The sequence below is a fragment of the Macaca nemestrina genome, chromosome 17 (assembly GCF_043159975.1).
Source record: "Macaca nemestrina isolate mMacNem1 chromosome 17, mMacNem.hap1, whole genome shotgun sequence".
Taxonomy (NCBI): domain Eukaryota; kingdom Metazoa; phylum Chordata; class Mammalia; order Primates; family Cercopithecidae; genus Macaca; species Macaca nemestrina.
In genome coordinates, this window is record NC_092141.1 from 67,502,432 (window position 1) to 67,617,236 (window position 114,805).

General features: G+C 50.6%; 6 protein-coding genes across 21 annotated transcripts; 1 reads left to right on the forward strand and 5 right to left on the reverse strand.

Annotated features, from left to right (window-relative positions):
• Window positions 1-6,530: 6,530 nt before the first annotated feature.
• Window positions 6,531-39,767, reverse strand: LOC105469406 (MAGUK p55 scaffold protein 2). Of its 7 annotated transcripts, none has more exons than XM_071083222.1 (13): window positions 39,743-39,767; window positions 36,288-36,351; window positions 29,733-29,851; window positions 14,406-14,558; window positions 14,106-14,255; window positions 13,500-13,727; window positions 12,653-12,784; window positions 12,439-12,544; window positions 12,284-12,352; window positions 11,884-12,045; window positions 10,997-11,199; window positions 10,495-10,623; window positions 6,531-9,177 (listed from the first exon to the last, which is right to left on the reverse strand). In XM_071083222.1, the coding sequence occupies exons 2-13, from the start codon at window positions 36,316-36,318 to the stop codon at window positions 9,001-9,003; spliced, it is 1,659 nt and encodes a 552-aa protein (XP_070939323.1). In that variant the 5' UTR covers window positions 36,319-36,351; window positions 39,743-39,767; the 3' UTR covers window positions 6,531-9,000. The 7 variants fall into 7 exon arrangements, with proteins under 7 accessions (XP_070939323.1, XP_011718689.1, XP_011718681.1 ...); XM_011720387.3 differs by lacking the exon at window positions 39,743-39,767 and adding an exon at window positions 39,383-39,663; XM_011720379.3 differs by lacking the exon at window positions 39,743-39,767 and adding an exon at window positions 39,328-39,663.
• Window positions 39,768-46,351: 6,584 nt separating this feature from the next.
• LOC105469403 (leucine-rich repeat-containing protein 37A-like) lies at window positions 46,352-55,885 on the reverse strand. Of its 3 annotated transcripts, XR_011615885.1 has the most exons (3): window positions 54,738-55,885; window positions 50,197-50,400; window positions 49,665-50,019 (listed from the first exon to the last, which is right to left on the reverse strand). XR_011615885.1 is itself a non-coding variant. In XM_011720357.3 (2 exons), the coding sequence occupies exons 1-2, from the start codon at window positions 55,883-55,885 to the stop codon at window positions 46,675-46,677; spliced, it is 1,167 nt and encodes a 388-aa protein (XP_011718659.2). In that variant the 3' UTR covers window positions 46,441-46,674. The 3 variants fall into 3 exon arrangements, 1 of the variants encoding a protein (XP_011718659.2); XR_011615886.1 differs by lacking the exons at window positions 49,665-50,019; window positions 50,197-50,400; window positions 54,738-55,885 and adding exons at window positions 46,352-46,693; window positions 49,153-49,321; XM_011720357.3 differs by lacking the exons at window positions 49,665-50,019; window positions 50,197-50,400 and adding an exon at window positions 46,441-46,693.
• Window positions 55,886-55,918: 33 nt separating this feature from the next.
• Window positions 55,919-59,138, reverse strand: LOC105469624 (leucine-rich repeat-containing protein 37A3-like). Of its 2 annotated transcripts, none has more exons than XM_024788910.2 (2): window positions 57,988-59,138; window positions 55,919-57,495 (listed from the first exon to the last, which is right to left on the reverse strand). In XM_024788910.2, the coding sequence occupies exon 2, from the start codon at window positions 57,479-57,481 to the stop codon at window positions 55,919-55,921; it is 1,563 nt and encodes a 520-aa protein (XP_024644678.2). In that variant the 5' UTR covers window positions 57,482-57,495; window positions 57,988-59,138. The 2 variants fall into 2 exon arrangements, with proteins under 2 accessions (XP_024644678.2, XP_024644677.2); XM_024788909.2 differs by having other exon boundaries at window positions 57,885-59,138.
• Window positions 59,139-59,398: 260 nt separating this feature from the next.
• Window positions 59,399-70,445, forward strand: LOC105469387 (uncharacterized). 2 transcript variants are annotated; one of them, XM_071083227.1, is made up of 9 exons: window positions 59,399-59,488; window positions 61,503-61,675; window positions 63,610-63,727; window positions 64,083-64,327; window positions 65,767-65,837; window positions 66,042-66,149; window positions 67,646-67,789; window positions 69,721-69,890; window positions 70,051-70,445. In XM_071083227.1, exons 7-9 carry the CDS (start codon window positions 67,787-67,789, stop codon window positions 70,202-70,204), a joined length of 327 nt encoding a protein of 108 aa, XP_070939328.1. In that variant the 5' UTR covers window positions 59,399-59,488; window positions 61,503-61,675; window positions 63,610-63,727; window positions 64,083-64,327; window positions 65,767-65,837; window positions 66,042-66,149; window positions 67,646-67,786; the 3' UTR covers window positions 70,205-70,445. The 2 variants fall into 2 exon arrangements, with proteins under 2 accessions (XP_070939328.1, XP_070939329.1); XM_071083228.1 differs by lacking the exon at window positions 63,610-63,727.
• LOC105469399 (pancreatic polypeptide) lies at window positions 61,221-75,887 on the reverse strand. Of its 4 annotated transcripts, none has more exons than XM_071083224.1 (4): window positions 75,700-75,887; window positions 73,217-73,407; window positions 72,903-72,974; window positions 61,221-61,648 (listed from the first exon to the last, which is right to left on the reverse strand). In XM_071083224.1, exons 2-4 carry the CDS (start codon window positions 73,405-73,407, stop codon window positions 61,408-61,410), a joined length of 504 nt encoding a protein of 167 aa, XP_070939325.1. In that variant the 5' UTR covers window positions 75,700-75,887; the 3' UTR covers window positions 61,221-61,407. The 4 variants fall into 4 exon arrangements, with proteins under 4 accessions (XP_070939325.1, XP_070939326.1, XP_070939327.1 ...); XM_071083225.1 differs by lacking the exon at window positions 75,700-75,887 and adding an exon at window positions 74,161-74,201; XM_071083226.1 differs by lacking the exon at window positions 61,221-61,648 and adding an exon at window positions 72,564-72,712 and having other exon boundaries at window positions 75,700-75,829.
• A 9,439-nt stretch (window positions 75,888-85,326) lies between these two features.
• LOC105469363 (peptide YY) lies at window positions 85,327-89,152 on the reverse strand. 3 transcript variants are annotated; one of them, XM_011720312.3, is made up of 5 exons: window positions 87,496-89,152; window positions 86,489-86,613; window positions 85,890-86,077; window positions 85,704-85,784; window positions 85,327-85,573 (listed from the first exon to the last, which is right to left on the reverse strand). In XM_011720312.3, exons 1-5 carry the CDS (start codon window positions 87,554-87,556, stop codon window positions 85,549-85,551), a joined length of 480 nt encoding a protein of 159 aa, XP_011718614.2. In that variant the 5' UTR covers window positions 87,557-89,152; the 3' UTR covers window positions 85,327-85,548. The 3 variants fall into 3 exon arrangements, with proteins under 3 accessions (XP_011718614.2, XP_011718617.2, XP_011718623.1); XM_011720315.3 differs by having other exon boundaries at window positions 85,710-85,784; window positions 87,496-87,834; XM_011720321.2 differs by lacking the exon at window positions 87,496-89,152 and having other exon boundaries at window positions 85,890-86,091; window positions 86,489-86,563.
• Between the last annotated feature and the right edge of the window lie 25,653 nt (window positions 89,153-114,805).

Genomic DNA, 114,805 nt, shown 5'->3' on the forward strand with positions numbered 1-114,805 from the left:
GAGTCAAGATCACGCCACTGCACTCTAGCCTGGGTGACAGCGAGAGACTTGGTCTAAAAAAAAAAAAAAAAAAAAGAAAGAAAAGAAAGAAAGAAAATTGCTGTCTCAGCTTATGGCCACTGTCAAGAGAGACCTCAAGACCAAATTAAAAGAAACCATGGGCCAGCCATGATGGCTGATGCCTGTAATCCCAGAACTTTGGGAGGCCAAGGCGGGAGAACTGTTTGAGCTCAGGAGTTCAAAACCAGCCTGGGAAGCAAAGCAAGACCCCATCTCAACAAAAAATAAAAAAATTAGCCAGACGCAGTGGCACTTACCCATAGTCCCAACTACTCAAGTAGCTGAGGCAGGAGGTTCGCTTGAGTCAGGAAGGTTGAGGCTGCAGTGAGCCATGATTATACCACTGAATTCCAGCCTAGGTGACAGAGCAAAGACTCTATCTCAGGAAAAAAAAAAAAAAAAGGACTATTTTCCTCTTCAATGACGTCTATGGAGTCCACTCATTAAAGATAGTGTTGGCTGGGTGCAGTGGCTCACGCTTGTAATCCCAGCACTTTGAGCACTTTGGGAGGCTGAGGTGGGCAGAGCACGAGGTCAGGAGTTTGAGACCAGCCTGGCCAGCATGGTGAAACTCCGTCTCTACTAAAAATACAAAAAATTAGTCAGGCATGGTGGTGCACGCCTATAGTCCCAGCTACTCGGGAGGCTGAGGCAGCAGAATTGCTTGAACCCGGCAGGCGGAGGTTGCAGTGAGCTAAGATTGCACCACTGCACTCCATCCTGGGCAACAGACTCCAACTCAAAAAAAAAAAAAAAGATGAAGTCACAAGATAGAAAGAGGCTAGATCCCTGAATCAATGCTAGTAGCACCACTCAATATACATGAGATGTCATGTGATCAAGAAATGAGTAACAAAGGTATTAAGTTGCTGAGATGTGGTGGTTGTTACAAGGGTTGGCCCCTCCTGAACTTCTGATCTAATTGATGTGGAGAAGGGCCTGGGCAATTGTTTTTTTAGCCCCCCAGGTGATCCTAACAGGCAGCGAGAATTGAGAACCACTGGATTGGGACAGAAATACAAGTGCAGAGTTGCTTAGTAGAGAAATACTGAGTTTCCAGGAATGCCCCTAGGAAATGGGAAGAAAGTTGTCCAGAAACGAGAGGAAAAAAAGAGAGGACAGAGAGGACCTAGCAACATGGTGGAGGCAAGCGACCAAAAGAGAAGTTGATCAGAAAGACAGTCTTTGTGCTAGGAACGGTCAGGGGCTCTTTGGAATAGAGGTGTTTAACAATCAATGCCAAATTCCCATCAGAACTATGAGGTGATATGAACCCCCATGGATGCTTTGGGGAAATCATTGCACTTCCCCAAAGGTTGGTTGCTCATCTTGCCATTGCAAGGAGAAGGGAACCGCCAAAGCTCCTGAGAATCCTCAATGATCCCAAAGGAGTGGCACGCAGTTCCACTGAATAACTCAGGTAGAAAGAAAGCTGACCTCTTAACCCTGAAGGATTTGCCAAATATCGCCCCTGGGTGGTCTTTTGATGTCACCTATGTCCCCTGTTTTTTTTTTTTTTTTTTTTTTTTGTTGTTGTTGTTGTTGTTGTTGAGACAGAGTCTCGCTTTGTCGCCCAGACTGGAGTGCAGTGGCCGGATCTCAGCTCACTGCAAGCTCCGCCTCCCGGGTTCACGCCATTCTCCTGCCTCAGCCTCCCGAGTAGCTGGGACTACAGACGCCCGCCACCTCGCCCGGCTAGGTTTTTGTATTTTTTAGTAGAGACGGGGTTTCACCGTGTTAGCCAGGATGGTCTCGATCTCCTGACCTTGTGATCCGCCCGTCTCGGCCTCCCAAAGTGCTGGGATTACAGGCTTGAGCCACCGCGCCCGGCCCTGTCCCCTGTTTTTGAGCACCTGGAAGCAATCCTAGTGTTACCACTGGAAGAGTCCATGACACTGTTACAGAAGATGAACCTGAAGCCCAGAGAGGTAAAGGGACCTGCTGGAGGCCGCACAAGTTCCAGGTGGAGCTGAGTGATTTAGCCACAGTGTGTCTGGGTCCTCTAGCCCCATGAATGCTCGCAGACACCCGGGTGCAGGCATTTTTTTTTTAATTTCAGATTTAGGGGGTACACGTACAGGTGTGTTACATAGGCATATTGTGTGATGCTGAGGTTTGGGTTTCTATTGAACCTGTCACCCAAATAATGTACAGAGAACCCAATATGTCGTCAATATGTCGTTTTTCTTTTTTTCCTCTCTTTTTTCTTTTTTTTTTTTTTTTTTTTTGAGACAGAGTTTTGCTCTGTCCCCTAGGTGGGAGTGCAATGTCACAATCTTGGCTCACTGCAATCTCTGCCTCCTAGGTTCAAGAGATTGTCCTGTCTCAGTCTCCCAAGTAGCTGGGATTACAAGTGTGTGTCACCACACCTGGCTAATTTTTGTATATTTAGTAGAGGTGGGTTTTCATGTTGGCCAGGCTGGTCTTGAACTCCTGACCTCAGGAGATCCGCCCGCCTCAGCCTCCCAAAATGCTGGGATTACAGGCATGAGCCACTGTGCCCGGCCAATATGTCATTTTTCAACCCTTATCTCCCTCCCTCCCTCCCTCCTCTCATCATCCCCAGTGTCTATTGTTGCCGTCTTTATGTCCATGTGTACCTATAATGTTTAGCTCCCACTCAGAAGTGAGGGCATATGGTATTTGATTTTCTGTTTCTATGTTAATTTGCTTCAGATAATGGCCTCCAGCTGTATTCATGTTACTGCAAAGGACATGATTTCTTTTTTTTTTTTTTTTTTGAGACGGAGTCTCACTCTGTCGCCCAGGCTGGAGTGCAGTGGCACGATCTTGGCTCACTGTGACCTCTGCCTCCCAGATTGCAATACAAGCAATCCTCCTGCCTCAGCCTCCTGAGTGGCTGGGACTACAGGTGTGCACCACCACACCCAGCTGATTTTTGTATTTTTGGCAGCCACAGGGTTTCACTATGTTGGCCAGCCTGGTCTTGAACTCCTGACCTCAGGTGATCCACCTGCCTTTGCCTCCCAAAGTGCTGGGAGTATAGGAGTGAGCCACTACGCCCAGCCAATTTCATTATTTTTATGGCTACACTGTATCCCATGGTGTATATGTACCACATTTTCTTTATCCAATCCACCACTGATGGGCACCTAAATTGATTCATTGTCTTTGCTATGGTGAATAGTGCTACGATAAGCATACAAGTGTGTTGGAGGCCGAAAGAATGAGGGTCGTGATCAACTCAGTATACCACTGAAGGCTATATGAGCAAACAGCAAACTGTTCTCATAAATGCAGAATGTTGGCAAAAAACTGAGAAACTGCGTCTGCCGCCCAGAAGGAATGCTGAGGGCAGTCACGCCCCAGGCACAGTGTTTGTGATTATCTACAGGCATACCTGAAGCCTGTTAGCAATCATGTGAACCTGTGATAAATCAAGCAGCTGACCAATGGTTACCTGCTCCTCCCTGCTCTTTCTGCCCAATAAATATGGAGGGCTGTGGAAGCTCAGGGCCCTTGCTCACTAGAGGCAAGGAGCCCCCTGACCCCTTCTTTAAAACAGATTCTTTTGTCTTAAGTTTTAATTTCTGCATTCGTCCTCTTTTGTTCAGTTCCGTAGTAACTGTCACAAGTGGCACCCAAACAGGGATGGACAGGGACAGACAGGGACAGATGGAGACTAGCAGGGACTTGCAGAGATTAGCAGAGACAGACAGGGACATGAACGAGGAACGTCTGCTGGAGCAGAGAAAGTGAAACTGACCAGATGAACGAGAAACCCCAGGACGAGTCTGCCGGCAGTGGATATAAGGTCAGTGACCTAAAGAGGTACTGGGAGTGGGAAGTTTCTGAATCAGGGTAACATGGGCAGAATTTGTTCATTATTTCTGTTTTTTCTGTTTGGAGTTTGGTCTGTACTGTCCTTTTGTCATTATTTCAAAATTTGAAAGAATTTTGTGCCCCACCCACAGCACCTATCGAGGGTGGTGAACAGGAGAGGGAGGGTGAAGATTGGCCTGTACCATCTTCTTCTGTGGCTGCAGAAATACTAACTTTAACTTTGGCTTTGAGAAGGCAAACGTGGATTGTAAACATGCACTGGCACCTGTGAGATGTACAAGAAGCTTAGGAAATTTTCTCAGAGCTTGTCAAGATGTGGGAAATTGAGCTTCATCGCTCTACAATGTTGGCTCAAGCAGTGGCTAATTTAGTAGCTGATAAACCTAAAAGGAGCCAAGGGTCAAACCCTAAAGTGGAAAAATGTTATAATTGTGGAAAAATTGAACATTTCAAAAAAGAATGCCGTCAGATCTCCAGAAAGAAGGGATCTCATAACACAGTTCCCTCCCCCGCAATAGCAAAAACACCAGGACTTTGCCCTTGTTGCAATAAAGGAAATCATTGGGCTAATCAATGCCATTCAAATTTTCATCAAAACAGCACCCCCCTGTGGGGAAATGACAAGGGGGCCTGAACCCGGGCACCTCAAACAATGAGGGCATCCCCAGTCCAGGACACAACTCCGTTTCAGGGGTGGGTTTCGGAAGGCACATTGATTCCCCCTCCCCAGGAACACCTGGAAGCACAGGATTGGATCTCCCAGTCAGAGAATGCGTTACGTTAGTTGGAGGAGACAAACCCACCAAGATTCCCACTGGTATTTGTGGACCTTTGCCAACAGAATACATGGGATTAATTTTAGGCAAAAGCTGTCTTAACTTACAGGGCATTACTGTAGTCCCAGGAGTTGTTGATTCAGATTATGAAGAAGAAATTCAAGTAGTGGTAATGTTACAAGATCTTTGGGTTTTCGAACTGGGAGAACATATTGCTCATCTGTTGCTTATCCCCTGCAAATTACACCCTTCTTGACGAAAGAAGAAACAAGGGAATCAAGGATTTGGAAGTACAACTAGGAGGGAAATTTATTCATCACAACCAATAGCATCTAGTAGACCCACTTGTGCAGTGCAAATTAAAGAAAAGAAGTTGTGTGGGCTTATGGATACAGGAACAAGAGACTGGCCTCTTGCAGTAATGGATCTTGGAGATTTTTTTTTCTATACCTTACATGAGAAGGATAAGCCTCAAGTTGTTTTCTGTGCCTTCTGTTGGAGAAAGCCTGTTTTTCATTATCAATGGAAAGTTTTACCCCAAGGCGTGCTCAGCAGTCCTAACGTTATGTCAGCATTTTGTAGGAAAAGAATTAAGGAACCTCAGAATATGTTTCCCACTGCCTATAGATTTATCAACGTGGGGACAAGGGTATGCTTGTGTTTTTACAGGAGATGGACAAACCATGTGGGTGCCCTCAAGGTGTGTGCAGCCATGGAACAGGAGACTGGAGGGAACCATGGATCCCAACGATGGGCCTGGTTCCCCTGGTACGAGCCATGAGTCAGTTGAATCTGAATGTGAAGATGGAATGAGGACTGACCAGAGTCACACTGACATCAACCCCCATAACATGAGGACAGATTTTGTTCAATTAATGTAAAAACAAAAAGGGGGAGATGTTGGAGGCCAAAAGAAGGAGGGTCGTGATCAACTCAGTATACCACTGAAGGCTGTATGAGCAAACAGCAAACTGTTCTCATAAATGCAGAATACTGGCAAACTGTGTCTGCTGTCCAGAAGGAATGCTGAGGGCAGTCACGCCCCAGGTGCAGTGTTTGTGATTATCTACAGGCATACCTGAAGCCTGTTAGCAATTATGTGAACCTGTGATAAATCAAGCAGCTGACCAATGGTTACCTGCTCCTCCCTGCTCTTTCTGCCCAATAAATATAGAGGGCTGTGGAAGCTCAGGGCCCTTGCTCACTAGAAGCAAAAGCAATGACTCCTCCTTTAAAGCAGATTCTTTTGTGTTAAGTTTTCATTTCTGTGTTCATCCTCTTTTGTTCAGTCCCATGGTAACTGTCACAAGTGGCGTTCGTCCTACATTCAGTCCCGTAGTGACAATCACACCAGTGCAGGTATCTTTTTGGTGAAATGATTTCTTCTCCTTTGGGTAGATGCCCAGTGATGGGATTGCTGGAATGAATGGTAGTGCTATGAAAAATCTCCAAACTGCTTTCCACAGGGGCTGAACTAATTTACATTCTCACCAATAGGGTATAAGCACTCCCTCTTGTCTGCAACTTCACCAGCATCTTATTTTTTGACCTTTTAATAATAGCCATTCTGACTGGTGTGAGATGGTAACTCATCATGGTTTTGGTTTGCATTTCTCTGATGATCAGTGACATTAAGCACTTTTTCATACATTGTCACTTGTATGTCTTGTTTTGAGAAATGTCTGTTCATGTCCTTGGGTACGAGCACTTAGAAGGAGCATCTTCTGGGGAAGGGGAGTGTGCAGGGGCAAGACAGGAAAGGAAGACATTGCAGAAAACAAGACATGTCACTCTGACTTCCATTCTAGAGTCATCTGTGCTGTGCTCCCCAGCTCTCACTTTCTCCCAAAGCCATCCACCAACCCCAACCAAAGACAAGCAGAGCCAGAAGCCTTTGCTTTCACATTTAATCCAAGGAAAAGAAAAAACCAGTCAGTGAGAAAACTCAAGAATTGGATGGCTGAGGGAGGGGACAGAGGAAGGGCACTGGGGCTGGGACTGAACATGGACAGTGGATGGTAGGGTCCTCACTCTCCTGAGGTCCCTCAAATATAAGAGTCCACAATGGCAGGGAGGGAGAAGAGTCACAGAGCTAATGTGGTGGGCACACACACCTGTTCCAACCCAGCCCCAGCCCTGTCCCAGGTGAGCCAAGGACTGACAGCCTCTGCTCCCACTTGATAGGTACCTGGGAGGGCTGTGGAGTGGGGCTCAGGCAGGGGAGGTAGGAGGCTGTTCAGAGAGGAAGGACTGAGAAGAGACAGGAGGGAAGGGCTCCAGGCCTGTCCCTTGGCATCACTAGCAGTGAGGGTGCCATGAGGGCCAGGTACCCAACCCATCTCCATCAGAGATGATGGTCATTTGGACCAAGGGGGCAGAGGCAGCTGCAACAACAAATCTTCCCCTGCCTCTACCCTCAAGTCGCCTCTACCCTCAAGTCCCCCAGGGAAGGTAGGAAGTGGCAAGTGACCCCATAGCCTCAAGTCAGCAGGAAAACACCCCATTTCCTTCCCACTCTCTTAGGCTGAGGGTGATGCAAGGGACAGCTGAACTAGGATGAAAGGACACTGATCAAGGGAAAAGAGGAGCAGGAAGATGAGTGCGTAGTATATGCAGAGGCACACCAACGAGATGGGGGCAGGCCTGGCCTTTCCACCCCATGTGTATACTCTATGCAAATGCAAATGAGATTCCTAGTATAAGAAATATATTCTAACATTTGTAATAAATATTCTGTTTATTCTCCTTCCCCTTCCCTAGGAAATGGGCACACAGTGGTTCAGGGGCCAGCTTTGGCTGACGCTGCAGAGAAGACTAGTTAGACACTTGGAAGAACTGGGAGGCACAGGGGTTTGGACTTGGGGTGTCCCAGGTTGTCTCCTCTGAGGACAGGCTCACCCCGGAAGGAATGCAGAGAACAATGAAGGATGAGATGCCCAAATACATCTAGGACAGCATTCTTTCTTAAAGGGAGTCTCCTATTTTACAAAATTGCCCTCCCCAAGTTACGGCAGGGGGGCATTTAGGGTAGAGGGACAATAGGACAAGGCAGAAAACATCAGGAAAGGACCAGGGCTTCGGAGTCTGGGATCAGGGTATTATAAGAAATGAGGGCTGATGGGGAACCCCCAGAAAGGGGCCCCAAAGAGAGACCTCCAAAACAAAACAATCCTTTGCTTCCTCGCCAAACTAAACCTGACACACACACACACACACACACACGCACATACATATACACACACCCCAGTGCCAGAGGCACAGACAGGCGCCAAGCATGCACATGGAACCACAGGCTGTGCAGACTACAGTGTAAATGGCGCCCCCTGGAGTTGTGTGTGAGGAACCTCCTGGTGGGCAACTGTCCTTCAAGCCCAGGCTCCCAAGGTCCCCTCTGAACTCCTCCTCAGCCCCTCCAACCCGGCAGCCCTGACGCAAGTGGGTTACCTGGACCTGGCTAGAGAAAAAACCAAAATGGACCAAGGTCAAGGACACAGAACCCAGACCTGTGCCTGCTGTGGGCCATGGAGAGCTTGGGGCTCTTCAGTTGGTAGCAGCAGGTTGTCACAGGGCTCAGCCCTCCATCCCGCGCCTACCTGGGCTGAGCCCACTGACCCCTGCCAGCTTGGCCCTGTGGGGAGCAGGGCTGACATGTCAGGACACATTGGAAAAATCTGGAAAAACTTCGGCAGTGAGAAGCTGTGGATGAGGGAGGGACCGAGCAGCATCTGCCCTGTGACCCTGCCCCTTTCTGTGGGAGCTGGGAGCTACAGTGCTCTGCAGCTGTGGCCACTGGCTCTCACTCTGACTCCTCCAGCCTTCAAGATGGCACCAGGCTGGCACCACCACCCAGGCCTGTCTGGCTGCCAGTGGGACATGCATTCCCCTGGCCACATGGAAACAGCCCAAGGCCTGCTCCTGCGACACAGAGGTAAGAGGTGGAAGGAGTCCAGGAATGGGGTGGGTGTGGCCAGTCCAGAGGAGTGTGACCGGGGAGGGGTGGCAAGGGGCAGTGTACCTACTGACCATGTGGTCCCAAAGCAGCTTTTATCTTCTCTGTACTGACCATTATGGAGGTGACTCTGACACATTCCTGGGCATGGCTTGGCCCTCAGAGATATCTGGTGGCCAATGGGCATTGGGAGTGGGCAGCACCTGGGCACAGGGTACCCCATGAATGCCCACCTCCCTGGCAGTGCACGCCTCTGTGCTGAAGCCAGACTTAGGGCCTGCTGGGAGCTATTACCCAAGGAGAGCCAGATATAGGGGCTAAGGATTGTGGCAGGGGGTCACAGGTCAGGAATGGGATGGATTCAGGTTCTGGGTTTCAACACAGAGTGGGCTGAGGACCAGGTGAACAGGCTCAGTACACCCAGCTGACAGGCACCCACTGGGGCTCTGTCCGTAGCTTCTCCATGGCCGCCTGGAGCTCGCGGAAGGTCCTCTCCAGGTTGCTATTGACCAGGCAGAGGTCAAAGTAGTGCCCGTAGCCCCTCTGGATGCGGCTGCTCTCCTCCACTGTCCGTCTCAGGTCCGCCTCCTGCCCAGGCACAAGGGGACCTCCCTACAGTCAGTTCCTACAACTCACCCCCACTGTCAGAAGGAGCTACAGCTCCCCCACTCCCCCTCCCCAAAGCCCAACCCTGGTGTGGACTCCCTGGCTAGGGAGGGAGGGGCCCCTCTCTGTTTGCCTCAAAGTGGCTCACCATCGACCACAAACAGATGATGAGTGAAAGGGAGGAAATAAGCTTTAGTAACTGCCAATCACACCCCTAAATGCTTTGCATGCCACATAATCTTCACTACAGCTTTGCAAAGTAGGATTAATTCTTCCCCATTTATAACAGAAAATTAAGGTACAAAAAGGTCACACCCTCGACCCAGTGGAAGCTGGCTGGGCAGGGGTGGGGAAGGGTACTTGACAACTGACTTAAATAAGCTGAAGCTAGCTATATCCCAGCAGCTCCGGTTGGCCACACCTTTTGCCAAGGAGGAGGTGCCCAGAATGGGAATCAGGCAAGGGTCCAGAGCTCCTAAGGGGGTCACTGGCAGAAGGGTGCCAGCCTAGACAGCCTCTTCTGGGCCCCAGCCATGCTAGAGGGTGGGGTTGTCCTGGGTACTTGTGGATTGCCCTGGTACCAGCCTGTCATGCTGCATAGGTAAGGCAGCCTAGTCAGACTTGAGGGAGCACTGACTTGAGAGTCAGGCAGACCCTGTTTAGCCACTGACTGTCTGTGTGACCTTTTTGTACCCGGGGCCTGAGTGCAGCAGCACCAGGCATGGCCAGCAGAGGGACCCCTGCGCTCAGAGCTCTGCAAACCCTCCACCTCCTGGGAAGGCGCAGCAAGACACAGGGTGGAAGGAGGAAGGGGCCGGAGTCCTGCAATGCAGGCTTGAAGCCTCTCCTCCAGGCACTGCCTGCTCTCTTACACTGACTCACCCCTCCAGCCAGCCTTCCCGCCTCTGGCTTTCTCCTACCTTTCAGCTTCCCCCCAGCTATAAGCAACCCAAGCTCACCTGGCCCACCTCCTGCCTACCTCTTCCACTGGCCCTCTGGAACTCTCTCTGGCCAGCTTTCTGCCCCTGCAGAGTGGGCTGAGCTGGGGGCCTGGAGTCAGAAACACATGTGTCCCAGGCTAGCTGTGTGCCTGGCTCACTCTGAGACTTTGGACTTCCTTTCTCAGACCTCCCGTTCCACATCTACGCAGTAGGGGACCACGTCCTGCCTCACCGATAACTGGAGCAGGCCCCTGTCCCTCCCCAACACCACCTCCTCCTCTCTCTCTGTCAGCTCAGGCCTGTCCCCCACCACCCTAGGCAGCCATTGGACGCCTCCCCCACACCTCAGAGCCCTCACCGTGAGCTGCTTGGTGGACACTCCACTCTCCAGCGCGGCCCTGTTCATGGCCCGCAGGGTCTCGAAGTCTGGGGCCTCGATGAACACCACGTAAGGGACAAACTCGGCCGTTCGTAGCACCTTCACCGCCTGCAGAAGGAGAAGGTAGGGTAGGGAGCATATCCCCATGTCTGTCCTGGGAACCAGAGAAAGGCTGTGAGGGTGACTGGGGTTGGGGTGGGCACTTGGGAGTGGGTGGAAAAGGGTGCCTAGGGGTCTGGGACATGAGTCCTGGGACAAATGACATATAGCTGGCAGGTGGCTGGGTGACTGGAGGAGACTAGAGGAGGAGTGGGGGCTCTGGAACGCTGAGAAAGGTTCCAGGTAGGCTGGGTTTCAGCAGTAGTTGAGGGCAGAGGGGGTACACGGGTGTGCTCAGGTGACAGGTACCTGGAACTATGGGGGAGCACTGAGGCAGCAGAGAGGACATTAGGCAGGCTGGGAAGGAGCAGAGTGGCAGTACCTGAGGGTTGACATCCAGCACGCACACCTTCCCAGCAGCGACCACGCCCCGGATAGAGTCAATACGTGTGCCATACAGGTTGCCCTCGTATTCGCCATGTTCCAGGTAGCGCCCAGCACGGATGTCAGCCTCCATCTCCCCACGGGACACAAAGCTGTAACCCTGACCTTCCCGCTCTGAGTCTTTGGGCCGCCGGGAGGTGTCTAGGGGGATGGGGGTAGGTCACAGTGCCTCAGACACATATACGCACACTTACCCAAGCCCCCGTTTCCCAGTCTTGGGGGTGCAGTCTGCCCCTCATCTTGCCAGCACTGCTGCCTTTGCACACACCTGCCCCCCACCCTCCCCACTGGCACACACAGAGACATGAGGTGGTAACCTTGGTCTAACCCAGAGCCCACAGATGAGAGGCTGAGGTACAGAAAGGGCAATGTACAGCCCAAAGCCACACAGCAAGAGCCAAGCAGACCAGGGCAGCGCTCTTAGTCCTGCCTCTGGCAGCCAGGAGCTTCCCCCACCCCCGCTGGTTCTGCCACTAAGAAGCCCTGTCTTCCACAAGGCTACACATACACAGCTCATAGCCGGTTTCACCCGGGTGCACAGCTGGGCACTCACTTTCTTCACGGCTTTTAGCAAGTGAAACAAGAGAAGGAAAGGGGACGCCAGCCCAGCCCACTAGGCCACCTGTTGGCAGGACAACTCCCTCATCCTTCCTGAGCCTGAAGTTCCCCTACCTACCCACAGAGGGCGTGCACCCCAACCCGTACACCCAAAGGTACCACCTGGCCTGGCACCCATGAAGATGCCCATTCGGTAGGCTCAGCCCTGGCCCCCAGGGGAGCCCCTGCTCCCTGTCCCCGACTCAGCAGGGCCCAGCTCCCACTCACAGGGCACCGTGGTGCCATAGCGATCTGGATCCCACATGATGAGCTTGTTCTTCAGGCTGCGCCGTCCCACGCCCTGAGCCCCAATCAGCACCAGGGTTTTCCGGCGGAACGGGGGCATGCGGGCCACCTCCTCATAAATGAGCAGCTCATGACGGTCAAACTCTGGACACAGGGAGATGGCGCTGCTCACCAGGCTGCATGGTGAGGGAGGGGCGGAGCTCTCAGGGAGGCTGAGGGCAAGAGGGCTTAGAACAGGGGAGCAAGGGGGAGTCGAGCAGGGCCTAGGGACACGGCTGGCAGCATCTGAGCCAGGCACACATCTTCACGGGTGATGCGTGGGGACAGGGAAAGGCAAGCCATGTTAGAGGAGGACAAAGGGGGGGGACACTCTGATACCCACCTGCATTCTTGGTGGTCAAATACATCATTCGCTTCTTTTTCTTTCCTGAAAGGCTGCCGCATAGGGTCCCTGGCCATAGGGAGATGGGTGAGTGAGGCAGACAGGGCCCTGTCGGATCCCAGATTGGAGATGTGGGGTAGGGGGGAACCTCCTACCTGAGTTTGGTGTCAGCTCCAGGTCCCTCTTGACAAATGCTTTCCGCTTCTCCTCCAGCAGCTGGCTGGGGATGAGCCCAGCACTGCCCCCTTCAACATGGCATGCCTGAAACGGACATGAGACCAAGATCTGCCTGAGCAAGAGGACCCCTCCCTGTGCCCTTGCCCTCCCATGTACCACACCTGGAGAGATGCAGGGGTGCCCGGGGCTCACCTGCCACCAGTTGGCATCGTCCTGGTTTACGATCTGGAGCAAGTCCCCAGCGTTGAAGCGCAGGCCTGCTTCCTTGCAGGGGATGAGGCTGTCTCGGGCCGGGTCATAGTCAAAGTGACATTTCACAAATACCTGGGCCCAGGAATCAGCAAAGGGTCGGGGGAAGGGGCAGTAGAAGGCTGCAGGTGGAGGTCTACCCCGTGCCCCCTCTTTTCACAAAGACACAAGGGGAAATGGAACTGTCCCCCTGCAGGAGTGATGCCTCCAGGCCTGCCCATGTGCCTCCCTGGTGCCAACCTCCCTTCACATCTAGTACTACAGGATTCAGATCTTAGGACCAAGGATGTGGGACCATCAAGTAGGGGACAGGACCCTGGCATCTAATCCTGGATCCCTCCCTCCACTCACCCTCTACCCTTGGAGAAGGGCTCTGGCAGAGGGCGAGAGAGCCAATAGGAGAGGTAGATAGAGCAGCCAGACCCCCAGAATCCACCAACTAGGAGACAGTTGTCCAGGACATACGACAACGCCACCCACCCTGCGCATGCGCACAAACATGTGAAGAACGCAGACCACGATACAGGCGCTCTCTCATACACTCTGGTACCCCAGGCTGTGGCTGCATGCATAATGCCGGCCAATGCGGGAGCACGTGCAGGTGCAGCAGAGGCAGAGGCCTGTCAGCGGCTGCAGTCAGCTGCCCCTGGGCTGCAGGTCCCACCCTCATCTCCCCTGGAGGAAACCAGTAGGAGAGGAGGGCCTCAGTGAGACTTGCAACCCTGACAGCCAGGAGGCTTGGCCATCCCTTGGGCCTTCTGCTGAGAGAGGGGCTGGTGGAGGGGCCCACCTGGCGGGGCAGATGGGGCTCCTGGTAGCTGGGCAGGATCTTGAGGATGACGCTGCCACTGGCATTGCGCAGGAGCTCCTGCAGTGCACGGGGGTCACTGCCCACTGGCTGCCCGTTCACCTCCTTGATGATGTCACCCACATGCAGCAGGCCTTGCTGAGCCACCATGCCCCCATGCAGAATGCGTGCGATCACCAGCTCGCCGCCCTCCACGCGGAACGTTACACCCTGGAGGTCAGAGGGAGAGTGTAAGATGAGGACCCGATTGCTCCAAGTCAGAATCTTCAAATACTCTTCTAATAGCACCTCCATTCCTGTCCCCACCCACCCACCCCCGCACTCACAAAGTCGTCCTCCATCCTTCTGCCTAAATTCTTCACTTAGAGCAGGTACTAATGGCGGGGCGGAAGCGGGCAGACTGGAGAGATGCGGACACAGGTGAGTGTGCAGTGTCTATGGTCTCCTGGGTCTGCATGGGCCCTTCTCTGCACAAAGCTGGCCCCATCTTCATCTTCAGACCACGCTTGGCCTTTTTTTGTCCCCTCATTGGTTATTCTCAATCCCCCACCCTCACCAGCCCCGCCTCTGGCCCTGCCCAGTCCTCACCAGATGTTCTCCGGCTGTCTTTCGGATGCCCACCATGCGCACGGCGTCGGGAGGTACGGGCTGGTTGCTGAATGTAGGGTCCAGGCCAGGGCTGGGGGGTGGTGTCTCATAGGTCTTTGAGGCCACAGAGTCATGCGTCTCCAGGAGGGACTAGGGGGTGGTAGGAAAAGAAGGGACAATGGGGCAGTGCCCCAGGTCTCTTCCCATCCCAGCTCCAACTTCCTGCCGGCCCCTCCAACAGCAGCATGCCCCGGTCCACCCGCCTCCTGCTCCCTCACCCCAGCCCCAGCAGCCAGGAACCTGGAAGTGGGGCTCCTGGAGGATGTGGGCCAGCTCGGCAGCAGTGCTGCTCTGCTCAGCCAGCTGTGCCAGGTCCCGCAGGATCTCCTGCACCAGCTCCAGGTTGTTGTCTCTCACAGCCTCCAGCTTCGTCTCCTCCAGCCTCTCATGGGCCTGGGGATGGAAGCAGAACAGGTGTGGCTAGGAGCTTCCCCAGGAGCCCTGAGACACCAAGCAGGGTACTCCTCAGTCCCCAGGCATTTTCCCCACCCCACCCCCAGCCCCCAGCTTCAGCTCCTCACTCACTGACACACAATAATACCCACACGTGCACATTCTTTCCTTGCTATCTCCTTTCTTCCCCAAAATGACTCAGACCTACTTTAGGGAAGGAAGAAACCAAAGGACAAACTTTCCTTTCCATCCCCTTGCCACAGAGGGTCATTAGAAGTTACCAAATTGTCCCCAGCTCCCAGGACCCTATATGCATTGGCATTCAAAAATAGCTTCTTCCACTGGACATCATGGTTGGGTGGGGTCTTGAAGACCCTGAAGCCCCGGATGAGGAAGTTAGGGAGGTGGAATAACTTTCCCAGGGTCACTAGGACTTGAACTTGCATCTCCAGGCTCTCAACTCAGTGTTCCCAGTGAATGAGGGGACATGAAATCAGCACATGGTGCCAGAAGCAGGCCCCACACCTATTTGTCGCTCTGCTGGCTCCGGGTTCCATACCAAGGTGCACTGAAAACAGAAAAGGAATCCTTTGCCAGTGACCAGCCCAGGGGGGAGTGTTAGGTTAGGTGGGTCAGGAAGAAAGGAATTCCATTTCAAGAGTATATATGAAGACCTTTTTTTCCCCTCTGAATCTTTGAAAGATCATTGCAGACAACACAAGCCACTTTATCCCAAAGTATTTCAGCATGTATTTCATAGGAACAAAGACATTCTGCTGCATAAACCACAATACCATTATCACCTGCAAGAAATTGCACATTGATTCATTAATATATAAGACAGTCCATATTCAAATGTCTACTCTTGTCCCAAAAGTATCCTTTATAGTTCTATTTTTTTCTGATTCAGGATCCAATTGATGATCATATGTTGTATTTGGTTGACACATCTTTTTATTCTCCTCTAATCTAGAACAGATCCCAAAAACTTTTAGACTTTCAGGACATTTGTTGTTTTGTTTTTTTGTTTCTGTTTTTGTTTTGTAGGGACAGGGTCTCACTACGTTGCCTAGGCTGGTCTCAGACTCTGGGCTTCAAGCGATCCTCCCGCCTCAGGCTCCCAAAGCCTGGGATTACAGGCGTGAGCCACTGCACCCAGCCTAGACATTTTTAGACTCCAGGCCAGTAGTTTTTAGGATGCTTTAGCACTAGATTTAGTTGATTGTTTCCTCATGATTAGACTTACGTTAATCCTTTTGACAAGAGTTCTACGTAGGTGATCTTGTGTCTTTGTGTCTTTCCCATACTTTGAGACTATGTGACTATTCTGTTCCCCCAAAATCCTTCACCAATGGATTCAGCGTCAATTTATGACCCTTGCCTAAATGAATTATTATACTGGAGGTTGCAAAATAGTGATTACCTAATTCCTATCATTCCTTCTACATTTATTGGCATTCTACTATAAGAATGAGCTTTTCAGCCAGGCACAGTGGGTCACGCCTGTAATCCCTGCACTTTGGGAGGCCAAGGCAGGTGGATCACCTGAAGTCAGGAGTTTGCAAAACAGCCTGGCCAACATGGTGAAACCCCATTTCTACTACAAATACAAAAAATTAGCCGGGGGTAGTGCTGGGCACCTGTAATGCCAGCTACTCAGAAGGCTGAGGCAGGAGAATCGCTTGAACCTGGGAGGCGGAGGTTGCAGTGAGCCGAGATCGTGCCATTGCACTCCAGCCTGGGCAACAAGAGCAAAACTCTGTCTCAAAAAAAAAAAAAAAAAAAAAAATCTCTTCTTTTCTCTCTACCACCCTACTCCTCTTTCTCTCCTTCTCTCTCTCATGATATCACTATGAATTTTTTTTTTATTTCATGTGTTCTAATCCATTACGATCACTATCTTCATTGATGCAGTTTATCCCAAATTTGTTCAGTGGGAGCCCCATTCACACCTCTGTCCTGCTGACATGTTCCCATCAGTCCTTGAGCATCTCCTTCCCTTCTGGCACAGGCTCATTTGATATCTTCCCTACCCCAGGTCTGGAATCAGCAATTTCTCCAAGGAACCCTGATTCCTTTTAGCAGGGGATAGTATTTAGAAACCAAGATGTGGGCACTCAGTACCCACTGTTTCTGGGCATCATTTCTTTGGCAGTCATTAGTAGATACTGATGGCTCCAAATAAAATTAAACTCTAAAGGATTTTTCTCATCTTCCCCCATTCCATATTTGTGTCTCCCTTCTCCTTCAGTGAGAACTTATTTCCCAATAACATCAATATATTTACTTATTTGTTCTGTCCTTCAATATTCAAAGCAGTTTCAGAATTGCTATACAACTGCTACTACCTATCACAAATCTATTAGGTAAAAATCAGCGGAGATGGGTAGTAGGGGCATAAGGGATAAAAGACAACACACTGAGTACGGTGTACACTACTTGGGTGATGGGTGCATCAAAATCTCAGAAATCACCACTAAAGGCCAAGCAAGGTGGCTCACGCCTGTAATCCCAGTACTTTGCGAGGCCGAGGTAGGAGGATCACCTGAGGTCAGAAGTTCGAGACCAGCCTGACCAACATGGTAAAACCCCATCTCTACCAAAAATACAAAATTAGCCAGGCATGGTGGCACACGCCTGTAATCCCAGCTACTCAGGTGGCTGAGGCACAAGAATCACTTTGACCTGGGAGGCAAAGGTTGCAGGAAGCTGAGATTGCGCCACTGCACTCCAGCCTGGGCAACAGAGCAAGACTCTGTTTCTAAATAAATAAATTGCCCTTTCTTACATAAAACATAGAACACTGTATATACCCTTTGACACCCTGGGGCTTTTGTTTATTTAACTGATTTGGTTTTCTGGCTTTTTATTTAAAAATATGCCATAGAAATCACTCCATGAAACTGCATAGAGATCTTCCTTTATTATTATTTTTAGTTTGTTTGAGACAGAGTCTTACTTTGTCACCCAGGATGGAGTGCAGTGTCAGCTCACTGCATCCTCTGCCTCCCGGGTTGGGATTACAGGCGTGAACCACCGTGCCCATCTTATTATTTTAATTACTGCATTTGACTCCATTGCATGACTGGATTCCTGTAATTTATTCAACCAGTCTCCATGGGTATTTAGGTTGTTTCTAATACTTTGCTATTGCAAATAATGTTGCAGTAAATGACTCTGGCATAGTATTCTATATCTGTGGAGATCTTCCATGTAAATTCCTAGAAGTCTTGCTGGGTCAAGTAATATATACATACGTAATTTTCTTAGATATTGACAAATTCCCCTCCATGGGACTTGGGCCAGTTTGCCCTCCTGCTAGCACTGTATGAGGGATATTCTTGAAGCTCACCACCAGAGTGTTGATCAAACATTTGCATGTCTGCCAATCACATGGAGGAGAAATGATCTCTCAGTGGGGCTTACTTTGCATTTTGCTTATTATGAGTGAAGTCAAACGTCTCTCCATATGTTTAAGAGCCATCTGTATATACTTTTCTGTGAACTGTCTACTCATGTCTTTCCCAATTTTTCTGTCAGGTCTTGGTTTTTATTCTTTTCCCTATTTTAAAAAATGTTTTCTCTCTATTGGGAAAATTAGTCCTTTGTGATATCTCTTGCAAATCACTTCCCCCAGTTTGCCACTTGTCTTTTGACTCTGCTTGTGGTGTTTTTACAGGCAAAAAAAAAAAAAAAATTTAGGTCAGGTGCGGTGGTTCACACCTGCAATCCCAGCACTTTGGGAGGTCGAGGAGGGAGGACTGCTTGAACCCAGGAGTTCAAGACCAGCCTGGGTAAGACAGCGAGCCCCTGTTGCTACAAAATATTTTTTAAATGCACCTGAGCATTTTTAATGCTCATTTTAATGCATGGTGGCATGTACCTGAGGTCCCTGCTACTCTTACTTGGGAGGCTGAGGTGGAAGGATCACTTGAACCCAGGAGATTGAGGCTGCAGTGAGCACTGTCTGCACCACTGCACTCCAGCCTGAGTGACAGAGCAAGACCTTGGCTCAAAAATAAAATTGTTTTTTAATGTGGGTGAATGTAATAATCTTGCATGCATCTGAATTTTTAGGCATAGTTTTTTGTTTTCTTTTTTTGTTTTGTTTTAAGGGAGGGCTTTTCCCATATACAGAGCCTTGTTTTCTTCTAGGATGTGTATGATTTATATTTTCACATAGAGATCTCTGATCTGCTTGGAGTTTATTCTGATATATGATGTGAGGAATAAATATACTTTGATATCTTTCAAAATTACTATCCAAATGTTCTAATACCATTTATTAAAAATTCATGGCCGGGCACAATGGCTCATACCTGTAATCCCAGCACTTTGGGAGGCCAAGGCAGGAGGATCACTGGAGCCCAGGAATTCAAGACAGTAAGACCCCATCTCTATTTTTAAAAATTTGTTTAATTTAAAAAATTCATAAGAAAACTATTGTTTGATTTTTTTAAGGTGTAAGAATAGTAGTATAACTTTTTAAAAGAATCCTTTTCAGTTGAGCCCAGTAGTTTATGTACACAATGAAACACTTACAGATGCAATCTATTATGGCTGAGATGTACTCCAAAACAATGGAGGAGAGAGGGAAGTGGATGAAGGTATGGATGAAATAAGATTATGCATGACTTATTAAATGTTGAAGTGGGGTGCTAGGTGATAGAGGTTCAGGATATATTTTTAAATTTTTTCATAATAGAACATTTGTTTAGCCATGAGATGGTAAGATTTGAATAGCACCTCACAGGACTGCTGTGAGAATTTGGTGAGATGGACACAGTGCCTGGCACACCACACAGCAGGTGCTCAATAAAGGTTAGATCCTTTCTGCTTTCTCCTTCCCCAAACAGGCCAGGGAACAGCACCCCACATGGCCCCATAGCCTCCTAAACTATCCTCTGGCAGGTGGGCAGCATTTTAGACTGACACCCACAACCTACTGGGGAAACAGACAACTAATGGGGCAAAGGAGTAGCATTTGGGGACAGGAAAAAGCCCCAGAGGGTTGGTCTTCCACAGAACCCTATGTGATTTTCAGTCATTTAGCTGGGCCCAGCCCATGGAGCCCCAGAGTGAGGGAGGCATCCCAGCTCTGGCTCTATCAGCCCGTGCCTAGGACAATGTTGGGAATCAAAGCCCCAACAACTGAGTGTCAAGAATAAACAAAGGCACTCAGGCAGCAACAATCTCACCATGGCAACCCTTGCATGGCTCTTTTGGGTTAATAGGAGCCAGCTCTGGCACAGGTGTCCTGATGTGACCATTAGAGAGGTCGCTCATTTTGACTTTAGCACCGTCTGGTCCATGGATGGAGGACAAGTTTTCCGAGGAGATGTGTTTGATCAAGGGGGAAGTCAGGGTGCCTCCTAAGCTGCTTACCTCTTATCTTTGACTGAATGACATTCCCACCATGGGCTAATCCATTCCTCCTCCTGTGGCCACTCCTGGACATTTTATACCCACAGATATGAAAGCACAGCTCTCCAAGCTCGACCTCACAGCCCTGAGGAAACTTTAAACATTTAATCATTCAAATACAAAACCAACATCTCAGTGGGCTGAATTAAACAATTAATTTTTTTTTTTTTTAGACAGAGTCTCACTCTGTAGCCCAAATTGGAGTGCAGTGGCACAATCCTGGCTCACTGCAACCTCTGCTTACCAGGCTCAAGCAATTCTTGTGCTTCAGTCTCCTGAGTAGCTGGGACTACAGGCACACAACACCACCCCCAGCTAATTTTTTATATTTTAGTAGAGATGGGGTTTCACCATGTTGCCCAGGATGGTCACAAACTCCTGAGCTCAGGCAATCTGCCTGCATCGGCCTCCCAAAGTGCTGGGATTACAGGCATGAGCCACCACACCTGGCCTAAATTAGATTTTTTAAATGATATAACAAGGATCTAAGAAAACCCACCACCCCAACTAAAAAACAAAGCTCTTGACAATATCGTACATCTAACCACATGCCCCACTCACCCCTCCCACTTGCAGAAAGCACCATCCTTTTTTTTTTTTTTTTTTTTGAGACGGAGTTTTGCTCGTTGCCCAGGCTGGAGTGCAATGATGCAATCTCGGCTCACTGCAACCTCCTCCGCCTCCCGGGTTCAAGCGATTCTCCTGCCTCAGCCTCTCAAGTAGCTGGGATTACAGCATGCGCCAACACACCCACCTAATTTTGTATTTTTAGTAGAGATGGGGTTTCTCCTTGTTGGTCAGGCTGGCCTTGAACTCCTGACCTCAGGTGATTCACCCAGCTCAGCCTCCCAAAGTGCTGGGATTACAGGTGTGAGCCACCGCGCCCAGCTGAAAGCACTATCTTGATTTAGTGTGTTTGTCATTCCTTGGCTTCCCAATTAAAGAGTTTTAATGTGTCTGTATGTATTCTACATACTTCTGAAATGAATATAGTTAATAAAAAGGGAATACTGTCTGTCCAAATGCATTTTCTATGACATAACAAAAGGGGGGAATCATGATTTTATCCATCCCTGGGGCCTGATTTTTTTTCACTTAATATTATTAAGTGAACAATTATTTCCCTTACTACTTTTTTACTCACTATTATTTTGCTAAGACTTATTCTTCTTTTCCATGTTAGGTGACACATGGCCCAGAACTAGAAGAGTGATTTGAATTTCTGTGGTAGCCATTCATTTCATTCTGCTCTGAAAATCATCCTCAGCAAAGCAGGGGCTCAAGCTCATGGTAGACCAGAAGCTTGGGTGGGAGACACAGCTAGCTCGTGTGGAGCCAGCCTGCATTCTGCTCTGTTTGCTCCCAATCCAGAGCTGTAGCAGGCTGCAGATGCAAACACTACACAGTCATTTCAATCAAAAGTTTTCCCTCTGCCCTCTACTCCAACCCCCCTGATCATAGTAAAAGACAGGGAATTCCTATTTGAAGCCCTGGTTCATAATTAAATAGTGAAACAAAAAGCTGAAAGATGTCACAGAGAGTAGTGTGTCAGAAAGTAAAGGAACTCTTTAATGTGAGTTTGACAGATGTGACTTGCTTTAGCCAATGGACCATTATCAAATGTGAGCAGAGGCTTAGAAAGTGCTTGTGACTAAGGGCTTGTCCTTCCTTGCTTGTGAGACCACCATGTGAAGGTGGCTGAGGATGAGAGACCCTCCTAGAAGATGAGAGACCAGATGGAAAGGGGCCTGGCCATCCCAGACATTGCAGTTTTCCCAGCTAAGACACCAGATATGTGAGTGAGGCCATCCTGGACCACCCAGCCCCAGTTAAGCAAGCCCAGACCAGGAGAACCACCCAACCAACCCACAAAATCAGGGGAATTAAATCACAGTTGTTTTAAGCCACTACACAGCAGGATGGTTTGTTACACAGCAAAAGCAAACTGATACACTGGCCTCACCACTACACCCTCTGCTTGTCATGTCCCCTTGTCAGAGCCCCTATCTTAGTGACCTCCCTAGACCTCTATTCTTCTAGGGCCATGTCTTGCTTTCCCAGCTCTTCCACCCTAGCCTCCCCACAGAAAAAGAGGCCTCCCTGTAAACTCCAGTCTAAAGCTAAGATTATAACAACTCTTTCTGACTCAAAAAGTACTTCTAGCCGGGCACGGTGGCTCATGCCTGTAATCCCTGCACTTTGGGAGGCCAAGGCAGGCAGATCACCTGAGGTCAGGAGTTCGAGGCCAGCCTGGCCAACATGGTGAAATCCCGTCTCTACTAAAAATACACAAATTAGCCGGGGATGGTGGGCCTGTAATCCCAGTTACTCGGGAGGCTGAGGCAGGAGAATCACTTGAACCTGGGAGGCAGAGGTTGCAGTGAGCCAAGATTATGCCATTACACTCCAGCCTGGGCAGGAGAGCAAGACTCTGTCTCAAAAAAAAAAAAGTACTTCCACTTCCATAACCTCCACCTAGCCCCACCACAACTCTGAGGGATAGGTATCATTCTCCCCACTTCTCAAAAGAAATAACTAAGCTGGGCATGGTGGCTCATGCCTGTAATCCTAGCACTTTGGGAAGCCAAGGTGGGAGGATCACTTGAGCTCAGAAGTTCAAGACCAGCCTGGGCAACAGAGTGAGACCTCATCTTTCTTTTAAAATAAATAAATACATGAATAATTAATTTTTTAAAAATTCCTCCATAAGAAATAACAAGTTCAGAGAGGTTGACAGATATACAAAACTCACAAAGCCGGTCAGGGGAATCTTCTGACTCCAAGCCCTGTGTTCTTTCTTCTTCATCTCATGTGAATTAGTTTACACCAGCCTTCACATGCCTCTCACCTGGCAGATGTCCCCATTAGTAACAATTTTTCTGAATTTCTGAATGTTCCCTGCCTTGGATTCTTCACCTTGGCCTTGTCTGCAGCTGGAACACCTGCTACCGGATCCATGTCAGCCCTCTCAGATACCAGCCACCTGCCAGGGCTGCCACCTGCTGTGTGCAGTCAACCACCTGGACTTCTGATCTCTCTGCCAGACTTGACTTCCCTTAGGGCCTTTAACCCTCCAGATTTTTACCCTCAGGCCCTGCCCCTCCCTGGTCCCAGATCTACCCAGCCTGGACCCTCCCACACTGCCTGCCACATCCCCAGAGAGAGTCAAGCCCAGCTCCACAGGGTAAGGGAGGGAGGCCAACAGCTACCACATGTGGCTCCAATCTGATTTCATTCCTCTGGGTTTCTGGGCCACTTCACCAAGTTTTTGCAGTAGGATCTTTGATCACAGTGCTTTGTCTATTAGGTTAGAAATTTGTCTATGTACACAAAATCATTAAAATTGGTGAGAAGGAAGTAGGTCCCATTGTCCAATGCAGGGAGCTCTGAGAGACAGTCTTTGATGAGAGGAGTGGCAAATTTACATTGCAAAGGATCACCTATACAAGGACAGAAGAAATGTATCTTCAATGAGCTCAGGTAGGCTCCTTTACGGAGATTCACTTCCTGTTTGTTTCACAACCACAGGGAGAGAGAAGTCACTGGATTGCCTTAGCCCATTAGTCTCGTTTTGGGGGTCTCAGAGGGGAAGAAATGTCCATAATCTCTTCTATTGTGCTCTATGACTCCGGAACTGTACCAGAAATTTCTTGGAAAAAATCCTGACCAACTTCTCCCCAGAAATGTTTCTAGAGAAGGGAGTTTACTTACAATGTGACATAGCACAATGGTTCATTCTCAATTAGGCTTTACTGTGAGGTCCCAGGACTGGGGCATTGTGGGGTCCAGTGAAAGGAAGACAGACTTGGGCTTCATCAGGAAAACAAACTATCTGGCAGTTCACTGTCATAACCCCAGCACTGTGCCTGGTATGTGGCAAGTGCAAAATAGGTATTCGTTGGATGGATGGATGGATGGATGGATGGATGGATGGATGGATGGATGGATGGACGGACGGACGGATGAGTGAATGACATAGCCAGCCAGCAAACCCATCATTAGAGAGCTGTCGAGCGGACTGTCAAGTGGACTGGACCAGAGAGTAATGCTATCAAGGGGGATCCTACTTTGAAGGGTATTGTCGAGAGGGCTGTCTCACTCTGAGACTCTGCCATCCCAAAGCAAAGTCTCACTGTCTCACTGTGGAGACAATAGCTAAAGTATGCAGAGGTGATGTGGTCTCATAAACCCAACTCTGAAATCTACTTTGGAAAGTTACAGATGTTGAGGTTCAAAACTGCACACATTCATCAATTTCATTGCCAAGTGTCCATTCTAGAGAAACCCTCACGAGTGCAGAAGCAGATGGATATAAGGATGCTGCAGCACTGTTTTTCAGAGAGGAAAATCACCAGTGACATACACATCTCTCGGGGGGGAACCAATAAACAAACAGCTCTATTCATATATTAGAACAGGGGTCCCCAATCCCCAGGCCAGGGACCAGTACTGATCCGTGGCCTGTTAGGAACTAGGTGAACAGCAGGAGGTGAGCAAGCATTACTGCCTGAGCTCCACCTCCTGTCAGATCAGTGGTGGCATTAGAGTCTCATGGGGCGCCAACCCTACTGTGAACTGCACATGCCAGGGATCTAGGTTGTGTGCTCCTTATGAGAGTCTAACGAATGCCTGATGATCTGAGTGGAACAGCTGCATCCCGAAACCACCCCCCTCACCCTGATCTGTGGAAAAATTGTCTTCCACAAAACTGGTGCCTGGTGCCAAAAAGGGGACTGCTGTATCAGAACACCATACAACAATTCAAATGAATCTCCCTATCTCTATCTATACTTAGGTCGACAGCTGTACTACTTATATGAAATAGAAATCTCAAAAACAGAAGCACCTTACACTATCATTTCATTTATATAAATTTTTAAAGCACACGTAATGGCCGGGCATGGTGGATCACACCTGTAATCCCAGGACTTTGGGAGACTGAGGCAGGAGAATTATGAGGTCAGGAGTTCTAGACTAGCCTGGCCAATATGGTGAAACCCTGTCTCTACTAAAAAAAAAATAAAAAATGGCCGGGTACGGTGGCTCACGCCTAAAATCCCAGCACTTTGGGAGGCCGAGGCAGGCAGATCGCGAGGTCAAAAGATCAAGACCATCCTGGCCAACATGGTAAAACCCCATCTCTACTAAAAATACAAAAATTAACTGGGCGTGGTAGCACGTGCCTGTAGTCCTAGCTACTCGGAAGGCTGAGGCAGGAGAATCACTTGAACCCAGGAGGTAGAAGTTGCAGTGAGCCGCGATCGTGCCACTGTACTCCAGCCTGGTGACAGCGTGAGACTCTGTCTCAAAAAAAAAAAAGAAAATTAGCCAAGCATGGTGGCACGTGCCTGTAGTCCCAGCTACTTGGGAGGCTGAGGCAGAAGAATCGCTTGAACCTGGGAGGCGGAGGTTGTAGTGAGCCGAGATTGCACCACTGCACTCTAGCCTGGGCGACAGAGTGAGACTCCAGGAAAAAAAAAAAAAAAAAAAGCACACCTAACAAAGGTAGAACCAGGCATGGTGGCTCATGCCTATAATCCCAGTGCTTTGAGAGGCTGGGAGGATCACTTGAGGCCAGGAGTTTGAGACTAGCCTGGACAACACAGCAAGACTCTGCCTCTACAAAAAAATTTTAAAATTAGCCAGGCATGGTGGTACATATTTGTAGTCCCAGTTACTCAGGAGGCTAAGGCAGGAGCATCATTTGAGCCCAGGAGTTCCAGGCTGCAGTAAGCTATAATTGTTTCACTATAGAACAGGGGTCCACTGTACTCCAACCTGGGAGACGGAATAAGACCTTGTCTTAAAAAAAAAAAAAAAAAAAAAATCACACCAAGGTATATTGTTTACAGCTAAACACATATGCAGGCAAGATAAGCCAACATTCAGTGAAATGACATCAATCTCTAGCCAGTGGTTACCTGTGGGAAGGGAATGCAGTGAAAATGAAGAAGGGGAGAGGCATTAACTGTGTCAAACTTTTTCTTTTTTTTTTTTTTTTGAGACAGTGTCTCACTCTGTCACTCAGGCTGGAGTGCAGTGGCATGATCATGGCTCACTGCAGCCTCGACCTACCCAGCTCAAGCAATTCTCCCCGCTCAGCCTCTTGAGTAGCTGGGACTACAGGTGAATGCTACCATGCTTGGCTAATTTTATTTTTTTTTATAGAGACAAGGTTTCACCATGTTGATCAGGCTAGTCTTGAATTCCTGAGCTCAAGTGATCCACCAACCACGGTCTTCCAAAGTGCTGGGACTAAAGCTGTAAGCCACACCGTGCCGTGCGCCTCATACTTTTTATTTCTTAAGAAATGGCAAGAGTCAAAACAAACATTATTAACATTTTGGAGATGGGTACTCAGGAGTTTATTATGTTATTTTTTATACTCTGTTGTATTTATTCATTCAGCAAATACTCAGTGAGCACCTACTACGTGTCAGACATTTTGTAGGCTCTGGGGATACAGCAGTGAATCAAAGAGACAAACATTCCTGCCTTCATGGAACGTCTCTATGTTTGAAATGTGTATAATTCCTTGTTTTTTTTTTTTTTTTTTTCTTGAGACGGAGTCTCGCTCTGTCGCCCAGGCTGGAGTGCAGTGGCTGGATCTCAGCTCACTGCAAGCTCCACCTCCCAGGTTTATGCCATTCTCCTGCCTCAGCCTCCCGAGTAGCTGGGACTACAGGCGCCCGCCACCTCGCCCAGCTAGTTTTTTGTATTTTTTAGTAGAGACGGGGTTTCACCGTGTTAGCCAGGATGGCCTCGATCTCCTGACCTTGTGATCCGCCCGTCTTGGCCTCCCAAAGTGCTGGGATTATAGGCTTGAGCCACCACGCCCGGCCTAATTCCTTGTTTTTATTTATTTATTTATTTATTTAATTTTTTTTTTTTTTTTTTGAGACAGAGTCTCGCTCTGTCGCCCAGGCTGGAGTGCAGTGGCTAGATTTCAGCTCACTGCAAGCTCCGCCTCCCAGGTTTACGCCATTCTCCTGCCTCAGCCTTCAGAGTAGCTGGGACTAGGGGCGCCCGCCACCTCGCCCAGCTAGTTTTTTGTATTTTTTTTTTAAGTAGAGACGGGGTTTCACCGTGTTAGCCAGGATGGTCTCGATCTCCTGACCTCGTGATCCGCCCATCTCAGCCTCCCAAAGTGATGGGATTACAGGCTTGAGCCACCGCGCCCGGCCTGTTTTTATTTATTTACTTATTTATTGAAGACAAGCTCTCACTATGTTACACAAACTGCACTTGAGCTTCTTGGCCTCACGCAATGCTCTCACCTTAGCCTCCAGAGTAGCTGGGACTATAGGTGCCTGCCCCTACTCCCAGCTTCTTGTCTTTATTTTTAGTAAATGAGTAGGATCTTCATTTGCTGAATGAAAAGCACCCTGCCTTTCTCCAATCTCCTCCAATCTGCTCAGTTTTCTCTTCCCCAGAACTTCCTACTACTAAACATCTGCAACTTATCATCTTTCGCTGTTAACAATCTTCCCAAATCTTCAACCACTCCACAGATAACGTGAATAGGCTACGTCCTAGGGACACGGTGTCCCCTGCAGCAATCCCCACTCCAGTGGGATGTGTCCAGCCAGCCTGTGACAGAGTCCCCACTCTATAGAAAACCCACCACCTGGCTATACCTTCTTTCTCCCCACCCTTGCTGTTATTGCTGACTTCCTGGTCACCCCCACCACCATGCACTGAAAACCCTGCGGACTGCCTCAGTCTTCTCCCTACCCTGATGCCTGCCACAGCCCTACATGTCAATGGCTGTGTGGACAAGCCCATCCCACTCCTGAGCCTTCCATTTATGGACGTCTTCAACACTGATGACCTACCTGTCCACTGCAGCCCCGCCCTACATTATCATGGCATCCCTAGAGCTGTCCTCCTTGGAAAACTTTCACCTACTACCTCTCTTCCTCTGACCTTAGTCTTTTTCTCTTCCATCTATATCCCCACCATTACCCCTTAAATACTCTGTGACCTCAGAGAGCCACCGAGCCTTTACCTCCATTTTCTCTCTGTTCTACCTCTTTCCAGCCTGGGCCTCTTTTCTCTGAGCCTCTCTCACCAGCTCCCTTCACAATTCCCTGCATCCGACTTCCACAGCCCCAGGCCAGCACATACCCTGGACGAAAGCCCCCTGTCCTTTCCCTTCCTCCCTGGATGGAGTTACCCCCACCCTGGGAAATCGGGCACCTGACATGGACAGTTGAGGTCCCCATCCATTTAATTCCTTCTCCCCTTCAGTGACCAGTCAGACCTTCCCTTCTGAATCTTCCTGCTCCATCTCTGATCCTTAATTCGCAGGAGAGGACTGCTCCACCTTTACCAAGAAATCCGAGAAATTAGGTCTGATTTCCCACAGCTCCCAGCCTTGCCTCCAATGCAGCCATGGGCACCATCCCCACCTCCCCTCCTCAGGAGAGGGGGCATCCTTCCACACTCCCTGGGGCAGGATCCCAGGTGCCTTGCTGTCCCCTAGCCCTCACTGCCAAATACCAAGTTCCACCAGTTTACCCTAAGGTCTGGGACCACAGCTCCAGTTCAGGCTCTCAGCGTCTTATACTTAACCCACTAAAGAGCCACTAACTGGCTTCTCCAACTCCAGATATGACTCCCCAACAGTTCTCCATGTGGGTGCCTAAAACACCCACATTTGGCCATCACATCCCTGCTTAAATACCGTAAAGCCTGCCAAGCGCGGTGGCTCACGCCTGTAATCCCAGCACTTTGGGAGGCCGAGGCAGGCAGATCACCTGAGGTCAGGAATTCAAGACCAGCCTGACTAACATGGAGAAACCCCGTCTCTACTAAAACTACAAAATTAGCTGGGCATGGTGGCGCATGCCTGTAATCCCAGCTACTCGGGAGGCTGAGGCAGAAGAATCACTTGAACTCAGGAGATGGAGGTTGCAGTGAGTCAAGACCATGCCATTGTACTCCAGCCTGTGCAACAAGAGCAAAATTCTGTCTCAAAAAAAAAAAAAAAAAAAAACACACACGTAAAGCCTCCCTGATACTCACGACACTCACAGAAGGATGCCCAAGCACCCACACACAGCCCCCAACCTTTGCACAGCTCGCATTGTCTCACGCTTGAGGCTCAGCCTCGCACCAGCACTTCCAATCCCCTGCACACTCCTGACTTTTTCTTACCTCTGTGCTTCCACTCAAGCTCTTCTGTGGCCCAGAATGCCCTCCCCCTCTTCCTCATTCTTCCACTCAGCTCAAGTGTTCCTTCCTCCAGGAAGGCCTCCTTGCCCACCCCAGGCTGGGTTAGGCATCTGTACTTTATGCTCCCAAAATGCCTAGTGTATCCACCTCTATCACTGTCATTACCAAATTGTCCTATAATTTTCTCTTTCAGTGAATCTCTCCCCAACCTGACACATAGCAGGTGACCTTAGAAAGACATGCACACAAAATGCCCAAAGGCAGAAGGACAAGCAAGATGAATTCTAGAGGTTCTCCAACATGTGCATGCTGGCCCACACCAATCATACACTCCACAAGCTGGCGGTCACCAAACATCCACCCACGCACTCACCAGACAGGTGCCAGGGCAGCCCCGTCTACCTGCAGCCACTCAGGTCACCACCTGGGCATGATTTTCTTCTACAGTCCCCTTCAGGGGGGCCTCTTGTGCCACATGCCCCATTCCCAGGGCCCTCTGTAGCTAATACCCCATCCCCTACTGTGCCTCCCCAGGCACAGTGCCCTTGTGCCCACCTCCCTGGAGCACTGTACCTTGGCCAGGGATCTTACTATGGGACTTTCCATAATGCCTCGAAGGAAGATCAGGTCCAGCTCTGCAGCCCCCGTGGCATTCGGGAGGGATCCCAAGTTGTCCAGGACTTGCTGCATGGCTGGGGGAAGGTATGGGCAGTGAGATACACAGGTATCAGCTGGGTACAGTAGACTAAAACACACCACAATACCTGCCACTCCCCCACCCCCATGTCCCACAGAAGACAGCCCCTCCCCGACAACATTCCCCTCCCTGCCCAGCACAGGCACCCCAGGCCCTTGAATGCCTGGGACAGGGGTCCTTGAGGAAGGTGACAGTTTCCTTGGCCTGTTCTCTCCACCCTAGGTAACACCAGCCTGAGTAGGTGGGAGGCTCCAGGCAGCTGGAAGGGACTCTGAGGTGGGGGGAGGGGAGAAAGGGAAGCAGGTGTCAGGTTCCAGGTCCTGCCCTGCACCAGAAAACCACAAGCTGTTGGGTGGATCACCTGAGGCCAGGAGTTCGAGACCAGCCTGGGCAACAAGGCAAAACCCCATCTCTATTAAAAATACCAAAATTAGCCAGGCATAGTGGTGTAGGTCTGTAATTCTAGCTACTCAGGAGGCTGAGGCAGAGATTGCAGTGAGCTGAGATCACGCCACTGCACTCCAACCTGGGTGGCAGAGCAAGACTGTCTCTGGCTGGGAGCAGTGGCTCACGCCTATAATCCCAGAACTCTGGGACACCAAGGTAGGTGGATCACGAGGTCAGGAGATCGAGACCATCTGGACCAACACAGTGAAACCCCATCTCTACTAAAAATACAAAAAAATTAGCCGGGCATGGTGGCGGGCGCCTGTAGTCCCAGCTACTCAGGAAGCTGAGGCAGGAGAATGGCGTGAACCTGGGAGGCGGAGCTTGCAGTGAGCCAAGATTGCACCATTGCACTCCAGCCTGGGCGACAGAGTGCGACTCTGTCTCGAAAAACAAACAAATAAATAAAATAAAAATTAAAAAATAAGACTGTCTTAAAAAACAAAAAAAAAAAAGAAAAAGGAAAGAAAACCAGAAGTTCCTCACTCAATCTCCAGATGGGCTGAAGCCCAGGACTCAGCCACCTGCACCTGGCAGGCTTAAGGATGAGACAGACAGTACTTGGAGCAAGTCCCTGAGTACAGGCCCAAAGTCAAGCGGGCAGCCACACAGGAGCCAGGGCCTGCAGAGCCTCCAGTCTAAGCATCACTAATTCAGTGTGACATTGTACAAGTCACTGTCCCTCACTGGCCTCAGTCTTTCCTGCTTGTAAAATGGATGGGTTGGGCGAGATGATGACTACAGGCCCTTCAGCTCTGAGTGGCAATGATCTATAACTGAGAAATTAACATGGATGATAGGAAGTCAGAGCTGAAGCCTGGAACGCTGGCAGGAGCTAGGGAAACAGGCACTGGAGGCCTGGAATGACTGTGGGCACCCAAAGGCCAAGGTCACACCAAGTCATCACAGGGATAAGCAAACTCTCAGCCCGGAATGGGGCATAACAGAGGACATGAAAACACCTGCAGCTGGGCCGCAACAACGCCCCGGAGATCGGAGGTGGGGGCTGCCTTCACTCACTGGCAGAGATGGGAGTTCCAGGCTGTGGCAAGTTCCCGGGAAAGGAAGTGAGAAGCAGAATGTGCCCAGCTGGGGGCAGAGATGGGCAGGGGGTATCATTACTCTGCCACCATGCCACCTATGCCTACATCTGCATAACAGAACCCAAGCCATGGAGGACGGGGGAGGATGCACCCCTGGCGCCTCTCAATGCTCCTGTCAGTGCTCCCCTCCTCCAGGAAGGAACAGGAGTGGAGAGGAGGGGGCACTAGAACTGGAGCTGTCAGAGATGGTTCGGGGACTCCTGGACTCCCATCTCCTTCCTCCTCCTGCTCCCTGCCTTCTCCAGAAAAAAAGTCCAAGCTTGCCCTTCAGACCCCTCTTGCCCAGGCCAGGGCTTGGCATTGGTCAGAGACCTGCGAAGCCCCCAGTGGGCTCTGAAAGAGGCCAGGGCAGGGACCCTCCCCTCCCTGCCAGGGTATGCCAGATTCCCTCCGTCAGTTATCCAGGGGAGGACTGAGCCAAGGGAGTTGGTGCCCTCTGCCCAGGACAGCTCTCCTGAAGGTGCCCTCAGATGACCTCTCCCAGGCCACCCTCCCCAGATGCCCCGACTCTGCTGGAGGAAGGTAGGCTAAGGGGCCAGCTGCCCCGCCCCCATCTGGCCCACCCTTCCCTACCTTCCCTCTGGAGCTCCGCTTCCTCAGAAGAGCCCAGGGATATACCCTCCAAGGAGACCCCGCTGCCTGGGCTGCCTGCCATGGCAGCCCCCAGCCCCGGGGACTCCCGGAGTGTCCTCCACACCGCCGTCTGCCGCCTCCCGAGCCAGAGCCTGGCGGGGCTACAGAAGGCGGGAGTCGGGGAGCACCCTCTGAGGAACCAGCCAATAGCAAGGCTCAGCTGCCGTGATCGCCTTGCTGATTGGCTAAAGCCCCCGACTGGCGCTGCGCGGTGCAGAGCAGGCGGTAACCCGGGTGGGAGAAAGGTGATGGGAGGGAGCCCTAGTCCCACAGATGGCCCGATCCCCAGCATGTCAGTGTCGGTGGGGATGGGGAGGAGGCGTCTAACAGGAGGTTTTGGGGAGGGGGTAGGCATGCTGCACCTTCAAGACTGGCGCGGTACCCCGAGACCCTCCCCTCACAGCCAGCTTCAGGAGACCCGAGGGAGAAAAGTCTTGACCCATCTTGTCCCTGCACCCTCTTTTCTAGAAGTTCCTCCTCTGATACACCCCATACCACCTCCTGCCTATGCCCTCTGATCTCTCCTCTCAGTCCCCTCTCCAGGCCCTGCTTCCTTTACAATGGTCCCTCAATCGAAGGAAGTCCCCAAGAACGACTCAGCCCTCCACCGGGAGGCAGCCTCACTCGGGCATGGGGCAAATACCTCAAGCCCCAAACGCCTCCCCCCACCAGCCCGCGGCCAGCCACTGGGAGGCAGGATACAGGGGGCGGGGGGGTGACATCGCTGTGGGTAGGGACGGTGCCCCAGCCCTGCTTACCCCTCGCCTCACAGCAGCTTCTTCCCCTCCCCCATCTCCCATGAGTTCTTCCCCTTGACGTAGGGGGTGATGCCCAGGAAGCAAGTCAGGCATCTTGGAACTCAGTGCCCCAGAAAGGAAAAGTGAGGACACATTTGCACACAGGGAAAAGTGTGGGCAGAAGGGAGGGATTCAGCTCCACCCCGGTGACCCCATTCCTCTGAGATCTTGTGCCCAAGAGGCCACCACCAGGGTATGGCAGCCTCCATTCAGCCATTCCCCAAGCAGTGACACCAGGTCGCATTGCACCCCTGGGGTTTCCATGGCAGCAGAATTACACACCAGGACAGTAACCTAGGGATGGAGGAGAGATTTAAAGGGACAGCTCCACCTGAAAGCAGCCACAGATCCCAGTCTTGATCCAAAGAAGGAAGGGAATCTGGTGACAGCGGAAGAGGGAGCAAGGCTGCAGATCAGGAGATGCCAGGTTCAGGATCTCTAAGCTCTCAGCCCAGTGCCATTGCCCATTTATCTCCCAACTCTCAGGAAAAGGGCCCCTGACTTTACCCAAAGTAGATATGGGGTCTCTCTGCAAGAAGAATACACCTAAACCTTTTCCCTCCCTTCCAACAACCACACTGACCCATGGAGAAGGGCGGAAAAAGGACCTTGTTAGCTTTGCCCTTCACAGAGTCCAAGACAGGGATCTCCCAGGGAAGGAGGGAAGGGGAGCCTGAACTCAGAGGCAGGGACACAGCTGTCTCTCTGTCCTGTGGGAAGTCTAATGACCACCAGATAATAAGGGGAAGAACCCAGCATTAGATTTTTGAAGCTGGGAGCTAATGTAGCTCGGGATAGGACAGAGGCTGCCTGAAGGAAGAGAAATACTTTGTACTTCTTCCTTTGAATATGAGAAGCCAGAAGCAGCCCCTCGAACAACATGAAGGGGAGCAGGAGCCCCAGGAGTCCTTTGAGGAAGCAAAACCCACTGCCACACCCCAAGGCTCCACTCCCTGTCCCCCATCCTCCCCACCACACCCCATCAAGTGGTCTGCAACAAGGAAGCCAAATTGCTGGGCTTGCTCCTCCTCCTACACCCCAGTCAGGCACCATTGATGGGTTTACTAGGCAGCCCCGATGGACAGGCCATTAAGCACGGGCTCAGGGGTGGGTTTAACCCCTAAGCAGCTTACAGTGGGGCCTAGGCAGGCTGAAAGAGGCGGGGAGACCCCAGGGAGCCCAGCAGGCTGGACAGGAGATGGGGAACTGAGCCCTCCAATGCTGCAGAAGCTGGAGACATTGGTGCCATCCCTCCACTGCAAGGAGAAGAGGCCTTTCCTGGACAAGTGTGCCACAGTTTAGACCCTGGCTCACTCCCTTCACGTTCTTGGAGAGGAGGGACAGAGGAATCATTCTACCCAAAGTGGCAGCCCTGGAACCTCTAGCAGAGGCAGTAGCGGGGCCTCGAGCAAGGGAAGGAGCTGCATGGGAGGGAGGCATCCAGGCAGGGGGAAGTTCAGACAACTCAAGAGCAGAACCATAGCAATTCCCAGCTGCCCAGGACTCAGAGAGCCTCTATCACAGGGAACTCAACCTTCTGGGGTCCTGCGTGCACTACAGGAATCCATGAGCTCTTAGAGTGGCATGTACCTTTTGTGCATGGATGCATATGTCTACAATGAGGGCTCACTGCTGTCACCAGATTCTAAGTGACTCAGGACCAATAAAAGTTAAGAACAGGCCAGGTGCGGTGGCTCACACATGTAATCCCAGCACTTTGGGAGGCCAAGGTGGGTGGATCACCTGAGGTCAGGGGATTGAGACAGCCTAGCCAACATGGTAAAACCCCATCTCTACAAAAATACAAAAATCAGCTGGGCATTATGATGGGTGCCTGTAATCCCAGCTACTCGGGAGGCTGAGGGAGGAGAATCACTTGAACCTGGGATGCGAAGGTTGCAGTGAGCCAAGATCCCACCACTGCCCTCCAGCCTGAGCAACAGAGCAAGACTCTGTCTCAAAAAAAAAAAAAAAAAAAAAAAAAAAAAGTTAAGAACACTGATCTTGTCCCATCATCTCATCTTAGGGAATTCTCAGGTCTTCAAAGGGAGGTGACTGTTTCAAGGACACAGGGTTAATGCCAAAATAACAACTCAGGCCAGGCACAGTGGCTCACACCTGAATTCCCAGTACTTTGGGAGGTTGAGGCAGGTGGAGCACTTGAGCTCAGGAGTTTGAGACCAGCCTGGGCAACATTTTTGTCTTTACAAAAAATACAAAAATTAGCTCAGCATGGTGGTGCACACCTATAGTCCCAGCTACTTGGGAGGCTGAGGTAGAAGAATGGCTTGAGGCTGGTAGGTAGAGGTTGCAGTGAGCCAAGCTTGCACCACTGCACTCCAGCCTAAGCTAAAGAGCCAGACCTTGTCTTTTTTTTTTTTTTTTTTTTTTTTTTTTTTTTTTGAGATGGAGTCTCGCTCTGTCGCCCAGGCTGGAGTGCAGTGGCCGGATCTCGGCTCACTACAAGCTCCGCCTCCCGGGTTTACACCATTCTCCTGCCTCAGCCTCCCGAGTAGCTGGGGCTACAGGCGCCCGCCACCTCACCCGGCTAGTTTTTTGTATTTTTTTAGTAGAGATGGGGTTTCACCGTGTTAGCCAGGATGGTCTCGATCTCCTGACCTCGTGATCCGCCCGTCTCGGCCTCCCAAAGTGCTGGGATTACAGGCTTGAGCCACCGCGCCCGGCCCAGACCTTGTCTTAAAAACAACAATAACAACTTGGTGGCAGTGGCAGCAACAGCAGTATAATAAGTATGACTATTCCCAAAAGTAATGTGCTCTCCCATCACAGCCTTTGCGTCTCACAGCAGCCTCTTCACAGAAGAGGAAATGTGAGCTCCAAGAGATTAAGCAGTTTGCTACTGAGGCTTTGCTAGTTTATCTGAGTGGCCCATTCCCTTGTCCTAATGCCTCCTACAGAGCCATGCCCAGGTATCCTGACCTGGTATTCTCGTTCCTTCACTCAGAGCTTCCTGGCCCCCAGTACCACCTGTCCACCTGTGGCACATGCTGGCCTAGTGGGCAGTGATTATGGACTTCTCAGTCCCAGGCTGTATTGCTGTAATCCCTCCATCCCCAAGCCATTCTCCAAGGCCCAGCTCCCAGGCCACCTCCTGAAGCCCTGGTCCCATGCCACTGCCCTCCAGCAATAGTACGGGTCACCTCTGGAGCATGCATCCCCTGCCCTCCACAGAAGTGAGTTGTGCTCCAGCCCTACACTGGAGCAGGGAAGCAGGTACAGGTCTTATTCCTTCTCTTCTCCATTCCAGCACAGGAACCCACACAGAGGAGATGGCCACAGCAGCTGCCAGAAGGAATGGCTGAGTGGTAGGATGGAAGAGCAGTGGAGCCAGTTGGTCCTTATCTGGACCTGTGCAAGTGCCCACCCCTAAGTCCTCGCCTGGCACCCTCTGAACCACTGAAATAAGCTAACATCCTCACCCACTTCTTACCAGACTCAGAGTTGGTGGCGGCAACCGGCATGGTGAAGGAGGCAAGGACTCTGAAACGTCTCTCCTGGAGAGGGGAGAGAGGAGGATGAGTGGATACAAGGGCAAAGCAATGGGGAAGGGAATAGGAAGAGCCTCCCCTTCAGGACCAGTCAGCAAGGTAGGGGAGAAGGTGCTGCCCAGAAAGTGGGGGTTGGAGAACAACAATGATTCCAACAGTCCTGGGAAGCAGGAAGAGCAGGTATTACAAGCCTATTTCTCTGAAGAGGAGGAGACCATGGAGGATAAAGGAGGTTAACTGGTTTTCCCAAGATCACAAAGCTAATAAGGAGAGCTAGAATGAAAATCCAGGTTTTATGACTCAAAAATAAGTATATAAATAAAGTGTTTCTTCCTGCTGTCTTTTTTGTTTGTTTGTTTGAAAAAGGAACAAGTAGAATTTTTAGAGGGTAAGAACATAATTTGGCTGAGCAAGGTGGGTCACGCCTATAATCCCAGCACTTTAGGAGGCTGAGGCACGAGAATCACCTGAGCCCAGGAGTTTGAGACCCACCTGGGCAACATGGCAAGACCACCATCTCTACAAAAAATTTAAAAATTATCCAGGTGTGGCAGTGCGTGCCTATGATCCCAGCTACTTGTGGGACTGAGGCAGGGGGATCTCTTGAGCCCAGGAGGTCGAGGCTGTGGTGAACCATGATTGCGCCACTGTACTCTAGCCTGGGCAACAGAGCAAGAACTTGTCTTTTAAAAAAATAATGGAAGAGTCCAGAATTTGAGTCAAAGTAGAAAACACGAGTACTCCCAGACTGTAGGTTCCCTGAGAGCCAGAACCACATTGATTTTATTTGCTTCTGGAACCTAGGCCTACCAAAGCGTCGATGTTTCACAGACATTTATCTGGGGGGCTGACAGAAGTTACATGTACCTCTCCATGGCCCCTCTGGCTGGCTCTCTCTCCTCTCTCCCTTTCTTAGCTTAGAGCTGGCACAAGGAGACCAAGTGCTCTGGGCAGAACCAGGCATGGAGTCTACAGCCCCAGTTTCCATTCCAGGGCCTCCCCAGGCTAGGATGGGCTCCCTCGTTCTCCCAGGAGAGGGCAGGGGGTTACCCCCCACCCTTCTTCCCTTTGCCTTCCTGGGCATGTGCTGCTGGATAAAACCCTAATTCCTAGTTGCCATGACAACAGGAGGCAGTGGCTCACAGCAGGGGTGGGGAGTGGGGGGAAGCATCTGGCAGTGCCCACTTTAGGACTGAATGCCTGCTGAGTCCTGGGGATGTGGGAACCACAGCAACTCCACCTGCCCCCAAAGAGGATTCTTCCCAGAGGACTCGTACCTGATTTCAATAAAACCCTCTCTGCTCCCATTCCCCTCACAGGCCTGAGCTGGTCACCTGAGCTCAGGTGACAGAAATTACAAAAGTGAGGGGGATGGTTCCCTTTCCTCCCGGCTCTGCCCTGAGGACATGGAAGAAAGGTGCTTTCAGCAAGGGGAAGGGCACCCCTATTCAGGCCACACCCAGGCTGGAAGAAATGCCCAGGATCTACTGTGCTGGCCCGTGCCTCTGGTGCCAATCTCTACTTCTAGAGAGCAGGGAGGAGGGATCCCTTCCCTCACTGCCCCAGGCCTTGATGACCTGGAGCCTTCTGGCTGCTGCTGCTCTCCCTCAGAAGGTCAGAGACTCTTGACTCCAGAAGTCCTCCTTCCCTAGAGCGAGGAGGGTGGGAAAAGGCAGGGAGAATCATGTATGAAATCCCTGCGCTCAGAAGTCTTGCCCAGCCTGCCTGGGCTTTCTCCCGGGGAGTCGGTTCCCACAGCATCGGCTGGCTTTGCTCCCCCAAGCCTGTCCAAGCCGCTGAGAGGGCGGGGCCTGGCTGTGCCCACAAGAGAACGGCAGTGCCAGGCAAGCTAGCCTGGCTCCGTGCCAAGGTCCTGCACCCAGGCATCTGGGAACCTGCACCTCGGCTTCCAAAAGCCTGGGCCCAGATGCCCTCTCAGCTCTGCCTCCGAGATATCCCCATCACCCAAAATGTCCGTAGGCGAGGGGACCAGCAGTAAAAGGGAGAGGTTTCTTCCCACCTCCCACCCATCCCTCCATCCGTACACATACAAAGAGGTGCGAAGAAGAAAGGTCTGACAAAGGCGCTTTGAAGAGCAAGAGGTCGCGGGGAGGGTTGGACAGAACTGAGGGTCAGAGGATGGGGTCGAAAGGCCAGGCGGACGTGCATGCTTGGACAATCGGATCACTCCTGCCCCAGCGGACCCAGCCCTAACACACTGGGCGCTAGGACCTGGGGGAGGGGGGCGTGTTGCGAGCCATCAAAGAAGGCTCTCTCTGCAAGCGCGCCCGGCGGAGACCAGGGATGAGGTCACTAAATGACTGCCCCAGCCACCAACCCCCAACCCGTCCTTATCCCCCCCACACACCCCCCCGCTTAATTGACCTAACTTTCTAACCCTGGCTCTTCGCTTCTGGCACTGGTCCCCTCCCAAGTCTCCAGACCCTAACCCTGGCTCCCGACCCGCCCTGCTACATACAGCCTGGGAAGCGGGAGAAGCAGCGCGCCCCTTCTGGGGACCCCCTCCCAGTGAAGATTGTGGTGTTAGCCGCCTAGGGGGACCGGGGGCCACCGGGACAAAGCGCAACCTCTGTTTCTCTCCCCAACCCCCGGAAGCGCAAACAGCACGGTTCTTACGTAATGCCGGGCTTCCAAGTCCCCCCAGCCCGCACAGACCCCGGGGAGGCCGCGCGGATACCCGGGCCCCTCACAGCTCACCACCTTGGTGCCTGAAGCCACTTTGGAGCCCCTACCGCAGGGGCGCGGACCAATGTCAATGGGCAGCGGGCCTTGGTTCTCCCAACTAGCACCCCAGAAAGAGGGCCCAGGGGCGGGGGCGGGAGGAGAGGGAGGGAACGGGCCTGGGTGAAAGGGGCCTGTGGAGTTTAAACCCAGTGAATAGGGTCCTAAGTGCCGTGCCAGGACGAAAAGGAGGCTGAGGTCTTGGGGTGGGTGGTGGCCAGGGGGCCGGGGGACGCCTACCTGCGCCCCGGGGAGCCCCTAGCTCCGCGCAGCTCCAGCGCAGCCGGGCGCTCACCGTTTATTGCCTGTCAATCGCTAGCCCGGCTCTTAAAGCGGCAAGGCCTCTCCGCGAGGGGGCGGAGGCCCGGCGAGAGGGGACGGGAGAAGAACGCGGAGGCCGGCACAACTCGGAGGAAGTAGTCTTTCCCAGCAGCTGGTACGCGGGCAGCCAGGTAGTGGTTTGGAAGACACCGCACAGACCACGACGCCGTCCCACTGGGACGGGTTAGGGAGGCAGGACTGGTACCGGTACCCGCTGGTGTCCCTCGGCGCCCCCTTAAAAGGGCGATGGTTAAAGTGCCGAATGAGACCGGCTTGATTACTCCGCCCACCCCTCTTGGCTTAGACCCGCGTTCTAGTTCCAGACGTGCCTCACCTTTCCTGGTTATCCTGCTTCCATATTGAGAAAAGGAACAGGAAGACTATCTCCCAGGAAGCAGGATACCAGCCCCAGAAGGCCTCGGGATCAGGGACAGCTTTTTAAGGACTCGGAGGGTGGGTATCTGGATTCCAGACTTTCCAGAAAATTTGCAAAAAAGAGGAAATGTCTTCGTGAAAGGATTCGAGAGCCTATTTTAGGTCTGGGTGAGGGAGGCCTGTTCTCTTTCCCTGTCTATGGAATAAAGAAGTAACTGGCTAGCCTTCCTCAGAATCCCAGCCCCAAGAAGTAAATAAAGGGTTAAACCCACTGGCCCGCCTTCGCCCAGCCTCCGGCTCCACCCCAGATCTGCTCGTAAAAGATACTGGGCCTCCAAATACGGGAGGCTCTGTGCAGTGCGCCTGGCATTTGGGGTCAGCTACGCTACTTATCCGACCTCGGCGTTCCGCCACCCCGTCCAGTTACCCTCAGCAAGATGTGGGAGTCATCCCTCTTCCTTGCTAACTGGATTCCTAAGATCATAAATGAACTGCATCTTTGGCCGGGCGCGGTGGCTCACTCCTGTAATCCCAACACTTTGGGAGTCCGAGGCGGGAGCATCGGTTGAGCCTAGGAGTTCGAGGCTAGCCTAAGCAACCTAGTGAAACCCCATCGCTACAAAAGATAAAATAAACAAAATTAGCTGGGCGTGGCAGCGCGCGCCTGTAGTCCCAGCTACTTGGGAAGCTGAGGCTGCAGTGAGCCGAGATTGCAACACCGCACTCCAGCCTGGGCAACAGTGTGAGATCCTGTCTCAAAAGAAACAAAAAGAAAAGAAATGGATTACATCGTGGAAGCTCGCTTGGAAATCTCAAATATGGGAATCTATCCCGAAAGCAGGGAACTAGTCCCTAGGTCCCAAGACTCAGCTCTCCCCTGAATTCCAAGGGTATAAGTTTGGATATAGGGAAAAGCCACAGAGGCGGCCAAACTTCTGAAAACCACATTGTTTAGGTGCCCCCGGCTTTTACTGAGAGAAGAAAGTTATTGACCCCAGATAGCTTTGACAGGAATTACAGGCCTTGGTCTCTAAACAAAGAGGGTTCCTGGAGCACATTGCTTGCAGCTGTCTCCTCTACCTGCAAGCTAGAAAATCCTTCTTTTTTTTTTTTTTTTTTGAGACAGAGTTCCACTCTTGTTGCCCAGGCTGGGGTACAATGGCACGATCTCAGCTCACCGCAACCTCTGCCTCCTGGGTTCAAGCGATTCTCCTGCCTCAACTTCCCAAGTAGCTGGGATTACAGGCATGCGCCACCACGCCTGGCTAATTTTGTATTTTTAGTTGAGACAGGGTTTCTCCATGTTGGTCAGGCTGGTCTCGAACTCCTGACCTCAGGTGATCTGCCTGCCTCAGCCTCCCAAAGTGCTGGGATTGTAGGCATGAGCCACTACACCCAGCCTAGAAAATCCTTCTAATTGAATTCAGGAAGAATTCCCCTTTCCATTATAAAGGCTACCCTCCACTCTCACCTGTCCACCTCTGGGCTGGAAATCACGCAGCTATTTGTATTTGGGAAGAGAAAGGATTTGAATCTCTACAAGATATTAATTAGTTCTCAATCAGTAACCCACAGCAAACCTTCCATTCTATTTAGGATACTGAGGACAGGCTGGGATCTCAGATTCTGGCCCACCTGGGGAGGTGGAGCCCAACTCATTATTCTTAGCGGCTGCCCTGCTGCATTTGTCAGTCAACAAGTATCTCTCTAATAAAGGCCTTGCAGAATGCCAGCCTCTCACATCTGTTCAGGACCTTACAATTGACAAATTGTTTCATTCTCACAACAGCCTTGTGCAGTTACAGAAAGAGAAGAAACATTTCTTGATGCAGAATAAGATGCTCCTCTTCTGTGCCAGGCAAGGTACCATTTTCTGTGATACTGAGATAGATACAGGCCATGACCTCCTAGAGTTCACAGTCTGGGGTTGAAGTCAGGAAGGGCTGTGTTACATAGATACAAAAAGCGCTTCTTGGTAGCACAGCTGAATGCCATAATAAAGGTGCAGTGTGTCCTAAGCTGTTCCCCAAAGGAATAGAGGTGCTAATGGTTGGCAATGGAGTAGCTGGGAAGGGAAGCAGGTTTGCGGTTGGGCAATGCATCCCCTAGCAGTTAAGGGCTGCCCACTACCTCAAGAGGGGAATGAGTCCTCCTTCTCTGGGGTCTGTAATTAGCTCTGCTTTCCTCCTTGCCTCAGCCTCAGAGGTCAAAAGGGTGCAGGTAGTATCTCTCCTTCCCCCAAAATCAAGATTTTTCTATGGTGGTGTTCAGCCCAGAGTTTTGGGAGTCAAGGCGCAGAGAAAAGTAAAACTCAAGAGTGTTACAAATTTTCAGCAGATAAGGCTTTGCACTGAGTGATGTTGCACTTCCTATAATGACCAGCAGGGGCCACCAACAGCTATCCCTAGTCTATCTACACCCACCCTCTGCCGTGGTTCGCCTCCACACCTGCGACTCGCGGCTGCTTAGTTCTGGAAACCTTATTTATGGACTATACTTCTCAGTAAGGAAAAAAGAAAAATTTGGGTGGGGTGCCGTGGCTCATGCCTGTAATCCCAACACTTTGGGAGGCCGAGGCAGGCAGATCATGTGAGTTCAGAAGTTCAAGACCAGCCTGGCCAATATGATGAAACCGTCTCTACTAAAAATGCAAAAATTAGCCGGGTGTGGTGGCGGGCACATGTAATTCCAGCTACTCTGGAGGCTGAGGCAGGAGAATCACCTGAACCTGGGAGGCCCAGGTTGCAGTAAGCCATGATTGTGCCACTGCACTCCAGCCTGGGCGACAGAGCGAGACTCTGTCACACACACACACAAAAAAAGTAAATGTAGAGCCCTTAATGGACTACATAAAATTATATAAATATTTGCCTATAAACTATATTTGTTAGTCAATTAATTAGTATGAATATTAGAAATCACACACGTAGGGATTTTTATTTTTATTTATTTATAAATAAATAAATATATTTTGAGACACGGTCTTACTTTGTTGCCCAGGCTGGAGTGCAGTAGCGTGATCATAGCTCACTGCAGCCTGGACCTCCCAGGCTCAAACGATCCTCCTGCCTCAGCCTCCAGAGTAGCTGGGACCATAGCTGCGTGCCACCACACCTGGATAATTTTTTTAAATTTTTTTATAGAGATAGAGTCTTGCCATGTTGCCCAGGCTGGCCTTAAACTCCTGGGCTCAAGTGATCCACTTGCTTCAGCCTCCCAACGTGTTGGGATTACAGGTGTGAGTCACTGCACCAAGCCAGGATTAATTTTTTAACTATAAATAGAAATTCCAATTTTGTCTTCCCATACCAAAAGGACCATCTTGCATACCCCTAGGTGCACACCCACTTTGGAAACCACTGTTCTAAAGGAAAAGCTGTGCCGCCCTCCCTAGTCCCTGCCTCAACAGGGCATCCAAACAGGAATGGATCCAGACAGCTTTGCCTTCCCACCAGGACTAAACCGAGGCCTCCGGGAAGGACCAAATTTCCTGGCCTCTTGCTCATCACGCAACCTCAAGACAGAAATTGAAGCCCCCTCCACCACTACCACTACCACTACCACTACCACCAGCCTGGCCCGCATTCATGTCAGATTGCCTTTCTAGAGAGCAGAGCCCCAGAACCTCTCTTGGAAGCAGCATCTGTTCCTCCACCTGGCCCAACAATTACACTTTGCCTTGCCTCTTGATTTTAGTCTGGCCACTTCCCTATTGGGGTGGGAAGTTCTGGAACCAGGCAATTTTGTGTTGAAATCCTGGCTCAACCCCATCGTATGTGTGTCTTAGGCCAGTTAAATAACCTTTCCAAGCCTCAATTTCCTCATTTGTATAATGGGGATAACAACTTTGGGAGAGGATGGAGGTAGAGGGGCTGCCACGTGCCAGGCACACAGAAGGTGTTCCATAAATGCAGTTCCATTCTGGGAGTAGGTCTAGGCAGGCTCTAGCTAGGTGCCAGCGGGCTGTGGGTGGTTAGTCCTTATCTCTGGCTGTCTGATGTGTCTTGGCTGACCTCAGGTTCTCCTGCAGAAGGCAGGATCCACCCCAGGGCTTCTGGAGCTCCAGGTATCTGTTACAGACAGCATGTCCTCTTCTCGCTGCCCACACACTCTTTACTGGCACCTTGCCCACATCCATCTGTGCCACCCACTTCTCTTTTCCTCCTCTCCCTCCAGTGCCTCCACTGAAGTGCCAAGGGCTTTGATATGGGCACCACGTGAGGGACCAGTAACAGGTGGCCCATTGCCAAAGTGGAGAAGAGCTTGCAAAAGTCGGTGCATTGGGGTGTGGGGTGCATGCCTGTAGTCCCAGCTACTCAGGAGACTGAGGCAGGAGGACCCCTTAAGCTCAGGAGCTCAAGACCAGCCTGGGCAACATAGGGATACCCCAATATCTCAGTAAGAGTAATAGTAATAGTAGTAATAATAATAATTTTTAAAAGTCAGTGCAAACTCGGAGTAGAGGGAGTCCTGCTAACCACCCCAATGACCCAATGTCTATTGCTGAAGCCCCCCTACAAACCAACCACAATTTGAAGTGTCCCTATAGACCCTGGACAGGGCAGAGATTGATGAAGGAGTGGGTGAGGGAGTGCAGGAAGCTTCTGGACAGCAGGAGTTGAAGAGGGGATCAAAGCACAAAGCAGACCCAGTTAGACGCCCTGGGGACCACATGAGGCACTTGAGTTGCTCTTTGGAGACAGATTAGAGGAGTGTCCCCGCTTGAACTAGTGACCTGGAGGAGAGCTGTACATATACATACACATTGCATGCGTGCACACACTCACATATACAGACACACACACATACACACCCACTCTCACATATACACACACACACACCCTACACACACTCACATACGCACACACACTCAAATACATACATTCTCATATACACACACATACACACTCATATACCTACATACACATGCACACTCAGACACACACACTCACATATATAGACACACCCATACACACACACTCACATATACACACACCCCTACACACACTCACACACAGACACTCAAATACACACACCACCCTCACACACTCACATATACACTCACATACACAGAGACAGGCACTCACACTCAAATACACACATACACACACTCTCACACTCATATATACACACTACACACTCAGACACACGTACATATACAGACACACACACACATATACACATACACACATACACCTACACACACATACACACTCAGACACACACACTCAAGTGCACACATATATAACACTCATACACTCACATTTACCCATTTATGTACACACACACAGATACACACATACACCACACACACACTTATATGTACACACATACACGCATACACATACACACATATACACTCACAGACACTCTTGGACACACACTCTTGGACACACACATACACTCACAAACACAGACACACACTCAAATACACACACACTCGTACACACTCTCACATACACATACACGTACATGTATGCACACATCCTATGCTGCTTCCCTCTCCACTTGTCCTGGACCAACGCAGTGCTTACAGAGTAGATTGGAGCCCAGACAGAAGGGGGGTCGGGGCTGTGGAGAACACTGGGTGGCCTCAGGCAAGCCACTTGTCCTGGGCTTTCCCTGCTGTTAAATGGGCAGGATAATATCCATCTTGCAGGCTCTACGACCACTGGACCACTGCCTGGGCTGATAAAAATGCTTTGTGAGCCATGATGGGGGAGCCCTGGGCACCCAGGCCGTGCCCTGGCCAGGAAAGAAATGCGGGACAGCCCATCCCAGAGCTATTCTCTGCTCCTCCCCTGCCTTGACCACCCAGCGACTCTGTCCCCAGCCCTGCTTGGCACCAACTGCCCAGGTCCAGCCTCCCCCATGTCCCACAGGGATCTTCTTGTTGTCCTCCTCATTGGGGTTCAGCCACCCTGGGCTCACCCTGTGCACCTCTCCTCTCTGAGGTGCCTGGGGACAGAGCAGGGGACCTCCTGCCCATTCCCTGCCACCCCATAGGGGTTTCAAGCCCTCTGGCACCTCCACTTCCAGCTCCCTTCCCTGAGGTACTGGTGTGGGGAGATGTGGAACCCTGGGAAGGGGAGAAGCCACCATCCACTCCTCCCCAAAAATTGCCTTTTTCCGGGCCAGAGCCATTGTGGGGGGCTGTCCCCACCCTCACCAGTACAGACTGTAGGGGCACCCACCATCACCCAAGGCAGACTGGGAATCTGCAGTTCTTGGCAGCAGACCTCAGATAAAGAAACAAGCAAAGAGGTCAAGTAATTTGTCCAAAGGCATCACACTGGTCAGTGTAGAGCTGGGGCTTGACCCCAGGCGGTTGGCCTCAGGCTCCGCTGCAGATACTGCACCTTGCTTTGCAGGTACTACCATTACCTTCATTTTATAGATGAAGAAGCTGAAGGTCAGAAGAGTTCAATGACTTGCCCAAGATCACACAGCAAGCGAGTAGTGGAGCCACACTTAGCAGGTAAACTTAGTAAAAAGCTTAGTAAAGAGATTGACTTAGTTTTCCATCAATTATTTTTCAATTGACAAAACTGTGATAACTCACAAAAACAGCTGAACATAAACAACATGTTAATTTGACTTAAGACTATATATATATATAATCAGTGTTTAAAGAAATAAATTCCTGGAAACAATTTGTAATCTTTCTTGTTAATCCTTAGCTGCTCATCATGACTGAATCTAATCTCGAAGGCATCTAGACTTAAGATACCTTTACTAATGCACCCTAAATCTTTTATTAGCTTGACATCAGACACAGGACTTGAGGACAGCTTAGCAGCTCTTGACAGCAACCGGCAGGAATGTTGTAATGTGAGAGTCTTCTGGCTTTCAGAGGCCACTTTCCTCCTCCAGGGCAAAAAACTTAGCTGTTTAGCCTTGGTTTTTGCATCTGTAAAATGGGAGGTTGGGGGATAGGAACTAGATTACTAAATTCCCTTCCAAATCCATCCATCTAAAGAGACAACTTTGCACTCTGCTCATCAAAAAGATAAAAATTTTCTTCCCAACAGGGATTTCCAAGAAGTGGCCTCTTGGTAGATATTTCTTGAAATATTATTCCATTCAATAAATACCTATTCCCACCTGACTGAAGTTCTTCGAGGACAAAAATTATATCTTAATGATCACTGTAACTCCAGTACCTTATTCAATGCTGGCCATCAAGTAGGTGCTCAGTATTTTTTAATTAATTAATTTTGAGCTGAGGTCTCAATAGGTTCCCCAGGCTTAATCTTGAACTCCTGGTCTCAAGGGATCCTCCCACCTCAGCTTCCTGAGTAGCTGGGACTACAGGTGTGCGTCACCACACCTGGCTCTAGGTGCTCAGTTAATACAAGGTGCGGAATCTCTGGGGGGCAGGGCAACACAACAGTGGTTTGTAATGTTCCCCAGGTGATTCACATGTACAGCCAGGTGAGGCCTGCCAGGCAGCTACATGCAGAGAGGACCCCTGAGGCCTCTTTCCTCAGAAGGTAGCTGTGGTCATGGAGGGCACTCAGGGTGGCAAGGCCTGCTCCTGAAAAAGCCATGAAAACCCAGAGATGGAAGAGGCCATCAACGAGGGATGGCCCCAACAGTGCTTCCCAGGGCCCACCTTGCAAAAGGGGCTTCTGTTTAGTACTAAAGACATGGAGTTCAGAGAGGCTGATAACTGGCCCCTGACCACACCCAGCCAGCAGCTCCAGAGCCTCTGGTCCTCACAGTTCCTGGCATTGTATCTGAGAGTAGGGGCAGAGCTAATGCTATCACTAGGAGTCACTTTTGTCCCCTAACTTAGGGGAGACTGCCCTGTCCTTACAAAGGAATGTGTAAGCACAGCTGTTCAACATCTGCATAAGGAAAGATGTTTCTTTATGCATTTCTGGCTCCACCCAGACTTGTGACTTAACCAGTCCCGTGGCCCCCACCCAGAAGCAGACTCAGCAGTCAAGGACCATTTTGCATACCCCTATGTCTGCATGCCCAACCAATCAGGAGCACCTGTACACCTAGACCCTAGACCCTGCTCACCAAACTATCTTTGAAAAACTAATCTTCAAGTTTTGGAGGAGACTAATTTGAGTAATAACTGTTTCCTGTGTGGCCGGCCTTGTGTCAATTACTCTTTCTTTACTGCAATGCCATGGTCTCAGTGGATTGGTTTTGTCTGTGCAGCAGGCAGGAAGAACCCATCAGGTGATTACAGTACCGGCACCCCCAACCGGCTTTGGGAAGAATCCAGCCAAAAAACTTGAGGCCTGCAGCCTCAGGGTGAGAACAAGACAAAAGGGGGATGGAGGGAGATAGACTCGGTGTGTCTCAGCTCCAGAGCAGCCCCCCAAGCTTCCCAAAGGTTTGAATCCTTCCAAGCGTTTACGCAAATCATCAAAGGGATTCCTTGAGGCAAAAGGTTTGAGTCTGCAGTTCTGAGACCCCCAAGGATGTGAGGAGAGACCCAGGCCTATCTCCTTTGGGAGGGGCCCCAAACTTGGGGGAAGGGGTACTGGATGCCAGCTGAAACCCAAACATAAAATTCTAAGCTCACCCAACCATCTGAATGGACTCCTCCTCTCCTCTCAGCAAAGGGCATTCCAAAGTTAACCTGAAAACTAGTTCAGGCCATGATGGGAAGGGGGGCCCAGCCATGCCTAATTATACCATCTCTCCTTTTGGACTTACTGATAGAACAGACTCTTTAAGTCTGATAAGAAACATTTACAGTCTATTCTCTCTGAAGCCTGTCACCTGGAGGCTTCACCTGCATGATAAAACCTTGGTCTCAACAATCCCTTATCTTAACCCAAACATTCCTTTCTGTTGATTTTAAATCTTTAGACAATAATTTAACTCTTTCCACAATTGCCAATCAGAAAATCTTTGGATCTACTTATGACCTGGAAGTCCTCCGCTTCCCCAACCCCATTACAGTTGTCCAGCCTTTCCAGACCAAACCACTCTACATGTCACATATATTATTGATGTCCTATGTTTCCCTGAAACATGTAAAACTAAGTTGTGGCCTGATCACCTTGGGCACATGTTGTCAGGATCGCCTGAAGGCTGTCATGGGCCATTGGTCATGCATAGTTGGCTCAAAATAAATCCCTTCAAATATTTTACAGAGTTTGACTCTTTTGGTTGACACACCAAGCTCAAGCAGGAAGAACCGGGCTCAAGAACTGTCTCTCTCCTTTCTCTCTGTTAGGCATGGGTGGGGAAGGGAGTGTGGTGTTAGGTATGGGGGGAAGGGAGTGTGGTGTTAGGCATGGGGGGAAGGGAGTGTGGTGTTAGGCATGGGGGAAGGGAGTGTTGTGTTAGGCATGGGGGGAAGGGAGTGGGGCTGTGTGCAGAGGAAGACGTGCTTCTTACCTTGTCAGGGTCCCTGACCTGATGGCGACCTGTGGCGGGGTCTTCATAGTGACAGACACCACTGCAAGGGCAGACCGAGTGTGCAACCCCCAAAGCAGGGCTCCTCATGGGATAGATAGACTATTGGCCCCATTCCTCATCCCTACGTGCACCCACCACTTGCCATGGTTTCCTTGTGGGTGGAGGGTACTTTCCCGCCCCCTGGCTTCAGGCTTGCCCACGTGGCTTGCACTAGCCATGGAATGAAGCAGAAAGGAAAGCCTGCCAATTCCAAGCCCACGCCTGAAGATGCCTTAGGCCGTTCCGCGGGCCCCGTGCGCTTCCACCTTCACCCAGAAGGCCTTTCTGGTGCAGTCGCTGCTTCTTCAGCCTCGGCCCAGAAAGAACGCAGACCCCTGGCCGATCCGCAGGCCTTCAGGGAGCCGCAGAGCGCAGCGGCCGGCCCAGCGTTGAAGCCCAAGCCTGCGAAAACCTTATTACAGCCGCCGTTTGGGATGGTTGATTAGGACGCGCGTTGCTGTGGCGGTAGCTCACCAACCCAATGCGTGCACCCGCTCCTCTATTAGGTATAGGGCCAGTGGCTGCGACAGGGACCTGATACAACAGTGCGTTAAATAAGGAGATATTGAGCTCTCATGTCGTAAGTCGGTGGAGAAGTCCAGGGCTAGTGTTGGGGCTCCGGCGGGGGCTGTGGCCCCATCCGCGTGGAACCTCCCCGCGGTTCGCAGGTCGCGGTCTTCGGAGCCTTCAGCCCTGCGAGCCGGAACAGTCCACAGGGCGGCGCCAGACCCTCTTCCCAACGCCATTCTTTAAAACCTCGGCTCCAACCGGTTCCACTTCTGCTTCAGGCTCAGGATTTTCACTCTTCTGGAATGGGAGTGGCTCTGGGTAGCAACAGCATCTCCCTTCCTCCAGGATCTCAGAGCCAGAGCTGGGCGAGAGGTCCTGACCTCCGGGATAGGGGTGGCAGTGTCCCTGTGAAGGTGCGGTCCTGCCTCCCACCCCCAGGCTCCCGGCCTCTCCCACCCTCAGCGCCCTGCTCACCTCCAGCTGAAGACGCCGGGGCACCTCTGCTTCCTCCCTGCCCTCTCTGCAGTACCGCAGAGTGAGCATAAAAGGGCTTAATATAGGCTTCACCTGTCGTGGTGGCTCGCGCCTGTAATCTCAGTAACTTGGGAGGCCAAGGCCAGAGGATCACTTGAGGCCAGGAGTTCAAAACCAGCCTGGGCAACAAGGTGAGACCCATCTCTACAAAAGAAAATAAATAAAATAGGTCCCTTTTTCTGGGAGATTGATGTAGGGAAGCAAGCGTGTGAGTTGGAAGGGAGGCACTGAGGATCAGCCATTTAAAGCAGCATGCAAGGATGTTCAAGGCTAGAGATCCACAGGTGTATTTTCAGAAACTGAATTTCCTGGCCAGGTGTGGTGGCTCAAGCCTGTAATCCCAACACTTTGGGAGGCCAAGGCGGGAGGATCACTTGAGGTCAGGAGTTCAAGACCAGCCTGGCCAACATGGTGAAATCCTGTTTCTACAAAAAAATAAAATAAAAATCAGCAGGGTATGGTGGTGGGTGCCTGTAATCCAAGCTACTTGGGAGGCTGAGGCAGGAGAATCACTTGAACCTGGAAGGTGAAGGTTGAGATCACACTACTGCCTGAGGCGACAGAGTGAGACTGTCTCCAATAAAAAACCCCAAAACAAACAAAGAAAACCCCTGAATTTTCCTGTGGACACCTTTTCTCTGGCAACCTTTGTCAATGAGGGCTATGTTTTCTCCAATACTATATGGCCTACAGACAGCTCAGCTTTCATTCCAGTGAAAACATTCTAGAAAAAACTCCCAGTCAATCCCAGGTGTTTCTCCAATCAACTCGGGATGATTGTGTGTCACCTGCCACCCAGCTAGAGTGACACCTCTCCAGGCCTCTGACTTAGTTAGGTCTCCACCATGTGACTCCACCGTAGACTCCCTGCCTTCTTCTTTTGCAAACCCTTTGACACCCAAACACCTACCAATTTCACCCCTTTCTGTGCAGCTGCCGGAAGCCCAGGAAGCACACATCAAGGCTCCCTTGCCAGCGGGGTGCTGCCAATAAAATGGAGTCACGTGGGATTTGGAATGTGGAAAGGAGGTAGAAGTCATCCTTTCCTCCCCCGTAGCAGCACATGTGCAGGCTCTGGTCAGCTGGACTCCATACTCCCCCACCAGTCACCAGCCTGGGGACCATGGGGCTGCAAGGACCTCAGCAGCGGTTTCCCGAGTTTCCTGACTTCTTCCACCCTCTGGAAATCAGCTGTGGTAAAGCAGCCTGAAAGCCAGTGGTGCAACCTCCTCCTCCCCAACCTTCACCACCTCTAGCCCCTCCAGTGATAAGGACTAATTGCCTATATACAACCCCTTTTTGTTTGAAATAGCTAGAGTAATTTCTGTTTTCCTATCTGGGGTAGTGTAACATAAGAAGAAATATATATTGGTCTGTGCCCCCAGGTCCTAACACAAAGCTTCTAAAACCCTTGGAAATTCCTGAATGATGGGGGTGCTAGGAGCATTGTCTTCTTTTTTTTTTTTTAATTTATCATTTTTCTTTTTTTCCAGATTGTTTCCTTTTTTTTTTTTTTTTTTTAATTTAAGGGATACATTGCACATTTAACTTTTTTTTTTTTTTTGAGACAGAGTCTTGCTGTGTGTCCAGGCTGGAGTGCAGTGGCGCAATCTCAGCTCACTGCAAGTTCTGCCTCCCAGGTTCACGCCATTCTCCTGCCTCAGCCTCCCAAGTAACTGGGATTACATATGCCTGCCACCACATCCGGCTAATTTTTTTTTTTTTTTTTTTTGTATTTTTTTAGTATAGATGAAGTTTCACCGTGTTAGTCAGGATGGTCTCAATCTCCTGACCTTGTGATCCACCCGCCTTGGCCTCCCAAAGTGCTGGGATTACAGGTGTGAGCCACGGCGCCCGGCCTAACTTTTTTTTTTTAACTTATGGGATACATGTGCATGTATGTTATATAGGTACACTTGTGTCACAGGTGTTTGTTGTACAGATTATTTCATCGCTACCAGGTACTAAGTCTAGTACCCAGTAGTTTTTTCTGCTCCTCTCCCTCCTCCCACCCTCTAGTCTCAGGTAGGCCTGAGTGTCTGTTGTTCCTTCTCTGTGATCATGAGTTCTCATCTTTTAGCTCCCACTTACGTGAGAACATACTGTATGTGGTTTCCTGCTCCTGTGTTAGTTTGCTGAAGATGATGGCCTCTAGCTCCATCCATGCTCCAGCAAAAGACCGGTCATTGTCCATATTCTAACAACAGTTAGATGTACCTGTTCAGGGGAGGAAATGATACGGAAGGGCGTGGTCCCTTTAAATGATATGGAATTGGGGAAGGAGAGTGCTGGTAGAGGAGGGTGTGGTCTCAGGCTAGGGCTCCACCCTCAGGCCTGTGCCCATGGACCTAAGTGAGGACAGGCATTTTCATTTTCCAGCCCAAATGTTGCATTTCCCAAGACCTCCCCTGGCCTGTCATGCCCCCATCCTGTGCCTATAAAAACCCTGAGACACTTGCAGGCACACATACAAGGACATGGACAGGAGCAGATCAGCGGAAGAAGACACAAGCAGCTGGACATTGAGAGGGCGTTGAGGGGAGCACGCTGGGCAGGCCACCAACCGCCAGAACGAGGCAAAGTTTGGCTGGGGCAGTGGGAGGACAGCCCGGGCTGCTCAGCAGCCTGGCTCCAGGGGAAAACCTTCCCACTCCACCCCCTTCTGGCTTTCCCCATCTGCTGAGAGCTACCTTCACTCAATAAAATCTTGCACTCATTCTGCAAGCCCAGGTGTGATCCAATTCTTCCGGTACACCAAGGCAAGAACCTGGGATACAGAAAGCCCTCTGTCCTGGCGACAAGGTAGAGGGTCCAGTTGAGCTGGTTAACACAAGCCGCCTATAGACGGCAAAACTAAAAGAGCACACGGTAACACATGCCCACTGGGGCTTCAGGAGCTGTAAGCATTCACCCCTAGACACTGCCATGGGATCGGAGCCCCACATCCTGCCTGTCTGTATGCTCCCCTAAAGGTTTGAGCAGCAGGGCACTGAAGAACCAAGTCACTCTCCCTGTCCCATGCCCTGCAAGGGGCACAAAGGAACGTTTCTCGTTTCGATATGGTGTCCAAGAAATGGTGACACATCTCACACAGGGCCTAGGCTCAGGAGGGCTGGAGGATGAGACATTCCCCCTCCCCTGCGAACTTAAAAATGTGGCCAACAATTTTTTTAAAAGATGGCTACTCTGTAGTGCTTTCACTGGACCTATTTAGACAACGCCTTGCACACTGGAGAAGGACGATACTGTGTGAACCTAATAAGTCTACAAGACAATACTTCTCTCTTTTGGCTGCCTCCTTCCTCTCCAGGGTGATGACAACTCGGTGAGGGTGGAGATTATACGTCTCTCATCATTTCAGCAACAAGGAAATAAATTAATGATCCCAGAAGCCCCCAGTGTGCCCCTTTCCAATCATAACCCTCTCTCTAACCCTTATAGGTAACCACTATCCTGACTTTTGTAATAATATTCTTGCTTTTAAAATGAAGCTCTGGCCGGGTGCAGTGGCTCACGCCTGTAATCCCAGCACTTTGGGAGGCTGAGGCGGGTGGATCACCTGAGGTCAGGAGTTTAAGGCCAGCCTGGCCAACATGGTGAAACCCCGTCTCTACTAAAAATACAAAAATTACCCAGGCGGTAGTGGCGTGTGCCTGTAATCCCAGCTACTCAGAGGAGGCGGAGGCAGGAGAATCACTTAAACCTGGGAAACGGAGGTTGCAGTGAGCCAAGATAGCACCACTGCACTCCAGCCTGGGTAACAGAGTGAGACTCTGTCTCAAAAAAATAAATAAATAAAAATAAAAATAAATAAATAAATAAATAAATAAATAAAATAGTTCTGCTGGGCACGGTGGCTCACACTTGTAATCACAGCATTTTGGGAGGCCAAGGCAGGAGGACTGCTTGAGCCCAGGAGTTCAAGACCAGTCTGAGCAATACAGCAGGACCTTGTCTCTAGAAAAATTTAAATATTAGCTGGGCATGTTGGTGTGCACCTGTAGTCCCAGCTACTGGAGAGGCTGAGATGGGGGGATTGCTTTAGCATGGGAGGTCCAGGCTGCAGTGAGCCGTGTTTGCACCACCACAGACCCTTTCTCAAAAATAAATAAAATAAAATGTAATTTTACCTATTATATATCAGTCATAAATAACATAGTTTAGTTTTGCCACGTTGAACATTATATAACATTATATAAATGAAATCATATTATACATACTATTTTCTGTATCACTTCTTTCACTCAATAATTTGTTTGTACATTTAAGATGTATGTTGCTGAGCAATCACAAGCAAAAGATTGGAGAAGGGGCCTAACATTAAAGGAGAATGAGGAGAAGGAAGAGTTGACAAGAAAAGTGAAAGCAGAGTCAGTTGTCAGTATGGCTTGGGGAGATAAAGGCGGCCCAGGAAGGCGCCCAGGAAAAGGCTGCCATGTGAGGCAGGACACAGAAGACAATTGAGGAAAGGTGATTCTTACAAGATGGTGAAGGTGCCATTGTAGGTGTTGGGCTCTGGCACAGGCACTTGGCAGAGCCTCTGCTTTGGGCTGAGATCAATACACGACAGTGTCTCATCTCCGCAGGTACAGAGCTCACATATGTTGGTGCTTGTGGAGGCCTTCTGTTCCTCTGGTGCAGTTAAAGCCTTATTTTGGGCGTGACTTTCAGGCTGCACCAATGAATCCTGAGTAGGTTCTAGCTCAGTATGTGGATCTCTGACTTCAGTCAGGCTTCGATGCAGAGTCTGAACCTGGTCTGGATGAGGAGCTGTAGTCGTCTCCAGGGCTGTGGAATGTCCAATCTCTATAGTGGGTTCTGAAGTGATGGCAAGCCCCGGGTCTGGAGGCTGAGTTGAGGTCTCCTCCACAGTTGGAAACGGTTTAACCTCTGTAGTAGGTTCTGTAGTTATGGTAAGCTCCAGGGCCAGAGGTTGAACTGTGACTTGAGTCAGGTGTGAATGCTGGTTCTGAACCTGGTCTGGATGTGGAAGTGTCACCTTAGGATGCTTTGGAGGAACTAGAGTCTTCTTCAGGGGTGTAGAATGTCCAACCTCCGTAGTGGGTTCTGGAGTGAGGGTAAGTCCCAGGTCCAAAGGTTGAACTGTAACGCTGAGTGACATTGGATGCTGAGCTTGATCCTGACCTGGTGTTGGAATTGTTACCTCTTGATATACTAGAAGTTGGGGTACAACTTTCTTAGGAGGCTGAGTTGGGGTCTCCTGTATGGTTGGAGAAAGTTCAACCTCCATAGTGGGTTCTGGAATGATGGTAAGCCCCAGGTCCAAAGGTTGAACTGTGACACTGGGCAATATTGAATGCTGAGCTTGATCCTGGCCTGGTGTTGGAACTGTCACCTCATAATGAGCTGGAGGTTGAGCTGCAACCTCCTTAGGTGGCTCTGGAAGCTGAGCTGGGACCATTTGCTGCCTTGAAGATTCTACCTCCTTAGGGAGCTCTGGAGTCTGAACCGTAGCCTCCTGCTGGGTCAGAGAAGGTTCTGCCTCCATAGTGGTCTCTGGAATCTGAGCTGGAACCTCCTGCTGAGTTAGAGATGGTTCCACCTCCTGAGGGAACTCTGGAGGCAAAGATGAGACCATCTGCTGGGTCAGAGAGGGTTCTATCACCATGGGGGGGTCTGAAGACTGAGCATAGATTGCCTGCTAGACTGGAGAGGATTCTACCTCTTTAGGTGGCTCTAAAAGCCGAGTTGGGGCCTGCTGTAGGACTGGAGATAGCTCGACCGTCTCAGGTGGCTCTGATGGCTGAGCTGCTATCTCCCATTGCAGTGGAGGACTGATCTCTTCAGTGCACTTTGTGGGATGACCTGAGGCTTCCTGCTGGGTTGCAGATGGTTCAGCCTCCTTAGGGGGCTCTGGTGGCTCAGCTGGGAACTCTTGCTGGACTGGAGAAGGCTCTACCTCCTTAGGGAAATCTGAAGTCTGAGCTGTGGCCTCTTGCTGGACTGGAGATTCAGTCTTTTCAGGGGAATGCAGAGGTGGGGAAGGGAGGTCAGGCTGGGCTAGAGAAAAGTCAGCCTCTTCAATAGGAATAGGAGGGTTGTCCTGCTGGACTGGAGAAGGTTCAACCTCCATAGTGACTGCTGTAAGTAGGGTAAGCTCCATATCCACATTTTTAACAGTGGTATTAGGCAAAGTTGAATTACTTCTGAATATTGAAGATAGATTTAGAGGTGAAAATATCATCTCATCATTCAATGAACTTTCAAAGTCTGAGGAGAGCTGAGTTGGAGGCTGAGTTGTGGGCTCTTGATGGATTGAACTAAGTTCATCATTTTCAGGGTTATTTAGCTGCTGAATTATAATCTCTTGCTGGTGTTTCAAATGTTGAAACTGCTCAGGGGACATTAAGGGCTGAGCTGGAGCCCCCTGTTGGGTTAACATTGCAACCTGATTAGTGAAATCTGGAGTCATGGTAACCACGTGATCCACAGGTTTAACAGTGACATTGTGAAATGTTGGAGGTCGAACTTGATCACAATTTAGAGGGGAAACTGTTACCTCCTGATGCTCTGGAGGTTGAGCTACAACTACATTAGGGAGCTCTGGAGTCTGAGCTGGGGCCTCTTGCTGGATTAGAGAAGACTCAACCTCCTCAGGGGTCTGTGGATGCTCAACTGCAGCCTTCTGCTGGGTTGGAGAGGGGTTCTCATTATTAATAGGTTCTGAAGATTGAACTGAAGTCTCCTGTTGAATTGCTGAAGGTCCAGCCTCTTCCAATGACTCTGGAAGCAGAGGTGGGCCCCCGTACTGGATGGTGGGAGGTTCTACATCATTACCTGGCCCTGAGAGCTGAGCTGTAGCCTCCTGGTGGACTGGAGAAGTTTCCACCTCTGCACTAGGCTCTGTTGCTATGGTGAGCTGCACATCTGGAGGCTTCACAGTGACATTGGGCAAATCTGAATGCTGAGCTTGATGGTGACCTGGAGGTGAAACTGTGACTTCATGATGTTCTGAGGGCTGAGCTGGGGCCTCCTGCTGGGCTGGAGAAGATTCAACCTCCCCAGAAGACTCAGAAGGCTGAGCTGGCTGCTCCTGCTCACTGGGGGAAAGTTCACAGTCCATAGGAGGACCTGGAGGCCCAGTTGCGGCCTCCTGTTGGCTTGCAGAAGGTTTCACCTTTTCTGGAGGCTGAGTTGGGGCCTCCTGCTGGGATTCGGTAGATTCTGCCTCCTTGGTAGGCTCTGAAGTTATGGTAACCTCCATATCTGCAGGTTTAACTGTAATGTTGGGGAAGTTATAATGAGCTTGATCCTCACCTGGAGGTTGAAGTATACCTCATGATTCAGTAGAGTTTGAGCTAGACTCTCCATAGAGGACTCTGGAGGCTGAGCTGGGGCCTCCTGCTGGGTCTGAGAAGGTTCAACCCCCCCAGGAAACTCAGAAGGCTGAGCTGGCTGCTTCTGCTCACTGGGGGAAGGTTCAGCCTCTACAGGAGGACCTGGAGGCTCAGCTGGGGTCCCTTGCTGGGTTACAGAGGGTTTCGTCTCCTCAGGGTACTCTAGTGTCTGAGCTAGGGCCTCTAATTGGGTTGAGGAAAAGTCCACCTCCTCGGGGTGCTCTGGAGGCTGAGCAGCGGCCTGTTCCTGGCTTGATGTAAGTTCCTTACCTGGCTCTGGAGTTACCACAAGCTCCACATCCACAGGTTTCACTGTGACACTGGGCAAGCATGAGTGCTGAGTTTCACTCTAACTTTTCAATGGAACATTTACCTCATGATGTATCAATGGCGGAGCTACAGTCTCTTCAGAGGCAGGTTGCTGCTGTGCTGGGGTCTCCTGCTCTGTTGAAGAAGAGTGGACCCCCTGAAGCGACTGTGAAGGCAGAGCTGGGGCCTCCTGATGGGTTACAGAAGGTTCTACCTCCTCAGAGAGCCATGGAATCTTCGCTGGGGCTTCTTGATGGAGTGAAGAGGACTGGATGTCTTCAAGGGTCTCTGCAGTTTGAGTTTTGGGTTCTAGATGGAATTGACAAAGTCCAACTTGCTCAGGGAGTCCTGGAGGCTCATCTGGGTTCACCCAGATTTCTGGGCAGGCAGCCGGGATACAGTATATCCAAAAGTGAATATTCATTCTGCTGAGGTTTTGATATAAATCGGTGTGGAGTTCCAACAATGTTAGCAAGCTTCTGACGCTGAGCTAGATCTTTCTTCGTGTTCTTGGGAGAAACAATAAACTTGTCTGCTTTTGAATCCTTACTGTCTAGAGGTGGAGCAAGTATTTCATCTGCCTGATGATCTGCAGCCTGATCTAGATCTGCAGTTTGAACCTTACTTTTGAGGTGAGGAGGCTGAACTAGGGTCTGGTTCTGATCCCAGTCCAGCATTGGAACCACCTCCATAGTGGGTTCTGGAGTGATGGTAAGTCACAGGTCCAAAGGTTCAACTGTAACGCTGGGTGACATTGGATGCTGAGCATTGGAACCACCTTTGGGAGTCTTTCTTGTCCAGTCTGTCTATCATTTAGATTCTGGTGTGCAGCCAAGAACTGCTCTGGCTGGGGGGCGGGGCAGCTCTCCAGCTGAATCCATGTCCAGGAACCGAACCAAATTCTCAGTCAATTTCTGGGGTGGGGCTGACATCTGCGAGGAAGCAGAGGGCCCCAGGTAATCAAAGCCCCCGGTTCTGCCAGGGGAGTAAGTGCATGGGGAGATTCCCATGGGAGATAGGATGAGCCGGAAGACCAGGGCTCAGTCGGCTGCAGGGGGTTAGAGGTCCTTGATCCACTCCAGAGGCTAAGCCTCCTTGACTAGTAGCCACAATAGTTGCCATGTGAAGAGGGGCCATGGGCCCCAGAAACGCAGCTGGGACATGACACTCCTGCACTGAGCGGGAGCCTTTCTGGCAGCCCTGAGACAAACCTGACAAACGCGCGCCCCGCCCCATCCTTTATGACACCTTTATTTACGCCACCTTTACTAGGCTCGGTCCAGATCTGTCCATGTCACCAGGGCGATCTTACATCACAATCCCGCCCAACGTCCCCTTCCCACCCTGGCCCCACCGGAACACCCCTCCCCTTCCCTTAGCGAGGAAGGATTTGGGCCGAAGACCTGGGTGGTCCCAGGACTCCAGCAGCCTGTGGTGGTGGGGTGGGGTGGGGTGGGGTGGGGTGGGGTCGAGGCTGAGCTTCCCAAGGAAGTCACAGGACCTCCCCTCAGGATCTTCAGAAGTGCTAGTCCGGCTCTGGCAGCCTGAACTCTTCCTCCTCCAAGGTGAAATCCGAGAATACTCTTCCTTCCAGGGAGAGCAACTGACCTGCAAAACGGGCGCCAGTTCGGGTGGCAGGCACCACGCACATTACAGTCATTTATTCCAAAATGTTGCTGTTTTCGCTAAACTTTCGTTATCTCTGGTTGCATGTTTTGCATGTTTGATAATGAATTCACCACCCTACTAGGTAGGGCTGCCAGGGAACAAGCCAGGACTCCACATTTTCTGTAGGAGGGGTGTTGGGGGTGGACAATTCAGTCTGGGAGAGAAGGCTTTAATCCGAGTGAAGAGCCCTTTGCACTAGCCTGGGAGGAGGCTGAACTGTCATCCTGCCTTGACTCAACACAGCCATTACCCTAGAAGTTACAGCGCCACCCTTCAGAGATCTACCCTGTGTGCACACATGGAGGAGAGGCTTAGGCTGTTAAAGTCAACATGTTAAATAATGTCCTGAAATGCGACTGTAATTAGAACACAGCTGACTTCCCCCACAGCCATTCTTACCTATTTTATTACTGTCTGGCACAATTATCAGCATGTAAACTCCAAGAAGGTGCTTCATCTTATTCCAGTGCCTAGCAGAGGCACAGGGTGCACAGTGATGGTTTTAAAGTGGAAGGGATTCCAAGATTCACTTCATTTAGGGATGGATCTATTGTTATAATCAGATTCCTGAAATCAGTGCTGACTTCCTCTCACATTTCACAGGAAGCGAGACTTCTTAAAGCTTGAGGTTTTCTTGGTGGGTTTTATTTAAATTGAATTAAAATAGTTATTTTACAGGGAAAACCTTCAAAATAAAACACTTTGCAACTTTGGGGTGAAAGTTAAATAAAACACTCTAGCTCCAGATTAAGTTATCACTGAAATGAAACACTTTTGCTCCTTTTTTTTAAAAAAAAAAAAAAGAACATTTCATATGTAGTAAATAACGATTGTTTTCTTTTGAGATTAATTTAGAAACTTAATCCCTATTTAAGAGCTTTCATATGCAGCTATGCGTTGCCTGCCATGTGAGGAGCTTGAGAAAAGTGTCATTAGGTGATTTTACCATTGTGCTAACATCATAGCGTATACTTACACAAACCTAGGTGGTGTAGCCTACAGCACACCTAGGCTATATGGGATGGCCTAGGACTCCTAGGCTACAAACCTGTACCATATGTTACTGTTGTTAGGTTTTGAAGAAAAAGCAAGGGTTAAAGAAAGACACACACACAGAAAGAGGTCAGCTCAACAGCAAATGCAGGTTTTACGTCCAGCATAAACCCTACAGAAGTGGGAGACTAGCTTAATGCCAGAGCCCACCACTACTTACAGGCTGGGGCAATGGATAGGTAAGGGGCAGAGGGGTCTGGGCAGTAGGGCTTGCTGCCTGGCAGGACACCGATGAGATGTTCCCATCATGAGGTGGTTCTGGCCCTTGTTCCAGCAGGATGTCATCATGGTGTTCCTTGGATCTTTGTCCAGCAAGATATGACAAGGATGTTTCTTTTTTTTTTTTTTTTTTTTTTTGAGATGGAGTCTCACTCTGTCACCCAGGCTGGAGTGCAGTGGCGTGATCTCGGCCCACTGCAACCTCCACCTCCCAGGTCCAAGCGATTCTCCTACCTCAGCCTCCTGAGTAGCTGGGATTACAGGCGCGCACCACCATACCCAGCTAATTTTTGTGTTTTCAGTAGAGATGGGGTTTCGCCATGTTGGCCAGGCTGATCTCGAACTCCTGACCTCAAGTGATCTGCCCGCCTTAGCCTCCGGCAATGCTGGGATTACAGGTGTGAGCCGCCGTGCCAGGCCAGGGATGTTTCTTTAGTTGGGCTTTGTCTGCCCTGTGGTCAGGTGGTTAGGTAGGATGTTTCTCACCGCCTGAACCTCTGTGAAATGTTTCACTTTGAGCGAGGTCTGCAAAATAGCAGGGAGCTTACAACATGGTACAGTTTGGACTAACATTTTTGCCTTTTACTTTAATATAAAAGGAAGAGGGGTGTTGCTGATTGGCTGCTTCCTTCTGAATAGGGGCGCTGTACTCAGCATTTGGGTTTCGAAGCAGTGGGCATTCCACTTCAGAGCTGTTTTCCTTGAGGTGCGGATACTGGACTTGGTGGAGGAGAATGATAGTATTCATGTGTTTCTGGGTGGTTGCCTGAACAACGGAGTTCAGCCTTTGGGAGATAAAGCAGGATATGAAGGTGAGTACACATGGGTCAACTGTTAGAATTAGGAGGCAGAAAATTAGGGGTCCTCCAACCGGCTAGCCTGGTACCAAGTGTAGCAGAGATGTTTAGTCCTGCTAACGAGAATGAAGCGTACAGCCCGCTTGCTGTGTGGGGCGGGGGGAGGAAATAGGCATTACTAAAGGAACCTGAATCTGAATAGTTTGGTTGTTAGGCAAAATGTTAATGTTTGGAGATTGAAACACTAGGGTGCATGTTCCTGACCAAGTGCAGCCTAGGGAATTCTGGCACTCTCTAGATGTCAGAGGTCATAATCAAGGATGACGCCTTTAGTTAGACAAACCAACTTTGAGCCTCTACTCTATACTATAGGGGAGTCCCAGACAAGAACACAGCTTGAGCTGGGCGTGGTGGCTCACACCTATAATCCCAACACTCTGGGAGGCTGAGGTGGGTGGACACTTGAGGTCAGGAGTTCGAGACCAGCCTGGCCAACATGGTGAAACCCTGTCTCTACTAAAAATACAAATATTAGCCAGGCATGGTGGCCCGCACCTGTAGTCCCAGCTACTCAGGAGGCTGAGGCAGAAGAATTGCTTGAACCTGGGAGGCAGAGGTTACAGTGAGCAGAGATCGTGACACTGCACTCCAGCCTGGACCACACAGTGAGGCTCTGTCTCAAAAACAAGTAGTAATAATAATAATGTGTTATATATCATATCATATGACATATAATGTAGCTATGATGATATAACAATCATAGCTATTATTCTTAAAACGGCATTTGAGGCAGGTCTTGAAGGATATAAAGCTTCATTGGCCAAAATTTCCATCACTCCCTGCTTGTTCTCCCCTCTGTCAATCAGCTGCCACCAGGGAGGTCCAATTTCTGAAACACAGGAATTGTGTGAGCAGAAGTCACCGTTCACACCAGCCCTCAGTGTGAGGAGGAAGACATTTGAGGGCAAGGTAGCTGCAGCCCCCAAGCTGTCCTCCACACTGGAAGCCAGTCAAGGCGTGGCCTCTTCAGCTACAGTTGACATCCAGTTCTGCTCTGGACCTGCGAAGGCTCTGAGGGCTTCCTGCCAGGCTGCAGGGAGGGGTTTGGGTGTAGACCTGGTGGACTAGAAAATTACCCATTTGCCCCCAGATTAATGATTAACGGGTCCCTGCCCTCACCCTGTCTGGGAGAGGAGCCCAGGGCCAGGCTGGCCAGGGGGAGCCCGATAGCATCTGTCTCTGCTCGGAGGTTTCGGAGATATGCTCCATGGTGGGCTGACTGCACCTGATGAGTGTGGAATCTATGGGTGATTTCTGAGGGCACCTGGGGCCTGGCCAGGCCACATACCCTCCAGTGAGGCTTCTAACTTCTGGGGCATACAGAGAGGGCGTGGCATCCAGTCAGATGTCCTGATTAAGGCAGGTGGCTCCAAACAGGAGAGCTGTGCCCTTGGCTCAGAGGAACGTGGGCTTCTCTGACCACTCCTGGCTTGACCACAGGACTTACCTTGACCAGTGACACATCAGCAACATAAGTGCCACATCTAAGCAGGATGTGGCACCTTAAGAGCTACTGCAGCCAGGCACGGTGGCTCACACCTGTAATCCCAGCAATTTGGGAGGCCAAGGCAGGTGGATGACAAGGTCAGATTGAGACCATCCTGGCCAACATGGTGAAATCCCATCTCTACTAAAAATACAAAAATTAACCAGGCGTGGTGGCACGCACCTGTAGTCCCAGCTACTCAGGAGACTGAGGGAGGAGAATCACTTGAACCTAAGGTTCAAGTGGAGGCAGAGGTTGCAGTTAGTGGAGATCGAGCCACTGAACTCCAGCCTGGCAACAGAGCAAGAGTCCGTTTCAAATGAACAAACAAACAAACAAAAGGAGCCGTTGCCTGGTTCTACCTTTGATTTTTTTTTTTTTTTTTTTTTTTTTTTTGAGACAGGGTTTCACTCGGTTGCTTAGGCTAGAGTTCAGCCACATAATCTCTGCTCGCTGCAGCCTCCACCTCCTGGGCTCAAACTATCCTCCTGCCTCAGCCTCCCAAGTAGCTGGGACTACAGGTTTGTGCCACCATGCCTGGCTAATTTTTGTATTTTTAGTAGAGATGGGGTTTCGCTATGTTGTCTAGGCTGGTCTCAAACTCCTGGACTCAAGCAATCATCCTGCCTTGGCCTCCCAAAGTGCTGGGATTACAGGCGTGAGCCACCACACCCAGCCTACCTTAGCTCTTTTACCCTGGCTATGAGGCCAGGATGTCCCAGAACAAGGTTACTTCTTTTGGGGTGGGCCCTGGAATGACGTATATTCCACCCACACTGGGGGCACCCAAGGAGGCCCCATTCCCTTCACCTGCCCCTCACCACCATCCCCAAGGCTCACCCGTCTCCCTCCTCTCGCCCTCTCCTGCCTGACCAGGCGGGAGGTCCTGATGCCCTTCCCAGGACTGGGCACTGCGGCGGCCCCAGCACAGGGCAGGGCCCACCTGAAGCAGTGTGACCTGCTGAAGTTGTCCTGGCGGCAGAAGTAACTCTGTGGGAGGAAGCCTAGCCTGGCTGAGACCCTGTGGGACGCCGTGCACCTCAGCCTGGAGTGCCAGTTCCAGTTCCGGCAGGAGCGCTGGAACTACAGCTTGGAGGGCAGGACGGGCCTGCTCAAGTAAGGTGGGGAGGTGGGCTATGGGAGGAGGAGGGCTGGTGGGGGCGGGGGAAGAAGGCTTCTGGGAGAAGGAGGCTGGGAGAGGCCGCCTTTTCCTCTCCCCTGGCACCTGTGCCCAGACCACACTGCCCTTGCTACCCTAGCACAGTTCCAAATGAGAAGAGTCCTGGGAGTTAATGAGAGACAGTTGAAGACCAGGTGTGGCCCAGCCTCAGGTTTAGGGGAGGAGAGGAGCAAGAAAGATCCAAGAGAGAAGGAGACAGCCCATTCCTGGAGGAGCCCACAGATGAGATGGGGGTCCCCCAGTTACCTTCCTCTGCTTCTTCACACACACACGCAAAACAAGGCACATGAAGACATGAGGACAGGCAGCAGCTGGTTCCAGGCCCGACGACATGAGCCAGGCCATGCATTTGTTCGCTCCTTTATCTGTCCCTTTGTTCATCACATCCATTGATCCATCAGTCCCTCCCTCCCTTCCACTCTCGTTTTACCTCTCTCCCTTCTTCCTGCCTCCCTCCCACTTCCACCCACCCACTAAGCATCCATGGAGGCCCACAGTGAGCCAGGCACTGTGCTAGATGCTGGAGGTTCAGAGCTGAACAAGACCTCAGCTGCCCTCAGGAAGCATGCAGTCTAGAAGGGAGAACACAGGTCACCAAGGAGAAAGGGCTTTGATGGGACACTAAAAAAAAAAATGCAGTGATGCTGTACAGGGCAGCCATGCCCCTCCTAGGCCAGCTGCTCTCCACGGTCAGCATCCGAGCTAATGGCCTCTCTCTGTGTCTCTTATGGGACGTCACCAGCACCCAGATGCACTGGAGGGCAGGTAGGAAGTAGTGAGCCGGTGGGAGGCCAGCTTTGGGCCACACCCAGCAGAGAGGAGAGCAGTGGTCCCGGAGTGGGTGGGATGGTCAGTCTGGGGCAAGTCAGCCAGGAGACTCAAGGTCACTCTGTCATTGGGTCCATTCCACAGTGGGTAGCAGATAATGATATTTGAGAACCATCATGCCTCACAGGAAGCCCATGGGGCTTATCTCAGGGGCCTCAGAAATAGGCTGGTCCAAATGGTCACACACTGACTTGGAGTCAAAATGGCGAGTTTAGCCCCAGCTGTGCCGGCACCAGGTGTCTGAGTAGCTTCTCTTTGCATCAGTGTTCTTCTCTGAAAAGTGGAGGCCATAGCCCCTGGCCTGCTGCACTCTGGGAATTTGGGCACATACTCCACAGTGAATTTGGAAGTTCCATTTAAGTGGGAACTTGCAGTCAGAGTTTAAGAGGCAGTTGACAGGGAGACCCACCCGGAGCTGTGTCCTCAAGCCACATTCACTCATCCTGCCCATTGCAGGGCTGCCACCTCCTGCCCTCAGAGAGCAGCAGGCAGCCTCTGAGCTGCTTCCTTTCCTCTCTTCCCCCTTTCCTCCCTCCCCGTATCCCTCTACAGTTCCTGGAATGAGTAAGGGAGTCTGGAAGAGCTAGGGCCTGAGAGCCTCCAGTGCCTGCAGAAGAGTCTGGGTTTGTATGGGCAGCCAAGGCTGCAAGGGACACATGGTTTGAGCTCTTGGGGGAGGGGAGCTCTTGAGCTCTTCAGCACTGGGCTGTGACTAATGGGGATAAGGAATAGCCTGTGTGCTGGTATTTAGGGTACACTGATCCCCAGATATCTCCTCCCACCTGTACTATGGAAATTTATCACGGGACTCTCATTTCTTTTTCTAGGGATTCTTGCCTCCATAGAAATGCAGTCCTGGTCTCACTTGGCTACTGAGTCATCCCATAAACTTCAGTGACATTGACATTGAATTTCTCACCCCCACTCAGAGCAGGGTTGGTTTGTATATTTGTTTGCTGTTGTTTTCAGACAGGGTCTTGCTCTGTCACCCAGGCTGGAGTGCAGTGGCACAATCCTGGCTCACTGCAGCCTAAATTTCCCAGGATCAAGCAATCCTCCCACCTCAGCCTCCCCAATACCTGGGACCACAGGCATACTCAAACTTTTGGGTTCAAGTGATCCTCCCACCTCAGCCTCCCAAAGTGCTGGAATTACAGGCATGAGCCACCATGCCTGGCCAAGGGCAAGTTTTAATAAGAAGAGGCCAGAAGATGAGACACTCTTGGGACAAGTAGAGATGGGAGGAAGGGGTTCTTTTAGGGCCAGGTATGGTGGCTCACACCTGTAATCCCAGCACTTTGGGAGGCCGAGGTGGGTGGATCACGAGGTCAGGAGTTCAAGACCAGCCTGGCCAAGATGGTGAAATCCCATCTCTACTAAAAATACAAAAATTAGTAGGGCACGGTGGCAGGCACCTGTAATCCCAGCTACTCAGGAGGCTGAGGCAGGAGAATCGCTTGAACCTGCGTGGCAGGGGCTGCAGTGAGCCGAGATCGCACTATTGCACTCCAGTCTGGGCAATAGGGTAAGACTCCATCTCCAAAAAAAAAAGGTTGGAGGGGGTTCTTCTATGAGTGGAGGGGCTCACGCCTGTTAATCACCTAGCATGTGCCGGGAGCTGCCCAGAGGCTAAGCTACATCACCCAACTCCATCTTCACAACAGTCCTATGCCAGGATGCAACCAGCTCCATTTCACAGATGAGGATGTGGAGGCTCAGGGGAGATAATGTCCCCTAATCAAGGTCACACAGTCAGGAGGGAGTGAAGTCAGGATTCTCATCCAGAAGTCCCTGCTCTTCCTACTGTGCCCCTTCTGGGGTTGGGGTAGGCACGAAGAATTGGCACACATTTTACAACTTGCCCCAGAAAAGCAGCAATATTGAGGAGGTAGAGGGTTCCTGACAGGCCACACAGCTGAGGCTCTGTGGCCTGAGGCAGCCAAGGCCTAAGCCCATTATCCAAGCAGCCAAGACCCACCGCCCTCCAGAAGGCTCAGCAGGTCATGCCTCAGGGGCTCCAAAATGGTCAGGCAGGCTGAGAAAATCTCCAGGCTGTGCAGCGGGGCCTGCAATCCTGAAACCAGAAACTGCAACTCCACCCCCTCCCCATGGCAGCAGGCCTAGGGGCAGGGAATAGGGATGCTGGGACCCCAAAGCAGCCCTGCAGGGGAAGGAGGCAAAGGTACCTTGGATCTAGCCAGATGGGGAGGGGTATCTGGTCTCAGAATAACCCCCTTCCAAACTCTGACAGTAACCCCTGGGAAAAGCACAGTCCCCTCTCAACCCCAGAGCAAAAAGTTACCTGACACCCCAGGCCTCCCTGCCTCTGCCACCCACACTTCTGGGCCCCCGGCAGGGACTGTGACCTGGTCAGAACAGCTGGTAGCCCATGTGCTTCCACCCCCACCTTCTCTCTGTTCTGGACTTTCAGGTCATGACACAGGGAGGAAAAGAAGACTATGCTGGGAGTGGAGCCTCAGAGGAAAAGGGGGCATGGATGCTTAGGAATATAAAGGGCCTCAGGTCCGGGCCAGTGACGCTCTGCTGAGCTCCTCTGCAACTGCCCAGCACCATGGTAATGTCTGGTGGCCAAGTCTGGGCCCGCATCAGCTGTATTCTCTAGGAGCTTGGGGATGGGGCCTGGCACCAAGGGCCCCTCCTCAGGCCCACTAAGGGCATGAAGGAGATAGGCCAAGGCAGCCTCGTCTGCCATTCTGAGGGCCAGGATAGCTACTACGGCTTCTTATTCCTGCTTGGGGTGATGGTGATGAGGGGAGTTCCTGGTTAAAAGAGGGCTGAGGGGCTTAGGAGCTCTGGGGGTGTGCATCATGTTTATGGGCACCATAGTCTGTGAATCATTGTGTGTTGCAGGCACAAAATTCTCTGTGCATTGGGTGTGTGAATCCTCAGACTGGCTTTCCTCTGTGTAACTGTTAGTCATTCATTTAATATGTACTATTGAGTATCTACTAAGTGCCAGGCACTGTTCTAGGTGCTTGTAATCCATCAATAGACAAAATAGGCGAAGAGCCCAGCTGTAATTAATGATGCTTACATTGAGGGAGGATATGCTGCTGGGAAGGGACTCAGACAACAAATATAGTCAGTACAGAATATAGTAAGTTAGAAAGTGCAGGCCGGATGTGGCAGCTCATACCTGTAATCCCAGAACTCTGGGAGGTGAGGCGGGAGGATCTCATGAGGCCAGGAGTTTGAGATCAGCCTGAGCTACATAGCAAGACTCCATCTCTACAAAAAATTAAAATTTAGCTGGGCATGATTGTATGCACCTGTAGACCCAGCTACTTGGGAGGCCAAAGCAAAAGGATGGCCTGAGCCCAGGAGTTTGATGCTGTAGTGAGCTATGATCCCGACACTGTATTCCAGCCTGGAAAGCAAAAGGAGGCCTTGTCTTAAAAAAAAAAAAAAAAAAAAAGAAAAGAAAAGAAAAAACAGTGCAAAAATAAAGCAAGAAAAAGATACAGAAAGATGAGGGGTTGGGTTGCAATATTATGTTATTTATTTACTTTTTTGTAATAAATAAATAAAATTGTAGAGACAGGCTGTCTGTCTTTTGCCCAAGCTAGTCTCGAACTCATGGGCTCAAGCAGTCCTCCCACCTTGGCCTCCCAAAGTGCTGGGATTACAGGCATGTAATCCCACTGCGCCCGACTGGGTTGCAATTTTAAATAAGTGTGCAGGGCAGGACCCATTTAAAAGGTGGATTTTGAGCTAATGCTTACAAGGGGAGACAGAGCTGGCCCATGAGGATGTCTGGAGGAAGAGTCTTCCAGGCAGAGAACAGAGTGACTGTCATTTTGCAGGAACAGCAGGGAGAAAAGAGGGGGACAAGCAAGGAGTTTGTGTGAGAGAGGTCGGTGAGGATAGGGAGCTGACCAATGGCTTTATGCCATCCTCATGTGTCCACCTTAGGGTGTGTCTCCCCGTTCATTTTTTTTTTTCTTTTTCTTTTCTGGGTTTTTTTTTTGTGTGTTTTTTTTTTAGAGGAAGTCTGGCTCTGTTGGGCAGACTGGAGTACAGTGGCCTAATCTCAGCTCACTAAAACCTCCACCTCCCGGGTTTCAGCAATTCTCCTGCCTCAGCCCCCCGAGTAGCTGGGATTACAGGCGCCCACCACCACGCCTGGCTAATTTTTGCATTTTTAGTAAAGACAGGATTTCGCCATGTTGGCCAGGCTGGTCTTGAACTCCTGACCTCAGGTGATCCGCCCGCCTCGGCTTCCCAAAGTGCTGGGATTCCAGGCGTGAGCCACAGCACCTAGATGCTCTGCCTGCATCACAGGGCATGTCCAGGTGTGCATCATTGCTCCGGGCACCAGGATGTTCCTTATGGCGTCTGTGCACTGGTGTGTGTCCCAGAAATAGACACGTCCTTCGGTCTGAGCACCCCTGCACCCCAGCCTGCCCACCGCGCGGCACACCTGCAAGCTCCCCAGTCCCCGCATCACCTGACCGCCCGCGGCTCTGTCTGCCCCGCCCCCTCCAGACGCCGGCTCTGCGTTGCGTATTCGCTCTGGCCATAGTGGGCCTTGTGTTGCTGCTGCTGCAGCCCGAGGGTGCCCTGGGCGAGGAGTTGCAAGTGCCACAGTCCAGGGCCGCCAGTTGGCTGAACTTAGGCTCCTTCAAGAAGTACATAGGGAAGCTCTTCAACAGCAGGTGGGCCGGCGGAGGGCGTGAGGTAGGGAGGAAAGCGGGAGGCTGAGGGGTGGGGGGGGCGCGGAGGGGGGGACACGGACCCCACCAGGCACCCCCACGCACATCGCAGCCCGAGCTGGGCTCGGGGAGCAGCCTCATGACTGCAAAGACTTGTTCCCAGCCCGAAGAAATCTAAAAACCACAAGAAAACTGCGAACGCCACGAACGCCTCCCCATCGAAAGGCACGAAATACCCTCCATGGACCACCACGAACCCCCAGTGGCTGAATACCTCGGAACCCCGACCACCGACCTCCTCCCGGGGCCCCAGGTAGGACAGCCTGGACGCTTGGCACCGAGCCAGGGGCCTCGGGACTGGGGGAAGCTTGGGTGATAGAGAGAGGAAGCTCCTGGGGGCGGGCATTCGGGGAGACACAGCGCCCAGGCGGGGGAGCTTCGTTCTCCAGGCTGGGCCTTGGCCTCCAGACGCCTCTCTCCCACCAACCCCTTTATATTGAGAGGGGCCTCAACCTCTCCTCATCCCCTCAGTGGAAACAATAAAGACAAATTTCTGTTGCTTCAGTGACTTCTGTGGGCCTGGGGTCAGGGAGGGACCAGTCCATTGGAGGGGAAGGGGGACTCTGGAGTTTCTGCTGTGGGAGAAAAAGACCTCAGCTGTTGGGGGTCCTCCTCTGGTAACCCATCCACCTTCCTCCACGTCACCCATACATGGCCTTGTGGGTCTGGCCCTCCACCCCGTGGTAGAGACACAGATGCAGGTCCTGGAGAACACACTTACTGCCCCGGTAGTCCTGCACAGATGGCACCAGTGTGGGGGCTCTAACCCGGAGGGAGAGCAGAGGTGAGAGAAGAAACCTCAAAGGAGGGGCTTCAGCTAGACACACCCCAACTCCCACCTGGCTCAAGTTTCTACCAAACAGCCCAGTTTGGGCTGTCAGAGTTGGCACAGTAACAAGAAGAGGTGCCTTTGCCCCTCAGCATGCAGAGTATAGGGGGCCGCCTTCGCCTCCTGGACTTCAGAGCAGGAGAAAGGGTGGAGCCTGGCCAGGGCCTGTCCCTGAGAAGCTGGGTGTGAGGGTGGCTCTCTCTTCTGGGGGCTCCCATGGCCATCAGAGAGACCTGGTGGGGGAAGAGCCCCCTGCCCTGATCCTACCCTCACATCCAGGTATGTCTCCAGGGTGTGAACCCCTGGCCCTAAGAAGTATCCACTCCTCTCCCCATTCACCACCCATCCCCTTAAGCTGCCAGAGAAAATGCTGGGACTTCAGACTCCCTCTCCCAGACCCAAACCGTTCTCTTGCAAAACCCTCTCTCTATCCAGACATCCCTTATATTTAAGAATCAACCAGAGGCCGGGCACAGTGGCTCACACCTGCAATCCCAGCATTTTGGGAGGCCGAGGTGAGCAGATCGCTTGAACCCAGGAGTTTGAGACCACACTGGGCAACATAGCAAGACCCTGTCTCTACAAAAATAAAATTAGCTAGGTGTGATGGCATGTGCCTATAGTTCCAGCTACTTGGGAGGCTGAGACAGAAGGATCGCTTGAGGCCAGGAGGTCAGGGCTATGGTGAGCTGTGATCATGCCACTATACTCCAGCCTGGGTGACAGAGCAAGACCCTATCTCCAAAAACAAAAAATTAATCTGAGCCAAGCAGCTGCATCCTCTAGAAGTTCTTTGTCTTTTAGGATCTGGTTCTACTTCCAGGTCATTTGCACACACCAGATGGAGTAGGACTTGAGGAGAAACACAATTGTGGTGCTATTTCCATTTCTGTGCAAGGTGCTAAGCCCAGAAAAGCGGACCCCTCATCCTCCAAACCCATAACCCCATCCCTTCAGGCCAAGCGTGTGGGGGAGGCAGGAGAAGCCATTCTAGGAACCGGACACATCTAGTTCCCTCACTTCTCCCCTTTACACACACACATGTACACACGCATGCATGCGCGCGCTGTCCCCACCTATTCAGGGTGCCTGAGAAGGGCCAGGAAGAGATGGGTGCTCTGGGACTCTGGGCAGTCCTCCCTGGGGCAGGATCCAGGTCCTCGCCCTCACAGGGCTGGAGTGTGCAATCTACAGATTCGATTCAATTGGCTGGAACTCTCAGTTAATCTAGCCTCCTCCCCTTCCACAGCAGCTTGAATACCTCCTGTGCCCAGGACTTCACTACCTCGCGGGGCAGCCCATTCTCTCCAAACTTCTGGATGGCAGCTCAGGGCCCTGGATGCAGCCAAGACTGCTGTAGCACCAGAATCGTTCTTCCAGGCTGGGCTGTGCGCCTGCCCCCATGCCAAGGATGCTTTAGTATAATTTTTGGTGCTTCTGCTGCCTAGGCTGCAGTAAGGCACTGGTGAGGGGCGCACTTGGGGAAGGGCTGTCATCGGGCCATGTCGGGAAGATCTATGGGTGCTGAACTGGGAAGATTCAAGACTACCAGTTCATAGACTTGCCGAAGGACCATGCAGGACCATCTGCTCAGTGGAGTCCCTGCCTTCCTCTGGCCACCACTTGTCCCTCTGTGAAAGGGAGAGGATGAGCTGAGCGACTCTGATGACCCCACCAAGGTTCTGGATGATCCCCTTTTCCACTGCCCTGCCCTCCTCTTTCTCTCCCATGCATTTGGCGCTTCCTGCTGCCCCCACCAGGGGTCCGCAGAGACACAGGACAGGCTGTGGCTTTGACTTGCTTTATTGAGCCTGTGCGGGAGCAGGGAGCAAGCTTTGGCCAGAGCCAAGGGTGCAGAAGGGAGAGCTGGGCTGGCACTGCTCATGGAGTCGTAGGAGACAGAAGGTAGCATTACAAGTCCAGCGGGCTGAGCTCCCTGTGAGGACAGGGCAGAACATGGCAGTGTAGGCGGCAGGCCTCGTGTCCTCAGGAGGCCTCAGGCTGGCTCTGGGCTCCTGTTCTCCCTCTTCCACCCCCCACTACACCTTTCCAAACTCTGATTCGGTCCCACCACCCCTATTTCAGCCCCAGGGAGTTGGACAGACAGGGCAGGGAGTCAAACTCACCTGGGGGCAGCAGCATGCGGGGACCCCCACTCCGAGAAGGCCAGCGTGTCCTCTTTGTGTCTTTTCCCATACCTGGGAGGGAAGAGGCAGCAGGGGCAAGCACTGTGCCCAGGTGCCAGCCCACCCGTTTCATATCTGCCTGTAGGCACCATGTCTCCCAGGGCACATTGGCCTAGGCCTGTTCAGCACAGATGCCCTGTTTTCCCAAGAGCAGGCCTGGAAGGGGCTGGGGCTGGGGATAGGGTGTGGCCAGGAATGTGGAGTGGGCTCAGGGTCCCAGGGGCTGGATCTCTCTCCCCGACTGTGGCACACACCTAGGTCTGGTCAGCATGTTGATGTATCTACGGAGATCAGCCGCATACTGGGCCATCTGCTCTGGCGTGGCATTGTCCCCTGGGTACACTGGCTCCAGCGGGGCTCCCTGGGCACCCAGCAGTGGCTGTAGTAACAGAGCCACACAGGTGGACAGGAGCAGCAGGGAAAGGCAGAGGCGTGTGGCAGCCATCTGAGGAGCAAGCAGAGGGGAGGTGGAGAGCCCGGGCTGCAGATTTCCCATGCCCAGGAAGCAGGGTCCATCTACCCAGCCTCTTAGCCCATCATCCATTTCTCCAAGCCTGGGGACAAGGGGGCAGAGCAAAGGGCCACTCCAAGCTGACCACTCCACCTCCTAGACACTGCTCTGAAGGTGCGGACAGCCTGTCCTGTGAGCAGCCCAGCAAGCCAGCGCCTTGCAAGTTAGAAAAGCATAGCAGAGAAAATGGGGACATGAGTCCTGGACACATGGGACTCATGACATCCAGGGCCTCATGGCTCCAAGGAGGCAGCAGCTAGTGGGAATAAGGCCATGCCAGGTCACCCACAGGGTGGGGGACACAGAATGAACTCGGGAAGCCAAGGACAGAAATCCATGACCTTGTGGGTCTGGCCCTCCAACCTGCAATAGAGACACAGATATGGGTCCTGGAGAAGATGCTATTGCCCATGTCGTCCTGCACAGACCGGCAAAGGCACTCACACAGGGACCCCTGTCACTCACAAGGTCACAGTCACACATTCCAGTTCATGGCCATGCACACGAGTGTGCACATATACGTGCTGTCTTCTAGCGTGACAGGTCTGTCCAGATGCAGAAAGCAAGACCCAAGCAGGACCTTAGGCCTCCCAAGGCCCCTGGCCCTGCGAAGCACCAACTCCTCTCCATCCGAGGCCCCAGCCTGGGGGAGGCCCCCAGAGCCCCAGGCAGGCTGAGCCCGCTTACCTGGAGTCCAGAGTAAATGGGTACTAGACCAAACAAGCACCTGCCTCAGGCCGGATGGGCCCCTGCCCTCAGCTGGGCCGCTTTATAGCCCTCAGCCCCCCAGAGTCCCCGCCTCCTGTCAGCTTCTCTCGCTCCACAGCCCTCGCCCCTCCTCCAACTGTCTCCCGATATTGTCAGTATCTGAGGCCAGAGACAGGAGGAGGACAGGGCAGTGCTGTGGGTGCCAGACCAGCAGCATAACAGAAAAAACTGGACCACAGGAAAAGTCTCCTGTGGGCCCCCATCCCTGACACTCCTTCCCTTTGGGCACCAGAGCAGGCTTGGTTCAAGAAAGATGGGGTTCCGGAACTTCAGAGTGACTGAAAGGTTTTGGTCACAGGCCTTGGAACTAGCTCTCCTGCCTCCCAAGGATCAACCCAAATCATCCAACATATTCCCTCTGGGCAGAAGATTGAAGCTGCAGCTGGAAGATTGAGGCTGCAGCTAGAGCCTCCAGGATGAAGAATGGAAACTCAGGCCATCCTCTGAAGCTTGCAACTAGAACAAGGTGGGAAGAGGGAAGGCGCCTCAGGTCCTCAGGCAAGGTGGAAAGGAGTGGGGTACCAAGCTTGGAGAAACCCATTTGGTGGGTGCATAGGATGCAGAATGAGAACTCATGTGCTTGGGTTCAGGGGAAAGGTTGAGGGGGTGCCAGTTTCCCGTAGCCATTTCCCTCCCCATCTCAGAGCCCCCATTCCAGGAAAGTGCTAAAAACCAGCATCATTTGTAAAGCCCCACATTTTCCAAAGTGCTTCCAGTTCAGTCACCTCACTAAATCCCCACAACAACCTATTTTACAGATTCAGGATCTGAAATCTGCTCAGAGATGTCAAATCGCTGGCACCAAACCACACAGCCAGTCAGACAAAGTATTGGTAGAATTTCCCACTTTTTGGCTGAGAAACCTGAGGCTCACAGAGGTAGAGATGCTTGCTCAAGATCTCATAGCTACCGAGGTCCCAAATTCTGGCTTAGATTCTCAACCCCACTAATCCATCCCCACCAGAAGCCCCTGAATCTCCCCTGCCCAGCACCTCCCAACCCCCAGTCTCCTTCCCCAGCTTAGGCCAAGGAGTGGTAACTGGCTGTGTCTGAATGACACGGTGACACGGAGTACGGAGCTAAGGACTTATGACTGCTGATGTTCTGCTGTCCCAGATTAGTACACCAAGAAGTTGGGGGGTGGGGGGACTGTTGGGGAACAGGGAACTGGAGGTGAAACTCCAGGGATCTGGCAGGGTGGGGTTAGAGTCAGACAGAACTGGGACCAAATCCTGGCTCTGCCATTGGCTGGCTGTGTGAGCCTGGGAAAGTAATTGATTTAATCTCTCTACAGAAGGAAAAGCTTCACTTTTCCTCTCTGTAAAATGAGCTCATCACACCCATCTCAAGATAGGGAGAATAAAGGAAGGCTCAGCAAACATCAGTGTTCTGCCTTAACCCTCCCAATTTTGATTTTTGTTAACAAGAAGAGCAATATTGCTTCACCAGACAACTTACATTCCGCAAGGCAAATATGAAAGTCGCTCTGTCTCAGCAAGCCCGGGCCTTTCTCTGGACGGAGGTTTTCTGCTTGCAAAACAAGGGTGTGAACTGGTGACTGGTCTCAGGCTGGCCTTGGGTTTGGCAGGGAGAGGTTGCAGCTATTGCCGCCAGAGGGCGCCAGGCTCCAACCCTAGTTAAAAGGGTCTGAGCTCCCACAGGACCGTGGCCTTGGAGGGACCTGTTCTGGCTGCTACTCATGTGGGAACCCAGCCCCACTCGACAGACAGTGGATCTAGGGATTGACTCAGATGCCAGGGCCACTTGTAGTTCTGTCCTGTCGCAGAGGTAAACCTAAGTGCCTAACAAATAACAGGTACTCCACAAATGTCAACCAAACTGTAGCTTTCCTTTTTCTCCTGTGCAAACAACAGATTCCTCTTCTGGGTCCTCTCAGGGATGTGGTGACAATCCAGGAGGAAGAGGTAGTAGATGTGCTTTCTACACTGCACGGCCATGTGTGTTCATTTTCATACCGCTTTGAAAAGAACTGTCTGAGGTCAGGCGCAGTGGTCCACACCTGTAATCCCAGCACTTTGGGAGGCTGAGGTGGGCGGATCACCTGAGGTCAGGAGTTCAAGACCAGCCTGGCCAACATGGTGAAATCCCATCACTACTAAAAACACAAAAATTAGCCAGGCGTGGTGGCGCATACCTGTAATTCCAGCTACTTGGGAGGCTGAGGCAGGAGAATCACTTGAACCGGGGAGGCGGAAGTTGCAGTGAACCGAGATGATGCCACTACACTCCAGCCTGGGCAACAGAGTGAGGCTCCATCTCAAAAAACACACAAAAAACAAAAAGAACTACCCGAGATTCGGTAATTTATAAAAAAAAGAGGTTTAATTGACTCACAGTTCAGCATGGCGGGGGAGGCCTCAGGAAACTTACAATCATGGCAGAAGGCGTAGGGGAAGCAAGGCATCTTTCTCACAAGGCAGCAGGAAGGAGAAGTGCTGATCAAAGGGGAGAAGAGCAACTTATAAAATCATCAGCTCTCGTGACGACTCACTCACTATCACGAGAACAGCATGGGGAAAACTGCCCGCATGATTCAATGACCTCCACCTGGTCTCTCCCTTGACACATGAGGACTATGGGGATTACAATTTAAGATGAGATTTGGTGGGGACGCAAAGTCTAACTACATCACTATGTCTAGAACACAGCAATGGTTCTCACTCATCTTCATGTGTTCCTGTCAGAGGCGTTTGAACCAGAGCGACTCCATCTTGAACAGGGCTGGGTAAAATGAGGCTGCGACCTGCTGGGCTGCATTCCCAGGAGGTTAGGCATTTTTAGTCACAGGACAAGATAGGAGGCTGGCACAACATACAGGTCACAAGACCCTGCTGATAGAATGAGGTAAAGAAGTTGGTAAGAACACGCAAAAACCAAGAGAGTGATCAAAGTGACCGCTGATTGCCCTCACTGATTTTTCTTTTTTTCTTTTTCAGCAGAGATGGGCTTTCACCATGTTGGTGAGGCTGGTCTCGAACTCCTGACCTCAAATGATCTGCCCCCATCAGCCTCCCGAAGTGCTGGGATTACAGGTGTGAGCCACTGCACCTGGCCTCACTGATCGTTGTACACTAATTATAATACATTAGCATGCTAAGAGATGCTCCCACCAGCGCCAGACAGTTTAGAAATGCCATGGCAACATCTGAAAGTTACCCTCCATGGTCTAAAAGGAGGTGGAACCCTCAGTTCTGGGAAATCCCCACTTCTCTGGAAAACTCATGAATAATCCACCCCGTTTATTAGTATATGATCAAGACATAACCATAAAAATAGCCAGACAGCAGCCGTGGGGGTGCTCTGCCTGTGGAGTAGCCATTCTTTGTTTCTTTACTTTCCTTTTATTTATTGATTGATTTTGTAGAGATGGGGGCTCACTTTTTTGACCAAGCTCAAACGATCCTCCTGCCTCGACCTCCCAAAGTGCTGGGATTACAGGCATGAGCCACTGCACCTGGCCCTTGTTTCCTTATCTAATAAACTTACTTTCATTCTACTCTGCGGAATCACCCTGAATTCTTTCTTGCGTGAGCCCCAAGAACCCTCTTTTGGGGTCTGGGTCAGGACCTCTTTTTGGTAACGTTCCCATAGTGCTTGCCACAGAGCCCTGCTTAAAGAAAGCACCAATTCACCGGGCACGGTGGCTCACGCCTGTAATCCCAGCACTTTGGGAGGCCGAGGTGGGCAGATCACAAGGTCAGTAGATCAAGACCATCCTGGCTAACATGGTGAAACCCCGTCTCTACTAAAAATTTAAAAAATCAGCCGGGTGTGGTGGCACACGCCTGTAGTCCCAGCTACCCGGGAGGGTGAGACAGGAGAATCGCTTGAATCTGGGAGTCGAAGGTTGCAGTGAGCCAAGATCGCGCCACTGCACTCCAGCCTGGGCGACAGAGTGAGGCTAGGTCTCAAAAAAAAAAAAAAAAAGAAAAGAAAAGAAATAAAGAAAGCACCAATTCCTGGTTTGCAGACCCACCAAATGAAGATGATAGTGGTACCTCTTCCTCTGCCCAACACCACGCCCTCTGGCACAAGGCAGATGGCCACTGGCGGTGACGGGGATGGAGTAAGTGCTATGAGACTAGGAGGGGAACACCCCAGAAACACCTGAGGTCACAGAGTGAATGAAGGCAGGTAAAGGAGCAAAGGGAATGGGGGCCCCTACATACTCGACCCCAGGGCAGCAGCTTGGCCCTCACCGAGTCCTCTATCACACACATTCCCCTGCCCCGCCCCCATCCTGGCTGTCTAACCTCAATCCCTGCTGCTTTCAGTTAATCAACCAATGAGTGGTCATTTATCGCACATCTGTTCTGGGCCTCATGGGGGCAGCAGGAGGTGATGAAGAAGCAAGGGTTCTACAAAGAGGTCAAAGCTGCGTGAGAAGCTGGGGGAAGGCTTGCTTTTTTTTTGTTTGTTTTTTTTTCAGATGGGCTCTCACTCTGTCACTAGGGCTGGGGTGCAGTGGCAGGATCATCGCTCACTACAGCGATGTCTCCTGGGCTCTGTCTCCTGGACTCAAGGGATCCTCCCATCTCAGCTTCCCAAGTAGCTGGGACCACAAGTGCTTGCCACCATGGCCTGCTATTTTTTTTTATTTTTTTATTTTTTTGAGAGATGGGCTCAAGTATCTACCCAGCTCAGCCTCCCAAAGTGCTGGGATTATAGCCGTGAGCCATTGCATCTGGCCAGGATGGCTTTTTTTGAAAGTGAGGACGTGAAAGTTCAGAAAGGGGAAGAAACTGGCTGTGGCCCTCCAGCAAGCTGGCAGCCATCCCTCAGCTAGCCCTGTGCTTCAGAACCTTACTCACAGGTCATCTTACAAATGCCTCTTTGCTACCTTAAGAAAACCGAGGTCCAGTGAGGTAGCTGAGGCTGTCTAAGGTCACATGGGAGTCAGGAAGGGTCAAAACTAAACCCAGGTCCACATGGTTCCAGCCTGGCTTTATCCCTGTTTGCAGACCCCCCCCAATCCCAACCCGCCACTGGCTAGAGCCTGGCCCGGCTCTTAAGCCAATGTCTTATTCCAAAATTAAATGGCAACAGCAGAGGAAGAGATAGAGTGGGGGGTAGCTGCCCCCAGATGCCAGGACCTATGCCCTGGAGAAGCCTTTGGGCTCGGGATAGCTGTGACATGCACACACGTACCTTACGCCCCTTCTCTCACCCACTCTGAGCCAACTCAGGACCCAGTGGGGGCTCACTCCACTAATTTGGAGTCTGGGCTCTGCCTCCACTTCTCTCTGCCCTAGGAACTCCATCTGCCTCCAGGGCCTCCTGAAGACACACAGGGAGAGTTCAATATTTCTCCCTTCCTGTATCCAGTGTCTGCAATAGCAAATCCTGTCATTACCGCTCCAAATTTTTCTCAAAGAGGAAGGCTTCTTTCTTGCTAAAATAGAAACTAAACTAAGCTACATAATACAGTTTGAGAACAGCCTGGCCAACATGATGAAACCCCATCTCTACAAAAAATACAAAAAATTAGCCAGGCATGGTGGTGGGTGCCTGTAATCCCAGCTACTCGGGAGGCTGAGGCAGGAGAATTGCTTGAACCTGGGAGGCAGACGTTGCAGTGAGCTGAGATAGCACCACTGCACTCCAGCCTGGGCGACAAGAGCAAGACGCCATCTCAAAAAAAACAAGCCGGGCGTGGTGGCTCATGCCTGTATTCCCAGCACTTTGGGAGGCCGAGGCAGGCAGATCACGAGGTCAGGAGATCGAGACCATCCTGGCTAACACGGTGAAACCCCTTCTCTACTAAAAACACAAAAGTTAGCTGGGTGTGGTGGCAGGCGCCTGGAGTCCTAGCTACTCAGGAGGCTGAGGCAGGAGAATGGCGTGAACCCGGGAGGTGGAGCTGGCAGTAAGCCGAGATCGCGTCACTGCACTCTAGCCTGGGCAACAGAGCAAGACTCCATCTCATTTAAAAAAAAAAAAAAAAGACAGTGTTGGGGAGGTAAACAGGGAGGCCAGGGCAGTAAGGTTCCTGGAGGAAATGAGACCTGAAGTGGCCTTGAAGGCTGGAGGCAGGGGGAAATGCTATTTCACAGAAGCAGGGGTCTGTGGCAATGGGGTTGAGCACTTTAGGGGCACACACTGAGAAATTGCAGGAAATGCCACTGAAGGAGGAAAGGGTGTTATGAAAAGCCTGAGTTTCTGGCAGAGAGTTTAGATTTCATGTTTAGTAGAAACAGAACTGCTTCGGGATGAGATCTCTTACCTCTGTCCCTTATTCTACGGCTTCCTGCAAGCCTCTTCCTCTCCGCCTTGGGATTCCCATTGGTTCAATGAAGAGATAGGCCCAAATGATTTCTAGATGACATTCAAAGGACATCATGTTCCTAGTAGATAATGTTAGGTGCCCAAATATCCACATTCTCCTTTCATCATCAAAAACCTCGAGATGGTACATATGTAGGTTTGTTATATAACAAAAAGGTAATCCGGCTGGGCACGGTGGCTCACACCTGTAATCCCAGCACTTTGGGAGGACAAAGCGGGTGGATCACTTGAGGTCAGGAGTTCAAGACCAGCCTGTCCAACATGGTGAAACCCTGTCTCTACTAAAAATACAAAATTAGCTGGGCCGTGGTGGTGCATGCCTATGATCCAACCTCCTCAGGAGGCTGAGGCAGGAGAATCGCTTGAACCAGGAAGGGGAGGCTACAGTGAGCTGAGATCGTGCCATTACACTCCAGCCTGGGCAACAAGAGCAAAACTCAGTCTCAAAAAAAAAAAAAGATAATCCATTTATAAATTTAAAAAATTTGTAAAAACAAAGAGCCTGAGATGGGCACACAGCCACTCAGCAAAGACATAGGTTGCCTTTGCAGCTAAGTGGGGCCATGAGACTAGGCTTTAGCCAATGGGCTGAGAGTTAAAGTGGTTTTTGCCATTCTGTTTTTAGGAATGGATGTGCCTGCCTATGGCAGATTATATTTTTCAAAGATGACACAAAAATACCTCCTATCTCATGTGTGATTCTACAGTGGGTCTGTGTCCCCTCTTCTTGAATGTGAGTGCACTTGTGACTGCTTTGACCAACAGAATATGGGATATGGTGCTATGTGACTTCTGAGGCTGGGTCACAAAAAATGGTTGTCGTGAGTTAAATTGTGTTCCTCCTGAAATTCATATGTTGAAGTCCTAACTCCCAGTACTTCAGAATGTGACCTTATTTAGAAAAGGGGTCATTGCAGATATAATTAGTTAAGATGAGGTTGCCAGGCGCGCGGTGGCTCACGCCTGAAATCCCAGCACTTTGGGAGGCCAAGGCGGGTGGATCACAAGGTCAGGAGTTTGAGACCACCCTGGCTGACATAGTGAAAGCCCATCTCTACTAAAAATACAAAAATTAGCTGAATGTGGTGGCGCATGTCTGTAGTCTCAGCTACTCCGGAGCCTGAGGCAGGAGAATCGCTTGAACCTGCGAGGCGGAGGTTGTGGTGAGCCTAGATCACGCCACTGCACTCCGGCCTGGGCAACAGAGTGAGACTCCATCTCAAAAAAAAAAAAAAAAAAAAAAGATGAGGTCATACTATAGTGTGTGAGCCCCTAATCCTGTAGGACTGTTCTCCTTTGAAAAGGGGAAATTTGGACACAGAAACAGACATGCAAAGAGGGAAGATGAGGTGAAGAGGCACAGCTCAGACACCCATCTTCAAGACAACGAGAGGGGCCTGGAACAGATCAGAAGGAATTAACCTGCCAACGCCTTCATTTCAGACTGCTAGCCACAAGAACTGTTGCTTAAACCACCCAGTCTGTGATTCTTTGGTATGGCAGCCCTAGCAAACTAAACAGCAATGCCACCTTCATCTGATTCTCTTGAAATACTCTAAGCAGGAGACCAGTTACCATGTAAGTCCAACTACCCCAAGAATATCAGGCTGGAGAGGCCACATGTAGGTACAATGGTCAACATCCCCAGCTGAACTCAATAGCCAGCACCAGCATGCGAATGAGCCTTCTCAGGCATCACCCCGGTGGATCCTTAACTGCAACCCTGCCAACCTCTGGTAGTATCCGCATGTGAAACTCAAAGCAAGAACTGCCAGGAGGAGCACTTCCTGACCCTGACCCACAAAATCCTCAGTGATGTACAATGGTTGTTTGAAGCTGCCAAGTTTTAGGGTAACTTATTATACAACGTAGTAACCAGAGTGCCTATCTTGCCCTTCCCTCCCTTGCCACTGGCTAGAACACAGATGAGGCCATGGTGGGCTGTCTGCAGTCCTGTAAATGACATAGATGAGGGCATGGGGAAGCCACAAATGGGGAGCCCGGGCTCTTGGATGCCCTCATGGAGTACAACTGCCAACTCCCCAGATGTCACTCACATTTCATGCAAAAGAAATAAATTTCCATCTTGTTTAAGCCACTGTTAATTCCACCTGTTTTTTTTAAGCCAAATCAATATCCTAGTAATATGATATATGTAAAACAAACAGCTCAGTGTCTAGCACATAAATAAGTGTTTTTTTGGGAAAGGTAATTATTGCTATTCTCATTATTATTATACTAATAATAATTATTAATAATATTATTACCCTAAACTGCTCAACACTCCTCAAAATGAACATGAGGTGGACCCATGTGACTGATGGTCAAGCTGGACAGAAATTGTCTGTAGTCATGCCTAATTCATACCAGGTTTCTCTTCCATCCGCCTTAAACTGACTATAGCTCTCCCAGCAGACCAATAGACAGGGGATCAAGGACACCAACACACAGACACATTCTCCCGCTCCCCACCCACACAATGAACCAAAGCTCTGGGCAGCTACTGTGTGCTCCCATCCCACCTGTCCTGTTGCAGGAGAGAAGACAGGAGGCAAAATGGGATGGAAAGTGGGTCCAAGATAATGAGTGGGGAGAGGGAGTCAAAGAAACTAACTTCATCCCCAAGAAATCAGGCAAGGCTTCCGGGAGGAGGTGACTACTATCCTGAGAGTATCTTTCAGGCTGAAGAGAGGGAAAGGGCTCTGCAAGCAGGGAGAGTGGCCTGGGCAAAGGCGCAGAGCATCAGAATCCACATAGCTGGTGACCTCCACCTGCCTCCTCTGCCTCACCCTTTCAGCTCTACCTCCAGGGAGGCTGGAGGACAGCACGGGGGGGGTGGGTGTCAGAGCCCTCTGGCCCCCAACGGACCTGTGTCCAAGCAGGGACCTTCTCTGCAGCTATGGCACAGTCAGCTTTAGAGTCTTCTCTCCTTCCAGAACCATTGAACTGCAAATAGTCCTTAAAAACCCTGATCCGTTGGCCGGGCGCGGTGGCTCAAGCCTGTAATCCCAGCACTTTGGGAGGCCGAGGCGGGCGGATCACGAAGTCAGGAGATCGAGACCATCCTGGCTAACACGGTGAAACCCCGTCTCTACTAAAAATACAAAAAGAAATTAGCCGGGCGTGGTGGCGGGCGCCTGTAGTCCCAGCTACTCCGGAGGCTGAGGCAGGAGAATGGCGTGAACCCGGGAGGCGGAGCTTGCAGTGAGGCGAGATCGCGCCACTGCACTCCAGTCTGGGCGACAGAGCGAGACTCCGTCTCAAAAAAAAAAAAAAAAAACCCTGATCCAGGCCAGGCGCAGTGTCTTACGCCTGTAATCCCAGCACTTTGGGAGGCCAAGACAGGCAGATCACGAGGTCAGGAGATCAAGACCATCCTGGCCAACATGGTGAAACCCTGTCTCTACTAAAAATACAAAAATTAGCCGGGTATGGTGGCAGGCACCTGTAGTCCCAGCTACTCAGGAGGCTGAGGCAGGAGAATCACTTGGACCCAGGAGGTGGAGTTTGCAGTGAGCCGAGATGGCACCACTGCACTCCAGCCTGGGCAACAAAAGCAAAAACTCTGTCTCAAAACAAAAAGCAAAAACAAAACAAAACCACAAAACCCTGATCTGCTGCAAGGATGCCCCAGCCTTCCTGTTGTTTTTTCACTCTCTGGGTAACAGGCTTTGATTTCCTCCCTCATCTCCTAGCGCCTTGCTTCAGATTTGGGCAGGTCTTGCTGACCTAGAGTCCCAGGACAGAGCCCACAGCTACAGGAGGCTGTGTCCCAGGAAGGAGACATAGGCCCTTCCTTCCTGAGGCCCCAGGAGGGACACAGGATACAGAAACATAGACAGAACTCTTAGTGAACAGAGCGGAGGCCTTGAGAGCCGGGCAGCCAGAGAAGGCAGGAAGAGTGCAATTGGGCAATCAAGGCAAGCTTCTTGGAGGAAAGGGGCAGGGAAGGATGGATGTCAGGGGAGATCGGTCTGCAGGCAGAGGCTCTGGAATAGGTGCAGAGTGGTGAGGGGTTCGATTTGGATTCCAGTTTAAACATCTACAGAGCCTTTAGGCTTCAGTAGCTAGTCCAGGGGAGGGGGGGTACATGGAGGGTGTCCCTATGGCCTTGTCACTGGGAAAGAACGGTTCATGACATCCACTGAGTGTGAATTCAGCGATATGGGGGAGGGCAGTTTCTTAGGGATAGGGCAGCCTCCACACTCCCATTGCTCATCTACTCAGTGAAAGGGGGACGGTAGAAATGGCCTGCCTCTTCGGCCAGCACACATACAGCCATCTCACCCCCACACAGCTCGTCCTCCACAGCCCCATTTTGGATCACACTTCACCTCCAGCCACTCCAGCCCTGGGAGCTAGTAATACAGCTCCTGGGGAAGTTCCCCAGTGTGTTGGTGCCCGACTCGTCCCCCAGCCGTCTTTGGCTTCACGGGGTGGCGGAGGGACAGCCCTGACCCCATCTGCTCTCCTAGGCTGCCTAGCAGGCTCCCGTCCACGCTCCCCGCCCTTCTTCCAGAGCTCCATCCACCCCTGCCCCAACTCGACCAGAGTTCCTTCAGAGCAATTCCTGGTCTGGGCGCTGTCCAGCTCCAGGCTGGGTGGTCGAGTCTTCCCTGGGCTCCGAGCAGAGGGAACCCCGCCGCCCGCCCCAGCCTTGTCCTGGGGCGCCTCTGTCCAAGTCGGTTTTCTCTTCCCTGACCCCCACGCCTCTACTCTCCACTTCCACTGGACGCCACCTCCACGAAGGAGAAAGGAAAGGAAGTACAAAGGCACACATTCCGTTTCTGTGGAATTTGCTCTTTATTTTGGGACCACGGAAGGACCACACACAGCCCTCCAGCCCAGGGGGCGGGGGCACCGAGATGCGGGCGGAGGGCCGCACCCGAACCCCGCCCAGACGCCGCCGTCGGGAGGCAGAATCCGGGTTTGTGGGGTAGGGAGTGCTATGCAAATGAGATGGGCGTGGTTGGCAGATCTCCCAGGAGGCCTCAGGGGTCCTCACCACAGGTCTGGGACCTCCGACCTGCGGAAGCGAAGGGGAAGGAATTGGATCTCGGGTAGGCGAGCCTGGGAGACGTCGTAAGTGATGTTGCCAGGGTGGGGCCAGGCCGCGCTCTCGGAGGCAGGATGTGTGGTGACGGGGGCGCTTTTACCGCGACCTGATGGGGCGGTTCTCGCCGTCGGGGAAGAACGTTTTGGAAAGGAGCGCGTCCGGGCCGTCTCTTTTCCCATACCTGGGGGCGGGGCGGGAAGAGCGTGGTCAGATCTGGCCACGCCCCCAGGTGGAGCGGGGCCACAAAGTGAGAGCCCCAGGGGTCCCGCTCCGCGACCACGCTCACCGCTGCCTGGTGACCAGGTTGAGGTAGTGGCGCAGGGAGGCGTAGTAGCGGCTCAGCTCCTCCGGGGAGGCGTCTTCGCCAGGAGCCTCGGGTTTGATGGGGTAGGCGTCGACCAGAGCCCCCAGGCAGACGAGCAAGGCCAGAATCACTGTGGCCAAGGCGGGCCACGGCCTGCGCACGAGCACCATCTGGGAAGGCGATACTGGGGGGTGGGTCATTCCAAGCCTCGACCCTCCAGGGCGGGAGGCTGCGGCTGCCGTCGGGGCCGCGCTCCGACGCTCTTCCTGGGGCTGGTACCGGACCAAGGCTCAGCCACTGGCTTGCTGTGTGTTCTCGGGCACTGCACCGTCTCCTGACTCAGTTTCCTCATCTGTGAGAGGGGCATAAGCCCTGCCTGCCTCCCCACCCCCACTCCCGCTGCTGCCCAGAGAGTTAGTTGCTGGCAACGGGACTCCCAGGCCTCCTTCCCACCTCCAATGGCCCCCTCCAATCCAGTTTCCTACCACTCACCCCCAGCTTCCACCACCCATCCTCAGTTTCCCCACAAAACACCCTGGGTTTCCTGGTAGCAGACCATGTTTGAGCCCCCAGCCACTCACAGCGATAGCTTCTGAAGCAGATGAGCAGGAGGTGGAAGGCGAGGAAGTCCCAAGGGCTGCACTGCAGCAGGTCAAGCTGAGGCCTCCTCTGCTCAGCGCTTTCCTTGTGGGGCTTATATCCCCGCCTAGAAAGGGAGGGGGAGTCCTGGGGGAGGGGGAGCCAGCAGGGGGTGGGCCCTTCTTCCTCCCTCCTTCCACCCTCGCCAGATCACTGAGCTTATACCCAGCCAGTGTGTGATGTCTCCACCTCGCAGGAGCTGAGGGGGCAGCTGCCATGCTCAGATTCGGGGTCTCACTGGATGGGGTACCCAGCCTGAACCCCATATTCACCCCACAGCCCCCCAGTGGCAGGTCTAGTCTCCTGAGGAAGTGAAGCGGTTGGGTCTAGACTCCTGGGGCAGCCGCTAAGACCAGAGTTGAGATTCTGTCTTCCCTAGCCTGTCCGTGGGTGGGAGTTGGGGGTGGGAGGGTGGACACATTCCCTCCAGTCTGTGGGATCTATGACCACTCTTTCCAAAAGACGACCCTTTTCAGCCTCTGCTCAAAGGGTTTGGAGAAGGGCTGAGGAGTGACAGGACCTCTTGGGGAAAGTGTCCTGGAGACAGGGTGGGAGCACCTGACCTTGGCTCCTGACCTGCAGTTTATGGTGTCTTGGGGGAAAGGCCTCTCTGAACACTCCATTATGTCCTCGCTCTATTAAAGAGTTGGAAGAGAGGCAGGCGGAGGCAGAAGCCAATCCCCCCACCAGAAGCAGCTGAGTTGGCCACCTATGTATCCAGACTGGCACACACAGACCCCGGTCCAGCCATGTGTGGCATAGAGCCCCCTCCCAAGGCAGAGTGTCTCCACCCCTATGCAGGTGTCATTCGGGGCACTGGTGTCTTCTGGGCCTGAGTGATGCCAAGGCTTCCCAAGCACATGCCACTGTCCCCGGCCCATGGCAGTTTCCACTGGGCTCTAAGCCCAGATCCTTTGAAGGAAAGGACTCATGTTTATTAAGCACCTACTGTGCACCAGGTAGTGCGTAATTTCAGGCATCACAAGAGGATGAACTGAGTGTATCTCCATTTTCCAGATGAGCAAACTGAAGTCCTGGGAGGTGATGGAGCAGCCAAGGTCACCCACGATTCAAACAGGAAAAGGAGGGTGAGGCAGACCCCAGGAAGAGGACCTCTCAATTGTGAGGGGCAGAAAGGCTCAGCACCTGGAGTAGCCATTGGGGCGCCAGAGGCAGGCCTGGGAGCAGGGACCCGAAGACTAAGCCTGGGGCCCACCACCCACTCTGAGAGGCCAAGTAGGGGAAGGGCCTCCAGACTGCCAACCCCCTCAAACCCACCTGCCCAGGAGGACAAAGGGCTGTGGGAAGGTCTCCCCATAAAGTCCTTCCAGCTTCCTCTCCCTGGCCCATGGGGGCTGACAGGGCCAACTTGTCCAGGTCCTTGGTGCTGAGCCAGCCCCTCCAGCCCCAGGACAGATGGCTGTTGGCGCTATTTTTAGAGCTCTCCTGAGATGGGGAGTTCAGGGCTCTCTGTCACCCTTTTATGGGTTCAATCACCTGCATTCTCCGGAAATGGCTCCTTATCAGCCAGTCAGGCCCCGTGGGACTCCACATCCCAGGAAACACCAGGGTGCCCTGCTGAGCATGGGGGTGGAAGAGGACACCAGGACAAGGGGACACAGATCCTGCCCTTGGAGGGAGGAGAAAAATCATTCCTTTTAGGAAGCCCTCATCCAGGGGGCAAGGCACACCCCTGTCCTTTAAGAACCCCAGTCTCAAAGGAGAGACATGGTCATGTCATAGGGGAGCCCTAGTCTGAGGGGTTCCCAGAACATAGATACAGAGACGCAGAGACAGCCTTTGTCCTGTTTGGAGGGGAGACAGCGGAAATCAAAGAATTCCATTCCTCCATGGAAAGACCAAAGACAGGCGCTCACCCTAGGATGGAGGGGGCAGTGGGGGCTGGTTAGGACATCTGTGATCCCAGGGGTCAGGGCCTAGAGAAGGACCCTGCAGGCTAACAGGGGCAAGGATACCAGAGAGTAGGTATTTGCTCTTCTGATCCTGCGGCACTAACCCTGGTGGTTGTAGGGGGTTTCTAGTGCACCGATCCCAGGCAGAGAGAAGAAGGAACCTGTGAGATGGCCACAGGGAATCTGACATCCCTGGAACCCTGTTATGTCTTGGGGAGCGTGGAGTCCAAGGACAGATGGGAAGAGAGGACAGACACTGTAGAAGCTAGAGGGCATGGGGTGGCCTAAATTCAGGCTACAACCTCTGAAGAAGTCACTTCCTCATTTATAGCCAAAGTAAATGGGCCCCTAGGTGGTCTCAGTGTGGACCAGGAGCCAGCCGCACATCCCTGCAAACCGTCTCTATCCATCATACCCCCACCCTCCAATCTTAGTCCCCAATTACAGGGCAAGCTGATTGGTTCATTAATCACCGCCTCCTCATTGAAGAGCTTATTAACTTGTTGATTAGCGGGGAAGATGTCTCAGCCCTCGATCAATGGGCTCAGCCACCCCCCATCCACACACCCACACCCATCATTGCTGCATGACTCAGTGGCCATGAGACATGTCTGGGGTGTGAGGGGGGAAACTTCAGAAACAATCGTTTTTGTAGAAGTGATCCCAGGTCCCAAGTGAGACCAGGACCAGGCCGGGCGCGGTGGCTCAAGCCTGTAATCCCAGCACTTTAGGAGGCCGAGACGGGCGGATCACGAGGTCAGGAGTTCGAGACCATCCTGGCTAACACGGTGAAACCCTGTCTCTACTAAAAAATACAAAAAACTAGCCGGGCGAGGTGGCAGGCGCCTGTAGTCCCGGCTACTCGGGAGGCTGAGGCAGGAGAATGGCGTAAAAACCCGGAAGGCAGAGCTTGCAGTGAGCTGAGATCCGGCCACTGCACTCCAGCCTGGGCGACACAGCGAGACTCCGTCTCAAAAAAAAAAAAAAAAAAAAGAGACCAGGACCTGCCTCCAGTTTGTCTTTGAAGGGTAGGGGACAGAATCAAAGGGGGAGGGGACAGAATCAAAGGGTTCCTTTGGTCCCCATTCTGAGACCACCTGGCAAGGCCACCCCAAGTCAGGGAGACCATGGACCTGGACCCCAGCCAACAATTCTCCTTGTCCAGTGGGCTCAAGGGCCACTCATCAAGATGGTGTAGCCTCTGCCATTCATCCCCAGAGGCTTAGAATTCTGTACCCCATCACCCACCTGCCTGTACCCACTCCGCACACAAGGCCTCTCTTTGATCACCATGCACTGTGCAGCACTGCTCCACTGCTTTCCACCCTCAGGCATTTCCTTATGCCCAGGGTCCTGCAGACAGCAGGTTGTCATACAGCAAGTGTAATTCAGGCCAACTGTGGTGGCTCAGCACTTTGGGAGGCCCAGGCGAGTGGATCACGAGGTCAGGAGTTCCAGACCAGCCTGGCCAACATGGTGAAACCCCATCTCTACTAAAAATACAAAAATTAGCCAGGTGTCATGGCGCGTGCCTGTAGTCCCAGCTACTCGGGAAGCTGAAGCAGGAGAATTGCTTGAATCCGAGAGGCAGAGGTTGCAGTGAGCCAAGGTCGCGCCACTGCACTCCAGCCTGGGTGACAGAGCGAGACTCTATCTCAGAAAGAAAATAAAAAGAGTAATTCAGTCCTCACACAATAAGCACTTATTAAGTCCCTGCTGTGTGCCAGGCACTGATCTAGGCACTGGGATAGAGCAGTGAACAAACAGGCAAAATCCTTGCTCTCATAGAGCTCACATTCTAGCGACAGGAAATAGAAAATAAATAAGCATGGAGGCTGGGTGCGGTGGCTCACGCCTGTAATCCCAGCACTTTGGGAGGCCGAGGCAGGTGGATCATCTGAGGTTAGGAGTTCAAGACCAGCCTGGTCAACATGGTGAAACCCTGTCTCTACTAAAACTACAAAAATTAGCCAGGCGCGGTCGCGGGCACCTGTAATCCAGCTACTCGGGAGACTGAGGCACAAGGATCACTTGAACCCAAGGAGCGGAGATTGCAGTGAGCCGAGATGGTGCGACTGCACTCCAGCCTTGGTGACAGAGTGAGAATCTGTCTCACATAAATGAATAAATACATAAATAAATAAGCATGAAATATGTCTGGTAAGTGCTATAGAGAAAAATGAGACCTGGCTGTAGGGGCTCACATCTGTAATCCCAGTGTGCTGGGAGATCAAGGTGGGAGGATCACTTGAGCCCAGGAAGGAAGTGAGGAAGCAAACCATGAAGCTACCTTGGGAAGAGTGGGGCGTGGGTTTAGGAAACAGCAATGCCAAGAAGGAAGGGATTTTCACTTTTTATGGTAGGAGCTCCCCTAGGAGCCCTCCCTCTTACCTGAAGCTTCTGCAAAACAGTAACAGATACCTATGGTGTGGTGCGTGCTCAAGGCTCAGGCTTCGCTCTAGAACAGAGGTAGGCAAACTCTGTAAAGGACCAGATAGCAAATATTTTAGGCTTTGTGGTCCATACAGTTTCTATTGACACCGTTAGGTTCATCCACTGTAGCTTGAAAGCAGCCACGGAATACACCAAAAAAAAAAAAAAAAAAAAAAATGGGCATGGTAGTGCTTCAGTAAATCTTTACTTACAGATGTTGAAGTTTGAATTTTATGTAATTTTCATGTCATAAAATTTTTTTTAGTTTATTTTAACCGCTTACAGATTCGACCACTTTAAAAGCCAGTCTTTTCATTATTATTGAACTCAAGGGATCCTCGGGCCTCAGCCACCCCAAATGCTGAGATTATAGGCATGAGTCACTGTGCCTGGCCTAAAAGGCTTTTTTTTTTTTTTAATTTGAGACAGAGTCTTGCTGTGTCACCCAGACTGGAGTGCAGCAGCATAATCTCAGCTCACTGCAACCTCTGCCTCCCAGGTTCAAAAGATTCTCCTGCCTCAACCTCCTGAGTAGCTGGGATTACAGGCACATGCCACCACGCCTGGCTAATTTTTGTATTTTTAGTAGAGACGGGGTTTCACCATGTTGGCCGGGCTGGTCTCCAACTCCCAGCCTCAAGTGATCTGCCTGCCTTGGCCTCTCAAAGCGCTGGGATTACGGGTGTGAGCCACCACACCTGGCCCCTAAAAGGCATTTTAACCCATAGAATGTACAAAAACAGGCCCACAGAGCTATAGTTTGCTGACTCCTGGTCTAGAAAAGCAAGAACTCAACTACCTCTGGGTTGAGTTGTCTGTTGGTTGGATGTGTCCCTAGCCTGTTTATGCCAGGTGTATTCGTCATTGTAATCATATAATTGAATTAAATATTATATAAACTGATGAAATATGAGTGCATAAAGAATTGTTTCCTTGCAAACTACGTTAAGTGCTTTGGAAGTAATACACAAAGAGATTTGCTGACATGTTGAATTAGGTGTGAAAGATAAACTATTAAGGGAAAATCCTAAAAATCTAGACGTGTGCTACATCAGATTGCTTCACAAGTGTCTTTAAGTTTAAATAAATTGGAAATAATAGGTGACAAATTATAGGATTATGGGTGTGATTTATGCAAGAAAGTCAAAGGGGGATTTGAGTCAAGATACCCAAAGAAAAATTTGTGCCTGAATGTGTATTTTGTGTTTGAAGTCAAAACAAAGTGACTAAGACCTGTATGTGTTTTTATGATTGCCTACTTAAACTGACTTTTTCAAAACACTGGTCAATGACTCAGACCTGTTTATACCAAAACAAGGGCTTCTCCAGTACTTTATATATTTCCAATATAGTTTGAATGTTTAAAGGGTATTTCTATTTAATGGCTTAAATAGCAACCAAAGAATTTTTTAAAACCCATAAAAATAGGCTGGTTGCAGTGGCTCATGCCTATAATCCCCGCACTTTGGGAGATCAAGGCGGGCGGATCACCTGAAGCCAGGAGTTTGAGACCATCCTGGCCATGTTGAAACCCTGTCTGTACTAAAAATACAAAAGTTAGCCGGGTATGGTGGTAGCACGTGCCTATAATCCCAGCTACTTAGGAGACTGAGGCAGAAGAATCACTTGACCCTGGGAGGCGGAGATTGCAATGAGCCAAGAGCGCTCCACAGCACTCCAGCCTGAGTGACAGAGCGAAATTCCATCTCAAAACAAAAACAAAAACAAAAACGAAAAACAATAAAAATAAAATGCTGGTGTGTGTTGCGAAGCCTGAAATCAGATACTGTGAGGGTCCCTGGGCTCCAGCCCCTGGGAGTTCTGTGCACATCCCCTCCACATGAGTGCTCCTGTTCTCAGATGAGCTCCTGTTTGAATCCAAAACTTTTTCAAGGGCCCAACAGTCTCAAGAGGCCTGTGCTGTAGGTGCAGAAACTCAAGTCCTGAAAGAGGTATGGATTCAAGGAGGAACAGTTCTGACCTATGTCAGACACAGTCGGCTCCCTTATTCACCAGGCCCTTGTGGACTTGTGTCTTCGTGGCTCCTGGCATCTGATGTGATACTGGCACGTGGTGGGCTCCTAGGTTATCAAATCAGTCAACTTGTGAACATATTAGTTAAGATATTCCTGCACCTGCCTTAATAGACACCAAATAGCAATAGCTTAAATATCATAGATGTTTATTTCTCTCTCATGTAAGAGACCAAGCTGGCAGCCAGGAGGTATGGTGCCTCTGATCTACAAGGAGCCCAAGCACCATCTATCTTGTTACTCCAAGATTATGCACCCATCTACATGGTTTAAGAATGTTTGGCCAGGCGCGGTGGCTCACGCCTGTAATACCAGCACTTTGGGAGGCCGAGGCGGGTGGGGCACCTGAGGTCAGGAGTTGGAGACCAGCCTGGCCAACATGGTGAAACCCCATCTCTACTAAAAATACAAAAAAATTAGTCGGGAGTGGTGGCGGGCACCTGTAATCCCAGCTACTCAGGAGACTGAGGCAGCAGAATTGCTTGAACCCGGGAGGTGGAGGTTGCAGTGAGCTGAGATTGAGCCACTGCACTCCAGCCTGGCGTCTCAAAAAAAGAAAAAAAAAAGAAAAGAGAAAAGAAAAGGGTGTTTATTACCCCACATTCACATTCCAGGCCACAGGGATGAGAAACAAGGAAGTAGAGGGCAAGCATTTTGCCCTTTAAGAGTTGGGTATGATAGAGGTCAGGTTCCTGGCCCACACCTGTAATCTCAGCATTTTGGGAGGCCGAGGCGGGAGGACACTTGAGCCCAGGAATTTGAGACCAGCCTGGGCGACATAGCAGGATCCTGTCTCTACCCAAACAATAAAAAATAAATTAGCCTGGTATGGTGGTGCGTGCCTGTAGTCACAGCTACTTGGGAAGCTGAGGTGGGAGGATTGCTTGAGCCTGAGGGGTCAGAGCTGCAGTGAGTTGTGATTGCTCCACTGCACTCCAGCCTGGGCAACAGTGCAAAACCCCATCTCAAAAAAAAAACAAACAAGCCAACCAAAAAAGTGAAGTTGGGGAGGAAGGAGAGTATCAGGAAGAATAGCTAATGGTTGCTGGGCTTAATACCTAGGTGATGGGATGATTCGTGCAGCAGACCACCATGGCACATATTTACCTATGTAACAAACCTGCACATCATGTACATGTACCCCTGAACTTACAAGTTGGAAATAAAGAGTATGATGAGGAAGCTGCATTGCTTCTTGTGCTCCTGTCCCATTGGCCAGAACTTAGTCACGTGGCCATGCCTAGCTAGAAGGCTCTTGGCCTCTGTTTTGCTCTATTTTCTTTTTCTTTTCACTTTTTTTGAGATGGAGTCTCACTCTGTCACCCAAGCTGGAGTGCAGTGGTGCAATCTCAGCTCACTGCAACCTCCGCCTCCTGGGTTCAAGTGATTCTTGTGCCTCAGCCTCCTGAGTAGCTGGGATTACAGGCTCTTGCCACCACACCTGGCTAAGTTTTGTATTTTTAATAGAGACAGGGTTTCACCATGTTGGCCAGGCTGGTCTTGAGCTCCTGACCTCAGCCTCCCAAAGTGCTGGGATTATAGGTGTGAGCCACCGTGCCTGGCCTGTTTTGTTCCATTTTCCCCAACCCTCGTGTCAGCCCAGTTTCTGTCTTCTCTGCCTCCAAACTCACCTGTCTCTTACCACAATGAAAGTGGCCTTCACCTCAGCATACAGCCTCCTCCTCCCTCAACCCCCTGCCTGGAAGTGGGAACCTGTCACCTTACCTCACCCATCTTTTCCTTTCACTCTTTCCCATCACTCTAAGTAAAGAGACCGTGAGTTGTTCCCCAGTACCTATTTTCCCCTTCTTCCCTTACAATAGAGTTTAGCTGAGCATATGGCTTCCCAGCTAAAAACTACATTTCCCAGTCTCCCTTGAGCCAAGTGACTTCTTGTGACTAAGTTCTGGCCAACGGATGTGAGCAAGAGTGATGTGTGCCACTCCCAAAATGTGCTATTAGAAGGAATGTGGGTATCCTCTCACTGCTCTATTTTTCCCCTTCCATGACCCTTAATGCAATGTCAAATGGAAATGTAAAAATGAGCCATTTTTCAGCTTTATTGAGGTATCATTAACAATAAAATTGTATATAGTTAAAGTGTACAATGTGATGATTTGATATATGTATACATTGTAAAATTACTGCTATCAAATTAACACATCCATCACCTCACATTGTTACTTTTTCTTAGGTGAGAATGCTTAAGATCTACACTCTAAGCAGATTTCAAGTATACAGTAGAGTATTATTAACTATTAACTATAGTCACCATGCTGTACAAAAAATGAGCCATTCTTGACCGTGTGAATGAAGGAATCTTTTAGTCACAGGAGTGCCCTCAGACTGCCAGGACCAATTTGTCTGCATCACGTTGGAAATGCCTGGGGCTTCCCCATTCCCTAGGAGCGGCTTTCACCAATGACTGATAATGTAGGGGCATAAACACTTCATTTTGCCTCTGATTTGTATGACTTGAGATGTAGTCAACAGATGTTACCTGGAACGTGCGATGGGCATTTTTTTTGGGGGGGGGGCGGCACACAGCTGCTGAAACACCCATCACAATAGCAGACGAGGGCAAGGGCACCAATGCCCTTGTTCCAAGTCTAAAGGGCCTGGAGAAGTTCTTGTCCCCTGAGCTCTCGGCACTGACCTGCCAGGGCTCCCTTATAGTACTGAAGCTGTGGAACTTGCAGCTCAGACCATAAACTCTGGGGCTAGGATGACTGGGTTGGCCACTGACTAGCTGTGTGATCTTAGGAAAATTACTTAACCTCTAGGGACCTCAGTTTTGTCATCAGTCAAATGTAGATAACAATAATATCTACTTCATATGGTTGTGACAGTTTAAAAAGCTATTAGGTTCCAGATGAGATGGAGTAAGCAGTCTCAACAATAAGAAAACCAACACTCCACTTAAAAAAAAAAAAAAAAAAAAAAAAAAAAAAAAAAAAAAAAAAAAAAACATGAACAGACACTGCACCAAGGAGGACATAAAGATAGCAAATAAGCACATGAATAGATATTCAACATCATTAGATGTTTCATTAGACAATAGAAAGATGCAATTTTTTTTTTTTTTTCGGGACAGAGCCTTGCTCTGTCACCCAGGCTGGAGTGCAGTGGCACAATCTTGGCTCACTGCAACCTACACCTCCTGGGTTCAAGCAATTCTCTTGCCTCAGCCTACTGAGTAGCTGGGATTACAGCCATGCGTAACCATGCCCGGTCAATTTTTGTATTTTTAGTAGAGATGGGGTTTTACCATGTTGGCCAGGCTGGTCTAGAACTCTGGATCTAACGTGATCTGCCCACTTTGGCCTCCCAAAGTCCTGGGATTACAGGTGCAAGCCACCACGCTCGGCCGGAAAATGCAAATTAAAACCATGACGAAGTGCCACTATCCACACATTAGAATGGGTAATATAAAAAATATTGACAATCTGAAGTGCTGAGAGGGTGCAGAGCAATTAGAACTCTGGTCCACTGATGGTGGAAATGCAAAATGGCACAGCCATCCTGGAAAACATTTTGGCACTTTTTCTAACGTTAAGCACACAATTACATATGACCCAGAAAACTCTCTCCAGGGTTTTTTATTCTAGAGAGATGAATATGCCCACATGAATGTTTATAGCCGCTTTATTCATAGTTGATCCAAACTGGAAACAGCCCTAATATCTTTCAATGGGTAACTGAGTAAACCACATTAATATATTGGGATATTTACTACTGAGCAATAAAAAGGAATGGACTATTGATACACAGAACGAATTGGAGTAATCTCAAAGGCGTTAGGAGTGGACAAAGCCTGTCTCAAAGAGTTACATACCGTATTATTCCAGTTGTATGACATTCCCTAAGAGATAGAACTATAGTGATGGTAGTGGGTGCAAACATTAGGGCTGAGAGGAGTGACCACACAGGGATAGCACCAGGGGGTCCGTCGGAGTGATACAGTCCTTCTGTGTCCTGACTATGCTGGCGGTTCTAGGAGTCCTTTCTCCATTCAGTTGTCTTTGCACTTTGGTCAAAAATCAATTTGCCATATTTGCATGGGTCTATTTCTGTACGTTCTATTCTGTTCCATTGGCCTAGCTATCTATCATTTCACCTGTACCACACTCACTGTCTTTTTTTTTTTTTTTTTTTTTTTTTTGAGACAGGGTCTCCTTCTGTCACCTAGGCTGGAGTATAGTGGTGCGATCTCAGCTCACTGCAACCTCTGCCTCCTGGGTTCAAGCAATTCCCATGCCTCAGCCTCTTGAGCAGCTGGGATTACAGGCATGTGCCACCATGCCCAGCAAATTTTGTATTTTTAGTAGAGGTGGGGTTTCTTCATGTTGCCCAGGCTGATCTTGAACTCCTGGCCTCAAGTGATCCTCTAGCCTCAGCCACTGAAAGTGCTGGGATTACAGGCGTGAGCCACCTTCCCTGGCCTTTCTTTCTTCTTTTTCTTTCTTTCTTTTTTTTTTTTAGAGACAGGGTCTCATTTTTTCATCCAGGCAGAGTACAGTGGTGTGATCATGGCTCACAGTAACCTCACACTCCTGGGCTTAAGCAGTTCCCCCGCCTCAGCCTCCCAAGTAGCAGAGACTACAGGCACCACCATGCCCAACTAATTAAAAAAACTTTTGGCTGGGCATGGTGGCTCATGTCTGTATTCCCAGCACTTTGGGAGGCCATGGCAGATGTATCATGAGGTCAGGAGTTCAAGACCAGCCTGGCTAATATGGTGAAATTCCGTCTCTACTAAAAATACAAAAAATTAGCCTGGTGTGGTGGCAGGTGCCTGTAATCCCAGCTACTCAGGAGGCTGAGGCAGAGAATTGCTTGAACCCAGGAGGCAGAGGTTACAGTGAGCTGAGATAGCACCACTGCACTCCAGTTTGTGCAAGAGAGCGAGACTCCATCTCAAAAAAAAAAGAAAAGACAGGTTTTTTTTGTAGAGACAGGGTCTTACTATGTTGCCCAGGCTGGTCTTGAACTCTGAGCTTCAAGCAATACCTCTTGCTTTAGCCTCCCAAAGCACTGGAATTATAGGCATGAGACACCCAGCCTGGCCTAAGAGTATTGTTTTTTTAATTGCGAGTGGATTTTGAATTTTTGTCAAATGATTTTTCTTTATCAATTAACATGAGCATTTGCTTTTTTTTTTTTTTTTTGAGACAGAGTCTTGCTCTGTCGCCCAGGCTGTAGTGCAGTGGTGAGATCTTGGCTCACTGCAATCTCTGCCTCCTGGGTTCAAGAGATTCTTCTGCCTCAGCCTCTGGAGTAGGTGGGATTACAGGTGCCTGCCACCACATCCAGCTAATTTTTGTATTTTTAGTAGAGACGGGGTTTCACCATGTTGACTAGGCTGGTCTAGAACTCCTGACCTGAAGTGATCCCCTCCTGAGGAGGGGGAGGAGGAAGAAGAAGGAAGAAGAAGAAGAAGAAGAAGAAGAAGAAGAAGAAGAAGAAGAAGAAGAAGAAGAAGAAGAAGAAGAAGAAGAAGAGAGAAGGAGAAGGAGAAGGAGAATGAGAATAGGAAGAAGAGGAAGAAGAGGAAGAAGGAGAAGAAGGAGAAGAAGGAGAAGAAGAGGAGGAGGAGGAGGAGGAGGAGGAGGAGTAGGAAAGCAATTCCCTATCCCTTGACATACAGTGCAGGTTAGAGGGAGTGAGATATCAGTGCCTGTCCACAGCAGGTGAGCCCCATGCCTCACCCCACAGAGCTGTCACTTTCAGCTCCCTCTGAAGCTCCCTGTCTTTCATAGAACAAAAGTTTTTATTTATGATGAAGTCCAATTCATCAGTTGTTTACTTTTGTGACTCACGCTTTTGGGTGTCCAATCTAAGAACTATTTGCCTACACTGAGGTCATGAAGATTTTCCCCTACTTTTCTCTAAAAGTTTTATTATTTTACATTGCTTTTAGATATATGATTCCTTTTGAGCTAATTTTTGTATAAGATATGAGGTTTAGGTTGAAGTTCTCTTTTTGTATATGAATAGCCGGGCGCGGTGGCTCACGCCTGTAATCCCAGCACTTTGGGAGGCCAAGGCGGGCGGATCACAAGGTCAGGAGATTGAGGGAGGTAGTGGTACACACCTATAGTCCTAGCTACTCAGGAGGCTAAGGCAGGAGAATCACTTGAACCTGGGAGGCAGAGGTTGCAGCAGGCCGAGATCGTGCCACTGCACTCCAGCCTGGGCGACAAAATGGACTCCCTCTCAAAAAATAAATAAATAAAATAAAGTAACATAAAATAAAATTGACCATTTTGTTGGTGTACAGCTTTATGAGCTTTAACACATGTATAGATTCCTAGACCCAACAATGGTGTCTGAACAATGAACATTCAAAGTGCTGGGATTATAGGAATAAGCCACCGCACCCGGCCAAGTGATCGATTTTTGAATATTGAACCAGCCCTGCATTGTCAGGATAAATCCCACCTGATTGTAGCATATACATTTTTTTGTTGTTGTTGTTATATATTCCTGAGTTCAGTTGGCTAATATTTTTTTCTTTTTGAGATGCAGTCTCAACTTGTTGCCCAGACTGGAGTGCACTGGCACGATCTCGGCTCACCGCAGCCTCCGCCTCCCGGGTTTAAGCCATTTTCCTGTCTCAGCCTCCCAAGTAGCTGGGACTACAGGCACACGCCCCCATGCCCGACTAATTTTTGTATTTTTAGTAGAGACAGGGTTTCACCATGTTGGTCAGGCTGGTCTCGAACTCCTGACCTCAGGTGATCCAACCGCCGTGGCCTCCCAAAGTGCTGGGATTACAGGTTTGAGCCGCTGAGCTCGGCTTATTTATTTATTTATTTATTTATTTTTAATTTATTTTTTTTTTTGAGACGGAATCTCGCTCTGCCGCCCAGGCTGGAGTGCAGTGGCCAGATCTCGGCTCACTGCAAGCTCCGCCTCCCGGGTTCATGCCATTCTCCTGCCTCAGCCTCCCGAGTAGCTGGGACTACAGGCGCCCGCCACCTCGCCCAGCTAGTTTTTTTGTATTTTTTAGTAGAGACGGGGTTTCACCGTGTCAGCCAGGATGGTCTCGATCTCCTGACTTCGTGATCCGCCCGTCTCAGCCTCCCAAAGTGCTGGGATTACAGGCTTGAGCCACCGCGCCCGGCTGGCTTATTTATTTATTTAGAGATGGAGTCACACTCTGCTGCCCAGGCTGGAGTGCAGTGGCACTATTTTAGCTCACTGCAACATCTGCCTCCTGGGTTCAAGCGATTCTCCTGCCTCAGTCACCCAAGTAGCTGGGACCACAGGCACACACCACCATGCCTGGCTAATTTTGTATTTTTAGTAGAGACAGAGTTTCACCACATTGTCCAGGCTGGTCTCGAACTCCTGACCTCAAGTGATCCATCTGCCTTGGCCTCCCAAAGTGCTGGGATTACAGGTGTGAGCCACTGCGCCCGGCCAGCTAACATTTTGTTGAAGATTTTTACGTATATGTTCATGAAAGATATTGATCTGTAGGGTTTTTTTTTCTTACAATATCTTTGTTTAGTTTTGGTCTCAGGGTAATGTTGCCCTCATAAAATGAACTGAGGAGTATTTTCTCTTGTTCTATTTTCTGGAAGAGATGGCGTAAAATCAGTGTTATTTCTTCTTCTTTTTTTTTTTTTAGACGGAGTCTCGCTCTGTCGCCCAGGCTGGAGTGCAGTGGCACGATCTCAGCTCACTGCAAGCTCTGCCTCCCAGGTTCACGCCATTCTCCTGCCTCAGCCTCCCGAGTAGCTGGGACTATAGGCGCCTGCCACCATGCCCAGCTAATTTTGTATTTTTTTTAGTAGAGAGGGGATTTCACCATGTTGGGCCAGGCTGGTCTCAAACTCCTGACCTCAGGTGATCTGCCCGCCTCGGCCTCCCAAAGCACTGGGATTACAGGCATGAGCTGCCACACCCAGCCAACTTTATGTTACTTTAAAAAACATTTTTTTTTTTTTTGGAGGCAGGATCTCAATCACCGAGGCTGGAATGCAGTGGCACAGTCATAGCTCACTGTACCCTTGAAATCCTGAGCTCAAACGATCATCCCAACTCAGCCTTCCTAGTTGCTAGGAAAACAGGCATGCACCACTATATCCGGCTAATTTGTATTAGTATTTATTTTTTGTTTTGTTTTGTTTTGTTTCTTTGAGACGGAGTCTCGCTCTATCGCTAGGCTGGAGTGCAATGGCACGATCTCGGCTCACTGCAACCTCCACCTCCTGGGTTCAAGTGATTCTCCTGCCTCAGCCTCCTGAGTAGCTGGGACTACAGGCACGCCACCAAGCCCACCTAATTTTTGTATTTTTAGTAGAGACGGGGTTTCACCATGTTGGCCAGGATAGTCTCAATCTCTTGACCTCGTGATCCGCCCGCCTCGGCCTCCCAAAGTGCTGGGATTACAGGCGTGAACCACCGCGCCCAGCCTATTTTTGTTGAGACAGGATCTCACTGTGTTGCCCAGGCTGGTCTCAAACTCCTGGCCTCAAGTGATCTTCCTGCTTCAGCCTCCCAAAGTGCTGGATTACAGACATGGGCCACAGCACTCTGCCAAAAAAAGTCATTTAAAAAAAAAAAGTTTTTTCTAAAGTGCTTAGAACAGAACCTGAAAAATAGTAAGTTTTCAAAAAGTGTTTGTCACTTAAAGATAAATTCCTGGCTTCCTAGGCAAGCTATCCTCCTACTGTAAAATAAGCACCCATGGGTGGCTACTGACAGATCAGGAGAGTCTCTGGGGTTTGTGCCTGGTATGGGATCACATCCTAGGTCATTGTGGAGGAAAAGTTAAATATTAAATTTGAACTCAGTTGAACATGGACACAAACAATGGTCACCAAGTACCAGAAGGGGCTATGTGAGCCCCTTGAGGCATTCATCCAGTGCTGTTTTGGAGAAATCTCTATTTCAATCTATTCCTATAAGTTAGTGAAAAACAAGGCTGGGCGCGGTTGCTCACGTCTGTAATCCCAGCACTTTGGGAGGCCAAGGTGGGTGGATCACCTGAAGTCAGGAGTTCGAGATCAGCCTGGCCAACTTGGTGAAACCCCATCTCTACTAAAAATACAAAAATTAGCCAGGCATGGTAGCACACACCTGTAATCCCAGCTATTCAGGAGGCTGGGGCAGGAGAATCACTTGAACCAGGAAGGCAGAGATTGCAGTGAGCCGAGATCGTGCCACTGCACTCCAGCCTGGGTGACAAAGCAAGACTCCATCTCAAAAAATAAAAAAAAATTATATATATATACACACACACACACACACACACACACACATATATATATATATATATATATATATATATATATATATATATATATATATATATATGAAAAACAACAGACAATCCCAAAAACAAATTGACCTTTTTGTGTTCCTTGAGCCTGGTCATGAAGGGTCTTCATGCCTGGACCTCATGCCAAACAACTCATTACAAAAGAGTTAGGGTCCCAGACTGCGCCGAAGCTTCACGAGACCGCTCCTCGTCTGTGCACGGACAAGTGGCCAACTCTGGAGCCCAGGCTGTTGCTGTTGCTTCCCAGTCTGGTGGTGAATCCTCCATTGTTGAGTGTAAATATCTTTTCCCTTCTCCCCTTCTCATTGCAATTTGCTTATTATATCAATTTGCTTCTTATTATGTTATTTGCTTATTATATCTGCATTGCCATTTACATGGGATAAAGGTATTGTGTGTGTGTCTTTTCTTCTCCCCTCGCGTGTTTCCTGCACATAACATTCGTGTCCCCAGATGCTACTGTGCAAGCAGAAGAAAAGCAACAGGGAGACTCAGACCATCCTGCACAAATAGCCCCCTTTACTAGTAGAGGGCGGGGTGGAAGGGCAGGCGGTGGGGGATGGGTCCAGGTGAACATGCGGGCACCTTTGGAGGGAGGGGTCCCATGGTCGCTCAAAATCCCACTCTAGAATCCGACAAAATCTGCTACAAACCCTGCCTCAATTGTTCACCCAGTCTCTGTGGCCTGAGCAAATCATTTCATCTCTGAGCTTTGGTTTTGTCATCTGTGAAAAACAGGTCATAAAAGTGCCCGTAAAGGGTTAGGAGGATTGAATGAAATAATGGCTGTCAGAAGCTCAGGACTGTTGCCAGCTCACTGTAAGCAGCCCATAACGTGCTACATTTTCTTGCTATTGTTTGCAATAAAGAGACTGGCAGGATGCGCCCTCAGTGTGAACAGTGGGTTATCTTTTGGTGTGGGAATTCTGGTCCCAACATTGTATTCTAAAAATGTTCAAAGTTACAGCAAATTGAAAAAGGCTGTTCAGCAAGTGGTGCTGGTGAGAATTAGGATGCTTTTTCTTTCTTTTGGCTTAGCTATAGTTTATATTTTTCTACAGCAGACATATATTGCTTCAATAATTAGAAATAAATATGGGGGAGAGGATAAGGAAAAAAAGAGTTCAACAGAGCAGGACCAAGGACAGAGCCCTGTGGTGCAGAGCCGCCACCTCCCACTTTCAGCCATGGACTGCCTTTAGAAGCAGCCTCTCATCTAATTAGAAATTCTTCCAGCCGGCCGGGCGCGGTGGCTCACGCCTGCAATCCCAGCACTTTGGGAGGCCGAGACGGGCGGATCACGAGGTCAGGAGATCGAGACCATCCTGGTTAACACGGTGAAACCCCGTCTCTACTAAAAAATACAAAAAACTAGCCGGGCGAGGTGGCGGGCGCCTGTAGTCCCAGCTACTCGGGAGGCTGAGGCAGGAGAATGGCGTGAACCCGGGAGGCGGAGCTTGCAGTGAGCTGAGATCCGCCCACTGCACCCCAGCCTGGGTGACAGAGCGAGACTCCGTCTCTAAAAAAAAAAAAAAAAAAAAAAAAGAAATTCTTCCAGCCGTTGAGCCATTTCGCCCACACATCACCCCATGTCTGCAGGATGTCAGGAGAGATTTTGCTGTGTGCCTTGCTGAAGTCCAGATACGAGGAGCTTGCGGCACTCCTATCCCCGACCAAATAATTCCATCAACGGGGAAAATCAGATCAACCCAGAACCATCTGTTCTTAGTGGTTTCTGATCATGTCTTTCCTTTCCACATACTTATAAACCTAGGGGTGGTGGAAAGGGTATGAATTCTGGAGTCAGATGTTCTGGATTTGAATCCCACTCACATTTCTTAGCTGTGTGACTTTGGGAGAGTTTGCTTGGCCTTTCTGAGCCTCACTGTAAAAAGAGAATAGTAAAGCTCGTGTCACAGGCTTCTTTTGACAATTAAACAGTGGGTAGCCTGGGCAGACTGGCTCATGCCTGTAATCCTAGCACTTTGAGAGGCTGAGCTGGGTGGATTGCTTGAGCCCAGGAGTTCAAGACCAGCCTGGGCAAGATAGCAAAATCTTGTCCTACTAAAAATACAAAAAAAAAAAAAAAAAAAAAAAAAGCTGAGTATTGTGGCACGCGCCTGTTGTCCCAGCTACTTGGGAGGCTGAGGTGGGAGGATCACCTGAGCCCAAAAAGTCGAGGCTGCAGTGAGCTGACGTCACACTACTGCACTCCAACCTGGGTGACAGGAGTAAGACCCGGAAAAAAAACAAGGCCAGGCATGGTGGCTCACGTCTATAATCCCAGCACTTTGGGAGGCTGAGGCGGGTGGATCACCTGAGGTCAGGAGTTCAAGACCAGCCTGGCCAACACGGTGAAACCCCATCGCTACTAAAAATACAAAAATTAGCTGGGCATTGTGGCGCACGCCTGTAGTCCCAGCTACTCAGGAGGCTGAGGCAGGAGAATCGTTTGAACCCGGGAGGTCGAGGTTGCAGTGAGCCAAGATCACGCCACTGCACTCCAGCCTCAGTGACAGAGCAAGACTCCATCTCAAACCAGAAACATAAGCAAAAACAAAAACCAACCAGTGACTATCTCTGTATGCTTCTCTACCCCCTACCAAACTGTGATTTCCTCAAGGACAAGGCAGGGGCTTCTGATCTTTGTGACCCAGTGCCTGGCACAGAAGGGGACCATCACTCCACCTCACCCCACCCTACCCGACACATATCCCTTCTCCTTCTTGCTCACGTCTCTGCCACCGGCCTCTACCCACATTTCTTCACAATTCTCACCAACTCCCTCTCCATATATGCTTCTCCCCAGTGCTTACCTCTGCCCTCTCATGTCCCCCCAGCCTGTCTTCCTGGCCTAGAGTGACAGGCCCCATCCTTCATCCCCCATTCTGTATCTCCAGTGGCCATGAGCTGCTGTGCAGCCTGTGGCCTTCAGCGGGGCAGGGAGAGGGAGGGGGAGAGGGAGGCAGGGGCAGCAATTCATTTACCCAGGCACTTGTTAGCAGCTTCATTAGTTCCAAGGGCTCCGCAGAAAGCCATTAGCTGTGACTCAGTCTGTGCCATCTATCAGAGATGGGGGTAGAAGGTGACAGCAGAGAGAGAAGAAAACAAGAAAATGACCCACTCCTACCTTCCTGCCGCCTCCCAGGGAGAACAAGGCCCAAGTCAGTGACCTGGAAACTAGAGTTCCAGGGCAGCTCCTGGATGCCCCTTGCACCAGGCCTCAAGCAAGGAGTCCTGCCCCAGCTGGGAACACGCTGCAGGTGTTCCGGTGCCTGCCTGCCCGACACTGGCACTGCTGACCTGTAGTTCCTTGGCAGGCGCGCTCCCGACCCTCCCTGCTCCATACCCAAGGAGCATGTCCCTCTGTCCACTTTCTCCTGCTTACCTTCACCCTACTCTGTGTCCTCAGCCCAGTTCTGGGGTCCCTTGAAACGGCAGCACCATCTCAGAGGCACCTATGCCACTGCCACAGGGGTCTTCCCACTTACAGTCCCCACTTCGGAGTTGGGGCCATTCAGGAAAACCTCCTGAAATTGCTGTCCCAGAGGCTGGGGCTCCTAAAACCACCGCTGAGATCCTCTACAACAAGGATTCTTAAACAGGGTTCCTCAGTGAGCCTCAGGGGTCTGTGAACCCCTTGAGGTTGCATAGTAAAACATGTATCAAAGTGAATCTTGGCCGGGCACAGTGGCTCACACCTGTAATCCCAGCATCTTGGAAGGCTGAGGCAGGCAGATTGCTTGAGCCCAGGAGTTCAAGACCAGCCTGGGCAACAGGGGGAGACCCGTCTCTACAAAAAAATAAATTAGCCAGGCATGGTGGCACACACCTGTAATCTACACTACTTGGGAGGCTGAGGTGGGAGGATCAAATGAGCCCAGGAGGTCAAGGCTGCAGTGAGCCACGATTATGCCACCAGACATAAGGGTGACAGAGCAAGACCCTGAAAGAAAGAAGAAAGGAAAGGAAAGGAAAGGAAAGGAAAGGAAAGGAAAGGAAAGGAAAGGAAAGGAAAGGAAAGGAAAGGAAAGGAAAGGAAAGGAAAGGAAGAAAGAGGGAGGGAGGGAGGAAAGAAGGAAGGAAGGAAGGAAGGGAGAGAGAGAGAAGTGAACTGTATTTTGGCTGGGTATGATAGCTCACACCTGCAACCCCAGCACTTTGGGAGGCTAAGACAGGAGGATCCTTTGAGCCCAGGAGTTCAAGACCAGTCTGGACAACATAGCGAGACTCTGTCTCTAAAAAAAGAAAACAAAGTGCATCTTTCTGGGGAAAAGCATTATTCATGGCTTCCATCAATACTTAAAGACCCCGCTTTCCAGCCTCTCTCCCAGATCACATCTCCTGCAGGCAAGGCTCAGTGTAATTCCCAAAACAGGCTATTACACCCCTACCCCAGTTTGGGTCTGTACCTCAGAAAGAAAAGCAAGGAACTTCTCTATATGATTTGTCACTTGTAAATCACAGTCACATCCATTTTTAAAATGTAACCTTTGCAACAACACGAAAGGTAGACAGGAATTGCTATCTGTAGAGGTCGCCCCCCACTCCTGCCCCCTGGCTGGGTTGAGGCCCCTCCCTGTGTTCCCAGCAGCATAGCCCTCAATACTCTGCCTCAGAAGGGCAAAGGCATTGGTCTGTCTGACCCTTAAACTGTGGGCACCCCCTGTAAAGTGCCCTTTTCCATGAAGGCCTCCTTTTCTTCTGCCCCTTCCTCTTTCCTGTCTGCTGGAATAAATCTCTAATGGCTGGAGCTCAAGCAGTCATTTTGGGCCATGTGATGAGCGTCGCACCTTAAGGAGCAAAAGTAAAAAGCTTGAAGGATCCTCGGTCTCTGCCATACCAGCCCTGAACCACCAAAAGGCCTCTGGGCTTTTTACGTGAAGGAAAAAACTTGATGTGTTTCCAGCAGTTGTTCTCAAAGGGTGGTTTCCAGATTGGCAGCAGCAGCAGCAGCAGCATCACTTGGAGACTAATTAGAAACACTCATTTTCAGGCCCCATCCTGGACCTACTGAGTCAGACTCCGTAGGCATGGGCCCCAGCAGTTGGAGTCTTACTAAGCCCTCCAAGTGATTCTGATGCACATTTTAAATTTGAGAATCCCTGATTTAAATCATTGTTATTTTGAAATTTCTCTTCACTCACAGCCGAACCTAATCTCAAACAGATAAAACATCAGGGAAGGCAGGGCTTCTAGACAAAGGTTATATAACTGCCTATACAGCAGTTTTGTGGGAAAAAAATTTAAAGGACTTCTTTCTCTAACAAAAACACGTTTATGGATGACATAGTGAGACCTCTTGTCTGATAAAGATGAAAAAAAAAAAAAGCTGTAGTCCCAGCTACTCAGGAGACTGAGACAGGAAGGTCACTTAATGCTGGGAGATGAAGGTTACGGTGAGTATGATGGCACAGCTGCACTCCAGCCTGGGTGACAGCGAGACTCTGTCTCAAAAAAACAGAAAAAAAAAAAAATATATATATATATATATATGTATATAATTGCATATCCTGCGCAATCAGAGGCAGATCAGCGGTGGGGGAAGAAATGCGTGTGTGGGTAGCTAGGTGAGGCCCAGGAACAGAAGAGGGGGAAGAGTAGGTGAGGGAACAACAGGGCCAAGAGAGTTTAATCAGTGACACGCAGCTTCAATTTACCCAAACGGTAGCTCCATAAATGTCAAAACACGTTTTCAACTTTTTATTGAAGACTAGCACACCTAAAGTGCACAGATTGTAAATGTTCAACTCAATGGATTTTCACAAACGAAGCGCATCAGTGCAACCAGCACCCAGCTTAAGAAACAGAACATTACAAGCCCCCAGGAAGTCCTCCCAGTGTCCCCTTCCTTTCCATCCTTTCCCTGCTGAGAATAACCATTTTTCCTGATTTCTAACACATAAGTTATGTGGAATCACAAAGTATTCTTTATTCTTTCTTTTTTTTTCTTTTTTTTTTTTTTTTTTTGAGACAAAACCTCGCTCTATTGCCCAGGCTGGAGTGCAATGGCGCAGTCTCGGCTCACTGCAACCTCCACCTCCCGAGTTCAAGTGATTCTCCTGCCTCTGCCTCCCGAGTAGCTGGGATGACAGGCATGCATGACCATCCCCAGCTAATTTTTGTATTTTTAGTAGAGACGGAGTTTCACCATGTTGGCCAGGCTGGTCTCGAACTCCTGACCTCAGGTGATCCGCCCACCTCAGCCTCCCAAAGTGCTGGGATTATAGGAGTGAGCCACCATGCCTGGCCTTTTTTCTTTCTTTCTTCCTTTTTTTTTTTTTGAGACAGAGTCTCACTCTGTCACCTAGGCTGGAGTATAATAGCATGATCTCGGTTTACTGCAACCTCCACCTCCCGGGTTCAAGCAATTCTCTGCTTCAGCCTCCCGAGTAACTGTGATTACAGGTGTCTACCACCATGCTCAGCTAATTTTTGTATTTTTAATAGAGATGGGGTTTCACCATGTTGGCCAGGCTGTTCTTGAACTCCTGACCTCGTGATCCACCCTCCTTGGCCTCCCAAAGTGCTGGGATTACAAGTGTGAGCCACCGCGCCTGGCCACATAGTATTCTTTTAGGTTCAGTTTCTTCTGCTCAATATTATGTTTGTGAAATAAATTCATCCATGTTGTGTGTACACTTTGTTCATTCTTATCTCTATATAATATTATGTTGTGTGAACATATCATTATTTATTTGTTGTAGCATTTACAGGCATTTGGATAGTTTCAGGTTTGGAAATATTATGATTGGCCGGGCGCGGTGGCTCACGCCTGTAATCCCAGCACTTTGGGAGGCCGAGGCGGGCGGATCACAAGGTCAGGAGATCGAGACCACGGTGAAACCCCGTCTCTACTAAAAATACAAAAAATTAGCTGGGCGCAGTAGTGGGCGCCTGTAGTCCCAGCTACTCAGGAGGCTGAGGCAGGAGAATGGCGTGAACCCAGGAGGCGAAGCTTGCAGTGAGCCGAGGTCACGCCACTGCACTCCAGCCTGGGGGACACAGCGAGACTCCGTCTCCAAAAAAAAAAAAAAAAAGGAAATATTATGATTACTGTGGCTATGAACATTTTTTTTTAAGCATGCCCATCTGAGACAGCAGAATTTTTTTATTTTTTGGTAGAGTTAAAGTCTTGCTATTGCTATGTTGCTCAGGCTGGTCTCAGACTCCTGGCCTCAAGCAATCCTCCTGCCTCAGCCTCCAAAAGTGCTGAGATTACAAGCATGAGACCGTGCCTGGCCAAGCAGAACATTCTTGGAAACGTCTTTTGGTGAACATATATACACACGTCTGTTGAGTATATACCCCTAGGCGTTGAATTGCTGGGTTATAGGGTGTGTACGTGTTGCATTTTAGCAGACATGGCCAGTTTCTTGAAGTGGTTGTATCAACATACACTCCCATCAGCACAGTATGAGACTGGTTATACCACAGCCTCACCAATACTTGGCATCATCTGTTTGTCTTTTCATTTTAGTCATTCTGGTGGATGGGTGGTGGTATCTCACTGTGGTTTTAATTTGCATTTTCCTGATAATTGATTAAAACAGCATCTTTTCTTTTTTTTCTTTTTTTTTTTTTTTTTTTTTTTTGACAGAGTCTCACTCTGTCGCCCAGGCTGGAGTGTAATGGCGTGATCTCAGCTCACTGCAACCTCTGCCTCCCAGGTTCAAGCAATTCTCCTACCTCAGCCTCCCGAGTAGCTGGGATTACAGGTGCGTGCCACCATGCCCAGCTATTTTTTGTATTTTTAGTAGAGACGAGGTTTCACCATGTTGGCCAGGTTGTTCTCGAACTCCTGACCTCGTGATCCGCCCACCTTGGCCTCCCATAGTGCTGGCATTATAGGCATGAGCCACCACGCCCGGCCCTTTTCATAAGTTTATTAACCATTTGGTTATCCTCTGTTGTGAATTGCCTGATCAAGCCTTTTGCCCTTTTTTCTTTTGAATTGTCCACCTTTTCTTATTGATTTGTAAACATTCTATTTATTTTTTGGAAATAAGTCCCTTTCAAATATCTTCTCCCACCCTGTGGCTTGCCTTTCCATTCTCTTAATGGTATAATCAATATAGTCCAATGTGTCACTTTCCATAAACATTTTAAATCAGTACCCAGAACATATGCATCCTCCTAGCAATTAGATCAAACTGCCTTTTCGTGGACAACTTCTTAGCTCTGCCCAGGGGAGCTCTCCAGAGCCCTGTCCACCTGCATATTAGATCTACACTCTCACCCATACACATCATCCCCCAACTCTGAATGACAGGTCAGTACCAGCTAGTAAGCACCCCCATTTCAGAGTGGATGTGTTGGGAATCCCATCTCTGAGAGTGTCGGGCCAGCAGGAGAAGCCACCTCAGAAGTCTGGAGTGAGGCTAGGATGGGGCAAAACCACTTGTATATGTGTCAGTGAGTGTGTTTCCTCATGCATGGCCCTGAATGCCTGTATGCATTTTTGTAAGAGGAGTCTCCCCTACTGATTCAGGAAGGACAGTGCACACTCATGTACACTGCTTAGCGACAATGTGAACCATGCCCCTAGATGCGATGCTCTTGTGCAGTGCACAAACTGAACACTTGTACTTGGCAGTCTTGCTTTCAGGCAGACTGAGGCAAAAGCCAGAGAAGAGTTTAGCCAAGGTTGTAGTAGAAGCAGGGGGACTAGCAGAGGCCGGGGAGAAAGCAGGTTAAGGCACATGGCAGGAACAGGCATGACTGGACAGAGTCCAACAGGACTGGACAAAGTCTTTCAAGCTCATGAAATGTCAAGACTTGTGCCTGAAGATGGGCCAGGCTGGATTCTGTGCTCAACTCGGTGCCTGAGCCTGATGCCTGTGTTCAGTCTGTGTTCAACGGGCTGCTCCGGACTGGGAGCAGCTGCTCATTTTGTCCTGGATAAGAGGGTTTCTTCTTCAGATGACCTTTGGTAAGGGGTGTTCTAAGGAGAAGTAGGAGATTGGTGGCCCCAAGTCTGTAGCCTCCAGCAGCCAACTGGGATGTTAAAGGCAGCTGGAGGCCAGGCGTGGTGGCTCACACCTGTAATCCCAGCACTTTGGGAGGCCAAGGTGGGCGAATCACCTGAGGTTGGGAGTTCGAGACCAGCCTGGCCAGCATGGTGAAACCCAGTCTCTACTAAAAATACAAAAATTAGCCGGATGTGGTGGTGCACGCCTGTAATCCCAGCTACTTGGGAGGCTGAGGCATGAGAATCACTTGAACACAGGAGGCAGAGTTTGCAGTGGGCCGAAATCACGCCACTGCACTCCAGCCTGGGTGACACAGCGAGACGCTGTCTTAAAAAAACAAACAAACAAAACAACAACAACAAAACTGCAACTGGAGTAGGAGACAGGGCCAAGGAGGGTTTTAGGGGGTGGAGCTGATGCCCCGAAATAAGGGAAGCAGTAAAGGGGTGCTGGGTGGCCCTCTAGTGGCTCTCCTACCCCGGGCCCTGCCTGATGGAGCCTCAGCTCTGGGGCCTGCTCAGTGTCCCAAAGACCCAGTCCTGCTGAGAACAGGAAGCTTGAGTCTCTTCTGGGAACTCAGGGATCCGGGTGCCTGTCCCCAAGGGGAGGAGAATGAGAACTGTTAGGGAGCAGCCCGGCTACAGGGGGCACTGCAGGGATGAGGACCATGCCCTGGGGGCTCCCTCAAGGCCCCCCAAGCACACACATCATAGGCACAGCCCCTCAGATACCACGAGTTCACCCATTGCCCTCATCCAACAAGCTCAGGCACCCAACGCTCCCCGCTGCCCGGCCTTAGGCGCACATAGGCTCGTGCCCTTGACATACCGGGGGCTGTCACAGCCCCATGCCCCCACCCCGACCCCGCGCGAGTCTGCCCGATGACGTCGCTGTAGCACCCCACCGGCCTCCCAGGGTACTCCCCAGGCGCGCGCAGGGGCCGCGTGTCCGGTGCCCGCCCGGCTGAGTGTCCCGAGGCGAGCGGCTGCTGTTTGCGCAGCTAAGTGGCGTCTGTGTACCGAGCGGGGCGCAGCGGCCGCGCGCTTATCTCCGGCAAACACCGCGCCCGGATCCGCCGGAACCGCGGCCGCGCCGCCCCATTTGCACGCCCCGGCTGCCAGAGGTCCTTATCGCCCGCGTTTATCCGGCCATCGCTGATAAGGACCCGAGGGAGCGGCGGGGCGGCCCCTCCCCTTGGATCCAAGAAGCGATGGGGTCGCTGTTAGGGGGGCGCCAGCCCCGGGGATGCCGGAAGCTTTCTCAGCCTCCGGGTCAGTCCTGCTCCTTTCCCCTCCGCGCGGCCGGGAAGTGGCCTCGGCCTGGCCGACCCCGGTGCCCTGTCGGTCCTGGCCTCCTTTCCCTTGTGGCCCTCTACACAGCCAGGGCCCCACCTCTTGACCTGGATTCACAGCGGGTAGGAGCAGGAGGCTCGTCGGGAATTCCTAAACACAGCTACCATCAACACCACCCATAATAACCACTAATTATAATAATATCTAACCGAACTGGGTCGCGGGCCTGCCTGAGAAGCATGACTGCCATCTGATTTCATTTTCCCAACTATTCCGTGAGGGACGCACTGTTTCCCCCATTTCGCAGAGGTGGAAACGCTTACTTAGAGAGGCTGAAAATCTTAGGGCTTGCAGCTGGCCAGCGGCCGGGTAGGGATTTGAACCTGGCTCTGTCTGAACCCAGAGTCTGCACTTGCCTCCTAAGACACCAGCATGTTAGTCCGATCTGCTCCTTTACAGGTGAAGAAAGGGGCTCAGCCTGGAAGGCCCATGCCAGGCAGTCCTCTGCACTGCCACATCCATGCCCTGCCCACTGCATCTGGGTGTCGGGCACCAGTCAGCTCTGAGGTTATTGAAATTGATCATCTAAATCTACACCAGGCTTGAGCAGCTGATTACATCTCGATTTTGCTCTTAATTAAATCCTGCCTGGTTGCATGAGATCATGGAACTGGGCATGACTTTGTTTCTCTTCTAAAGTTGTAGAAAAGTTGTTATGTGACTTTTATAGTGAAAAAGGAAAGGCTCTTCTAAATATACAAACAAACAAAGGCAATATAAAGAAAAGGTTTATAAATTTGATGACATTAAAATGTAATACTTATCTATATAATAAAAAACTAAATTAAAAGGCAACTCTCAAAATTAAGAAAACATATTCACAACATATACAACCAAAGAAGCACTAAGATCTGGAATATATGAAGAGTACCTACAAACAATAAGAAAATGACAGAGACTCCCATTTATTTTTATCTTTTATTTATAAATAAATGAAACAAGATCTTGCTCTGTCACCTAAACTGAAGTGCAGTGGTGTGATCGTAGCTCATTACAACCTCAATTTCCCAGGCTCAAGCAATCCTCCCACCTCAGCCTCCTGAGTAGCTGGGACTACAGGTGCACACCATCACACCCAGCTATTTTTTGATTTTTATCGATACGGGGTCTCACTATACTCACAGACCAGGCTGGTCTGGAACTCCTGTCCTCGAGAGATCCTCTGCCTCAGCCTCCCAAAGTGCTGGGATTACAGTCATAAAGATGTTTTTAAATGACAATGCCCAAGGCTGCCTGGGCCATGGTGAGTTCCCTCACAACACAGTAACCCCCTCACTGGTGAGACTGTAACAGGCCTCACAGGAGGCTGGGTTAGGGTAAATGTACTATCCTTCAATCCAGGGCTTCCATGTTTGTGAATGTAACCAATGGATATATCCAGAGATAGTACTAGGCTATTCATCAATGTGATTAACAGTAGCACACACACAAAATAGGAAATAGCACAAATTTCCAAATGTCCATGAAAAAATTATAGTATAAATGAGGTGTAATATTCCAATGGAATCATTAAATATCATGTTTTGGAAAAATGTTAAATGACATGGAAATATTTATGAAATATGGTTTTATGGAGGAAAGCAGAATACAAAAACACCTATATACAATAATTCCAATTTTGTAAAACATATATCTACACACAGGAAGAGAGGTCTGTAGGGGTATTCTATATATGAAAATGTTGGGCAGGGGCGGTGGCTCATGCCTGTAATCCCAGCACTTTGGGAGGCCGAGGTGGGTGGATCACCTGAGGTCAGGAGTTCAAGACTAGCCTGATCAACATGGTGAAACCGCATCTCTACTATAAATACCAAATTAGTCGGATGGGGTGGTGCGTACCTGTAATCCCAGCTACCCAAGAGGCTGAGGCAAGAGAATTGCTTAAACCCTGGAGGCGGAGGTTGCAGTGAGTTGAGATCCCACCACTGCACTCCAGCCTGAGCAACAGAGTGAGACTCTGTCTCCGAAAAAAAAAAAAAGAGAGAGGGTGAGTGTCTAGGTCTTTCTTTCCTGAAGACGTTGTGCCCGTATGCATGTTCAAGACAGATGGCATAGGGTATGCCTGAGAGGTCAGTGCTCGTTGCTCTCCATGGTTCACCCCAAGACTGGGTCATGTGGCTTCCTGTGCACCCCAAGGTTCTGTAGCCTTGTAGCTTAAAGGAAAGGATAGTTTGAATATTGTGGCACCAGACAAGCCTGGACTGAAATTCCAGCTCTACAGCCCACTGATTTTCAGCAAGCCACTTCGCCTCTCCGAGCCCTGG

Bases quoted from the DNA above. Each gene is read 5' to 3' on its own strand.
- LOC105469406 (XM_011720372.2), bottom strand. From the start codon at position 32,061: ATGGCAGGCAGCCCAGGCAGCGGGGTCTCCTTGGAGGGTATATCCCTG. The intron at 14,256-14,405 runs GTTCCTGGCTGC...ACCACCCCCTAG, and splicing joins TCCAGGAGCCCCACTTCCAG to TCCCTCCTGGAGACGCATGA. The intron at 11,200-11,883 runs GTGAGTGGGAGC...CCATCCCCCTAG, and splicing joins CTATGGCACCACGGTGCCCT to ACACCTCCCGGCGGCCCAAA.
- LOC105469363 (XM_011720312.3), bottom strand. From the start codon at position 87,556: ATGGAGATACACTCAGTTCATCCTCTTGTGATGCCTGAAATTACGCAC. The intron at 86,078-86,488 runs GTGAGTGGCTGG...TCGCCTTCCCAG, and splicing joins CTGCTTCAGAAGCTATCGCT to ATGGTGCTCGTGCGCAGGCC. The intron at 85,574-85,703 runs GTAAAAGCGCCC...TCGCTTCCGCAG, and splicing joins AACCGCCCCATCAGGTCGCG to GTCGGAGGTCCCAGACCTGT.
- LOC105469624 (XM_024788910.2), bottom strand. From the start codon at position 57,481: ATGGAGGTTACCATAACTTCAGAGCCTACCAAGGAGGCAGAATCTACC.
- LOC105469387 (XM_071083227.1), top strand. The intron at 69,891-70,050 runs GTGGGCCGGCGG...ACTTGTTCCCAG, and splicing joins GGGAAGCTCTTCAACAGCAG to CCCGAAGAAATCTAAAAACC.
- LOC105469403 (XM_011720357.3), bottom strand. From the start codon at position 55,885: ATGGTGATAGAACCCTCTCTGACCCAGCAGATGGTCTCATCTTTGCCT.
- LOC105469399 (XM_071083224.1), bottom strand. From the start codon at position 73,407: ATGGCTGCCACACGCCTCTGCCTTTCCCTGCTGCTCCTGTCCACCTGT. The intron at 72,975-73,216 runs GTGTGTGCCACA...CTTCCCTCCCAG, and splicing joins AACATGCTGACCAGACCTAG to GTATGGGAAAAGACACAAAG. The intron at 61,649-72,902 runs GTGAGTTTGACT...TATCTCCCAAAG, and splicing joins CCGCATGCTGCTGCCCCCAG to GCTGAACTCCGTTGTTCAGG.